Here is a 109,480-nt window from a genome sequence, read left to right on the forward strand (position 1 = left end):
TGCCAGCCTGTGCAGCCCGCTGTATTCGGTTATACAGTTGAGCTTCTATAAAAATATATAGAAAAATAAAGGTGTGCACTCCTCCTTCTAGTTTTGCATGCAGGACTAAATATTTATTAATACAAAAATTGTATAAAATAGATTAAAAATATATATATTAAAAATAAAAAAATATAAATAAATAAATAAAAATATATGTACACTTACAAATTAAAATTAGGACTCATATAGATACATGATTTCACTATCAATTGTAATACATGATTGCATGGATAGGTAATTGATTGTGCTGTCACTTTTGGTCACCTAATTAATACAAGTCATATAGAGCAATGATCTGTGATATATTTAGATTCTATCCACATAACGTGTAAGTGATAGATATTAGTTGATAGGAAGCGTCTATTTATGGAGATACAGTGGATATAAAAAGTCTACACACCCCTGTTAAAATGTCAGGTTTCTGTGATGTAAAAAAAATTAGACACAAAGTCACAAAATCACTCCAATAGGGGGTGGAGTTCTGTACAAAGGTGTTAGGCCTCTTTCACACAAGCGTGACGAATTAGGTCCGGATGCGTTCAGGGTGCGTTCAGGGAAACTCGCACCATTTTGCAAGCAAGTTCAGTCAGTTATGTCTGCGATTGCGTTCAGTTGTTCAGTTTTTTCCTCGCAGGTGCAATGCGTTTTGATGTGTTTTTCACGTGCGTGATAAAAAACTGAGGGTTTACAAACAACATCTCTTAGCAACCATCAGTGAAAAACGCAGTGCATCAGCACTTGCTTGCGGATGCAATGCGTTTTTCACTGAAGCCCTATTCACTTCTATGGGGCCAGGGCTGCGTGAAAAATGCAGAATGCAAAGAACATGCTGCGTTTTTCACGCAACGCAGAACTGATGCGTGAAAAAAACGCTCATGTACACGGACCCATTGAAATGAATGGGTCAGGATTCAGTGCGGGTGCTATGCGTTCACATCACACATTGCACCTGGGCGGAAAACTCGCTCGTGAGAAAGGGGCTTTAGGTTTAAAGATGCACCAACTTTAAAAAACAACACGCAGCATTTGATATATTTGGTGCAAAGTACACCATTGCAAACTCAAGCCAAACGGTGTGGCTTAGTGGGAAAGAAGCCATGGCTAAAGATGTACCAAAGTTATGGCAAAAAATAAACCAACCAGTAGATAGTGTAAAGGAAGTCTAAAGATGCTCCTATCTAGAGCCACTTTGATAAATTTTAGGGCTCATGTACATGACCGCGATCAGCCGCATCTCCCAGGCCAACCGGGGCTCCCCTGACCTAATTCATAATACAGTCAGTTTGTATCTGATTGCAGGACTATTGCAGTTCACTGACATGATGATGTGAGCAGTGGTGTACCAAGGGGGGGGGGGGGGCGCCCCGGGTGCCACTCACAAGGGGGGTGCCATGACAGAGTCACCCCTCCATCCACTGCTGCACTGCGACGCGACTCCGCCAGGCGCCGGCTTCTGTGGAAGGATTATTGCGGCGGCGCGCAACATGACGTCACGCCGCGCCGCCTTCACGGATCTTTTAAAGAAGCGGAAGGATTCATTACCAGCGGTCGGACGGAGCCTGAGGCATCATCAAAATGTGAGTAAATAATTGTGTAATTAAGGGGTGTGTGTGTGCGTAATTAAGTGGGGGTTTGTAATTAAGGGGGGGGGTGTAATTAAGGGATGTGTGTGTGTAATTAAGGGAGGGGTAAGGTGGGGAGGGAGGGGGTGTAATTAAGGGGGGGAGTGTGTAATTAAGGGAGGGGGTGTAATTAAGGTGGGGAGGGAGGGGGTGTAATTAAGGGGGGGGGTGTAATTAAGGGAGGAGGTGTAATTAAGGGGAGAAGAGAGGGGGGTGTAATTAAGGGTGTGTGTGTGTAATTAAGGGGGGGTGTAATTAAGGTGGGGAGGGAGGGGGTGTAATTAAGGGGGGGTGTTATTAAGGGAGGGGGTGTAATTAAGGTGGGGAGGGAGAGGGTGTAATTTGGGGGTGCCAAACAAAGGGTTCGCCCCGGGTGCCAAATGCTCTAGGTACGCCCCTGGATGTGAATATGCTGTAATAGCCGCCCAAAGAGATTTCTTGTAGCTAAAACGTAAGGACAGTATGTTGTAATCTTAGCTTTGAAATTATGCCGATATCAACTTTCTAGGTACAAGAGCCAGCACTCTCTTGAAATATAGAGGGAAATATAGAGGGATCAGAAAAGGTTTGCCTCCTGGTTCTCTGTGTGTGAAAGGCCCAATGTACATAGGCATATTGTCGGGTCACTTATCGGGTACGAACATTCGTATTCGTATGTAAATGTTCCACCAATCACCCACCAAACTAGCAATACGCTAGCGATAGTTTATCTGGTACATGTCACCAGTCTGAGGGCTGATTTTTTGTAGGGAAAATTACCGTATTTTTCGCCCTATAAGACACACCTAGGTTTTTGAGGAGGAAAATAAGAAAAAAAATATTTTGAACAAAAAGGTGTGCTTTTGGTGGGTTTTGAACTAATGGTGGTCTGTGGATGACACTATTATGGGGGATCTGTTGAGGACACTGTTATGGGGGATCTGTGGGTGACACTGTTATGGGGGATCTGTGGGTGACACTGTTATGGGGGATCTGTGGGTGACACTGTTATGGGGATCTCTGGATGGCTTTTATTGGGGTCTCTGGATGACACTGTTATGGGGATCTGTGGATGACACTGTTATGGGGGGGATCTGTGGATGACACATATATGTGTCATTCACAGATCCCCTCCATAACAGTGTCCCTGTAGTGTGAATGACCCCCAATACAGGGGGTGGGGGTCGCATCTGGTTTTATAATGACAGCGTGGCCCGTGCAGTGACTGTATTCTACTACACGGGCCCCGCTCACTGTATATACCGTAATCTTATCTATAATTGTGGCATTGTTAATAGTAATCAGCGCCTGTATTACCGTAATCTTATCTATAATTGTGGCATTGTTAATAGTAATCAGCGCTGTGTATTACTTACAACAAGCGCTCGGTAGCAGAGAGGAGGGAGGAGGCAGGCCAGGAGGACGGGCGCTGGCAGCGTGAGTCATACGTCATGCGCCCACGCCGCCTGCTTCATTCATAAAGTGGGCGGCACAGGCGCGTGACGTAGTGGCTCACGCTGCCAGCGCCCGTCCTCCCGGCCGCTAATTACTATTAACAATGCCACAATTATAGATAAGATTACAGTATATACAGTGAGCGGGGCCCGTGTAGTAGAATACAGTCACTGAACGGGCCCCGCTGTCATTATAAAACCAGATGCCGGCCCCCAGCCCCTCCTCCCTCTCAGCTGATACACCCGCGGCGCGGCATCGCGGCGCGGCATATCATTGACAGTTCGGCAAAATGCAGCATTCACTCCATAAGATGCACTGCTATTTTCCCCCCACTTTTGGGGGGTAAAAAGTGCGTCTTATAGGGCGAAAAATATGGTATACTCTCTAATGGCATAATTTACTATTGCATACAATGTAGTAGGAAGCTGGAAAGAAATTTCAAATTCAATTCTGTCACAGTTTTATGGATTTTATTTTTAGGGCTCATGCACACGACCATATGTATTTTGCGGTCCGCAAAAAAACGGATCTGCAAAAAATACGGATGACATCTGTGTGCATTCCCTATTTTGCGGAACGGAACAGCTGGCCACTAATAGAAGAGTACTATCCGTAATGCGGTTGTATTATAAGAAAAGGAAGCGTTTTTGCTGATCCCCGCCACATCAGGCAAAAATGCAAGTGTGAAAGTAGCCTTAGAGAGTAAAAAGATCAATATCTTGCAGCAGAAAGAATACCAAGAAGACTGTTATCAAATACTTCTCTGCATTATGTTACATTGTAATCAGACTGGTCTTTTCAGTTTATGATCTTTTCCATACTTTTTCATTTCTTTTTATTTGCCCGTTGCTATAACCCAGGAGTGTACGTGCAGCTGAAAAGAAATTCTATATACATAGCTTGCGTGATACTTCTCCTATGCATTCAATCGCATTGTCTTGAGTTCAGTTGAGTTCAGTTGGTCAACAGGTTTTTCATGGTAGGCGTTATATCTGCCTGGTTTCTAAATGTACTGATAGAATAGAAAGTTTAATGACCTCAGCTTTCACTATGGCTATGTTCACACGACTTTATCCCTCATTTGGAAATATCACAGAATCTGTGGCAGAAATCTGAATGTGATCTTTGGATTGTTGCAGCAGATTTGCTGTCTGAAATGGCAGATCTCCACATTCAGAAAAGCCCTATTCAACGCCTACGTATGTTCATCTTTTCATTAAAAAAATATAATTTTTGGACCAATAATCTGCTTACCCATAACTATGGGTACCCATAACATAAGTGGTTGTTGGTGCAGCTTGTTTGAACTTTCTGCGTGCTAGGACCTATTGTGCTGACAATTAACAATACCTGGTTAGAGGAACCCAAGATTCATCAGACATAATATATTGCAGAGGGTCCAAATGCCTGTCTAGCATCATATCAAGCAGCCAGCTGCAATATGCCACACACTTCTGTTTATCCCCTTTAGCTGTTGCACAACTGACACTTAGGAATTGGGATCATATTCATGTAGGTTTGCTCAGGCTTCTCTTAATCCCCTCCTAGATGTCCATACATCCCAACCGTCCCAGATCCGACAAGACACTCTTTAATTGTCCCAGGAGGACTGAGGCATGTCCCGCTCTTTACTCCTAAGGACGCAGAGACAGTTAATTACAATAGTGAAGCAAGCAGCTATCCACTCCCTTCCTAACCATTCAATTCAAATACCAGTGGTCCCCACAGAGGCATAATGCATACCTCCCAACTGTCCCAGATCCGGCAGGACACTCCTGGATTTCAGTGGCTGTCCCGTGGTCCAGGGAGGGCTGAGGTATGTCCTGCTGTCAGCTGTCTTTGCATCTTTAGTCAGGATTTGCCGGTAATTATGCTGGAATGCAACTGGAAAACTTAATAAAATGACAAGGAAACAGCACAAAAAAACATCCAGTAATGTTGCAGTCATACAAAGAAATCATGGTAGATGGATGTGTGTACTTTGTGTTAGACACCACAATATTGCCTCACATATGGCTTTTCTATGGTTGTGGGTGGAGATTCAGTAGCTGTTTGCTTCGGGGTAAGAAGGCTCTTGTTGTGGGACCTGCTGCATACATACAATATAGGACAAGGAAACTATAGCAATGTTGCAGTCATACAAGACGGACCCAGGAAGATAGAATACACGAACACTGAGGATAAGGAGCAGCTTGCCTTGTGGTAAGGAGAAAACTGGTGTTTTGCTTTTTTGTGGTATATTTCTATAGTTACACTTATGACTTGGTTGAGAAACTTTCAGTCCTGGCTGTTTAAAGGGGTTGTGTCATCATGGCCAATGGGGGCATATCGCTATGATATGCCCCCATAGTCTTATAGGTGTGGGTCCTACCGCTGGGCCACACCTAAATCGAGGTGGTGGTGGCTAGAGGTGTCACTACCAGAGCTTTGAGACGTTCTCAAAGCTCTGTGTCTCCACCCCTGTGATGATGTCACTTAGGGTTGGAGGTTTTCTCACTGTTCTGTTTCTCCGCCCCTGTGATGAGGTCTTACTCTCAGCTGTCTCTCCTGCGTTTGATTTCTCTGCCTTTAAATCACCCCTCCTCCTATTGCAGGGCGTGGATTATATTTCTCCTTTCAGTTGTAGCTCTGCCTTGAGTATCTTCACTCCTTTAGCTACTAGTTCTCTGGACCTGTGTTCTGCTGCTGCAAGCACTCCGGATATTGCCAGCGGTCCTTGGATCCGTCTTCTCTACGGCTGCAGCTCCATCAGCTAAGTGTGCAGACTTTGTTATGTACCTGGTGATTTCCTGACTGGATCTGAGGTGGCCCCGGTTCCCTCCTTATTCTGTGCAGGGCATCGGAGGCCGTGCCCCTTCCACTATTGTAGGGGTTACAGGGCTCATCAGTCTAAGGTACGTGGGCATGCCTCGTTCCACCATTTGGATCCGGGCATGTGCTTTAGCAGCATAGGGAGAGTGTTGAGGGTCTGACAGGGGTCACCCTTTCTCTTCCCTAGTTTGGGTCCGGTCAGTAGCTCTTTTTACTGTGTATACTCTTGTTACCCTTAAACAGCCGTGACATTATAATCCACCAAAACCGTCCTTGTTGACATGGATCCGCTTTCTGACCTGGTTGACCGCATGCAGGGTCTTTCTTTGGAAGTAGCGGATCTCCGTCAATCTCTGACTCAGCTACAAGCATTGGGCTCTGCTCCGGCTCATGGAGTCTGTTGCGAGCCAAAGGTCTCACTTCCGGAAACGTTCTCCGGGGGCAGTGAGAATTTTGTTCGCTTCAGAGAGGCATGTAAACTCCATTTTTGTTTGTGTCCCCACTCCTCTGGTAATGAGGAACAGAGGGTGAGGATTGTCATCTCCCTGCTCAGAGGTAATGCTCAGACTTGGGCTTTTTCGCTGCCATCAGGGGATCCTTCCCTGCGATCCGTGGAGAGGTTTTTTGTGGCCCTGGGGCAGATATATGATGACCCGGATCGTGTTGCTCTGGCAGAATCGAACTTACGTGTTCTATGCCAGAACAAACTGTCTGCGGAGCTTTATTGTTCTGAATTTCGGAGATGGGCAGCTGATTCAGGCTGGAATGATGCTGCACTCCGAAGTCAGTTCTGTCATGGTCTCTCAGAGGGTTTGAAAGATGCCTTTGCTTTCCATGAGAGACCAACATCCTTAGAGTCTGCCATGTCATTGGCGGTACGCCTTGACAGGCGTCTAAGGGAAAGAAACAAGACCTCTCCGTCCAGCCATTGTCAGTCTAGGGGCAATGGTGCGGACTCATTCAGTATGCAGGGGTCTCATCCTGTCTCGCTCCCCTCTGAGGAGGAGCCCATGCAGCTAGGCCGACTTGCCCCTGATAAAAGAGGATTTAGTCCTCAGAATATGGTGTGTTTTTGTTGTGGGGGCATAGGTCATTTGGCAAATGTTTGTCCGTCTAGGAGATTCCTGAACTGTACTAAGAGCGATAATAAGAGAAAAACCTCAAGAGGTGGATCATCAAGTTCTGCTTCATCTGCTACTTTGGGCAAAGTTGATGTGGGAATTGATGCTTTTCCTCTGACCTGCAGTTCCCGTTTTCTCCTGTCTGCCAGGGTGGCGCTAGAGAGCAAGGTCATTCCTTGTGAGATTTTTGTCGATAGTGGAGCGGCCGTCAATCTTATTGACACTCAATTTGTAGCTTTGCATGGGTTTCAGGTTTGTACATTAGAAAAGGATATACCTGTTTTTGCTATTGACTCTGCCCCACTCTCGCAGAGATCTCTGAAAGGCATTGTTCACAATATCCGGCTAGCTGTAGGTGACACTCATGTGGAGGAGATATCTTGTTTTGTCCTTAACGGATTGCCTTCTCCTCTAGTTTTGGGGCTACCCTGGCTCACTAGACATAACCCCACTATTGATTGGCAAGGAAGGCAAATAAATGAGTGGAGTGACTTTTGTAGAGAGAATTGTCTCACAGCCACTCTTGCTGAGGTGTCTACTAAAACTCTGCCATCATTTCTCTCTGATTTCTCGGATGTGTTTTCCGAGAGCGGTGTTCAGGAGCTACCTCCTCACCGGGAGTTTGACTGTCCCATTAACCTCATTCCCGGCGCCAAGCTGCCAAAGGCACGCCTCTACAATCTCTCACAACCGGAGAGACTCGCAATGCGAACCTATATCTCTGAGAGTCTCGAGAAGGGGCATATTCGTCCCTCAAAGTCGCCTGTTGCCGCGGGTTTTTTTTTTGTTAAAAAAAAAGATGGCTCTCTGAGACCTTGCTTAGATTTTAGGGAGCTGAACCGTATCACGATTCGCGATCCCTATCCCCTTCCTCTGATCCCGGACCTCTTCAACCAAATTGTTGGGGCCAAGGTGTTTTCCAAATTGGATCTGAGAGGCGCGTACAATCTGGTCAGGGTCAGAGAAGGGGATGAATGGAAAACGGCCTTTAATACCCCTAACGGGCATTTCGAGAATCTCGTTATGCCTTTCGGCCTGATGAATGCTCCGGCCGTCTTTCAGCATTTTGTTAATAGTATTTTCTATCATTTAATGGGGAAATTTGTATTGGTGTATCTTGATGATATTTTGATTTTTTCCCCTGATGTTCAGACTCATCAGGATCATCTTTTTCAGGTCCTGCAGATACTGCGGGAAAATAAACTGTATGCCAAGCTGGAGAAATGTCTTTTTATGGTATCAGAGATTCAATTTCTGGGTTTTCTCCTCTCTGCTTCTGGTTTTCGCATGGATCCGGAGAAGGTCCGTGCTGTGCTGGAGTGGGAGCTTCCTGAAAATCAGAAGGCATTGATGCGCTTTCTGGGTTTTGCTAACTACTACAGAAAGTTCATTTTGAATTATTCCTCTATTGTCAAACCCCTTACTGACATGACAAAAAAGGGGACGGATTTTTCCTCTTGGTCGGAGGAGGCGCTTGCAGCCTTTTCTAAGATTAAAGAGAGTTTTGCGTCTGCTCCCATCTTGGTGCATCCCGATGTTTCCTTACCTTTTATTGTTGAGGTGGATGCTTCCGAGGTGGGTGTGGGTGCAGTTTTGTCCCAGGGCCCCTCTCCTGCCAAATGGCGACCTTGTGCCTTTTTCTCTAGAAAACTCTCCCCGGCAGAGAGAAACTATGATGTGGGAGATAGGGAGTTGTTGGCCATCAAGTTGGCTTTCGAGGAATGGCGCCATTGGTTGGAGGGGGCCAGGCACCCTATCACCGTTTTTACCGACCATAAGAATCTGGCGTACCTGGAGTCGGCCAGGCGTATGAATCCGAGACAGGCCAGATGGTCTCTGTTCTTCTCCAGATTTAATTTTGTTGTTACTTTCCGCCCTGGGATCAAGAATGTGAAGGCTGATGCTCTCTCTCGCTGTTTTCCGGGAGGAGGAAACTCCGAGGACCCGGGTCCCATTTTGGCGGAGGGGGTAGTTGTTTCTGCTCTATATTCCGATTTGGAGGCCGAGGTCCAGGCTGCCCAGTCTGAGGCACCTGCCCGTTGTCCCTCCGGGAAGTTGTTCGTGCCTCCTGAGCTACGTCACAAACTCTTTAAGGAACATCATGATACAGTTCTTGCTGGTCACCCCGGGAGTAGAGCCACGGTAGATCTCATTGCTCGGAGATTTTGGTGGCCGGCTCTTCGTAAGTCTGTGGAGGGTTTTGTGGCGGCTTGTGAGACGTGCGCTCGCGCTAAGGTCCCTCGTTCACGACCTTCAGGTTCCCTTCTCCCGTTACCCATACCTTCCCGTCCTTGGACACACCTGTCCATGGACTTTATCACGGATCTTCCTCGTTCCTCGGGGAAGTCGGTGATCCTGGTGGTCGTGGACCGTTTTAGCAAGATGGCTCATTTCGTTCCTTTCCCTGGTTTACCCAATGCTAAAACGTTGGCGCAAGCTTTTGTCGATCATATTGTTAAATTGCACGGCATTCCCTCTGAGATTGTTTCCGATAGAGGCACGCAGTTTGTGTCCAGGTTCTGGAAGGCTTTCTGTTCTCGCCTGGGGGTTCGGCTGTCCTTCTCTTCTGCTTTTCACCCGCAGTCGAATGGTCAGACTGAGCGCCTCAATCAGAATCTGGAGACATATTTGCGCTGTTTTGTGGCAGAGAACCAGGAGGATTGGTGTTCATTTCTCCCTCTTGCTGAGTTTGCTTTGAACAACCGTCGTCAGGAATCTTCTGATAAGTCACCATTTTTTGGTGCATATGGGTTCCATCCGCAGTTTGGGACATTCTCGGGAGGGGCTCTTTCTGGTTTACCTGAGGAGGAGAGATTTTCCTCGTCTTTGTCTACCATTTGGCAAAAGATTCAGAGTAATCTCAGAAAGATGAGTGAGAAGTATAAGCGTGTGGCTGATAAGAGACGTGTGCCTGGTCCGGACCTGAATGTGGGTGATCTGGTGTGGTTGTCTACAAGAAATATTAAACTGAAGGTTCCCTCCTGGAAATTGGGCCCCAAGTTTATTGGGCCTTATAAAATTTTGTCAGTCATCAATCCTGTTGCCTTCCGCCTTGATCTTCCACGGGTTTGGAAGATACATAATGTTTTTCACAGATCTCTCTTAAAACCATATGTCCAGCCCACGGTACCCTCCTCTTTGCCTCCTCCTCCGATTTTGGTTGATGGCAATCTGGAGTTTGAGGTTTCCAGAATTGTGGACTCTCGCATTGTCCGCGGTTCTCTTCAGTACCTCGTTCATTGGAAGGGTTATGGTCCTGAGGAGAGGATGTGGGTTCCGATGTCGGACATTAAAGCCACTCGCCTTATCAGGGCATTTCATAGGGCTCATCCTGGGAAGGTGGGTCCTGGGTGTCCGGAGTCCACCCGTAGAAGGGGGGGTACTGTCACTACCAGAGCTTTGAGACGTTCTCAAAGCTCTGTGTCTCCACCCCTGTGATGATGTCACTTAGGGTTGGAGGTTTTCTCACTGTTCTGTTTCTCCGCCCCTGTGATGAGGTCTTACTCTCAGCTGTCTCTCCTGCGTTTGATTTCTCTGCCTTTAAATCACCCCTCCTCCTATTGCAGGGCGTGGATTATATTTCTCCTTTCAGTTGTAGCTCTGCCTTGAGTATCTTCACTCCTTTAGCTACTAGTTCTCTGGACCTGTGTTCTGCTGCTGCAAGCACTCCGGATATTGCCAGCGGTCCTTGGATCCGTCTTCTCTACGGCTGCAGCTCCATCAGCTAAGTGTGCAGACTTTGTTATGTACCTGGTGATTTCCTGACTGGATCTGAGGTGGCCCCGGTTCCCTCCTTATTCTGTGCAGGGCATCGGAGGCCGTGCCCCTTCCACTATTGTAGGGGTTACAGGGCTCATCAGTCTAAGGTACGTGGGCATGCCTCGTTCCACCATTTGGATCCGGGCATGTGCTTTAGCAGCATAGGGAGAGTGTTGAGGGTCTGACAGGGGTCACCCTTTCTCTTCCCTAGTTTGGGTCCGGTCAGTAGCTCTTTTTACTGTGTATACTCTTGTTACCCTTAAACAGCCGTGACAAGAGGACTCCAGTCCGCCCACCACCAAGCCGGCTCCCCCTAGAAGAGAATGAGATTCTGAGATTGTTTTTTCGTCACATATTGTACTTCATGACACTGGTAAAATGGAGTCAAAAAATTCATTTTTATTTATAAAAAAAATACCAAATTTACCAAACATTTGGAAATATTTGCAACTTTCCAAGTTTCAATTTCTCTACTTCTATGATACATAGTAATACCTCCAAAAATAGTTTACTTCATGTTTGGATAATTTTGGGGACTTTACAAGGCTTAGAAGTAAATCTTGAAATTTTTCAGAAATGTTCAAAAAACTACTTTTTAAGGACCAAAAAATTATGTAAGCCTTTGTGAGGCTTACATAATAGAAACCAGCCAAAAATGACCCCATTCTAGAAATTACAGCCCTCAAGGTATTCAAAACTGATTTTACAAATGTCGTTAACCCTTTAGGTGTTCCACAAGAGTTAATGGCAAATGGAGATAAACTTTCAGAATTTTATCTAGTAACAAAGCAAGGGTTAACAGACAAACACAACTCAATATTTATTGCCCTGATTTTGTAGTTTGCAGAAACACCCCATATGTGGCCGTAAACTACTGTACGGGCACACGGTAGGGCATAGAGGGAAAGGTGCGCCGTGGGGTTTTTGGAAGGCAGATTTTGCTGGACTGGTTTATTTACACCATGTCCCATTTGATGCCCCCCTAGAGTAGAAACTCCATAAAAGTGACCCCATCTAAGAAACCAGCCAAAAATGACCCCATTCTAGAAATTACAGCCCTCAAGATATTATTATTATTATACACTCTTATATAGCGCTACTAATTCCTCAGCGCTTTACAGACATTATCATCCAACTGTCCCCAATGGGGCTCACAATCTAAGGTCCCTATCAGTATGTCTTTGGAGTGTGGGAGGAAACCGGAGTACCCAGAGAAAACCCACGCAAACACGGGGAGAACATACAAACTCCATGCAGATGTTGCCCTTGGTCGGATTCGAACCTAGGACCCCAGCGCTGCAAGGCACCAGTGCTAACCACTGAGCCACCGTGCTGCCCATAAGATATTCAAAACTGATTTTACAAACTTTGTTAACCCTTTATGTGTTCCACAAGAGTTATTGGCAAATGGAGATGAAATTTAAGAATTTAAATTTTTGGGCAAATTTTCCATTTTAATCAATTTTTTCCAGTAACAAAGCAAGGGAATACCTTGAGGGTGTGGTTTCTTAGATGGGGTCACTTTTTGTCACGAGGGTGTCAAGAGCCACGTCTGACTCCGTTATACCCGGGGTCAGTAAGTCGCAGCGGGTGGCTGCGCGCTCTATGTCTAAAGATCATGCTGCTTCTTAATGATAGCTTTCTGTGTTTGCCTTGCAATCCTTTTTTGTCTCACTCAGGGATCCGTAGATTCTTCTCCTCAGCTGTTTCTTGTCTGTCACTCCCAACCTCCTTATATTCTCCTCTCCCACTTCTCTGGTTGCCAGATATAGAGCTTCCTGCCTGGACTTCTATACTGACCCACTGGAGCTATGTAGCTGTGATTCCTGGTTGTTGTTCCAGAGCGTTACCCTCCGGATCCCTGTTGGGCTTTTGTTGTCCGCTGTTGTCGCCCACCTGGGATTATATGTTTTGTCTGTATTGTCTGTCCTCTCCTTGGTGTTTTCCTTTAGTGTTAGTGGTGCGGACTAGTGTTCCCACCGCCCTATTCACTACCTAGGGCTCATCTTAGGGAAAGCCAGGGTTTTAGGCACGTGATCGGCGTACGGGTGAGAAACCCGTCTAGGGACGTCAGGGCAGTCAGGTGCCAGACTCAAGGTGAGTTAAGGGTCACCACCTTTCCCTCTCCCTTGGACAGGGCCTTCACTTTTCCCTCCCTTTGCATCACGTATATGATCGGCACGCCGGTCGTGATACTTTTATGGAGTTTCTACTCCATCAAAATCTGCCTTCCAGAAACCATACGGCGTTCCTTTCCTTCTCCGCCCTGCCGTTTAGTCATACAGCAGTTTACAATCACATATGGGGTGTTTATGTAAACTGCAGAATCTGGGTAATAAATATTAAGTTTTGTTTGGCTGTTAATAGAGTTGAGCGGACACCTGGATGTTCGGGTTCGAGAAGTTCGGCCGAACTTCCCGGAAATGTTCGGGTTCGGGATCCGAACTTTGTCCCGAACCCGAACCCCATTGAAGTCAATGGGGACCCGAACTTTTCGGCACTAAAAAGGCTGTAAAACAGCCCAGGAAAGGGCTAGAGGGCTGCAAAAGGCAGCAACATGTAGGTAAATCCCCTGCAAACAAATATGGATAGGGAAATGAATAAAAATAAAAATAAAATAAATAAAAATTAACCAATATCAATTGGAGAGAGGTCCCATAGCAAAGAATCTGGCTTCACGTCACCCACCACTGGAACAGTCCATTCTCAGATATTTAGGCCCCGGCACCCAGGCAGAGAAGAAAGGTCCCGTAACAGAGAATCTGGCTTCATGTCAGCAGAGAATCAGTCTGCATGACATAGCAGAGAATCAGGCTTCACGTCAGCCACCACTGCAACAGTCCATTGGCATATATTTAGGCCCAGCACCCAGGCAGAGGAGAGAGGTCCCGTAACAGAGAATCTGGCTTCATGTCAGCAGAGAATCAGTCTGCATGTCATAGCAGAGAATCAGGCTTCACGTCACCCAACATTGGAACAGTCCATTGGCATATATTTAGGCCTAGGCACCCAGGCAGAGGAGAGAGGTCCCGTAACAGAGAATCTGGCTTCATGTCAGCAGAGAATTAGTCTGCATGTCATAGCAGAGAATCAGGCTTCACGTCAGCCACCACTGCAACAGTCCATTTGCATATATTTAGGCCCAGCACCCAGGCAGAGGAGAGAGGTCCCGTAACAGAGAATCTGTCTTCATGTCAGCAGAGAATCAGTCTGCATGTCATAGCAGAGAATCAGGCTTCACGTCAGCCACCACTGCAACAGTCCATTGTCATATATTTAGGCCCAGCACCCAGGCAGAGGAGAGAGGTCCCGTAACAGAGAATCTGGCTTCATGTCAGCAGAGAATCAGTCTGCATGTCATAGCAGAGAATCAGTCTGCATGTCATAGCAGAGAATCAGGCTTCACGTCAGCCACCACTGCAACAGTCCATTGGCATATATTTAGGCCCAGGCGCCCAGGCACCCAGGCAGAGGAGAGAGGTCCCGTATCAGAGAATCTGTCTTCATGTCAGCAGAGAATTAGTCTGCATGTTATAGCAGAGAATCAGGCTTCACGTCAGCCAACATTGGAACAGTCCATTGGCATATATTTAGGCCCCGGCACCCAGACAGAGGAGAGGTTCATTCAACTTTGGGTAGCCTTGCAATATAATGGTAAAATGAAAATAAAAATAGGATTGAATGAGGAAGTGCCCTGGAGTACAATAATATATGGTTAAGGGGAGGTAGTAAATGTCTAATCTGCACAAGGGATGGACAGGTCCTCTGGGATCCATGCCTGGTTCATGTTTATGAACGTCAGCTTGTCCACATTGGCTGTAGACAGGCGGCTGCGTTTGTTTGTAATGACGCCCCCTGCCGTGCTGAATACACGTTCAGACAAAACGCTGGCCGCCGGGCAGGCTAGCACCTCCAAGGCATAAAAGGCTAGCTCTGGCCACGTGGACAATTTAGAGACCCAGAAGTTGAATGGGGCCGAACCATCAGTCAGTACGTGGAGGGGTGTGCACACGTACTGTTCCACCATGTTAGTGAAATGTTGCCTCCTGCTAACACGTTGCGTATCAGGTGGTGGTGCAGTTAGCTGTGGCGTGTTGACAAAACTTTTCCACATCTCTGCCATGCTAACCCTGCCCTCAGAGGAGCTGGCCGTGACACAGCTGCCTTGGCGGCCTCTTGCTCCTCCTCTGCCTTGGCCTTGGGCTTCCACTTGTTCCCCTGTGACATTTGGGAATGCTCTCAGTAGCGCGTCTACCAACGTGCGCTTGTACTCGCGCATCTTCCTATCACGCTCCAGTGCAGGAAGTAAGGTGGGCACATTGTCTTTGTACCGTGGATCCAGCAGGGTGGCAACCCAGTAGTCCGCACACGTTAAAATGTGGGCAACTCTGCTGTCGTTGCGCAGGCACTGCAGCATGTAGTCGCTCATGTGTGCCAGGCTGCCCAGGGGTAAGGACAAGCTGTCCTCTGTGGGAGGCGTATCGTCATCGTCCTGCCTTTCCCCCCAGCCACGCACCAGTGATGGGCCTGAGCTGCGTTGGGTGCCACCCCGCTGTGACCATGCTTCATCCTCATCCTCCTCCACCTCCTCCTCATCCTCGTCCTCCTCGTCCTCCAGTATTGGGCCCTGGCTGGCCACATTTGTACCTGGCCTCTGCTGTTGCAAAAAACCTCCCTCTGAGTCACTTCGAAGAGACTGGCCTGAAAGTGCTAAAAATGACCCCTCTTCCTCCTCCTCCTCCTCCTCCTGGGCCACCTCCTCTTCCATCATCGCCCTAAGTGTTTTCTCAAGGAGACATAGAAGTGGTATTGTAACGCTGATAACGGCGTCATCGCCACTGGCCATGTTGGTGGAGTACTCGAAACAGCGCAACAGAGCACACTGGTCTCGCATGGAGGCCCAGTCATTGGTGGTGAAGTGGTGCTGTTCCGCAGTGCAACTGACCCGTGCGTGCTGCAGCTGAAACTCCACTATGGCCTGCTGCTGCTCGCACAGTCTGTCCAGCATGTGCAAGGTGGAGTTCCACCTGGTGGGCACGTCGCATATGAGGCGGTGAGCGGGAAGGCCGAAGTTACGCTGTAGCGCAGACAGGCGAGCAGCGGCAGCATGTGAACGCCGGAAGCGCGAACAGACGGCCCGCACTTTATGCAGCAGCTCTGACATGTCGGGGTAGTTGTGACTGAACTTGTGCACCACCAAATTCAGCACATGCGCCAGGCAAGGGATGTGCGTCAAACCGGCTAGTCCCAGAGCTGCAACGAGATTTCGCCCATTATCGCACACCACCAGGCCGGGCTTGAGGCTCACCGGCAGCAACCACTCGTCGGTCTGTTGTTCTATACCACGCCACAACTCCTGTGCGGTGTGGGGCCTGTCCCCCAAACATATGAGTTTCAGAATGGCCTGCTGACGTTTACCCCGGGCTGTGTTGAAGTTGGTGGTGAAGGTGTGTGGCTGACTGGATGAGCAGGTGGAAGAAGAGGAGGAGGAAGCCGAGAAGGAGGAGGTGGCAACAGGAGGCAAAGAATGTTGCCCTGCGATCCTTGGCGGCGGAAGGATGTGCGCCAAACAGCTCTCCGCCTGGGGCCCAGCTGCCACTACATTTACCCAGTGTGCAGTTAGGGAGATATAGCGTCCCTGGCCGTGCTTACTGGTCCACGTATCTGTGGTTAGGTGGACCTTGCTACAGATGGCGTTGTGCAGTGCACACTTGATTTTATCGGATACTTGGTTGTGCAGGGAAGGCACGGCTCTCTTGGAGAAGTAGTGGCGGCTGGGAACAACATACTGTGGGACAGCAAGCGACATGAGCTGTTTGAAGCTGTCTGTGTCCACCAGCCTAAATGACAGCATTTCATAGGCCAGTAGTTTAGAAATGCTGGCATTCAGGGCCAGGGATCGAGGGTGGCTAGGTGGGAATTTACGCTTTCTCTCAAATGTTTGTGAGATAGAGAGCTGAACGCTGCCGTGTGACATGGTTGAGATGCTTGGTGACGGAGGTGGTGGTGTTGGTGGTACATCCCCTGTTTGCTGGGTGGCAGGTGCCAACGTTCCTCCAGAGGCGGAGGAAGAGGCCGAGGCGGCAGCAGCAGAAGAGGCCGAGGCGGCAGCAGCAGAAGAGGTAGCAGGGGGAGCCTGAGTGACTTCCTTGGTTTTAAGGTGTTTACTCCACTGCAGTTCATGCTTTGCATGCAGGTGCCTGGTGATGCAGGTTGTGCTAAGGTTCAGAACGTTAATGCCTCGCTTCAGGCTCTGATGGCACAGCGTGCAAACCACTCGGGTCTTGTCGTCAGCACATTGTTTGAAGAAGTGCCATGCCAGGGAACTCCTTGAAGCTGCCTTTGGGGTGCTCGGTCCCAGATGGCAGCGGTCAGTAGCAGGCGGAGTCTCTTGGCGGCGGGTGTTCTGCTTTTGCCCACTGCTCCCTCTTTTGCTACGCTGTTGGCTTGGTCTCACCACTGCCTCTTCCTCCGAACTGTGAAAGTCAGTGGCACGACCTTCATTCCATGTGGGGTCTAGGACCTCATCGTCCCCTGCATCGTCTTCCACCCAGTCTTCCTCCCTGACCTCCTGTTCAGTCTGCACACTGCAGAAAGACGCAGCAGTTGGCACCTGTGTTTCGTCATCATCAGAGACGTGCTGAGGTGGTATTCCCATGTCCTCATCATCAGGAAACATAAGTGGTTGTGCGTCAGTGCATTCTATGTCTTCCACCGCTGGGGAAGGGCTAGGTGGATGCCCTTGGGAAACCCTGCCAGCGGAGTCTTCAAACAGCATAAGAGACTGCTGCATAACTTGAGGCTCAGACAGTTTCCCTGGTATGCATGGGGGTGATGTGACAGACTGATGGGCTTGGTTTTCAGGCGCCATCTGTGCGATTTCTGCAGAAGACTGGGTGGGAGATAATGTGAACGTGCTGGATCCACTGTCGGCCACCCAATTGACTAATGCCTGTACCTGCTCAGGCCTTACCATCCTTAGAACGGCATTGGGCCCCACCATATATCGCTGTAAATTCTGGCGGCTACTGGGACCTGAGATAGTTGGTACACTAGGACGTGTGGATGTGGCAGAACGGCCACGTCCTCTCCCAGCACCAGAGGGTCCACTAACACCACCACGACCATGTCCACGTCCGCGTCCCTTACTAGATGTTTTCCTCATTGTTATCGTTCACCCCAACAACAAAAATATTATTTTGCCCAATGTATTGAATTCAAATTCAGGCCTTTTTTTACAGACACCTAACACTATCTGGCTATCTATTTAGGTACCGTATTACACTAATACAGGCACAGCAGTAACCACAGATTTAGCTGACTATAAATTTGAGGCCTTTTTAGGGATAGATTTAAAATAGCTCTGATACAGCAGAAACCACTAAATTAGGAAATTGCTAAATTGGGAATTGTATTTCAACCCAGAACAAAAACTGTGCTTTGACGGACACTAAAAAACTTGACCAGCCACAACAGTACAGCAGTAACAACAGATTTAGCTGGATATAAATTTGAGGCCTAGTATTTAGGCGCTCTGTGACAGGTATAGGTTTACTGACAGAATTCGACTTGGAAATGCACAGTAGCGTGTGTGTGTGAAGTTATTCAGAATGACCCTATGTGCACCTTGAATCTTATATACCTTTTTAGGGATAGATTTAAAATAGCTGTGATACAGCAGAAACCACTAAATTAGGAAATTGCTAAATTGGGAATTGTATTTCAACCCAGAACAAAAACTGTGCTTTGACGGACACTAAATAACTTGACCAGCCACAACAGTACAGCAGTAACGACAGATTTAGCTGGATATAAATTTGAGGCCTAGTATTTAGGCGCTGGGTGACAGGTATAGGTTTACTGACAGAATTAGACTTGGAAATGCACAGTAGCGTGTGTGTGAAGTTATTCAGAATGACCCTATGTGCACCTTGAATCTGATATACCCTTTTAGGGATAGATTTAAAATAGCTCTGATACAGCAGAAACCACTAAATTAGGAAATTGCTAAATTGGGAATTGTATTTCAACCCAGAACAAAAAATGTGCTTTGACGGACACTAAATAACTTGACCAGCCACACCAGTAACAACAGATTTAGCTGACTATAAATTTGAGGCCTATTATTTAGGCGCTGAGTGACAGGTATAGGTTTACTGACAGAATTAGACTTGGAAATGCACAGTAGCGTGTGTGTGAAGATATTCAGAATGACCCTATGTGCACCTTGAATCTGATATACCCTTTTAGGGATAGATTTAAAATAGCTCTGATACAGCAGAAACCACTAAATTAGGAAATTGCTAAATTGGGAATTGTATTTAAACCCAGAACAAAAACTGTGCTTTGACGGACACTAAATAACTTGACCAGCCACAACAGTACAGCAGTAACGACAGATTTAGCTGGATATAAATTTGAGGCCTAGTATTTAGGCGCTGGGTGACAGGTATAGGTTTACTGACAGAATTAGACTTGGAAATGCACAGTAGCGTGTGTGTGAAGTTATTCAGAATGACCCTATGTGCACCTTGAATCTTATATACCCTTTTAGGGATAGATTTAAAATAGCTCTGATACAGCAGAAACCACTAAATTAGGAAATTGCTAAATTGGGAATTGTATTTCAACCCAGAACAAAAACTGTGCTTTGACGGACACTAAATAACTTGACCAGCCACAACAGTACAGCAGTAACGACAGATTTAGCTGGATATAAATTTGAGGCCTAGTATTTAGGCGCTGGGTGACAGGTATAGGTTTACTGACAGAATTAGACTTGGAAATGCACAGTAGCGTGTGTGTGAAGTTATTCAGAATGACCCTATGTGCACCTTGAATCTTATATACCCTTTTAGGGATAGATTTAAAATAGCTCTGATACAGCAGAAACCACTAAATTAGGAAATTGCTAAATTGGGAATTGTATTTCAACCCAGAACAAAAACTGTGCTTTGACGGACACTAAATAACTTGACCAGCCACAACAGTACAGCAGTAACGACAGATTTAGCTGGATATAAATTTGAGGCCTAGTATTTAGGCGCTGGGTGACAGGTATACGTTTACTGACAGAATTAGACTGGGATATGGCCAAAAAATAACCACACTATTGATGGTTAAATGCACTTGGTGTGACAACTTGACCAACCACACTACTGAGGGTTAAATGCACTTGGTGACAGGCGCAGCTTGCCCCTGATCTAGTATATGGCCAAAAAATAAACAGACTATTGCTGGTTAAATGCACTTGGTGTGACAGCTTCACCCTGATGTAGGATTTAGCCAAAAAACAACCACACCATTGAGGGTTAAATGCACTTGGTGACAGCTTGCCCCTGATGTAGTATATGGCCAAAAAATAAACAGACTATTGCTGGTTAAATGCACTTGGTGTGACAGCTTCACCCTGATGTAGGATTTAGCCAAAAAACAACCACACCATTGAGGGTTAAATGCACTTGGTGACAGGCTCATCTTGCCCCTGATGTAGTATATGGCCAAAAAATAACCAGACTATTGCTGGTTAAATGCACTTGGTGTGACAGCTTCACCCTGATGTAGGATTTAGCCAAAAAACAACCACACCATTGAGGGTTAAATGCTTTTGGTGGCAGCTTGTGCTGGCACACCACAAGACACAAAATGGCCGCCGATCACCCCAGAAAAAAGTGACTGAAAAACGCTCTGGGCAGCCTAAAAACAGTGAGCAATTCAATAGCAGCAGTTTAATCATCCACAGCTGCAGATCGATCTCTGAATGAAGTCCTTTGGAGGAGTTAATCACTGCCTAATCTCGCCCTAACGTTGCGGCTGCAACCTCTCCCTATGCTGATCAGAGCAGAGTGACGTGTGGCGCTACATGACTCCAGCTTAAATAGAGGCTGGGTCACATGGTGCTCTGGCCAATCACAGCCATGCCAATAGTAGGCATGGCTGTGACGGCCTCTTGGGGCAAGTAGTATGACGCTTGTTGATTGGCTGCTTTGCAGCCTTTCAAAAAGCGCCAAGAAAGTGACGAACACCGAACCCGAACCCGGACTTTTACGAAAATGTACGGGTTCGGGTCCGTGTCACGGACACCCCAAAATTCGGTACGAACCCGAACTATACAGTTCGGGTTCGCTCATCCCTAGCTGTTAACCCTTGCTTTGTTACTGGAAAAAAACGGATTAAAATGGAAAATTTGCCCAAAAATAGCTGTTTGGGCGCAGTTTTTATTTTATTTTTTTGACCGTGTTCATCTGAGGGGTTAGGTCATGGGGTATTTTTATAGAGCAGATTCCTACGGACGTGGCGATACCTAATATGTCAATATTTATTACATTTATTTAGGTTTTACACTATATTATTGAAACATTTTAGTATCTCCAGAGTCATTTTAGTTTTTAGTTTTTAGCCGATTATCTTAGGTAGGGGCAATTTTTTAGCGAGATGAGAGGACTGTTTTATTGGCACTATTTTGGGGGGCATATGACTTTTTGATCGCCTGATATTACACTATTTGTGATGTAAGGTGACAAAAAAATACCTTTTTTTGCACCGTTTTTATTTAATTTTTTTGACTGTGTTCATCTGAAGGGTTAGGTCATGGGGTATTTTCATAGAACAGATTCTTAAGGACGCGGTGATTCCTAATATGTCTACTTTTCTTATTTATTTTAGTTTCACAAAATAATATTTTTGAAAAAAACTGTTTTTTGGTTTTAGTGTCTCAAGTCTGAGAACCATAGTTTTTATTCCGATTGTCAGTGACTAAATGGAATTAAAATTGGGGAAGGGGATTATAAATGTAGTACTCCATGGAAGTGTGGTACTCCCTGAAGCAACCAATAATGCAGAGGCCCGGATGATCGGGGCACGTGTCACACTGAGTGGTGGTGTCCTTTCTTACCCCCCTCCTGTGACTCTGCACCTTTTTTGGGTCCGTCCCTCCTTTCCAGTATGGGGGACCATACCTGGAAAGTATTGGCCAGGGACGATCCGGGCGCCTCCAGTTCCCGAGGTACTCTGGCCTGCTCTTTCCCGGTCAGAAAAGATCAGGGCCTTGAGGACTGCTTCATAGAACTGGAGGAATTTCCCTGTGTTGCCAGCGCTTCGGAACAGCACAAAAGAGTTGTACAAGGCAACCTGTACCAAGTAGATCGCAACTTTTTTGTACCATGCCCGGGTTTTGCGCATGGCATTATATGGCTTGAAGACTTGATCAGAGAGATCAACTTCTCCCATATACTGATTGTAGTCGACGATACAATCGGGGCTTGAGGACCATTGCCGCGGTACCTCGCACAGGGACAGGGGTGATGCTGTTACCGTAAAGTGTGGACAGTACAAGGACATCCCTCTTGTCCTTATATCTGACCAGCAACAGGTCTCACCGCTAAGAGTCGCTCACGATAGGTACCTGGAGGGGGTGGGTAGGGAGGCCGTGTAGATTTTTCCCCACGGTCCCACAAGCGGACATGGATCTGGCGTTGAGGGACTGGAACAAGGGGATACTAGTATAAAAGTTATCCACGTACAGGTGGTAACCCTTATCTAGCAGTGGGTGCATAAGGTCCCACACAAGTTTCCCGCTAACACCCAGAGTGGGGGGACATTCTGGGGGCTCAATATGGGAATCTTGCCCCTTGTACACACAAAACTTGTAAGTGTACCCTGAGGTACTCTCACAAAGTTTGTACAGCTTCATGCCATACCTCGCCCGCTTAGAGGGAACATACTGGCGGAAAATGAGTCTCCCCTTGAAAGCAATGAGAGACTCATCAACCGCGACCTCCCTTCCAGGTACATAGGCCTCCAAAAATTTGGCTCCAAAGTGATCGATGACCGGCCTGATTTTGTACAGGCGGTCATAGGCAGGATCACCTTGGGGGGACATGCTGCATTATCTGCAAATCGGGTACGTGTCATGGCTGTACTGTAAAGTGGGGTCTGGTAGAGGACGTCTCCACTCCAGTAATGCCTGACACAGTTTTTTTTTACTAGGCCCATGTGCAGCATGAGGCCCCAAAACGTCCTCATCTCGGCTGCACTCACCGGAGTCCAGCCACCGGCCCTAGCCAAAAAGGAGCCCGGGTGTTGAGCAATGAACTATTGGGCAAACATGTTCGTTTGCTCTACCATCAGATTCACAAAGTGGTCACTGAAAAAAAGACTAAAATAGTCATATTCAGTGAAGCCCACTGTGGGAATCTGGATTCCTGCTTGGCCAACAAAATCAGGACTCACAGGCTCAAAATCCTCTGGGGTACACCATGCAAGTTCACCGGTAGGGGGCTCCAGTGGACCTAACTGGTGGGCCAGAAAACTAGTACGAGCCTCAGAGCTTCTCCTACTAGTGTGGGCCACAGGGTCCCTGGCATGACTGTCCCCTTTCTCCGCCTGGCGACGTCTCCACCGCCTTGGGGGCTCATCATCGCTAGCTGATGAGGAGGACGCAGATGACAAAAGGAAAGTGGGGTCATCCTCGTCCTCACTCGGGCTCTCGGAATATGAGGCAAGTTGGGCGTATGCCTCCTCGGCCGAGAACATCCGGTGGGCCATAGGGGAGTGTGTGTGTGTGTGCGTGTGTGTAAATCTTTATTTAGTGTGCGCGTGTGTGTGGGGGCACGGGTGTTCGCGCACTTATCCCTAAAAAATTCACGCAACAATAAAACATCAGCATTTGTTCACGGGACTAGGACTCAGGGACCCTACGCTGTGTGTTGTATGTGACCCTGCTTTATCACTATGGTACATACCTAGAGTATTGTTTCTTGTTAGACCCAGTAATACGGTTTTGGTTCCTCTCCCATGTTAAAACCTAGCTTAGTGTGTCGCGGGCCCTTATCGTGTGGCACAATTGTTTAGGTCCTGCAATTGTTTTGTCTGTTTATGTTTGTAAGGTGTTTCATTCTCCCGGTTATGGGAGTTCTTATTTAGTATAATAAAAGTTAAGTTTTATAATGTTACTGCACCCCTTTCCTTGATTTTTGTAAATAAAACATCACAGCCTAGTGTTTTATTGTCGCGTTAATTTTTGCTTACACATGTGAGTATAATAAAAAGATTTTATGTCAGAGTAAATGACGGTCTTCACTATTGGAGCGAATTTAAAACCTTATAGGTATTACGTGAGAAGAGAGGAAGGAGGAGGAATGCAAGATTTATAGACTGGTTTGATGTGCCTGCAATCCACCTGCGCTTGTGAGTATATCAGAACTGAGGGTGAAAGTTATTCACAGTGCTTCACTATTGGTGCGGTTTTGATGTCTCACAGGAGCTGTTGTGGAAGTGCAGTGACCAGGATGTAGGTATACTGACGCCACTTTAATACAATGGCTGGGTCAGGTGGATAATAGTCTGTATTTTGTTCATGACGCCAATTGCAGCGTGTGCAGGGTATTGTCACAGGGCCCTTCACAGGAGTTATAACGCACGTCCCAGTTTAGGAATGCCAGAGTGGTGTAATGTCTCTGTATGGTAGTGGTAAATGTGTCAACAGTGTCTCCTACCTGGGTACGCCTGGACTCCTGGCTCCTGGCTCACTTGCAATAAATTGATAGTAGTGATAGAAGGAGTAATAGAGGAATTTTGCAGCAGAAATGATGTCCAGACCTTTAGATGAAGTTCAAAGTGTTCTTTACTGAAGATAACTTGTATCCAAACAGTATGCAGCTTTGGTCCTTGGTCCCAGCAGGTTTTGGCTAGCATTGGCAGGAATAGAGGCTTCTGCTTTGAACTGTACCTTCTGCTGTATGGGGACAGACTAGCTGAGGAGGAATGGCTTCTCCTAGGTCTCTGGACTTGACTCACAGATATATACTCAGGGGATGCTTTCTTCCTGGAATCCTGGAGGTTGTTTGAAACTTTCAGATTTTTGTCATCCAGCTGAGCTGCAGGGCTCAGACTGGGAATTTGATCAAATCTCAGCACGAGACTTGGTCCTTTCTGTCTTCCCTATGCAAGGGGAACTAGAACTGGTTCTAACTGTTTTTTTCCTCCCTTGATGCAGGATATGGGAACCTCCACTTTTCTTCAGCAGGGGGGCAGAACAGGATCATTCCACTCTGAACAGCCATGACATTAAAGGATAACTGTCGTATTATATATTTTTTTGAGTATTGAATTGTGGTTATTAATATCACCTTGGTGGCCCTATTGTAACTTTTCACTGTGTATTCAGTTACCCCTTAATTCCACATTTTTGTTCCCTGTACTGCCTATTTTTACTTGTCCCCTTTAGGACACAGCCTTATTTCACTTTGAAGAGGACCTTTCACCTAAAAAAAAAAATTAAACTAAGACCATAGCTTAACTTACATGCCCCCATGAAGTCTTGATTGTTTTTTCTTTTTTCAAACTGTGCCCCCGTTTGTCCGCTATGCCCTCCGGAATAATTCCCGCCGTCTATGCTAATGAGCCAGCCTCAAATGGGCTGGCTTTAAAAGTTCTCCTCGGCGTGCCTTCTATCTTCTCCCTGGCACGGAGCGCATCCAATCAGCGCGCTCCGCTCTTAGCCAGGGAGAAGACGCTCCAGTTCTCGCGAGACTTCAGAGAACTGGAGCGATTTTGTCTATCCGGCTAAGAGCGGAGCGCGCTGATTGGATGCGCTCCGTGCCAGGGAGAAGATGGAAGGCACGACCGGGAGAACTTTTAAAGCCAGCCCATTTGAGGCTGGCTCATTAGCATAGACAGCGGGAATTATTCCGGAGGGCATAGCGGACAAACGGGGGCACAGTTTGAAAAAAGAAAAAACGATCAAGACTTCATGGGGGCATGTAAGTTAAGCTATGGTCTTAGTTTAATTTTTTTTTTTAGGTGAAAGGTCCTCTTTAAGGACCAGGCCATTTTTTGAAAATCTGACCAGTGTCACTTTAAAGGGAACCTGTCACCTGGATTTTGGGTATAGAGCTGAGGACATGGGTTGCTAGATGGCCACTAGCACATACGCAATACCCAGTCCCCATAGCTCTCTGTGCTTTTATTGTGTAAAAAAAAACTATTTGATACATATGCAAATTAAGCTGAGATGAGTCAGAGCTTGAAAATATGACTCTTCTCTGGTCACACAAGTAAGATATGTTAATTTGCATATGTATCAAATCGGTTTTTTTTTTTACACAATAAAAGCACACAGAGCTATGGGGACTGGGTATTGCGGATGTGCTAGTGGCCATCTAGCAACCCATGTCCTCAGCGCTATACCCAAAATCCTGGTGACAGGTTCCCTTTAAGTGGTGATAACTTTAAAACTCTTTGACTTATCCAGGCCATTCTGAGATTTTTTCGTCACATATTGTACTTCATGACACTGGTAAAATGAAGTAAAAAAAAATATTTTTATTTATAAAAAATACCAAATTTACCAAACATTTGTAAAAAATTTCAAATTTCCAAGTTTCAATTTCTCTACTTCTATAATACATAGTAATACCTACAAAAATTGTTATTACTTTACATTGCCCATATGTCTACTTCATGTTTGGATCATTTTGGGAATGATATTTATTTTTTGAGGATGTTACAAGGCTTAGAAGTTTAGAAGCAAAACTTGATTTTTTTTTCTCGAAATTTTCAAAAACCCACTTTTCAAGGACCAGTTCAGGTCTGAAGTCACTTTGTGAAGCTTACATAATATAAACCACCCAAAAATGACCCTATTCTAGAAACGACACCCCTCAAGGTATTCAAAACTGATTTTATTCAAAACTATTTTACAAACTTTGCTAACCCCTTTAGGTGTTCCACAAGAATTAATGGAAAATAGAGACACAATTTCAAAATTTCTCTTTTTTGGCATATTTTCCATTTTAATAATTTTTTTCCAGTTACAAAGCAAGGGTTAACAGCCAAACAAAACTCAATATTTATGGCTCTGATTCTGTAGTTTACAGAAACACCCCATATGTGTTCGTAAACCGCTGTACGGGCACACGGCAGGGAGCAGAAGGAAAGGAATGCCATACGGTTTTTGGAAGGCAGATTTTGCTGGACTGGTTTTTTGACACCATGTCCCATTTGAAGCCACCCTGATGCACCCCTAGAGTAGAGACTCTAAAAAAGTGACCCCATTCTAGAAACTACACCCCTCAAGGTATTCAAAACTGATTTTACAAACTTTGTTAACCCTTTAAGTGTTCCACAAGAATTAATGGAATATTGAGATACAATTTCAAAATTTCACTTTTTGGCAGATTTTCCATTTTAATAATTTTTTTCCAGTTACAAAGCAAGGGTTAACAGCCAAACAAAACTCAATATTTATGGCTCTGATTCTGTAGTTTACAGAAACACCCTATATGTGGTTGTAAACTGCTGTACGGGCACACGGCAGGGCACAGAAGGAAAGGAATGCCATACGATTTTTGGAAGGCAGATTTTGCTGGACTGGTTTTTTGACACCATGTCCCATTTGAAGTCCCCCTGATGCACCCCTAGAGTAGAAACTCCAAAAAAGTTACCCCATTCTAGAAACTACACCCCTCACGGTATTCAAAACTGATTTTACAAACTTTGTTAACCCTTTAGGTGTTCCACAAGAATTAATGGAAAATAGAGATACAATTTCAAAATTCCTTAGGCATCTCGCTGCCTTCCATGCCATTGCATCCCCCCTACAGCCCCACGGGGATCCGATGGCACCTCCGTCCGCAACATAAAAAGCCAATCGCCGACACAGGGGGTCACAGGACCCCCTCGCGCATTGAGCCAAGGTGCCTGCTCAATGATTTGAGCAGGCACCTTGTTCCGATCACCGCCCGCCGGAAATACACATGACGTACCGGGACGTGATGTGTCCTTAAGTACCGGGACAACATGCCGTACTGGTTAAAGAGGTTAAAATAGGGTTGCTAGGCATGGTCCATCTATTTGTTGATAGACGAAACACGCAGCGTGCAGGCTCACAATACTGACAGCCAGGGACTGTAAGTAAATGATTAAAGCCAGGTCCTCCCCAGCAGCTGATAACAGTGCCTGGGCTCTGTGCACTTCTACCTGTCCCTGCGCTTGGCAGACGCTCCCTCACTCAGCAGAGCTGGAGAATGCAGAGTTGGAGCAGCGCAGACCAGGGAAGGGAGATCTGCCATCTGCTCAGTGTATAAATGAAAGCAACATGTGGTAAGAGGATCCCTTTGTGCTGCAGGAGATTAACCCTTTGGGGGGAGGGCTCTGGTTACTGACACTTTTGGGGGGCTATTGTTACTGGCTAGTGAGGGCAGGCGGGATTAGCCTTAGGGTGAGGGCATCTTAACGGAATAGTGAAATTGCAGTTTTATGCAGACTGGTTGCTAAGGGCTGAATCTTATTAAATATGGGGTAAGTCAGTCTAATAGTAACTGATTCTGGAATATCATGTTATTAGTAACTACATATATGAAAATTTAAATTAGGGTCTAAATGTGACAGTTATCCTTTAAAACTATCTCTACCAATGATGCTGCCACCTGCTGGTCAACCTGGAACATTACAAGGAAACAATTAAATTTAACATAATGTAAAATCACATCAGATGACAATACAGGTCCTTCTCAAATAATTAGCATATTGTGATAAAATTCATTATTTTCTGTAATGTACTGATAAACATTAGACTTTCATATACATTAGATTCATTACACACCAACTGAAGTAGTTCAAGCCTTTTATTGTTTTAATATTGATGATTTTGGCATACAGCTCATGAAAACCCAAATTTCCTATCTCAAAAAATTAGCATATTTCATCCGACCAATAAAAGAATAGTGTTTTTAATACAAAAAAAGTCAACCTTCAAATAATTATGTTCAGTTCTGCACTCAATACTTGGTCGGGAATCCTTTTGCAGAAATTACTGCTTCAATGCGGCGTGGCATGGAGGCAATCAGCCTGTGGCACTGCTGAGGTGTTATGGAGGCCCAGGATGCTTCGATAGTGGCCTTAAGCTCATCCAGAGTGTTGGGTCTTGCGTCTCTCAACTTTCTCTTCCCAATATCCCACAGATTCTCTATGGGGTTCAGGTCAGGAGAGTTGGCAGACCAATTGAGCACAGTAATACCATGGTCATTAAACCATTTACCAGTGGTTTTGGCACTGTGAGCAGGTGCCAGGTCGTGCTGAAAAATGAAATCTTCATCTCCATAAAGCTTTTCAGCAGATGGAAGCATGAAGTGCTCCAAAATCTCCTGATAGCTAGTTGCATTGACCCTGCCCTTGATAAAACACAGTGGACCAACACCAGCAGCTGACATGGCACCCCAGACCATCATTGACTGTGGGTACTTGACACTGGACTTCAGGCATTTTGGCATTTCCCTCTCCCCAGTCTTCCTCCAGACTCTGGCACCTTGATTTCCGAATGACATGCAAAATTTGCTTTCATCCGAAAAAAGTACTTTGGACCACTGAGCAACAGTCCATTGCTGCTTCTCTGTAGCCCAGGTCAGGCGCTTCTGCCGCTGTTTCTGGGGAATGCGGCACCTGTAGCCCATTTCCTGCACACGCCTGTACACGGTGGCTCTGGATGTTTCTACTCCAGACTCAGTCCACTGCTTCCGCAGGTCCCCCAAGGTCTAGAATCGGTCCTTCTCCACAATCTTCCTCAGGGTCCGGTCACCTCTTCTCGTTGTGCAGCGTTTTCTGCCACACTTTTTTCTTCCCACAGACTTCCCACTGAGGTGCCTTGATACAGCACTCTGGGAACAGCCTATTCGTTCAGAAATATCTTTCTGTGTCTTACCCTCTTGCTTGAGGGTGTCAATGATGGCCTTCTGGACAGCAGTCAGGTCGGCAGTCTTACCCATGATTGCGGTTTTGAGTAATGAACCAGGCTGGGAGTTTTTAAAAGCCTCAGGAATCTTCTGCAGGTGTTTAGAGTTAATTAGTTGATTCAGATGATTAGGTTAATAGCTCGTTTAGAGAACCTTTTCATGATATGCTAATTTTTTTAGATAGGAATTTTGGGTTTTCATGAGCTGTATGCCAAAATCATCAATATTAAAACAATAAAAGGCTTGAACTACTTCAGTTGTGTGTAATGAATCTAAAATATATGAAAGTCTAATGTTTATCAGTACATTACAGAAAATAATGAACTTTATCACAATATGCTAATTTTTTGAGAAGGACCTGTATAACGGCTCCTAAAGGGCAGTAGCGGAGTAGATAAGTGCAGTAACACAACTCTGAGGTGTTACAGAAGGAGGAAATCTGGTGAATCCGGTGTTTTACCTGTATACGTATAATTGGATAGTTCAACTCAAAGAGGTTACCGCATCTAAATTATAGGATTTTGCGCGGTCCCGTAGAAACACATAGTCATTGTGAATTGAGCCCACTTCACGTTTGGGACCTGCTGCGGCAATCAATTGAGGCAACGTATTGGAGACTTTATTTTATTTATATTGAGTTCTATAGCCAGCCTGTTAGTACAGCAGAGCCAGAGAGCAACAGATGTAGCAGAGAGGAGTTTGCCTGCCACAGTTTTAATGCTAAAGCGTGCTGGGACCAAGATAAAGTCTGTAAACCGTTTGGAGAAATGCTTATGCCAAGTAAAGCTGTTATCAAACTTCATCACAAGGTCTAGATTCAATTTATTCTTCATCCCCAAGTCAACTACCCCCCTTTTTCTGCTTCTGAAGACAACGCCTGGGGTCCAGCGTATCCAGGTAGGAGCACCGTCACACAACACAAAACATTAGGGGCCATTGTAGGCCACCCTATACCACCCAGCCACTCCTACACCTGAGTTAGGGTTGTTTCGGGTATCTTATTTTTGATACCCAATCGATACTTTTGTCCCGTTATCTATACGATATTGGGATTTGCCTTTTATCGATACTAGGCTGTGCTACTGCACGGCACAGTATCAGAGAATATGGATCACACGGCCATGTTCCCTCAGCAGCATAGGGGAGAAGGAGTCACTCTCTCCCTCCCCCTGTGCACTGCCGCTGCCACCAATGGGAACGAAGAGGAGGGGAGGGCACACTGCGCCACCAATGATAACTGTTTAATACATTACAAATACAGGTGGCAGAAACACATTGCGGGCACCCGACCTCTGACAGGGCGCTGCAATCCGCGGCAATTAACCCCTCAGGTGCCGCACCTCAGGAGTTAACGGCCGCTGATCGCAGCTCCCTGTCAGAGGTCGGGTGCCGGCAATGTGTTTCTGCCGCCGGCTGTATTCGTATTAAACGTTAATTATCATTGGTGGCACAGTGTGCCCCCCCCCCCCCCCCCGTTTTAAAAACATTGGTGGTGCAGTGCTCCCTCCCCCTTTTCCCTCCCCAGTATAAAAATCATTAGTGGTGCAGTGCGCCCCATCCCCTCCACCCCTCAGTATTAAAATCATCGTTGGCAGTGGCCACAGAGTCCCCTCCCCTCCTCCTCATTGGTGGCAGTGGCAGCTTTTGATAGGAGCCCAGTAGTGCAATCCTGGGGCACTGATTGGTTACCATGGCAGCAAGGACGCTACTGAAGCCCTGACTGCCATAGTCAGCTCCCTGCTGCTATGTGCACCATGCACAGGGCAGCAGAGAGATTGTAAGATCCTATTCACCCTAATAGAGCTCTATTAAGGTGAATAGACAAGGGATTAAAAGATCCCAGGTTCTAGCCCCTAAGGGGGAAATAGTTATTAAATAAAAAGTAAAAAAAAAAAAACACACCAAAATATTAAGTATAAATCACCCCCTTTCCCAATTTTATATATAAAATATATAAACAATAAATAAATAAACATATTACATATCGCATTGGAAAAGTCCAAAATAAAAATCTCCTATGCGGTGAACGCCGTATAAGAAAAAATAAAAAAAATAGGATAGGACTTTTCGATTATGGGCCGTATGTTCCATAAAATGCGGAATGCATGCTGCTTTTTTTGGCGTTTTAATTTTTTTTGCATGGTATCGAATGGTATCGAGTATCGCAATACTTTTTTATGGTATCGAAACCGAATTAAAATTTTGGTATCGAAACAACCCTAACCTGGGTACCACCAAAACCATTTCTAAAAGGGACTCTGTCCTGTTGTTGCTTCACTACAACTGGCGTCACAAATATTTCTTAAAGGGACCATTTGCCGCTGTCAGACGTCGCACCTGGAGCACAAGGGAGGGTACTGCACAGCTTGCTGTCGGGCTGCTAGCCTGTCCCCTTTCCCGCCCACTTCTTTTAGACCTGGTGTGAGAACCTTTGCGCTGCAATCTGCGCCAGAAATACGTGTCCCTTTCATAGTTTAGCACATCCACTCTTGGGGAGTTCCACTTTGACTCATTCTAGTTGTGCAGCAGTTTGCAATCGTACCTTGACTTCATGAGTGCTCAATCCATTTATGCTTGTGCTGAAGACACTTGATTAATCTATACCTCCAAACTCTACTCGTGATCCCTCTATAGGTTCCCATCATCATAATGCCCTTGTCTCTCTGAACTCCTATACTCCTCCATCTTATTGTTCTCCCCTTACCCCTCTGAACTCCTTACCCCCTCTGATCTCCTATACTCCTCCATCTTACCCCTCTGAACTCCTTACCCCCTCTGATCTCCTATACTCCTCCATCTTACCCCTCTGAACTCCTTACCCCCTCTGATCTCCTATACTCCTCCATCTTACCCCTCTGAACTCCTTACCCCCTCTGATCTCCTATACTCCTCCATCTTACCCCTCTGAACTCCTTACCCCCTCTGATCTCCTATACTCCTCCATCTTACCCCTCTGAACTCCTTACCCCCTCTGATCTCCTATACTCCTCCATCTTACCCCTCTGAACTTTTATACTCATATCTTATTGTTCTCCCAGAAGATAAACTGCCACCAGTCTGGCAGCTGCTTTCTTCTCTCTCCACATACCGTACATGTTTGGCTGAGCCAATACCTAACCACACAGACCAATACATCAGGTTAGGTACACTAGTCTGTGCTGAATAGAATTTTTGTAACAACATTTCTAACTGTTTTGTTTGTTTTATGTGCAGTTGTCTTGGCTAAAATATATGCTGCCAGTGATGCTGGAAAATATCCTTATTGTACACTTATTAATTGTAGACTTTTGCAACAGGTTTTATGGCATTCACAGTCCCTGTGTCAGGCTGTCTGATGTTTTATGTAGAATGATTGTTCCTCTCCTACATTTTCTGGGTGTTACTCCTACCCAACAAGGAATTTTTTCCCATTTTCCAATACAAGACATGGTAAATTAAATGGTGCCATTAAATATGCATCTTGTTCTGCAAAAAATAAGCCCTCATATGGCCTCATATGTGAATGAAAAAATAAAAAGGTTATTGCTATTGGAGTGAGGGGTAAAAAAAATGCAAAATGAAAATAGGTTCAGTCCTTAAGGGGTTTAGGCCTGGGCCAATTATTATTTTTGCACTTTCATTTCCTCCTTTCTATATTCCAAGAGCTATAGCTTTTTACATTTTCTGTTCACATATGAGGGCTTATTTTCTGTGGGACAAGTTGTATTTTTCAATGGCACCATTTACCTTAGCATGTATCGGAAAGTCTTTGCAGGGTGAAATTGGAAAAAAAAAACAACAATCATTTTTGTGTTTTCTTTTTACAGCGTTCACTATGTGCAAAAACTGAGACGACAACCTTATTCTGTGGGTCAGTACAATTATGAGGATACCAAATTTATGTAGTTTTTATTATGTTTTACTACAAAAAAAAAAAAATCTTGAAAAAATATATCTGACACCCATAGCTTTTTATATTTCTGTCTACATAGCAGTGGGGGGGGGGGGGGGGGGGGAATTTTTTGCGGGGCAAGCTATAGTTTTAATTGGGGTACATACAAATTTTTTATCACTTTCTATTGAATTTTTTGGGGGTCAGAGTGCAAAAAATAGAAAATAGCCATTTAGATTGTTTATTTCCATTACGCCGTTCACAGTGAATGATAAATATTTATATACTTTAATAGTTCAGACATTTTTGGACCAATTATGTTTATTTTTTTATTGTTCATGTAAAATTGGGAAATTAGGTGATTTAAATGTTTTTTTTTTATATTGCTTTTAGAGTTTTAAAAACATTTTACTGTAATTTAAAGTCCCCTTAGGGGACCTGAATATGTAATTCTCGAATCGCTTGTATCTGCAATCGTATTCTATTGCATGGGTAAACAGGCAATTTACTATGGCAGGCCTGGGATCATTTACAAGGCCCCCGGCTACCATATCAACTTTTCCGGGTTTCAGTCATAGGAAAGAGGGAGCCTCCTCTCTCTGTCTAAACACTGACATGCCGCAGTCAAAATTGACCATGGCATCTGAGGGGTTAAAAGGGTTGTCTGACTTCAGCAAGTGGCATTTTTCACATGGACAAAGTTAATACAAGGCAATTACAAATGTATGGTGATTGTCCATATTGTCTCCTTTGCTGGCTTGATTCATTTTTCCATTACATTATACACTCATCATATTCAGAGGTTACGACCACCCTGCAATGCAGAGATGGTGGCCGCGCTGCACATTTTTAGCCGGCCTATGCGCACTCCTGTGGTCCCGGCAACCATACAGACATGTAACATATAGCTTCTCCATACAGATACGAATAAGGGAGAGATACAAGTCACAGAGGTATAGTTCACACCCACAACTATCATCGGGCGGTAGACACAAAACAGAGGCAGATATGCCACACCAATACATGGCCCTAGATCCAGCAATATACGTCAACCAGCCCACGCAGAAACAATGGTGCACAGTAAACAGATGTAACAAAAAGCTCCTGTAGGTATCATGTGTAGGTCCATATAGTCGATATAGTGTAGCTTAAACAGATGTAGAAAATGATAAATGAGACGGCCTGCCGGCCTGTCCCCTTCCCCGTCATGCCCACTTTATTACACCTGGCCTGAGTGAGGAGAAGGTCTAACAGTTTTGCCGCAATCTGCACCTGAAATATGCCTAATATAGGCGTATTTCAGGTTCATAAATGACCCATTATGTCTTTTGCTGCTATATGAACTACTACTCCCATTATCTATTCAGTAAAGAGAAACTTTTCTATTTATTGCAACCAAACGGGCCTGGTCATTGATTCCACCATCATTTGCCAGCCCTTCATCCATCCTTGTTCTTCTACCTCCACTCTGCCAAGCATTCATCAAGGGCATCACCAGGCAGAAGACCCCAAAAGTTCAGGGTTGCCACAAGGGAGGAATAGGGGCACTCTCTAATCACTGCATTGCCCCAGAGAGCATTGGAGTGAGGACAGCCACCGGGAACCAACATGATTCCTATCAGCATCACAACTACCACCCCCCTCCTCCTAGCTCTCCCCCTATGGGTGACTGCCCATACAGGTAACAACCTAAAATTGTCTGTACATCATATGCGATCCAGCATCATGCCCAGCCAGCTCCAGTGGATATTTCCGAAGGCCTTTTGAGCATTAATCTTTACCAGTGCTGGCTAGACATAGCGCCAGGGGTTGCAGTCAGATTTTATTTTTTTACACTGTTTTAAATCAAATTGGAAATTCTTTTTTTAAGGGATATCACAACAGAAGATAATTATGGCCAGTGTGCAGACTATGGAGAATGACGCAACCGAAAAAGTATCTTCAGCTTTTTGCAGATCTCACATACAAGTGTTAGGGAACTACAGATTCAGTGCAACAACAAAGAACACAGGACCTTTGTTCTCCAGTTTGGTGGTCCCAGTGGTCTTCCCACACCAATCAGACACTAATGTATTTCGTTGGGTTACCCCTAGAATGTATATGTACACAGTCATTATAACCTTCTTGTCAGTGTATTTTGTATTGCTAATTTTCTTTATTTCCTAATGGTTGGTGACCCACCAGCACAATCCCCATAGAATGGACATAAACATTTTTCCGTAATATCCCATTATTTTACATGCTGTCTTTTTCTTATTGGTACATTTTCTGATTTATACTTTTTTATTATAGTTAATGGCTGAAAGTTTCTCAAGAAGTCTTCAGTGAAGTTCCAACAGATATATATGAATATATAACAATTCAGAACAATGGCACTGCAGCAGCCCAACCAATCTTATGATGAGATAATTAGAAGAAGTCAAGAAACATTGGTCCAGCTGATAACAAACACCCAGTGCTTACTTGAGAATTTAGTCAACCATGAATTTTTTTCCCATGAAGACTCAGAAAATGTAATGCAGTTTCCTACAACGCAAGAAAAGGCAAGTACTCCCATTCATGTAAAAATATAGTTAGCACCATGAATTTTTAATCACTTTTTGTATATTCCCGAAATGAAGAATTTTGAAATTGCTTTAGATTTCTGTCACTGGATATCTAGTATAACACTTACTATATAGTCCATTGAATTCAGTCAAAATAAATGTAAAAATAACAGAAAAAACTACTGAGGAGGAGTGGCCTTACCAATCGCAGCCTCTGCTGTTCAGCTGCTGCTTCAATCCCCGCTCCTCTCCACTTTCTCTTCTCAGGATCAACTCACTGTAAACGGCCAGTCAACCAGTGGCTGCAGTAGTGACCTGCATCAGCCAGTGAGTGTCTGTGCTGGCAGTCCAAGCCATTCCCAGCATGTCGATCCCCAGAAGAGTAAGTGGGGAGAAGCAGGGCCCATTCCACCGTCTGTTATTTTAATGCTCTCTGACACAATTTTTTTTATTTATTTCAAATTACAGCCCCAGAATACCCCTTTTAAGGAAAAATATATTTTGTACTTTTACTGATTTTGCAAAAAAAAAAAATATTTGACGGAATAAAATGTAAAAACAGGAGACCTTGTACAATACTCACCTTATTGATTCTTGCTTTTTTCTGTCTGTGGAGTTTCACATTCATCCAGGTCATGATATATCAGTAGTAATAAGTCAGAGCAACTGTTGCATTTCTTTTTCCCTGAAGACGTTTCGCTAGTCATCTGACTGGCTGTCTCCATTGGAATTCTAACTGAGAAAGACAGAAAAGCCATCTTCAAGGAAAATAAGAATACAAGAAGTCCGATTGCTCTGACTTATTACTACCGACTTGACCTTTCCTGTTTGACCAGACTATGAAAACCCCTTCACTTCATATTCTGAGATAATGCTGCGTTGTCCATGGTGACATTACAATTGCAGGCAGTGATTGTCCTCTCTGTTCTTGTAGCGTGTCATAACTACCGGTATGTACTTGAAAAAAGAAGGAAGGTTATAGACAAAAAAATCCTTTGACATTGGAAGCAGTATTTCAGCATGGAGTGCATTGTCTGTCTGTTTCTGATGGATAAAAACCATAATAGATTAGAAATTTGAGGTAGTGTATTGTACACTGCTTTTCTTTAAAGGCGTTTTGTCACTTCAGCAAGTGGCATTTATCATACAGAGAAAGTTATAACAAACCAATTACTAATGTATTGTGATTGTCCATATTGCTTCCTTTGCTGGCTGGATTCATTTTTTCACCACATTATACACTGCTCGTTTCCATGATTATGAATAGAGATGGCCTTGTGGTTTGCCCGGCGGTCGTTTTGCAGCGAACTTTGCTCGAAGGCGAACATATAGCGATGTCCCCCGGCACCATATTATTTTACATTGTGCAGAACTTTGAACCATTAAATTATCAAGGCTGACCCGTTCACACATGTTGAGACATCGTACTATAAATTATTTTCGACGTGACCAATAATTGTCTCTTGGCTACATGTGCTATTTTTTTGACTTGTGTAAAACGTAACATTTATTTCCTTTAATAAAATATTTCTACCTATTACTAAAGTTTAAAATGATCAGCTGTGTCTGTGAGTTCGTTTTTTCGTCGTTATAACTTGTGCTTACACTGTTTGTACCACAGTGTAAACCAGCTAGGAGGCTATCATGTGTTTCCTGCTTCGCAGGCTCCCTTACTAAATGCGATCACTGTCGTTATAAAATATGCTTGCACTGCTAATGTCACCGTGCACTCTGGCTAGGAGACTGTGAAATGTTTCCTGCTTCGCAGGCCTCCCTATTACATGCAAGCACTGTGGTAGTCACTTCTCACAATCACACGCTGTCTAAAAAACACTCTTCACAATCTGCCCCCCGACATGTTTCGTCAAACACTTGGCGTCCTCAGGGGTTTCGGGCAGCCTGCTCATGAGGGGGGTGGACCCAGGCTTATAAAACCTCCCTCTGATGGCGTCATCATATCATTAGTTACTGAGCATCAATTTTGTTACTATGTTCACCTTTATAGCCTATCAGGGATGACTTTATTGGGTGTTATAGCGTCTAGTCACTCCCATTCTATTGCTGGTCCAATCGTTACTGTTGTTCTATTGCGCATGCGCTAGAATTTAGACACAATTTGCCTTGTCCGTCTTCCACTTCGCATGTCATTGGACTTATATATTAGACTTGCTATAATTGTCCATTGCGCCTGCGTTCAATCTTAGTGAATTTCCAAGTGGATTTCTATTGCGCATGCGCTAGAACTTAAGCACATTTTCATTTGTCCATTTTGTACTGCGCATGTCGATGGACTTGTATATTAAATTTCTATATCTGTCCATTGCGCCTGCGTTTGGTCTTAGTGAATTTCTAGGTGGATTTCCATTGCGCGTGCGCCAAAACTTAGAGATAATTTCCTTTGTCTATCTTATACTGCGCATATCATTGGACTTGTATATTTTACTTGCCATGTCTATCCATTGCGCCTGCGTTTGGTCTTAATGGATTTCCAAGTAGATTACCCCTGCACATGCGCTAGAACTTAGACTCAGTTTTCCTTGTCCGCTTCCACTGCGCATGTCATTGTATATTTTACTTGCTTTAATTATCTTTTGCGTCTGCGTTAAGTCTTAGTGTATTTTCACATAGATTTCTATTGTGCATGTGCTCGAAATTATACGAGATTTTCTTTCTCTATCTTATACTGCGCATGTCATTGGACTTGTATATCTTAGGCTACTTTCACACTAGCGTTCGATCGGATCCGTTCTGAACGGATCCGCTCATATTAATGCAGACGGTGGCTCCGTTCAGAACGGATCCGTTTGCATTACCATTAACAAAAAAAAAACAAAAAAAAAAAATTTTTTTTTTTTTTTGTTCACGATAGTGCAAACGGATCCGTTTTGACTTTACATTGAAAGTCAATGGGGGACGGATCCGTTTGAAAATTGAGCCATACTGTGTCAACTTCAAACGGATCCGTCCCCATTGACTTACATTGTAAGTCTGGACGGATCCGTTTGCCTCCGCACAGCCAGGCGGACACCCGAACGCTGCAAGCAGCGTTTAGGTGTCCGCCTGCTGAGCGGAGCGGAGGACAGACGGAGCCATACTGATGCATTCTGAGCGGATCCGTATAACTCAGAATGCATTAGGGCTGGACGGATCCGTTCGGGGCCGCTTGTGAGAGCCTTCAAACGGAACTCACAAGCGGAGCCCCGAACGCAAGTGTGAAAGTAGCCTTATTCTTATTCTATTGAGAGCTACTGTAGATAAGTCTTGAGATGTGAACTATCTTATCCCCTTGGCTATTTTTATATCTCTTTTTCTAGTTTTTCTTGTTTTTAAGACTGATTTCCTGCCCTATTGTTTTTCTGTTATATTATTACATAGATAAAATGCTTTGTTCTTTTATGTATTTATTTACTTGTTTATATTTCATATTATTCTAGGGATCCTCTGTTAGAGGAATGGTGCATATGTGAACCCCTCATTCAGTCCATGTGGGGCCAAACTTCTAAGACGGTAAATCCATCTCGCTTCTTTCTGTTGTAATCTTCTATCTAAATTGCCCATTCTAGGGCCCAACTTCATTTTTTTGAATCCCCCACACTTTTAGCAGTGGCAGTGCAAAAACAACAATATACAAAAAACCCAGATCAACAAACAGCCTACTACACTGGGAGAGCCACCATCCAACTACTTTAAAGAAAGGCATCCCGATAGGACAATATCTTCGAGCAAAGGGTAATTGTTCTACAAATGAAGGCTTTGAGGATGAATGTAAATTATTATACAGTAGATTTATGGCGAGAGGCTACCCCAAAAAAGTACTACACAAGGCGTACAATAGAGCTAAAAATAGCAATAGGACCAGTTTACTTTCAGATAATAAACAACAACAAATAAACAAGATTGACAACAAAATAGTACGATGCATAGGAAATTTTGACGGCCAACATGAGAAGGTTCGCAATATACTTAGACGACACTGGCATATACTACTATCAGATGAAGAGCTAAAATAAATCATTTCCCCCAACCCGGCTATCACATATAGAAGGGGTCAAAATATAAAAGAAAAACTGGTACACAGCCACGTTACACATAACGAAAAACAAAGTATAGATACATGGTTAACCACAAAAGGATCATATCCCTGTGGTGATTGTATCTTTTGTGAAAAAATGACACCAAAGAAAGAATTTGTAAACCCAGTGGACAACAAAAAAAAAACTAACAAAAGAATATATTAACTGTAAATCCACAGGAGTTATCTATGCCATCCAGTGTGGATGCCCCAAGTTGTATATAGGAAAAACCGTACAAGAACTTAGAAGACGACAGTACAAACCAAAAGTTTGGACACACCTTCTCATTCAAAGAGTTTTCTTTATTTTCATGACTATGACAATTGTAGATTCACACTGAAGGCATCAAAACTATGAATTAATGTGGAATTATATACATAAAAAATTGTGAAACAACGGAAAATGTGTCATATTCTAGGTTCTTCAAAGAAGCCACCTTTTGCTTTAATTACTGCTCTTGGCATTCTCTTAATGAGCTTCAAGAGGTAGTCACCTGAAATGGTTTTCACTTCACAGGTGTGCCCTGTCAGGTTTAATAAGTGGGATTTCTTGCCTTATAAATGGGGTTGGGACCATCAGTTGCATTGTGGAGAAGTCAGGTGGATACACAGCTGATAGTCCTACTGAATAGACTGTTAGAATTTGTATTATGGCAAGAAAAAAGCAGCTAAGTAAAGAAAAATGAGTGTCCATCATTACTTTAAGAAATGAAGGTCAGTCAGTCCAAAAAAGTGGGAAAACTTTGAAAGTGTCCCCAAGTGCTGTCACAAAAACCATCAAGCGCTACAAAGAAACTGGCTCACATGCGGACCGCCCCAGGAAAGGAAGACCAAGAGTCACCTCTGCTGCGGAGGATAAGTTCATCCGAGTCACCAGCCTCAGAAATCGCAGCAGACACATCTCTAGAACAACTGTTAAGAGGAGACTGTGTGAATCAGGCCTTCATGGTAGAATATCTGCTAGGAAACCACTGCTAAGGACAGGCAACAAGCAGAAGAGACTTGTTTGGGCTAAAGAACACGAGGAATGGACATTAGACCAGTGGAAATCTGTGCTTTGGTCTGATGAGTCCAAATTTGAGATCTTTGGTTCCAACTACCGTGTCTGTGCGACGCAGAAAAGGTGAACGGATGGACTCTACATGCCTGGTTCCCACCGTGAAGCATGGAGGAGGAGGTGTGATGGTGTGGGGGTGCTTTGCTGGTGACACTGTTGGGGATTTATTCAAAATTGAAGGCATACTGAACCAGCATGGCTACCACAGCATCTTGCAGCGGCATGCTATTCTATCCGGTTTGCGTTTAGTTGGACCATCATTTATTTTTCAACAGGACAATGACCCCAAACACACCTCCAGGCTGTGTAAGGGCTATTTGACCATGAAGGAGAGTGATGGGGTGCTGCGCCAGATGACCTGGCCTCCACAGTCACCGGACCTGAACCCAATCAAGATGGTTTGGGGTGTGCTGGACCGTAGAGTGAAGGCAAAAAGGCCAACAAGTGCTAAGCATCTCTGGGAACTCCTTCAAGACTGTTGGAAGACCATTTCAGGTGACTACCTCTTGAAGCTCATCAAGAGAATGCCAAGAGTGTGCAAAGCAGTAATCAAAGCAAAAGGTGGCTACTTTGAAGAACCTAAAATATGACATATTTTCAGCTGTTTTACACTTTTTTGTTATGTATATAATCCACATATGTTAATTCATAGTTTTGATGCCTTCAGTGTGAATCTACAATTTTCATAGTCATGGAAATAAAGAAAACTCTTTGAATAAGAAGGTGTGTCCAAACTTTGGGTCTGTACTGTATATCAAAACATCTAAGTACCATCAAAACTGACTCTGACACTCCCCTCTCCAGACATGTGCAAACAAAACATAATGGCAATATTCAGACCCTAAAAGTGGGGGGGATTCAAAAAATGAAGTTGGGCCCCAGAATGTGCAATTTGGATAGAAGATTACAACAGGAAAAAGCGAGATGGATTTACCATCTTAGAAGTTTGGCCCCACATGGACTGAATGAGGGGTTCACATATGCACCATTCCTTTAACAGATTAATGAGATCCCTAGAATAATATGAAATATAAACAAACAGTATAAGATTGAGAAAGAAAACCTTGTATAAGTTTGAGCGCATGCGCAATAGAAATCCATGTGAAAATAAACTAAGACTTAACTCAGGCGCAAAAGATAACTAGAGCAAGTGAAATATACAAGTCCAATGACATGCGCAATGGAAGCGGACAAGGAAAACTGAGTCTAGTTCTAGCGCATGCGCAATAGTAATCTACTTGGAAATCCATTAAGACCAAACGCAGGCGCAATGGATAGACATGGCAAGTAAAATATACAGTCCATATACACTCACCTAAAGAATTATTAGGAACACCATACTAATACTGTGTTGGACCCCCTTTTGCCTTCAGAACTGCCTTAATTCTACGTGGCATTGATTTAACAAGGTGCTGATAGCATTCTTTAGAAATGTTGGCCCATATTGATAGGATAGTATCTTGCAGTTGATGGAGATTTGAGGGATGCACATCCAAGGCACGAAGCTCCCGTTCCACCACATCCCAAAGATGCTCTATTGGGTTGAGATCTGGTGACTGTGGGGGCCATTTTAGTACAGTGAACTCATTGTCATGTTCAAGAAACCAATTTGAAATAATTTGAGCTTTGTGACATGGTGCATTATCCTGCTGGAAGTAGCCATCAGAGGATGGGTACATGGTGGTCATGAAGGGATGGACATGGTCAGAAACAATGCTCAGGTAGCCTGTGGCATTTAAACGATGGCCAATTGGCACTAAGGGGCCTAAAGTGTGCCCAGAAAACATCCCCCACACCATTACACCACCACCACCAGCCTGCACAGTGGTAACAAGGCATGATGGATACATGTTCTCATTCTGTTTACGCCAAAATTCGGACTCTACCATTTGAATGTCTCAACAGAAATCGAGACTCATCAGACCAGGCAACATTGTTCCAGTCTTCAACAGTCCAATTTTGGTGAGCTCGTGCAAATTGTAGCCTCTTTTTCCTATTTGTAGTGGAGATGAGTGGTACCCGGTGGGGTCTTCTGCTGTTGTAGCCCACCTTTCTTTCCCATTCTGACATTCAGTTTGGAGTTCAGGAGATTGTCTTGACCAGGACCACAACCCTATATGCATTGAAGCAACTGCCATGTGATTGATTGACTAGATAATCGCATTAATGAGAAATAGAACATGTGTTCCTAATAATTCTTTAGGTGAGTGTATAGTCCAATAATATGCACAGTATAAGATAGACAAAGGAAATTTTGTCCAAGTTTTGGCGCATGCGCAATGGAAATCCACCTAGAAATTCACTAAGACCAAACGCAGGCGCAATGGACAGATATAGCAATTCAATATACAAGTCCAACAACATGCGCAGTACAAAATGGACAAATGAAAATGTGTTTAAGTTCTAGCGCATGCGCAATAGAAATCCACTTAGAAATTAACGCAGGCGCAATGGACAATTATAGCAAGTCTAATATATAAGTCCAATGACATGCGAAGTGGAAGACGGACAAGGCAAATTGTGTCTAAGTTCTAGCGCATGCGCAATAGAACAACAGTAACGATTGGACCAGCAATAGAATGGGAGTGACTAGACGCTACAACACCCCATAAAGTCATCCCTGATTGGCTATAAAGGTGAAAATAGTAACAAAATTGATACTCAGTAACTAATGATATGATGACGCCATCAGAGGGAGGTTTTATAAGCCTGGGTCCACCCCCCTCATGAGCAGACTGCCCGAAACCCCTGAGGATGCCAAGTGTTTGACGAAACATGTCGGGGGGCAGATTGTGAAGAGTGTTTTTTAGACAGTGTGTGATTGTGAGAAGTGAGTACCACAGTGCTTGCATGTAATAGGGAGGCCTGCGAAGCAGGAAACCTATCACAGTCTCCTAGCCAGAGTGCACGGTGACATTAGCAGTGCAAGCATATTTTAGAACGACAGTGATCGCATTTAGTAAGGGAGCCTGCGAAGCAGGAAACACATGATAGCCTCCTAGCTGGTTTACACTGTGGTACAAACGGTGTAAGCACAAGTTATAACGACGAAAAAACAAACTCACAGACACAGCTGATAATTTTAAACTTTAGTAATAGGTAGAAATATTTTATTAAAGGAAATAAATGTTACGTTTTACACAAGTAAAAAATCGACCATTTGAAAATAATTTATAGAACTTTGAGCCATGACACATCCATCAGGTGGGACAGGACAGGCAATTGAGACGTTTCAGCACATGGAAATACCTCCTACCCTATAAATAAACCTGATTTGGCTACATTCAGTCTTTTGACAGTTGTAGGGATTTGCTCTAGTAGGCAGGGTAAGCAGACGCAAGACAGAGGCAAGACCATGGTTGAAAAGCAAAAGTTCAGTGTTTATTCACACAAAAAGGCAGAAAAGAAAAGTAATACTTTGCAGGGTCCTGGTGTTAATTCACACAGCAAAAGTCCTGGTGTTAATTCACACAGAGTCCACAGAACAAAACCTGTCACCTGGCAGTCCACAGCAGGCTTTAGGGCGCCTCATGCAGCTCTCATGCAGCTCTTAGCCTTGCAGTACGGCAGAACTCCTCAGCTCCCAAACACAGAGCTTCCACAGCTCCACTATCACCTGGAGGATCATTCCACCCCAGCTGAGCTGCTGGCTGGGTTTTTAAATCCCAGCCCAAAACCTGGCCTGGAACTTAGGGAACAGCCACCCACCCTGCTCTTTGGCTGCTTCCAATAAGAACCGGCCCGGATCGGCTTTACAGCTACACTAAGTAAAAACAGTGTCAGCGAATACTAGCTGCCACTGACACACAAAATTACCAGTTCCTATCTTAATGAGGACCCTTACGCCTTCCTACACAGTGTAGGGAGAGGTTGCTGTGTGGAGCCGGGACCACAAAAGTCCTTTTAAGGACTGGTATAGGTGTCCTATCGATAGGTGTGACTTATCGAGGGGTGTGATATACTTATAATATACTTTCTAACATAGAAAGTATATCATAGTGCATTTGCATTGTGCAGCAGTTGTGTGCAGTTCTGCTGAGATACCGCAGCTATACAGAGGGACAAACGCTATTGGAACAAATAATTGCAACTGGCATGATATAACATTTGCCCCCCCAAAAAACTGATTGAGGCAGGGGTGTGATATACCTAGAATATACTTTCCATATAGTGCATTTGTATTGTGCAGCAGTTCTGTGCAGTTCTGCTGAGATACCGCAGCTATACAGAGGGACAAACGCTATAGGAACAAATAATTTCAACTGGTGTGATATAACATTTGCCCCCCAAAAAAACTGATTGAGGCAGGGGTGTGATATACCTGCTTCCAGCAAATAATCATTAAGGGGTTCTATATACCTGCTTCCACAAATACTGCTCTTCTATAGGCACTTTGTCACAGAGTCAGTTTGAAAATGACAGGTTTAGGCCGGCCATTACACAGAGGTGATAGAGATCGGGCAGGTGCACCAGGCCGGAGCCTAAGTGGAAAGTTGGAGAAGGTGTGTGCGATTACGTCAAAGGACGCACCAGAGTTGGTTGAGTGGCCCACTCAGCCTTCCGCTTCTGCACCCTCCTCATCCTCTGTATCTGCACCCTTCTCACTCTCTGCTGTGTGCACCCCCAAGACACCACCACCACCATATCCCCTCCACTCGAGTCAGAGGAATTATTTTCCCTTCCATTCCAAGACCTTACCAATGCGCAGCCATTCTTGGCATTGGATCAAGAAGAGGAGGTAGCAACGACCGCCACCCAGCAGTCTGACGACAGTACCCAGATTAGCCCAAGGACAGAGGTCCTCTCTGTTGCTGCCTACTCCGAGATCTCTAATGTCAGTGGTCGTGAAGGTGACGATAATGACGTGTTGATGGATGTCACGTGGGTGCCCACAAGAGAGGAAGAGGAGGGGAGTTAGAGGGAGAGACAGAGCAGCAGATAGGGGGTAGAACTAGGAGAAGCAGGCAGAACTCGCAGTGCACTGGAGACAAAAAGCAGACTGCTAATACTTTGTATATCTGGATCGAGCCATCCACCATGCACGGTCATATCTGGCGCTCCCAGGACGCCGGCACATGACTCTGCAGTGTGGGCTTTTTTTAACGTGTCCGCTGCTGACAATGGTGTTGCCATCTGCAGCCTGTGCTGTCAATGCATAAGTCGCGGTAAGCCCAACACTCACCTAGGGATGACCGCCTTAAGAAGGCACCTGGCCTCCCATCACCGAGCCCAGTGGGAGCAACACTGTCAGAACCCACAAAGCCACACTCTCGGCGCTCCAGGTCCTGCCTCTTCTCCTTCTCTTCTCTCCTCCCATTTGTCCTGCACTCCACCTTCCACCCCTTCGTCGTCGCGTTTTTTCTGGCAAAAGGCAGGCTTCCGTGGCCCAAATGTTCGAGCGTAAAAAGTTGATGATGCCGGATAACCCTCTTGCTCAATGCTGACTGCCGGCTTGTCGGAACTCCTAGCCCGCCAACTACTGCCATATAAACTGGTGGACTCAGAGGCCTTTCGAAAATTTGCGGCCATTGGCACACCGCAATGGAAGGTCCCCAGATGGAAATATTTTTCCCAGAAGGGCAGCCCAGAGCTATATGGCCATGTTCAGCGGCAAGTAAATGTATCTCTGGCAAACAGTGTCGGTGCCAAGATACATCTGACCACAGACACGTGGTCTAGCAAACACAGGCAGGGAAAGTACATAACCTTTTTTTGCCCACTGGGTGAACCTTCTGACGGCTGTTGAGCATGCAACCCGAGGCACCCGTGTGGATTTGGTGTTACCGCCACGGAATGCATGCAGGCCTGCCTCTTCTTCTCCTCCTCCTACTCCATCCTCAGTCTCCTCAGCTGACTCCTCCTTTTCCACTGCTATCGCTTCTTCCGCTGCACCCCCCAGCTCCCCAGAACCTATTTAACGTGCCAGGTGAGATGTTGCCATGCTGTGCTGCGGCTGTTGTCCCTGGAAGCCAAGAGCCACACCGGTCCTGCACTCCTTTCAGCTCTGCGGTCACAGGCCGATCAGTGGCTAACCCCGCTCAATTTGATAGTTGGTAAAGTGGTGTGCGAGAATGGTGCCAATCTGCTGAGCGTGCTGAAACAGGGCAAAATGACACACATGCCGTGCATGGCACACATCCTGAACTTATTCGCGCAGCCATTCTTTGCCAAATACCCTGGGGTCCAGGACGTCTTGCGGCATGCCAGGAAAATCTCTGGCTATTTTAGAAGACCTTACTCACCTTGCTGACGTTCAAATTTAGTGCAAATGGGGGCCTTTATGCTCCAGTGTTTGAAGAGGGACCCCCGTATAAAAAGCATAATGGGCCAGGACCTGTACTGGGTGGCAACATACTTAGACCCCGGTACAAACACAAAATGGAGTACATGTTACCAGCGCACAGAGGCCTGTCGGAATGCAGCATTTCCAGGCCTTGCTGCGCGAGATGCTGCATTCTGCTGTTGCGGGTGCTGGCAGAGGGATTTCCACCCACAGAGAAACGGGTACCAATCCTTCTGTGTATGCAAGAAGAGGGCGGTTTGAAGATGTGTTGATCACTTCAAATATGAGACCATTCTTGCAAACAACCCATCGACAGCCGCCCTCCGGATCCAGCCTCAGGTAACGCCTAGAGCGACAGGTGTCAGACTACATCGGGTTAACGGCTGATGTGGACGCTCTGAGAAGCGAGGAACCCCTGGACTACTTGGTGTGCAGGTTTGACCTGTGGCCAGAGCTGGCACAATATGCCATGGAACTCATGGCTTGCCCCTCATCCAGTGTCCTGTCCGAAAGGACGTTCAGCGCAGCAGGGGGGATCGTGACTGATAAGCGCACTTGCCTAGCTCACGACCGTGTGGACTACCTCACATTTCTAAAAATGAATGAGGCATGGATCTCGAAGGAATTCAACACCTGTGACGACCACGTTTAATTTAATTTCCTCTTGCCAGCCCACACATATCCTACACCACCAAGCACAAAGAATGGTCCCTGTCTTATGTAAATACAGGGGCATAAAAGGCCTTTTCTGTCCGGTGAATGCCTAATGTTTCGGGCCTCGGCGGAATTCAACACCTGTGACGACCATGTGTTATCAAATTTTAACTATTATCATTAGTTTTTTTTTCAAGAGGGGGGATTTCATTAGCCATGTTTTTAATCCAATTTTATATTTTTAGTTCTTTTAAACATATGTATTTGACATGTATTTGTACTGGCCTGCAGTAAAATTGATATCCAATTACCATCTAATATACAGTCCTGATCAAAAGTTTAAGACCACTTGAAAAATGGCAAAAAATCATATTTAGCATGGCTGGATCTTAACAAGGTTCCAAGTAGAGCTTCAACATGCAACAAGAAGAAATGGGACTGAGACAAAACATTTTTTGAGCATTCAATTTAATGAAAACAACGAATAAACGGAAACAGGCTGTTTTTCAGCTGATCAAAAGTTTAGGACCACATGCCTTTAAAGGCCAAATCTGTGCAAAGATGTGGATTCATTGTCATTTTCTGTCAGGTAGTCACACGTTGTGATGGCAAAGGCAAAAAAACTCTCCCTTTTTGAACGTCGGGTTGTTGAACTGCATAAGCAGTGTCTCTCACAGCGCGCCATCGCTGCTGAGGTGGGACGCAGTAAGACAGTCATTTGGAATTTCTTAAATGATCCTGAGGGTTATGGAACAAAAAAGTCAAGTGGAAGACCCAAAAAAAAATCATCAGCACTGAGCCGGAGGATCCATTTGGCAGTCCGTCAAGACACTGGACGATCCTCGACCCAAATTAAGGCCCTTACTGGTGCTGCCCCATAACCATCAGACGGCATCTGAGACTGAAGGGTTTCAAAAACAAAAAACGTCTTCAAAGACCTCGTCTCCTTGAACGCCACAGAACTGCTCGTTTGGACTTTGCAAGAGAGCACCAAACATGGGACATTCAAAGGTGGAAGAAAGTTTTATTCTCTGATAAGAAAAAATGTAACCTTAAATGGTTCTGATGGTTTCCAACGTTACTGGCATGACAAGCAGATCCCACCTGAGATGTTTTCTACGCTCCACAGTGGAGGGGGCACCATAATGGTCTGGGGTGCGTTTTTCCTTCAGTGGAACAATGGAGCTTCAGGAAGTGCAGGGGCGTCAAACGGCCGCTGGCTATGTCCAGATGTTGCATAAAGCATTCCTCATGACTGAGGGCTGTGTGGTAACAACTGGGTTTTTCAACAGGACAACGCTACAGTACACAATGCCCACAGGACTAGGGACATCTTCCAGGAGAATAACATCACTCTTTTGGCCCATCCTGCGTGTCCCCCGGGTCTACATCCAATTGAGAACCTTTGGGGATGGATGGCAAGGGAAGTTTACAAAAATGGACAACAGTTCCAGACAGTAGATGGCCTTCGTGCGGCTGTCTTCACCACTTGGAGAAATGTTCCCACTCACCTCATGGAAACGCTTGCATCAAGCATGCCGAAACAAATTTTTGAAGTGATAAACAATAACGGCGGAGCTACTCACTACTGAGTTCATGTTTGGAAGTTGGATTTCTGTTGTGGGGGGTTTAGTTTTTTTTTTGGAGGTGTGTTTCTAAACTTTTGATCAGCTGAAAAACAACCTGTTTCAGTTTATTCATTGTTTTCATTAAATTGAATGCTCAAAAAATGTTTTGTCTCACTCCCATTTCTTCTTGTTGCATGTTGAAGCTCTACTTGGAACCTTGTTAAGATCTAGCCTTGCTAAATATGATTTTTTGCCATTTTTCAAATGGTCTTAAACTTTTGATCAGGACTGTACCTCCAGCCCCATAATTACTTGATCTTTTATGTACGGTGAATTAATAATTTTTGGGGCCTGTAGTCTACTGGTCTGCAATAAAATTGATATCTAATGACCGTGCAATCTACCTCCAGCCATATAATCAATTGATCTTTTCTGTACGGTGAATGCCTAATTGTTGGGGCCTCAGAGGAATTCAACACCTGTGACGACCACGTGTTATCGAATTTCATCATCATTTTGGGTTTATTCAAGAGGGGGGATTTCTTAGGCGTGTTTTTAATCCAATTTTAGATTTTTAGTTCTTTTAAACATACAGTCAGGTCCTTAAATATTGGGACATCAACACAATTCTAAAGTTTTTGGCTCTATACACCACCACTATGGATTTGAAATGAAACAAACCATATGTGCTTTAACTGCAGACTGTCAGGTTTAATTTAAGGGTATTTACACCCAAATCAGGTGAACGGTGTAGGAATTACAACAGTTTGCATATGTGCCTCCCACTTGTTAAGGGACCAATAGTAATGGGACAGAATAATAATCATAAATCAAACCTTCACTTTTTAATACTTGGTTGCAAATCCTTTGAACTCAATTACAGCCTGAAGTCTGGAACGCATAGACATCACCAGACACTGGGTTTCATCCCTGGTGATGCTCTGCCAGGCCTCTACCCAATTCCTGCTTGTTCTTGGGGCATTTTCCCTTCAGTTTTGTCTTCAACAAGTGAAATGCATCCTTAATCGGATTCAGGTCAGGTGATTGACTTGGGAAAAAAGGATTGCGCTGCAGGAGAGTATGCTTAATTAAAGTCCGAAGATTATTTGTGTTCTATTGTCTATGAAAATCTTCAGTCAAATAGGTTCATCCAAATACATCAAACACAGCTGTGGTGTGGAAATCTGAAATAAAATAGAAACCGCACTATGGTGTAGTAACTTCTCAAAAGGAGTGTCACCTGAAAACAGGTTATACTCACAAGACTCAGATGATATTAAGCGTAGAAAGCAGGCTCAGCACTGTCATCCACCCAGGAACTGCACACCTTGGATGTCGTTCACTAGACCACACGGACGGACAGGGTGCTTAACCGCTTATGTGAAATCTTGCACAAGCAGGATCCCAAAACTGAGCACCACTTTGGCAGGATATCACCAAACTCCACACTTTTCAAGGTCTCGGAGAAAAGATGTCAACCAATAGTGAAGTACGTACCACAGTGTTGAATAAAAAGGATTTATTTTACTCACAAAAAACACAAGTTTTGGAGCAAGTTAAAACAAGTACACAATGCCCGACCCGGGTTTCGCCATGATGCTTCGTCTGGGGCGTGTCCTGGGTGGATGACAGTGCTGAGCCTTCTTTCTACGCTTAATATCATCTGAGTCTTGTGAGTATAACCTGTTTTCAGATGACACTCCTTTTGAGAAGTTACTACACCATAGTGCGGTTTCTATTTTATTTCAGATTTCCACACCACAGCTGTGTTTGATGTATTTGGATGAACCTATTTGACTGAAGATTTTCATAGACAATAGAACACAAACAATCTTTGGACTTTAATTATTAAGCATACTCTCCTGCAGCGCAATCCTTTTTTCCTATTTCATTGTGTGGACTATTTCTACTCACTTGTGTCCTGGATTTTGCAGCGCTAGAGGGTAAAATATCTGAACAGGAATTGTACCTTATATTTTCTAATTGTTCAGGTGATTGACTTGGCCATTGCATACATTCCACTTCTTTCCCTTAAAAACCTCTTTGGTTGCTTTTGCAGTATGCTTTGGGTCATTGTCCATCTGCACTGTGAAGCGCAGTCCAATGAGTTCTGAAGCATTTGGCTGAATATGAGCATATAATATTGCCCGAAACACTTCAGAATTCATCCTGCTGCTTTTGTCAGCAGTCACATCATCAATAAATACAAGAGAACCAGTTCCATTGGCAGCCATACATGCCTATGCCATGACACTACCACCACCATGCTTCACTGATGAGGTGGTATGCTTAGGATCATGAGCAATTCCTTTCCTTGTTCATACTCTTCTCTTCCCATCACTCTGGTACAAGTTGATCTTGGTCTTATCTGTCCATAGGATGTTGTTCCAGAACTGTGAAGGCTTTTTTAGATGTCATTTGGCAAACTCTAATCTGACCTTCCTGTTTTTGAGGCTCACCAATGGTTTACATCTTGTGGTGAACCATCTGTATTCACTCTGGTGAAGTCTTCTCTTGATTTTTGACTTTGACACACATACACCTACCTCCTGGAGAGTGTTCTTGATCTGGCCAACTGTTGTGAAGGGTGTTTTCTTCACCAGGGAAAGAATTCTTCGGTGATCCACCACAGGTGTTTTCCGTGGTCTTCCGGGTCTTTTGCTGTTGCTAAGCTCACCGGTGCGTTCCTTCTTTTTAAGAATGTTCAAAACAGTTGTTTTGGCCACGCCTAATGTTTTTGCTATCTCTCTGATGGGTTTGTTTTGTTTTTTCAGCCTAATGATGGCTTGCTTCACTGATAGTGACAGCTCTTTCGATCTCATCTTGAGAGTTGAGAGCAACATATTCCAAATGCAAATAGCACACTTGAAATGAACTCTGGTCCTTTTATCTGCTCATTGTAATTGGGATAATGAGGGAATAACACACACCTGGCCATGGAACAGCTGAGAAGCCAATTGTCCCATTACTTTTGGCCCCTTATCAAGTGGGAGGCACATATGTAAACTGTTGTAATTCCTACACCGTTCACCTGATTTGGATGTAAATACCCTCAAATTAAAGCTGACAGTCTGCAGTTAAAGCAAATCGTGTTTGTTTTTTAAAATTTAAATCCATTGTGGTGGTGTATAGAGCCAAAAATGGTAAAATTGTGTTGATGTCCCAATATTTATGGACCTGACTGTATGTATTTGACATGTATTTGTACTGGCCTACAGTACAATTTTTATGCAGCGACCGCCTAATGTACCTCCGGCCTATACTCCACTGGCCTGCAGTAAAATTGATATCCAATGACTGTCTAATATACCTCTAGCCACATAATTACTTGTTCTTTTCTGTCTGGTGAATGCCTAATGTTTGGGGCCTGTACTCCAGTGGCCTACAGTAAAAATGTTATCCATTGACCGCATAATGTACTTCGAGCGACATAATCAGAATTTCTTTTATGTCAGGCAAATGCCTAATTTTTAAGGCCCGTACTCCCGTGGCCTAAAATAAATGTTCTAGGCCCCAGCAGGGCACATTTCTGAGAATTTCCCTTTAAGATGCATAAAAATGTCCCCTGATTAGGATACATATTTTTTGTGGGAATTGTTGTCATTGATCCCCCTCTAGTATGTCACTATCCATGTTGTGGGACTATTTGTGCACTTCTACTAAGTGTTTGGTGGCTGCAAATATGACCTGAAGGTTTTTCTGGTTCACCTGCCATTAAATAAATGGGGCCCGCTGCAAATTTGCGGTTCACAAACAATTGATTGCGATCGCATTCGCGAATCGTCCCGGCCGATGTTCTTCCATCACTAATTATGAACACCCTACAATCCAGCAGTGCTCATGCTTCCACACTATAGGAAAAAGTGCCGGCCTCTATGGTGACCGGGACCGTGGGAGAACACATAGGCTAGTGGTATGCAACCACGGCCACTGCTGATGGATTGCAGGGTGGTCGTAACCATGGAAACGAGCAGTTAATAAGGTGATTCCAGCCAGCAAAGGAAGCAATATAGATAATAACAATACATTAGTAAATGCCTTGTAACTTTCTCTGCATAATAAATGCCACTTGCTGAATTGAGACAACCCCTTTAAGTTAGTTCTATAGATGTGAACCACATACTGTAAGTGACATGAAATGTAATATGATAACATGTCATATTTATTTATGTCATATTTTAACATGCTTCGAAAAATCTTGGATGTTTTTACCGCAACCAGAGGCTGGACTTTCTTACATTTGCTTGATGCCATATTTATTCTGTTACAGGTTCGTAAGATTATTGATCTGGTAGAAAGTAAGAAGGGGGAAGTTGCTGAGTTTTTCATATATGTCCTTTATAAAATTCCGGAAGCCTACTATGACCTGGACTCCTGGTTAACAGAAATAGATTTTCAGCCCTCAGAACAAATACAGAGTTTACCTATTACGAACAATGACCCTGGTATGAATTCCTTCTTACCCATTTGTGTCAGTTATTGTGTATGCTATAGTAGACAGAAATGGACTCGAATCTTTGTCTTATTGTTCAACCCAATGGATTGTATTTTCCGTAATCTACCGTAAAAGCAAGAACATTTACTTTACTGTGAGTCTGCTTTTGAATGTAGTTCTATCATTATATATAGGAGGAAAATTTAATGACTGGCAGTTAAATTTGCCCACCCAGTATTATAGGATAATGGGATGTCATAAAGGCTCCTGTAGATGTAATGTGTAGGTGCTCCAACACTTTTGTCCATATAGTGTATTTGGGACTGAAGAAAATAAAATAAATAAGTACAGTGCTTGGCTATCTCTGTCATCCCCATAGACAGAGTAGAGAAGCAGGGCACATGTGTGACCACTGCGCTATTAAAATGCTTCCAAAATGGGGGGCTTGGGGCCCATATTTTAGTGGAGGTCGTAGTGGTCACACCCACAGAGATCATACGTTTACCACCTATTCACAGGATATGTGATAACTGTTTGTTGTGGGATAAGCACTTTAACCCCTTAATGCCCAGCCCCGTAATATGTTGCTGCAAGTAGGTAGTTATCACTTAACACTGTACTATTATGACACTGTAATAACTCAGAACCCGGCAGAGTTATCATCCAGATGCTAGGGTCAATAGCGACCACATCATCTCAGCAGCTAAATGGAGGAAGAGGGCTCCCTCTGTCCTCCTATCACCATCCCACAAATGCAATTGAGGTGTGTGGAGCTGTTGTCATGGCAGCCGAATGCCTTCTGAAGACCCCCAGGGCCCCATGTTACTGCCCTTATTACACCCTCCGTCTGGGAGGATATACAGTAATAGAAAGGCAGTAAAAATCCCTATATGCTATAATACAGGAGTATTGTAGTGTATTGTACAAGCAATCAAACAAACACAGGTTGAAGTCCCCTAAGGGGACTAAAAATGTAGAAAACAAAAACAAAAAAACAGTTGAATAAAGTTTTTAAAGATCTTACAAAAAATAAATTAAAATGTAAAAATAAAATGCTTTCCTATTTCTTATATGTAAAAAGAAGCTAAACATAATTGGTATCGCCTCATGTGAAAACATCTAACCTATTAAAATATTCATGTGTATCAATATCATGACAATATTTGTCATTTTGATCAAAGTAAGTTGCAGTGGAAGGCACCCAATTACTAAAATCCAATTACTTTATTTAGGAATAAAATCCAATTACTTTATTTAGGACAGACAGAAAATGTTTAATCCAAGTTGCCTACTTGTTTTGAACAGGCAACATGCTCTTAGTCATGCCGTAAATACATACAGAATTTTATCAAAGGAGTAAGTAGAGGCAAATACTTAAGCGGTTTGGCTCATGTCAGACAGTAATAGGATATGGCTTGGAAATGCCATCAATTACACATAAGTGACGTTCCCCCCCCCCCCCCCCTCTGCAGGACCCACTCCTATTTCCAGAGCGGGGCCCCTGAAGAGAACGGAGAGCAGCCACGCATGTGGAAGTTCTGAGCCAGCACTAAGCTATTTCCGGCAGTCCCATAGCAGTGAATGGAGCGCAGACCATGGCCAATATACCAACAAAAAGCCAATATAGAAACAAAAAAAATAAAAACTTGGGCCACACATCCACATGCTATGCATCGATCTATTGTTGCTTCCCAGCCCAAATAACATTGCTTTTCAGCATAAGTAGTAGTATTTGTATATGTTTTGATCACAATGCATAAGCCCACCCACCATGTGCAGGTTGCCTCTATGAATGGGTGCCTACTCTAATTTGGTGTGGCACTATATGGAGACCACCAGTGTTCCCTCTAAGCCTCTGCCCTCGCTGAGCGGGGCAGTTAGGTAGCTGGGTAATACATCATGAAAGGTGGGCAATTTCTTACTAAAAGTGTATTCCTATGTAGCAACCACAGGGTAACCTGCAATACCGTGTAACCATAATTTAAAGGGAATCATCATCTCTTACGTTTCTGTGGATTTACAATAAAAGTGCAGCAGATGCTGACTTTCTTGAGAACAATTGTATACGGCAGTGTATGGAAAGGTGGCTCAACATATGTGGCTCCTTTCATTTACTTCTATGGGAGAATGAGACCTCTAGTAAAACCACAGATAACACTAGTACAGATCATGTGGTAGTGTTACCTACTTCCTTAATGTGCCTCCCTGTGCCTCTCCCACAGGACTCCATGCTGGTGGTGCTGCCTCCTCTTCCTTCTTTTTTTCATGCCCCGCACAGCACGTCCTGATGCAGCAGCATCAGGACATAGGAACACTGTGGGCATGGTGATGGTGACAGACACACACAGGGACAGACACACACAGGGACATACATACAAACACAGGATGGTCACATACACACAGGGACACACATAAAGGGACACCCACACGGGGACAGACACACACAGGGACACAAACACACACAGACACACACAAAGGGACACACACACAGGGACACACACGCACAGGGACACACACACATAGGGACAGACATACACACACAGGGACAGACATACACACACACGGACACATGCAGGGATATACACACACACAGGGACACAGACACAAACAGACACACACACAGGGACAGGGACACATAGGGACAGACATACACACACAGGGACAGACACACACACACGGACACACGCAGGGATACACACACACACACACACACAGGGTCACACACATGGACACACACACAGGGATACACATACACACAGGGACAGACATAAGGACAGATACACACACACAGGGACATACACACACAGGGACATACATACACACAGACACAGAGCTACACAGCTAGGCCTCACCACATTTCAGCCGGGCTCCTCTTAGTAAGCCCAGGAACAAATCTCTCTGCTCCTCCACCACACAGGGGCACACACACACACAGGGGCACACACACACAGGGACACACACACACAGGGATAGGCACACAGGGACACACAGACAGATACACATAGGGACACCCTCACACAGGGACACACACACACAGGGATAGACATGCACACAGACACACACATATAAACACAGGGACAAACACACACACAGAGTGACAGACATGCACACAGACACACACACACAGACAGACAGGGACAGACACACACACAGGGACAGACATACACACACATGGACACACGCAGGGATATACACACAGGGTCACACACATGGACACACACAGGGATACACATACACACAGGGACAGACATAAGGACACATACACACACTCACACAGGGACATACATACACACAGACACATACACACACATGGACAGACACAGAGCTACACAGCTAGGCCTCACCACATTCCAGCCGGGCTCCTCTTAGTAAGCCCAGGAACAAAGCTCTCTGCTCCTCCACCACACAGGGGCACACACAGGGATAGGCACACAGGGATAGGCATACAGAGACAGGCACACACAGGGACAGACAGACAGATACACATAGGGACACACTCACACAGGGGCACACACACAGGGACAGACAGACAGATACACATAGGGACACACTCAAACAGGGGCACACACACAGGGACAGACAGACAGATACACATAGGGACACACTCACACAGGGGCACACACACAGGGACAGACATATACACACAGGGACAGACATATAAACAAAGGGACAAACACACACACATACAGGGACAGACATGCACACAGACACACACATAGGGACAGACACACACAGCTACACAGCTAGGCCCCACCACATTCCAGCCGGGCTCCTCTGGGTAAGCACAGGAACAAAGCTCTCTGCTCCTCCCCCACTGGTCACATGGGCAATGACATCAGGAAGGTCCTTTAGCCCACTAGGAAATACCATCTACCCTGTTCTGTGTCTACCCCAGTAAATCATAGCAGTGCACTCAGCGAAAATTGTGTGCATTGCTGGGGTAAGCTGCCCTAGAATTCAGAACAGGCAGTTTGTTGAAGTCCAGGATGCGGCTGCAGGGGTGAGCGGGACTACAGAGGCCCTGAGCGGGGGCACTATGGAATATGGTGCCACAACACCACTGGTGCCACAACACCACACCAGCAGATGGTGTAATCCAGCAGTCCAACAGCACCCCTGCTACCAGACTAACCCCCCTTGGCACTGGGCCCCACCAACCCATAGGCAGGGCATCACAGCTACAATGGTAACCATGCAGTACTGCACCATGAGCTCTCAGGAACTTGAACTGAGAACTAGTAGGAATTTGTTAACCCTTATGCAGTCTCCTGCTAATAAAAAACAGTTTCGTTGAATAGGAGGAGTGCTGATACCATAAGAAAGAAGAGTACTATGCAGTATACCAACAAAAAGAGAAAAACATGGACCGCACATCCACATGCTATACATCGATCTATTGTTGCTACCCAGCACAATTAACATCGCTTCTCAGCATAATTCGTAGCATACAGCGATATAATCTACATACTGTACATAAGGCATTTGTATACGTATGAGGCATTTGTGTATGTCCTAGCGATATGCCATCAGTGTCTGAGATGACAAACCTTTTAAAGATGACTGCAAATTTATATCAAGGAATGGCGTTACTCTTTCTGAACTGTAGCATGGCACGTCATGTATATTATGGAATGTGTAAAATGCAACCTCTAGTATGTGGGTTGCATGACTTGCAAGTTCAAAACAAGAATTAAAGGGGTTGGCCACTATATAAGTACTTTCCACTATATAGTGGGAGGTAGGGTAAAAAAAAGAGTTTCCAAATATACTTTATAAAAAAAAATCCGAATGGTAATGTTTTTTATAACGAGCCACGCCCCCTCAGCCCCGCTCTGCGTACAGACAGTTCGTCCGTGGCTGCACGTGACATGGAGGAGCTTTAGAGAAAGCTCGCCCATGGCTTTATTCTAACTGCACATGCGCTGCTTTTCCCCGACGCGCTCTTACTTTGCTTCCCGCTCCAAACTCTGACAGGAATAAGCCGGTTGTAGAGACAGAGTCGGAGCAGGGAGCGAGCCAGTGGCAGGGGCAGATTGGGCATGCGCTGCCCTTATTAGGAAAAGCATGACTGGCTTCAGCAATAACGTGTCCCTACGTGGCACATTGCTGTTGGGGCACATGCTGCTTGTGGGATGTATCACTGCTGAGACCAATCATTGGCTGCAGCAGCACATGTCACCCCATGTGAAAGTTTATAGGAAGGGGAGCAGAAGTTCACGGAACAGAGACAGGAAGCCATAATGGAGCAGTGTGGAAAAGATGAATATGATTTTTTCACTAGCTTCAACACACTGCTGGAGATGACAACTAAGGCTACTTTCACACTAGCGTTTGATCGGATCCGTTCTGAACGGATCCGATCATATTAATGCAGACGGAGGCTCCGTTCAGTACGGATCCGTCTGCATTAATAACTTAGAAAAGCAGAGTGAAAAGCAGTGTGAAAGCAGCCTGAGCGGATCCGTTCAGACTTTCAATGTAAAGTCAATGGGGGACGGATCCGCTTGAAGATTGAGCCATATGGGCTCATCTTCAAGCGGATCCGTTCCCATTGACTTACATTGTAAGTCTGAACGGATCCGCTCGCCTCCGCACGGCCAGGCGGACAGCTGAACGCTGCAAGCAGCGTTCAGCTGTCCGCCTGTCCGTGCGGAGGCGAGCGGAGCGGAGGCTGAACGCCGCCAGACTGATGCAGTCTGAGCGGATCCGCATCCATTCAGACTGCATCAGGGCTGGACGGAGGCGTTCGGGTCCAACGAACGCTAGTGTGAAACTAGCCTAACACCGCCCAGCTAGTTTATACCTCCCACCAGCTAGTCACATACATGCTCCCCCATCACTGCCCTGTGGCTGCTTGCCATGCCCATGGACATAACATCACAGGAAATAAGAAAAAGCTGTGTGACCAAGGCCCAGAACGGAAGATAGGAACAATTAAAGAAATAGCCTTCAAAATTACAGCTACCTATTATTAGTATTATTTTAAAGGATTTTGATGAGAAAAAACTTGACAACCCCTTTCAGTATACCCGTTTTGGGCATATTCACATCATAGCTTGGGAACTACTGTATTTCTTTTAGCCAGAGCCAGTGACAAGTAGCGGCTCTGATAGATCCATTCTGTTCATGCACTATATAGACAGCCACCCATGCATTAATACATTTCCCCTGTAGCAGCTATGGTAGGACAAGGCATAGATGAGGCATCTGTTTAAGGAGACAGACTAGCTCATATTTAGAGGGTTGTCTGAGATAAGACAACCTCTTTAAAGGTGTTCACCGGGTATTTGATATCGCTAGCCTATCCTCAGGATAGGTCATTAGCATCAGATTCCTGAGACCCCTGCCGATCAGCTTCTGGAAAAGGCTGCTCTTCCTAGGCCAGTGACGTCACCACACATCGGTCATGTGGCCAAAGAGCAGCTCAGCCCCATTCAAATGCGGCTGAGCAATACCGGGCACAGCAGCTATACAATGTACGTCTCTCTGCTTTGTAAGCTATGAAGAGATCGCAGTGCTCACCTGAACTCCCCGCCGATCTGGTATTGGATATCCAGAGGATATGCCTGGCATGGCTAACCTCCGGCACTCCAGCTGTGGTAAAACTACAACTCCCAAGATGCACATTTGCTTGGCTGTTCTCAGAACTCCATAGAAATGAATGGAGCATGCTGGGAGTCGTAGTTTCACCACAGCTGGAGTGCTGGAGGTTAGCCATCACTGGGCTAGGCCATCAATATCAAATTCCTGGATAACCCCTAAATAATTGCCCTCGTATTTATTTGGGTGGGTTCACATTACGCTTTATACCTCCGGTTGACATTTATATGAGAATAAAAACAAAAGGATACAAAAACACAGCACACCTCGTTCTTGTATCCTGCACAGTCTGGTAAAAAAAAAAGTATGTACATGTATATATATATTTTTTTACAATCGAACTCTATGGTGAATAGATCCCACTGTATGACATCAGTCTGAGGCATCCGTTTAATGTATACATTTTTTGTATATGTTAAATGGATGGGAAAAACGTGATGCGAACCCAACCTTAGTTGCTGATTCAGCTATATTGTCCATAAGACCCACCATGCTCCCACATGATTAGATAAATGCTGTTTCATCTAATGTCAGTGTTATCCCCTCAATGAGTAGTAACATAATTGTACTGTAAGATTAACTCATTATATACTTTACACTTACAATGTCTTTAATAACAAGTCCGGCACTGCAGCTGTTCTGAAACTACAACTCACAGAATCCTTCTTTCACTCTATGGGAGTTTCAAGAACAGTCGAGTAAGAATGCATTCTGGGAGTTGTAGTATCAGAGCAGCTGGCGTGCCGAAGATTGCTGATCCCTGCTCTATACCTTGTTACAAAAATAAAATTGTTTACGATTGGATTAATTCACCATAAAACTAGAAATGGTTCATGTTCTGATAATATCACTTCCAAACCATAACTAATCTTCCAGAAGGTTCAGCAAAAGACAACCCTGAAAAAGTAAGGCCCTTTTCACATTTGCAGTAAACAGATCTGGCGGGCTGTTCTAGCTGGGAACAGCCTGCCAGATCCGTGAATAACCGTGCGCTGCTGAGATACCATCGGGCCCCATTTACTGTAACGGGGACAAACAGAGATTCAGTCGCTACCCGGCAAGTATGCAGAGAAACAGCTGGACGAAAACTGCAGTGTGCAGCGGTATTTGTCCGGCTGCTCCAGGGCATATTTGCCAGTTTGCGGCCAGATCTCTGGCAGTCCCTATCATAGTGAATGGGGCCGGAGGGTATCTCAGCAGCGCATGGTAGTGCCCGGTATTCACGGATGCGGCAGGCTGTTCCCAGTCGGAACAGCCTGCTTGATCTGTTTACTGCCAATGTGAAACAGGCCTAAGCAGATAAGTTGATGTGACATTTGTGCACCTTAATTACAATAGATGTTCTCTGTATACGTGAGGATACTTCAGACAGACATTTTTCATATATTTTATACCGAGAGAATGGTCCATTAGAAAACATCACTATATGCCTCCTTCTGGTTAATACCAGCACACTAATCACACTACTCACAAAATGTATTTGGCTTTCGGGTGAAATTTATGAAAAAATTATAAAGTTAATGCTACAATAATATTTTATCGTGAAAGTAGGGGATTTAGGTAGAAGCATGCAGTGATGATTTCCTCATCTCAAACTATTTATTGAAACAAAAGCCAACAACAGTGGTGGCTAGCTATACCCCGACAAAAATGTCAATGTCTCAAAAACTTATCATGTGGCCTTAAAGGGATTCTGTCACCAGGATTTCACTTACTGAGCTGTTAACATGACCACATCAGTCTTCACGATTTATATTACAATCTACTAGTATTACTGCCCTGGGGATTTGTTGACACCATGAAATTCTGATTCAACATATTTTTCCCTTAAAATGGTACATTTTCTCAGTTTAAACTTTTGTTCCGTGATTTATGTTCTATTCTGAATAAAATATTAGAAGTTGGAACCTCCACATCATTGCATTCAGTATTTATTCACAATTTGTATAGTGTCCCAACTTTTTGGGAATCCGGTTTGTACAATGTAAACTCACAAAGTTGTAACAATTAATAAGAAGTGTAACTTTTCAGCGTAGGAGATAGTTGAGTAGATACAGAAATTGACTCCATTATCTCCTAGACAGAGGGGAGGAATATGCTGGGTGTGTTTCTATTGTCCCATTGTGCCATTGTCCCATTGTGTGTTTAAATGGTGATTTCTGTCCTGTTGTCTCCACATGTGTATTGGCGATCTCCCTTTGTCCTGAGAGATAATTCAATTGCTCCTCGGGTGTCTCCAGGGCAGAGAGGAGGAAACCATGATGTATTGTGGGGATGTGTTGTGTCTGTGTATCCTGAATTGCTGCATATCTGTCCTGTGTCACAGTCTCCCTTCTGGTCCCCTAGGGGCGTGTCCACCAGATGGGGACCTGCATAAATACGGGCGAGTAGCCCTCAATAAAGAGTGCCTGTTTTATCCTTCATCATGTTGAGGCTGGTGTTTGGGTAACTGATCAACACTGGGGGATTGCTATACGCTGGAGATTTGCTATACTCCCCTGGCATAACTACTAGCTCTTGTAAGAGCTGTTCCTGCTCTCTGGCTGTAGGAGAGGTTCACCCACTGGAGCCTGGAGCCTTGTCGTAGGTCCAGGGTGGGTAGGAGACGGTGAGGCCTCAACCAAGCTTCGGCGGTTCGTGGGGTCTGCAGTGCGTACGGTGTCAAGTGGAGTGCTTGGAGTCCTCGGAAAGCACTAGGAGCATCTATCGACTGAGGTACCCGGTCGGGGTGCCAGGAGATCTGTTACAGCGATTATTTAAATCGCATATTAATCGCGATAACTAGAATAATGACGAATATTCAATTTCGACGAATGTAAAACGAATATTCAATTGAATATTCGTGAATTTCGTTGAAATCGAATATGGCACCTGCCGCTCATCACTAGTCAGGTACCCTTGCAGGTCGTCTAGCACACAGACCATGCTGATGTATATGGTTTCAAATGGTCTGACATGACACTTGGCGCCTCTCACCTCCCTTAAATGTGCCTGAAATTGTGTGGCTTTCATCATCCGGTTCCACAGGGCATTGTTCACAATGAAGCGGTCATCAGTGTGGGATGTGGCCAAAGGACGTCCACTTCTATGCCTTTCTGTGACTCTTCCAGACTCTCTATATCTCTGTTGCAACCTGCTGTTGACACTCTGGGACATTCTAAGATCAGTGGCCACTTCCATCTGAGAACATCTTGCTTGAAGCCTCGCAATGGCGAGGTAAAGTTGATCAATTGTTAGGTGTTGTCTTGGTCTCATGATATCAAATTGTGAACATCATGATGAGGAGAACTGTTTAAATACCAAATCTAATTGAACCAGGAGATTAATTGGATCAAACTCCTGTTGTGAATTTTGCCATGAAGCTCACAAGAGAAAGTTGTGCAAAAAGTACTGAAACATTGAACAGTCGGACATGTGCATTCAAAAGTTTAGAGAAGGTCACTTTTAATTCACCCGTAAAGGTTAGAGTGCATTTTAGGTTCATCCTGAAATTTCACACACAAGCCAAATATCCTTAACTTTTTGTGAGTAGTGTATATCCAACTCTCTAAGGCTAGTGTCACACTTGAGTTTTTTCAGATACGGCACTGCAATACACTGCCAGAATGCCATCCGGCGCCATTAACTATAATGGGGTCTGATGGAGATCCGTCCGCAACCCAACAAATATGCTGAGAACAGTACAAATACCGTTTTTGGGCCGATTCCCGGTGTTCCGTGATATTTCCCTACCTGTGAAATTTCCCTACCCTCGTCACTTCCTGTTGTGACGCGGCCGCACCGGACATCACGTTCCTAGCTTTGGAAGGAGGTGTGCCGTGCAGGTGCACAATGACGGGGTAGGGAAATTTCACACCAGAGTTGGGGAGAAGGAGCCACCTAATGTGCGTGCACCTTACCTCTCAGCTGGACACTGGCCCGACACTACGCATGCGCCAGGAGCCTCCCAGCGTAAGAGATCAACCAAGAACCAGTGCAGATGAGACTAGCTCCAGCAAAGACTCACGGTCGGGAAGTAGCTAGCCGCGCTTGCACACTGGCCCTGTAATTTTTCCATACTCTCTAACCGCTGGTGAGGCTCCCGGCGCATGTGCAGTGTCGGCCGGTGTCCAGCTGAGAGGTAAGGTGCAAGCGCATTAGGTGGCCCCTTCTGCCCAACTGTGGTGTGAAATTTCCCTACCCCGTCGTTGTGTGCAGCACACCCTCTTCCAAAGCTGGGAATGTCATGTCCAGTGCGGCCGCGTCACAACAGGAAGTGACAAGGGTAGGAAAATTTCACGGGTAAGGGAAAATATCACGGAACATCAGCATTCCATTTCTCAAAATGCTAAAATTGTTTTATAGCTATCACCATAGTCTTGTCTGTTATGTCATTACTTATAATTAATATTTATCTTCTTGAATCTTTCAGTTACTTTATACAGCCAGAAGCTCAAACAAGTGTTGTGTAATGATTCCACATTTGTACCGTCTTACTCCCAGCGTGGGGAGTTGGTGCTCCCGGAGACTTATGTTAATAGTGTTATGGAACTTGTTAATGACAAAAATGAAACTATGGGACGAGTAAATGATCTAAGTTCCTTGTTTGATGACACTGGGGTGATTAATAAAGAAGGAGAAACTACATTTATCTATGGGGATGCTGGCATGGGAAAGACACTTTTGATCCAAAAGCTGCAAAATATGTGGACGGAAGAAGAATCTTACTCTGATATTAAAATTTTTTTTAGTTTTAGTTTTCGCAGATTTGTCTTTTTTGATGCCAGCACTCAGCTCTCTCTGAAGGACTTGCTATTCAGATACAACTGCCATCCAGATAATGACCCAGAAGAAGTGTTTCGTTATATTTTGAGGTTTCCAGAAACTGTAATGTTCACTTTTGATGGCTTTGATGAAATGCAGTCCAATTTTGATTTAAACAACATTCCAGAAGTTTCCTTACCTACAGACACTGCCCACCCTGCGGCCTTGTTGATACATCTACTGAGTGGGAAATTGTTAAAAAGATCAAGGAAAGTCTTAACAGCAAGAACAGGTTGTCAGGTATCAGGGAAATTTGTGTGGAAGAGAATTATGCTACGTGGTTTTGGTACAGAAAACCTGATGGAGTATACTAACTTATTCTTCAGGGATCCTAGCGTTCAGAGGCATGTAATAAACCAATTAGAAGCCAACCACAATATCAGCAGCTTATGTTCCATCCCATTGTTTTGCTGGATAATATTTAAGTCTTTTGAACATTTTCACTCCGTAAATGAGAGTCACACTTTTTCCAGTAGTTCTGTAACACTTACAGATATATTTTTACTCATAATTGAAGTTTATTTGAACTCGTCTAACAGAGGAACCACCAGAAGTCAGGCTGAAACTTACAAGAAGGGTAAGGAGACCTTGCTGTTTATAGGGAAGCTTGCCTACAGTGGAATGGACAATTCAGCCTTTCTTTTTGACTATGATACTATCACATCTCTAAACTTCCCAGAGCAATATCTCCAATTGGGTTTCTTCAGAACTGTGAAAAATTACGATGGATGTGGTGGAAATAGCTCTTTTGAATTTTTTCATGTGACAATTCAGTCATTCTTTGCTGCCTTATTCCTTGTGATTGACAGTAGAACTAGCACTACAGAGCTACTGAAGTATTTCAGTCATTGTGCACAGTCACCACAACAGGAGCTTCAACCTAATTTGATGAAGTGTTTTTGTGCAAAGAAGCACAAGCAGGTCGATCCTTTTGCAAATATTGATCACTTGCAGTTCATCAACCTCTTTCTTTGTGGGCTGCTTTCAAAGCCAAAACAAGTTCTCCTTGAACATCTAGTGCCACCTTCAGTTTTGAAAGTTAAGAGGAAAGCTCTCAAGCAACAACTTTTCAGAAGCTTCAAGTTTCACTTAAAACACCTGCCCCGGTCACCCTTTTTGGAATTTAACCGTGTTCATGCATTGACTCACTTTATCTGGATGGCACGATGTGTATGTGAGACTCAGTGTGAGAAGGTGGGGAAAAAGGTAGCCAAAGGAATATGTGCAGATTACATTAAGCTAAGCTTCTGTGGGGCTTCTTCTTCTGATTGTGGTGCCATCTCCTTTCTTCTGAATCTGTACAAGAAAGAAATTGCTTTGGAGTTGGACAATAACAATATCAATGATTATGGAGTGAAAGAGCTTATACCATGCTTCAGAAAACTCACAGTGGTTAGGTACGAAGACTTACATTTCATTGTTTATAATTTTTTGTCGGAAATCAGATAAAGACTGTATTACACCAACAGATTATCTGACAAATTTCCTGACCAATGATTGGTCCGGTGGCCGTTTCCATACACAGATCTTTTGTTATACACACCAACTATTGGTCTGATTGGACAGAAATTGGTCAGATAATCTGTTGACTCTGTTTTCAGCAATGCTGGTCATACATATGGCTGCATATGTAGAAGAGTCCCAACATACTGTATGTACTATATGATTCTGTGACTCAGACAGATGCCATTTTGGTTAACACTTGCCATGTTTACATCTGTTGACATAAAGAAACTGCAAAAAAATGTGGTCATTGACTTCCCCCTTTGAAAATGTTACAGTGGCATGACTGTGTAGTTATTTTATAAACTGTACATGCAAGTTGAGATCCTAGATCCTTACTTACTGCCTTACTGCTGTTGCAAGATGTAAGGAGTGTTGGATTGGTTGTCAAGACGTTTTGATGTGGACAATTAGAGCAAAATAATTTCCGCACAAATCATTCCAGGTTTCATCATGATCTGTTTATAATAGTCAATTTTGTGGGACAATTCTGAATGCTAAAAGTGGTGTGACACTTTCAAACTGGCAATCAGATCTGCCAAATGTGTGTTCGGGGATAGATGAAAGAAGTATAACTGCTGGATGTTATGGATGTTTGTGGATTATTGTGTTATGGCAGCTGTCTGTGCCCACCACCGTTAGGAGGAGAATGAATGGCAGAACTCTGCAATGCAGGCGGTGCTCAGTGGTAGTTTTAAAGCTCATAAAATATGGAAAGGACCACGGCACTCTTGCTTTCTGTTGTATGCTTCTTATTTATTTTTGATCCATACAAATAAGATTATATTTTAGCCACTGGTCAACGTTTCGGTCTGCACTCAGACCTTGTTTACGGCCTAATTTATATACTGACAAAAGTAAAAATGTGATTTAGGATATACTGTAGTCACGATAAGATGTTACATCATAATTATAGAATGTCATAGGTATCTCCAGCGGAGATTATAACAGGATTAGTACATCGTGAAAAAATGGTACATGGTGAAAATCATAATAATAGTGAAAATCATAATTGCAGAGATTCCTGGGGTCTTGTATAATGGTATCACTTATTAAGTTAATGGGATATCCCAGGTGAAGAGGACTGGGAACCATCCACAAATAGTGGAAGGGAGTTCCTGAAGTGGATACACAATATCAGCAAGTGAATGACGCGAATACAATAAGTTGGGAACAATTATATTTCCTGAATCTATTAAATAGCTATGTTTCCTTAAGGGCAAAATTTCATTGAAGCAAGATAAGCTATGTTTCATAAAGGCAAAAACTATATATATATATATATATATATGTATATATATATATATATATATATATATATGCACCCATGATATGTTTAGTAAATGTGAGTGAGATATTTCTTGCAGATGTCAGGTTTGTTTTGTGGTTGATTGGGATAAATTATATGGTAATATGGATGGTAAGAGAGTATGGTATTTAAAGTGTTACATAAGAACACTGGTAACTGGATCAGATCGATGTGCTATTAAATACAGTAGTGTTCATACAGTGGGATGCGAATGTTTGGGCAACCTTGTTATTTATCATGATTTTCCTGTATAAATCGTTGGTTGTTACGTCAGTTAAATATATCATATAGGAGACACACACAGTGATATTTGAGAAGTGAAATGAAGTTTATTGGATTTACAGAAAGTGTGCTATAATTTGGGCACTGTTGTCATTTTATTGATTCCAAAACCTTTAGAACTAATTATTGGAACTCAAATTGGCTTGGTAAGCTCAGTGACCCCTGACCTACATACACAGGTGAATCCAATTATGAGAAAGAGTATTTAAGGGGGTCAATTGTAAGTTTCCCTCCTCTTTTAATTTTCTGTGAAGAGTAGCAACATGGGGGTCTCAAAACAACTCTCAAATGACCTGAAGACAAAGATTGTTCACCATCATGGTTTAGGGGAAGGATACAGAAAGCTGTTTAAGAGATTTCCGCTGTCTGTTTCCACAGTTAGGAACATATTGAGGAAATGGAAGACCACAGGCTCAGTTCAAGTTAAGGCTCGAAGTGGCAGACCAAGAAAAATCTCAGATAGACAGAAGCGACGAATGGTGAGAATAGTCAGAGTCAACCCACAGACCAGCACCAAAGACCTACAACATCATCTTGCTGCAGATGGAGTCACTGTGCATCGTTCAACCATTCGGTGCACTTTACACAAGGAGATGCTGTATGCGAGAGTGATGCAGAGGAAGCCTTTTCTCCGCCCACAGCACAAAAAGTGCCGCTTCAGGTGGGCTAAAGCACATTTGGACAAGCCAGCTTCATTTTGGAATAAGGTGCTGTGGACTGATGAAACTAAAATTTAGTTATTTGGCCATAACAAGGGGTGTTATGCATGGAGGAAAAAGAACACAGCATTCCAAGAAAAACACCTGCTACCTACAGTAAAATATGGTGGTGGTTCCATCATGCTGTGGGGCTGTGTGGCCAGTGCAGGGACTGGGAATCTTGTCAAAGTTGAGGGACGCATGGATTCCACTCAGTATCAGCAGATTCTGGAGACCAATGTCCAGGAATCAGTGACAAAGCTGAAGCTGCACCGGGGCTGGATCTTTCAACAAGACAACGACCCTAAACACTGCTCAAAATCCACTAAGGCATTTATGCAGAGGAACAAGTACAACGTTCTAGAATGGCCACCTCAGTCCCCAGACCTGAATATAATTGAAAATCTGTGGTGTGACTTAAAGAGAGCGGTCCATGCTCGGAAGCCATCAAACCTGAATGAACTAAAGATGTTTTGTAAAGCGGAATGGTCCAAAATACCTTCAACCAGAATCCAGACTCTCATTGAAACCTACAGGAAGTGTTTAGAGGCTGTAATTTCTGCAAAAGGAGGATCTACTAAATATTGATTTCATTTCTTTTTTGTGGTGCCCAAATTTATGCACCTGCTTAATTTTGTTTAAACAATTATAGCACACTTTCTGTAAATCCAATAAACTTCATTTGACTTCTCAAATATCACTGTTTGTGTCTCCTATATGATATATTTAACTGACAATTTTTATCGTAACAACCAACGATTTATACAGGAAAATCATGACGATTAACAAGGTTGCCCAAACTTTCGCATCCCACTGTATATCATTATAGTAACAGCTGTGGCAACATTGGTGGCCAGTGGTTACATACCTTAGTCATAGTAGCAGTGCGCTTGTAATTTAGTGTGTAATCGCCATTGTGTTGCCAGGATTTTAAAGCGGGTGGTGGCATCACGTGCGGGCGCATGCGCAGTACGGATCACTTTTTTACTTTTGTCTATATATAAATTAAGCCGTGAACAAGGTCTGAGTGCAGACCGAAACGTTGGCCAGTGGCTAAAATATTATCTTATTTAGATGGATTAATAATATAACAAAATAAATAAGAAGCATACAACAGAAAACAGGAGTGCGGTGTTCCTTTCCATATTTTATGTGCCCACCACCGCTCCTCTGGAGGGAATCATACTTACCCGATGCCTGTCGCTGGGCTCCGGGTCTTTCGTTCCTTCTCCACCAGCCACTGCAGCTCTAAAATCTCGCTGCATCAACATCTGGTTTGACATGGGTCATGTGGCTGCTGCAGCCATTCACTGGACGTGTCTCATATGTGTTATGTGATCCAGTGATATGCTAAAAGCAAAGGAGCCAGGTAAGTGATCAGGTAAGTAGCATTCCCTTCACAGGTTGCTATAGAGGTCTGCCTAAGAGGTCCCCAGGTGTGAACAACCCCTTAAAGGCACTTTCCCCGTGAGAAGGTGCCTGAGCAATAGGTTCTAGTACACTAGTTTTCTGCTACTGTGTGCCGTTAGTTTGTTTGCCTGTTCCGTGTGCCACCTTCTGTTAGATTTTCAAAAAGCCTTTTGGCCACTAAAACCCTTTATACATTTATCACTCAGTGTAACCTTCCCTGCTTATCTTTATTCTCACATTGCTAAACTCTAAAGCTAATAATTAAAAGACCCTGTCACTGCTGCTGCTTTGTTTTGCTAGGACATCTATCAGCTTGGGATGTGGTTGGTGTACACAACCTATCTATCCCTATGACGCTGTCAGATACTGTAGGTGTACTTATACTTGTATTCCCGTGACAGATTAAAACTCTTAGGGCTGTATTACACCAACAGATTTTCTGACCAATCAGTGGTCAGATGGACGTTAACACACACAAGTTACACACTAACTATTGGCCTGATTGGACAGAAATTGGTCAGATAATCTGCTGATGTCAAACTATTCATTGCCCTACACACTTGAAGAAGCCAGGACTCTAGCGAAACATGTCAGGGGGTAGCATCTAAGAGTTTTAATCTGTCGCTAGCTACAAGCTTGTTACACGGGAATACAAGTATATGTACATCACAGTATCTGACAGCGTCATAGGGATAGATAGGTTGTGTACACAACCTTATCCCAAGCTGATAGATGTGTTAGCAAAACAAAGCAGCAGCAATGACAGGGTATTTTATTATTAGCTTTAGAGTATATTTGAGCAATGTGGGAATAAAGATTAGTAGGGAAGGGTACACTGATTGATAAATGTAAAAAGGGTTTTAGTGCCCAAATTGATTTTTGATAAATATTGGTTAACCATCACCAGACATTTATCAGGGTTATTTTGAATTGACCACGGTACTGACCCTGAGCTGCCCGCCCTAATCTCAGACTGTTGATTGGATTGCTTGTACTGTGCCTGCCCTGACCTCAGCCTGTTCCTGACTATGATTTTGTCTAATCTCTCAGTTCACCGCTCCGATGTCTCCTGACCCCCGTGGGTTACCAGCCACTAGAGCAGAAAGTGGTGGTTCCCCTGCAATGAAGTCCAGATCATTGTACAGGGGTCAAAAAGGGCAAAATTGCAATGCAATCTGAAAGCATCATGCAATAAAGCAGGAGAAGCTAAGCAAATTGATATATAGTTTTGTGTGATTCAGTAAAACATATAGGGGGTCATTTATCAAACTAAAATACGCCTAAATTAGTCAATCTGCAACTTCTTCCCACTCACGCGAGGTCTAAATAAGTGGGCGTGGCGTGGGCGAGAAAGGGGACGGGCTGGAAGGCCTGTCTCATTCATCATTTTCTACACATGTTGTAGGCGTAGAAAATGGTCTTACATTTAGAAGTGGTGAGGATCCACTAAAGTTATGTAGAGGCCTGTGCCTCTATAGGATCTGCCGAAGTTACGGAGAGACCGCCGAAGTTATTTAGAGGCCAGTGCCAATTCATAACTTCGGCAGATCCACCGCCAGGTATAAGGTTTATTAAGACCGTGATCTAAAACACTTAATAAATGTGCCCCGTAATTTTTATACATTTATATTGTTGCTTTTTTGCAGCCCTGTGAACAGCTATCGGTACAGGGAGAAGGTGTTATCGGTGACTAACAGCTATCTCTGTATGTACACACAATGCAGTCACTGATAACACCTCCCTTCTGTACTGATGGGTATTCACAGTGCTGTAAGAAATATATAAATGTGTTAATTACTAAATCTTTTCCCACAAAAATATACAGGTCATTCTCAAAAAATTAGCATATTGTGATAAAGTTCATTATTTTCTGTAATGTACTGATAAACATTAGACTTTCATATATTTTAGATTCATTACACACCAACTGAAGTAGTTCAAGCCTTTTATTGTTTTAATATTGATGATTTTGGCATACAGCTCATGAAAACAAATTTCCTATCATATTTCATCCGACCAATAAAATAAAAGTGTTTTTAATACAAAAAAAGTCAACCTTCAAATAATTATGTTCAGTTATGCACTCAATACTTGGTCGGGAATCCTTTTGCAGAAATGACTGCTTCAATGCGTCGTGGCATGGAGGCAATCAGCCTGTGGCACTGCTGAGGGGTTATGGAGGCCCAGGATGCTTCGATAGCGGCCTTAAGCTCATCCAGAGTGTTGGGTCTTGTGTCTCTCAACTTTCTCTTCCCAATATCCCACAGATTCTCTATGGGGTTCAGGTCAGGAGAGTTGGCAGGCCAATTGAGCACAGTAATACCATGGTCAGTAAACCATTTACCAGTGGTTTTGGCACTGTGAGCAGGTGCCAGGTCGTGCTGAAAAATGAAATCTTCATCTCCATAAAGGTTTTCAGCAGATGGAAGCATAAAGTGCTCCAAAATCTCCTGATAGCTAGCTGCATTGACCCTGCCCTTGATAAAACACAGTGGACCAACACCAGCAGCTGACATGGCACCCCAGACCATCACTGACTGTGGGTACTTGACACTGGACTTCAGGCATTTTGGCATTTCCCTCTCCCCAGTCTTCCTACAGACTCTGGCTCCTTGATTTCCAAATAACATGCAACAGTCCAGTGCTGCTTCTCTGTAGCCCAGGTCAGGCGCTTCTGCCACTGTTTCTGGTTCAAAAGTGGCTTGACCTGGGGAATGCGGCACCTGTAGCCCATTTCCTGCACACGCCTGTACACAGTGGCTCTGGATGTTTCTACTCCAGACTCAGTCCACTGCTTCCGCAGGTCCCCCAAGGTCTGGAATCGGTCCTTCTCCACAATCTTCCTCAGGGTCCGGTCACCTCTTCTCGTTGTGCAGCGTTTTCTGCCACACTTTTTCCTTCCCACAGACTTCCCACTGAGGTGCCTTGATACAGCACTCTGGGAACAGCCTATTCATTCAGAAATCTCTTTCTGTGTCTTACCCTCTTGCTTGAGGGTGACAATGATGGCCTTCTGGACAGCAGTCAGGTCGGCAGTCTTACCCATGATTGCGGTTTTGAGTAATGAACCAGGCTGGGAGTTTTTAAAAGCCTCAGGAATCTTTTGCAGGTGTTTAGAGTTAATTAGTTGATTCAGATGATTAGGTTAATAGCTCGTTTAGAGAACCTTTTCATGATATGCTAATTTTTTGAGATAGGAATTTTGGGTTTTCATGAGCTGTATGCCAAAATCATCAATATTAAAACAATAAAAGGCTTGAACTACTTCAGTTGGTGTGCAATGAATCTAAGATATATGAAAGTCTAATGTTTATCAGTACATTACAGAAAATAATGAACTTTATCACAATATGCTAATTTTTTGAGAAGGACCTGTATATCTCTCTGCTCAGCTTCCCCTGCTCTATAACATGGTGCTTACAGATTGCATTGCATTTTGTGGTGACAGGTCCTCTTTAAAGGGTAAAGACCAGAGAGCACATTTAGATAATGCCCTTAGGAGTAACCCCAAGCAAAATCTGTTCAAGTGACAGAGTGGATCTCCATCCGTTTCATAACAGTGTGTTTGTAGTCTGTTACCATGGTGACTTTTGTGTCGGCACATGAATTGGAGATACAAAATTGTAACATATGTTTCTAGGGCTTTGAGATAGGCCATCAATATAGGGGGGGGGGGGGGATCCAACTCCCATTTCTCCCCTCAATTTGCCAATCCAGTTAACGTCCTCTTCCTTGTTTATTACCGGGCAGATCTCCATATTTTTGTAGTGGCTGTGCCTTGTATTACAGCTCATTACAGCTCAGCCCAATAGAAGTGAATGGGAGCAAAGCTGCAATAACCCAATACCTGCCAGTACACTCTGTACAGAGCTGTGCTTCCAGCTCCATTCAAAGTGCTACGTCTAGCAACCGGGGCTGCAAGGAACAGCTGATTGGTGGGGGCGCCAGGTATCAGACTCTGATTGGATTCCATGAGGATAGATCATCAATATCAGGAACCTGGAAATGCCTTTAACCTTTTGAAGTCATATTCTGTCAGTTTGTTAGTACAACACCCATATATCTAAAGAAATATGTTTTAACGTTTTTGTTATGCTTGGGTTACAGATTAAGTGTGAACCAGATCACAGATGAAGGTGTCAAAGTCTTGGCTGAAGAGTTAACTAAGTATAGGATCATCAAGTTTCTTGGGCAAGTATTAATATTTCAAACCTTACCTTGGGGTGCATGTGCAGATTCTGCAATGGGATATGGGTTATCACTGACATCAGTTCCTCTCCCTATTGGGGCTTGCAATCTAGACTTCATTTTGTGGTAGGAGGCTGAGGCACCTGGAGGAGACTAACGCAAATATGGCAAGAACATACAGACTTTTTCAGTATTCATTTCAGGTGTTCTGGAATATGTTAGTTTTTCATCAAAGTTGTGGATGACCGTAAACACTTATCCGCCATAACATTAAAATGAATGACAGGTCAGGTGAATAACATTGATGATATTGTTACAACGACACCTATCAATGGGTGGGATATACACCCGACAGATTTAAAATCTACTGTGTATCCCATGGCAGAAACCCTTGCGGTTTTTCATTTTTCATTTTGAATGGTGCTGTCCCACTATCGGTTTAGTTCCATTGAATGAAAAAAAAAACTGATTGTGGAATATCTAGGAGAGAAGAAATTACTTGTTACAATGGTGGCATCTTGTTATGCCACCACACACAAATTTAGTGGGCTGACAATAGGACTGAATGAAACGCCTGAATTCAATGATTAAGTGGTATGTCTCAATACTTTTGTCCATATAATGTATCTTGGAAGCAGAAAAAAATGGGCAAGCATAAGGAACTGTGTGACTTTCAGAAGGTCTATCCTGCCCTTTACTTCACGTACCCCCGGGATCTATGTGGCGCTCAACAGGCAGTTAAACACCTTCCTACTAAGCAATAACGGAGACTGGGTGGAAGCCTGTTGCTTTATTAATCAGACAAAGATTTTTAGGGGGAAACTGAGGAACAAATCAGAATATACTGTACATGCTATTTGACTACAGCATTACGTAAGAACAGGTGCACAATATATAAAGGTGGTCTACAATTATGAATAACATACAGCAGGTTAACATGTGGTAAGTCAGGTTGTAGAGAAACAGGAAGGATGACAGTTTGTAATACAATATGAACGGTATATGGCAATACAAACAAAGTATAGAAACATAATGGCTGACCATGTAACTAGGCGAAGCTGCACAACTGCACAAAGTGGTATATTGCAACTCTAGGTGACAGGTTCAGAACTAACAGTGTTCCTATGGCTACAGATAGCCAGGAATACAAAATACCTAGCAGTTTACCGGCTATACTCCAACAAATGAATCGACTAGAGAGCACAAGTTGTCTTGCTGCGTAGACATGGAGGAGACTGCCCTCCTTCTTCCCAGAGTTCTTTTCACCTACAGCATCTCATGTGTCACAATAGGGATCAGTGAGGCCCTGAACTTCGCCCGCCCCACTGTCACTACCTACTTGCACGATCCACCCTAAGTGATGGCCCACAACTGGACAGCGGTCCCTTCCTAACTAGGTGAAGGGGCCTACAGGGAACAATACAAGAGACAAAAATAATGAACATAGTGACAAATACCCAGAGCAAATAACCATCTAGTTGGGTCAGACAAACAGAGCCATAGCTTAAAGAGGTTTAGTCACTTCAGCAAGTGGCATTTATTATGTAGAGATAATTAATACAAACCGCTTACTGATGTATTGTTATTATCCATATTGCTTTCTTTGCTGGCTGGATTCAATTTTCCATCACGGTATACACTGCTCATTTACATGGTTATGACCACCGTCTCTGGTGGCCGAGACTGCAGGAGCGCGCATAGGCTGGTGCTTTTTCCTATAGTGTGCAGGCACGACCACTGCTCCTGGATTGCACCGTGGTCGTAACCATGGAAATGAGCAGTGTATAATGTGATGCAAAAAATGAATCCAGCCAGCAAAGGAGTCAATATGGACAATCACAATACATTAGTAAGTGCCTTGTATTAACTTTCTCTACATAATAAATGCTATTTCCTGAAGTGACACAACCCCTTTAACATGTACAGCGGGCTGATTAGGCGGGTGCATGAGCTGCGCCCGCCTGATCAGCGGCAGGGGTCCAGCAGTCACTGATAGACGAACCCCTGCTTTATGCGCCGGCATCAGTGAAAACACAGATGCCGGCGTATTAACCCTTGCACAGCCGCTGTCAGCGCTGGCCCAGGGACGTGCAAGATCCTTCCGGGTGCGGGGTGGCCATCGATTCCCCGCGCTGCTTTGACAGGGACCCGATGGCAGGGAAGGCAACCCTATGCCTTCCTTAGGTATCGGGGCTGCCTTCCGTGACAGCCTGTGAGATCCAGCCCCCTGGATCTCAGAGGCAGGAAGCTGTAAGTGTATTACAGTGAGTAATACACTTACAGCTAAGGCATTACAATACAGAAGTATTTTCATGCATTGTAAAGGGGATCATACCCCCAAACATTGAAGTCTCAGAGTGGGACAAAAAATAAAGTGGAAAAAAGAAGTTAAAAAATAAAGTTTTACAAAAAAATGTAAAGTTTCAAGTAAAAAATATTGTAAAAAATAGGAAAAAAAAAAGAAAAGTAGACATATTAGGTAGCACCGCATCCGTATCGACCGACTCTATAAAAATATCACATGGCCTAACCCCTCAGGTGAACACCGTCAATAAACTTAAATAAAAACTGTGCTGAAAAAAACATTCTTTTGTCACCTTACATCACTAAAAGTGCAATAGCAAGTGATAAAAGTCATATGCCCCCCAAAATAATGCCAATCAAACCATCATCTCATTCCTCAAAAATGTTACACTACCTAAGACAATATCCCCAAAAAAAAAAAAATATGGCTCTCAGACTATGGAGACACTTTTTTGTTTCAAAAATGATATTATTGTGTAAAACTTAAATAAATAAATAAAGTATACATATTAGGTATTGCCGCGTCCATAAAAAAATTCCCTATAAAAATATGACATGACCTAACCCCTCAGATGAACACCGTAAAAATTTTAAATCAAAACCGTGTCAAAAAAGTTATTTTTTTATCACCTTACATCACAAAAAGTGCGATACCAAGTGATTAGTTTGTAATAATCCGTTTTGAATACCTTGAGGGGTGTAGTTTCTTAGATGGGGTCATTTATGGGTGGTTTCTATTATGTAAGCCTCACAAAGTGACTTCAGACCTGAACTGGTCCTTAAAAAGTGGGTGCCACATAAAGTGACAGATGTCAGATTTGCTAAAAATGGCCTGGGCAGAAAGTTGAAAAATGGCTTGGTCCTGAAAGGGTTAATGTACACATTGATTCTAGAATACCGCTGGTTCATTGCTTAACCCAAATGGCATGACAAAATATTTTAAAGTGATCCTCAAGGGAGTTGAAAGCCGTTTTCAATTCATCTCCTTTCTTAATTCGAATGAGGTTAAAATTTCCCCCGAGGTCAAGTTTAGAAAACCATTAGGTTCAATCAGACTGTATCCCAGTCCTTTATTGAGGACTAAAACACAGTCCGGTGACAGCTCACACCCAGTAAGGTTGATGACTATGTTCTCTTTAGTGTCATTTGCGGCAACCGAGTTCACTGCCTTCAGGAGACTTGTTTCTTTCTGCGGGTTGACTTCCTTTCTTTCTTTAGACTGTTGGCAATTCAGGGAGGGGGAAGTGAGAAAGACACCTCTGCCCGAAAGGGGGGCCCCTATTGTAACCAGAACTTGAATGAAAGAACACTCGGACAACAGAGTTAACCTTTAGCTGGGTGATGATCGGCCACAGCTTGTTTATTTTAACGGCAAAACCAAAGAACTGCAATCTTGGAGCGGTATGCCAACCGCTGGACTCCCGGCGGCCAAGTACGCCATCAGCTATCACCAACTCTCCGTTGTAACAAATATATAGTGAATAGTGTTGATAACGTTTAACGTCACACACAAATATTTAATGAAATAGATTAAATATACCCGAGTGAAGCCAGGTCCCTCAGCTAGTGACTTATATACATAAAATCACAAAAATAAGAAATAAACTTTTTGTTGTGTTTTTGTAGCTTGTACAAAAATTTTATTACAGACCTTGGAGCCGAACATGTGGCAAGAATCATTCGAGAGTGCCCCTTGTTGCACCACGTGATGTGAGTATGCATTTGTTTGTATTTTTTTGGCCATTAGCCAGAATCTCTTAAAGGGATACACACATCAGCTTTTGTTTCAAATGTTAACATGCTACAGTAGAAGTGACTATTATATGTAATTGTATTACATGTACATGAGGTTCTCCAGGACTAAAGGAGAGGGTTGCTTTCACCACACCACATCTGTCCACAGTTTGTGTGGGGTATTTCAGCTCAGCTTCATTTCAATGAAGCTGAGCTACAGTACCACACACAACCCGTTAACAGGTGTGGTGCTGATTTTGGAATAAAGCAGCCATGTTTTTTCTAGTCCTGGAGAACCCCTTGAAAAAATAGGTATTGGTTTTTCTAGATTTCATTTTTTTATCTTTCCATGTAAACTATTTCCTGTCCAGTGTCTTGAGCGTCTCCTATGAAGGCACTTTTAGTACAACAGTGAGGATTGCTGCTATTTACATTTACTATGGAGCTGCATGTAAGAGGAGCAGATGGCTTCTTATTTTATACTAATGTAAGCCATGTTATATTAGGCTCCTATGCTTTCTAATTGATCATGTACAATAGAGCCGGGGCGTGGTACGGTTACACGGACGCCAAATTATGCAGTGGGTCCGGATATGGGTATAGAAGTCTATAGTTTTTGTTCATGACGCCAATTGCAGCGTGTGCAGGGTACAGTCTCAGGGCCATTTAAGGTGTTGCAACTCACGTACCAGGTTAGGAATGCCAGAGTGGTGTAATGTCTCGGTGTGATAGTGGCAATAGTGGCAACGGTGTCTCCTACCTGGGTACGGCTGGACTCCTGGATCCTGGCTCACTTGCAATAAAATGGGTGTTGCTAGTAGGAGTAATTGAGGGATTTAGTAGCAGTAAATGAGATCCAGACTTGGAATAAAGTTCAAACTGGTCTTTACTTGATGCAGCATTAATCCATGTGATATACAGCAATAATCTTTGGTCCCAGCAGGTATTGGCAATGTGTGGAGGGAATCTATATCTTCTGCTTCTATCATGTGCCTGGAGCTCTCTTGCAGGATAAGTTGTCTGCTTGTGGCTCTGTAATGTGGCAGGAATTTATATCTTCTGCGCTATCTCCTGCTGGGGACTGACTAGCTGAGGAGGAATTTGGCTTCTCCTGGTCTCTGGACGGTACTCACAGTTGTGCTCATAGGGTATGGTTCTTCCTGAAATACTGGAGATGGCTGCTTGCTTGGCACCAGCTGAGGCTGAAGGACTCAGGCTGGGAATGATGATCTTTGGTCTCAGCCGAGACAAGATCCTGGGGTAGATCCCTAGAACTGGGAGCTCCTACATGCACAGCCTTCCCCTAGCTGCGGTGGCTGGCGCACTAACTGAACTTCCTTCCCCACCCATGAGGCAGGATGTGGGAACATTCCACACCTCCTCACAGAGGGGGAGCTAAACTGGAATGTACTATTCCAGTCTAGAAATACTAAACTGAACTAAGTCCCTGGTAAACACATTGCTGCCACCTGCTGGTGTACATGGAAATGACAGAAAAATACATTTAACAAGGGTTTCCATGCACATTAGTGAGGATGTGATGTTAAATTACACAGGATGACAATGCAGATACACTTAACAGGTTGTAGCAGGGTAAAAGAGTTTCATAACATAACTCTGGGATGTTACACATGCCATTAGTATAAAGAGTGACTTGTACTCCTGCTGGCCTGTTGATCCCCCCCCCCCCTCATCATCCTGTATGTAGCACTTCCTGTTACTTTATCCAACCAAACCCATGATGCACTTCTCTGTCTTTTCCACAGCACCACCCCTGAAAACACCCAGCTTGTTTATAGGTCTTTCCAACAGCTAGCTACATTGACACTGCCCTATCACTGTCCCTGTTGCTGCTTTGACATAACATCACAGGAAATAAAAAATGCTTCATGGACATGGTCATGTGATCACAGCCCCAAACAGAACATAAAAAATTACAGCTACTTTGATAAAGGACGTTGATGCAAACAAGAAAACAGAAAACGCCTTGAAGCTGGTCATAGAAAATACTATTTTTTTTATTGGGGGGGGGGGGGGATATCACTAGTAAGTGTCTCATGTCCTTGTTTCCATCTCAATGGATTTTAACCTACCAATCCACCTGCAGGAGATGTATATTGCTTCAGATTTCTGAAATCTACGTTGCCAAAGGTACCTACCTTTACACTAGATAAGAAAGAGACACGCATGCTGATTTCAGCAGGTCTGTCTGACCATTTCAAGTGTCAGATTGTTCTGACTCTTCCCCAGCGGCAGATGTTGGTGATAAGGAGGATCTACCATGTTACTGTGTTCTGTGTTTCCACCCAGTGATGAAGCTAAGTCACTATGCCAGAATCTGGAGTGATAATCTAGGTACTCAATAGAAATTGTCACTTCGATACGATCTTAAAGGGGTTCTGCAGTTGTTCTAAACTGATGATCTATGCTCTGGATAGATTATCAGCATCTGATCTGGGCTAGCTCCTGACAGATACACCAGAGATCGGAAGCAGCACAAGTGAACTCTCCTGTTGTAAATCAGTCAGCCTATATCCTATATCAGAAAAATTCTACATTTTATATTTTTGGGCCCTATGTTGTAAATTTTCTTCATATGATGATAATGTGGGCAGGACCTTCTTGGTGAGTAATCTTGAATTCTATCCTGTTACATCTAAATTAGATGCTTTAAATAGATTCAGACGGATTCAGGAACTCGTTGAGAGGGAGCTAGTCAAATTGAATTTGTTTATTCACAGTTGAAATGTTCCCATAATTTCACTAGAGAAGAACAGGTTGCCTTAAAGGAACTGAAAAATAATCATGACCTCTATATGAGAGTGGCAGATAAGGGGATCTATCATCATTCTGAATGTAGGCTTATATGTCAAATCTAATTTGGATATGGTTAATGATAGGGTCACTTATCGTCGAGTCTCATTCACTTCAATGGGAGCAGAGCTGTAGTTGCAAGCGCTGTCCATTACAATGTTGACAGTGATGTGTAGTTTGCCGCCAACTTTTGGCGAGAGAGCTACAAAGAATAGCTGATTGGCGGGGTGTCGGACCCCAACAATCAGCTATTGATGACCTATCCTGAGTATAGGAAATCACTTTAAAAAGGTTGCAAACCCGTTTAAGAATGTTTTTTTTAATTTTAAATGGAAATTATTTTTTCAGAGTAGAGGAGTGTCAATGGGGGCTTGTTACTCCCTTTCATTCGCAATTATTTATATGTGCGTGTGGGAGGAAAATTTCCTGTTAAATTCCCAACAGTCTTTTTTCCAAGTCAATTAAATGGTTTGGTAATTTTATTGATGACTTATTGCTTATATTAAGTAGAACTGCATTGGAGGTTAACCGGTTTGTTGATGCGCAGTTCCTGTGTGGATTATTTTCATCTGGATTTAATAAAAACTTGAGGATATTTTTGTAAATTGGAATTGCTTTGAGAATTGATTCTAGTGCTGGGTACCACACAATTTCCTTATCATAGTTTCTATCCAGTGTTTTAAACCACTGATACAGTATATATAGTTGTAAACTAACAATAGTCTGCTCTACCATTCAGGATTGTTAAACTTTTGCGCTGACTGCTAGAGGAATGCATTATGTTGTATTTTTCTTTCTTGGATATTTGATTTTAACAATTGTTTCAATTCAAGTAAATGACCCAACATTTTGATCAGGTTCACATTCACTTTAAAATGATGGATGCTGGAGGGCATTGCACCATTTGCTGTCGTTAAAATGTGGTCCTTCATACATTATAGTGAACAATTTCGAAAAATATAATTTCATGAAAATATCTTTACTGTGTGTAAAACAGAGGAGTATATGCCTAACGAAGATATGAAGTACGAAGATATTCTGTACTGAAATGTTTCTGACTCATGTTTATGAGTTTTATTCTAGTGCATATGGAATAAATATGGTCAAAAATCTAATTGAATTATCTGGAATTTCGGTAATCATCTTCTTTATAATCTTTTTTTATAACTTGCTGTTTGTGCAGGTTGGGATACAATAAGTTTACTGGTGTGGGTGGAAGACAAATTGCAGAAGCTTTACAAACCAGCACCCACATTTATGAAGTGGGGTAAGTAGAATTTTGCCATAAAAACGATTTCTGAAAAATACTGTTCAGCTTTATATCTTTATGATTTTTGATTAGAGAATCAGTCAGGTTTATAGCTGGTGGTCCCACAACAATTTTCTGATTCATAGCTGATTCTTCCCCACCAATGTATTGAAATGGTTTTCCGAGTTGTAGAAATTGTTGACCTATCCTAAGGTTAGTCTATCAACAATAAATCGGTGGGGGTCCGATGCCTTGTACCCCACCGAATAGCTGTTCTCAGCAGCTGCCGGCTCTCTTTTAAGGTTGAGATCTGCTTTAAACACTAAGAGGAATGTTGGAACTTATTGCATACTGTTTCAACTTTCAGCTCAATAACAACACAGTACTGTATACTGTAAGCTCCCTCTAGTGGTAACTGAAAGTAATCAGAGTTATATAATTTAAAGTAAACATGTCAGGTGATTTCTGTATATCATAGAGAGAAGCTGAGCTCTGAAGCTAATATGTGTATATGATTTGTAGCAGTAAAAAGCGGAGTAAATCCTGACACCCGCACACAGTGAATAACAGCTCTCCCTGTATCAGTATGTAACAGAAGGCTGTCTATCAATTTTTATGGCAGTGTAATAGGGACTTTTGCTGTCTCCTGTTAGGATTTATGCAGTTGCCGGGTTTGGCGTGGTCCCAAAACTGCGCTGGGTACCTGTCACAATGTAGGGGGAGGAGAGGAACATCAGAATGACAACAGAATGACAATAACCAGGAACTAGGCCTCAAGGCTAAGGGAAATGGTCACCACCTAGGAAACCCTAGACCTATCCCTGACTCCTGTCAGTATGAATAGACCCCGAAGGTGGGAATATTCATACACTGGAAACCTAGGTCCTAGTAACCCTTAATATCCCTAGGAGTAGTGACAGGGTCTGAGACTAATGGTTCCTTCCCAGATGAACGAACCAGCATCGCCCTGAGGCCTAGTAAACAATGAGCCAATGGGAACAACAAAATGCAAAAGAAGTACACTTATCTTCAATAGAAAATGGATGAGCAGGAACTCAGATGAGAACCACACACCAGCTCTTCCAACTCCAGACAGATAATATCAACTGCATGGTTTGAAGTGTGAGTCCAGACTAAATAGAGGATTAGTAATGACCACAAGCTGCACCTGAGACAATAGGTATGGTTATTACCAACAACAACACTGCAACAAGTGAAAACAGAGAGACTGTCAGATAACTTCACGTGCAGCCAGTCTCTCAGATCTTGTAACCTCTGTCATGGGAGGGACCATGACAGTACCCCAGACACTGATGAGGTGTCAACAAGTGTTACTGCTCTCCAGAAGAGATGTTAAGGCGTGGTGCAACCCAATGGGAAATAAGCCCAGAGAGTCAGAGTCTGTGTGCTTCTTTACTGGAGGGATTCACGTGCAAAACAATACAGGTGAGGTATAGGGCTAGCTTCTCCAGTCTCCTCTCTAGCAGAAGAAGGGTTTGATGCTAAGGGAAGGCCTTAGCTAGCTGTCTCTCTCTTAGATGGCTGGTACCCTTGTCAAAGGCTGGTGGCCAAGGGACTGTGGCAGATTATCCCCATCTCAGCTTCTTCTTCTACTCACTCAAGTAGTCCATCAGAGTTTCATCTTTTAACCACTGTTCCCTAAGTGCAGAGCACTAGGAGCTCTAACTGCTCTCCTTATATACAGTTTCTAGCTAAACTAGAACCTTCAATTGGGAGAGGTAGAGGGGAGAAACACAACCCAAACAAATACAATGTTACAATTCTGATCTCTCATAGACTTGCATTAGAGCTTCAATAATACTCCAGTTTTTCCAGACAAAAATAGGTTTTCAGACATAATAACATAGCAGCACCTGGCAGTCGGTCTAGTTTTGATGGTAAACAAGTCTGTTTCCTTCCAAAAAATGCTGTTCTTTAAACCCTTTGGAATATTACTAGCTTCTCATCATTAGCTAAAAAGTCCTGAAAGACTCTCACTGTTCATTAACCCTTTCCACAGTGCTGTGCAAATGAGCAGGATATATATGACAACATACCATATGTATTAAATGCAGTTACACAATGCAGTTGACAATATTAAACAGTATGTCAATGTAAGTTAACCCTTTACAGTGAAATAAAGTTGATGACTTTGCATAGGAGAAACAGGCAAATGTCCACAAGTGTTCAGACTTTAAAGTACCCCTGTTCCAGGGCACTACATTTATCCAGATTTTTACTCTTGAGTAGAGCGCTCCTGTGGATATAGAAAAAGTTTGTATCTTGAGACAACCCTTTTAACTGTATGAGCCACTATTGTAAAAAAATACTATTCTTCTATTTTACTGCAATCACATCATACAAATATTGAATGTATCTATGTATTTGCAGGATGTGGGGAAATTGCATTGGTGACGAAGGGGCAAAGGCATTTGCGGAAACAATAAGAAATCATCCCTGCCTGGAAATTCTCAGGTTTATTTTAAACTTTATGTAAAAATGTAATAATATTGTCATTCTTTATTTATATATAAAGGTTCACACTTGGTAATAACATTCATCTTACAGTTGCAAAAAAGAAAAATGACTGCCTGCATGCAGCTATTTTGTCTGCTAGAATGCCATAGTTTATATCAGAAACCCAATTATAGCTAAAGAAATCCGCTGGGCACCAGTGGTATCCAGCATATGCTGGAACTGTTGATTTCAGTTAAAATTTCTTATGCTGTTAGAGAAAACTGGACTGTGAACATAGACTATTACTTTAACATGTAATGGGTATCACTAGAGAAGCGGTCTGCATATTTTACTCTAAAGATCAGGTATGGACAGGATAGGGATAGTGTAAAATGTAAACTTTATGGATGTTTGTATGTTTGTGGTGAGTTTGTGCAGCTTTTTTGATGCTATGTAAATGTTTAGGTCATGACATCAATAAGCAGCCTAATTAACCTGAGAGGGGTGATTCAATGAGCAAGCGTTCATCTTCTTACTCCATTTAAAAATAAAAATACCCCCATATCTAAAAGTTAGAGAGCAAGTATGCTTTCTGATTAATGGGAAAAGGGGGATTGATAACATACTGTCACGTTCGGGTGTGGGAGGAAAACACCACACCAAACATGGGAGGGAAAGGGGTGAGGGAACAAGGCTTGGAAACTAGGGAAAGAAGATGGACACCTCCTAGAAAAACCCTAATCAAAGTCCTGACTACCAATATGAACAGACCCCAGAGTTAGGTGAGTTCATACACCAAAACGGAAGGACGAACAGGACTCTCCCTTAGGCCTTAATACAAATGTCAGGGAAATGCAACACACAAAATAACACAACAAAATACAAAAGGTAAAGAGAACATTTAACTTCAAGTGGCTATGGCAGCACCAGGATCTCAGCCGAGATCCACACACCAGCTATCCACAACTCAAACATAAGTTATAAACTGCATAGCATAGTGGGAGAAACAACAATAAATAGAGATGGTTAAATGACCATAATTGCCACAACTGGGGAAAGAAGGTTTGGCAAGCACCAGAAACAACACAGACGTCATTTGATCTAAACAGAAAACATTTCAGATCAAACAACGTATTGCCTGTCTCACCGATCTCCTGACACCTGTCACGGGTATATCTGTGACACATACACAGAAGTCCATTACCTTCCCCTATTGTTCATGTACAGATAGACAGGGACAGAGAAGTATCTGTGTGTCTCTCTCTCTCTCTTCCTGCAGCCTGTCTCTCACTGCCCCCCTCCTTTTCCTCCTCTTTCAGGCTGGTTGAGATCACAGTTAGCTGAAGAAGAGGGCTGCTTTATCCTGTCATATCTCAGGTTGTGTTGCAGCTAGAGATGTGAGCCTGGTCTTGTTTTAAAGCTGACACTCTAAGATACCCTTAGCTGCTCTACATTAAAAGCCTTTAGAAATCAGGTCACCAGCTACAGTTGCAAATAAATGCACCTCTCACTAGGACCTGTTTCTAAGCATTGTAACTCATGATGTACAGTACAGACCAAAAGTTTGGACACACCTTCTCATTCAAAGAGTTTTCTTTATTTTCATGACTATGAAAATTGTAGATTCACACTAAAGGCATCAAAACTATGAATTAACACATGTGGAATTATATACATAACAAAAAAGTGTGAAACAACTCAAAATATGTCATATTCTAGGTCCTTCAAAGTAGCAACCTTTTGCTTTGATTACTGCTTTGCACACTCTTGGCATTCTCTTGATGAGCTTCAAGAGGTAGTCACCTGCAATGGTCTTCCAACAGTCTTGAAGGAGTTCCCAGAGATGCTTAGCACTTGTTGGCCTTTTTGCCTTCACTCTGCGGTCCAGCTCACCCCAAACCATCTCAATTGGGTTCAGGTCCGGTGACTGTGGAGGCCAGGTCATCTGGCGCAGCACCCCATCACTCTCCTTCGTGGTCAAATAGCCCTTACACAGCCTGGAGGTGTGTTTGGGGTCATTGTCCTGTTGAAAAATAAATGATGGTCCAACTAAACGCAAACCGGATGGAATAGCATGCTGCTGCAAGATGCTGTGGTAACCATGCTGGTTCAGTATGCCTTCAATTTTGAATAAATCCCCAACAGTGTCACCAGCAAAGCACCCCAACACCATCACACTTCCTCCTCCATGCTTCACGGTGGGAACCAGGCATGTAGAGTCCATCCATTCACCTCTTCTGCGTCGCACAAAGACACGGTGGTTGGAACCAAAGATCTCAAATTTGGACTCATCAGACCAAAGCACAGATTTCCACTGGTCTAATGACCATTCCTTGTGTTCTTTAGCCCAAACAAGTCACTTCTGCTTGTTGCCTGTCCTTAGCAGTGGTTTCCTAGCAGATATTCTACCATGAAGGCCTGATTCACACAGTCTCCTCTTAACAGTTGTTCTAGAGATGTGTCTGCTGCTAGAACTCTGTGTGGCATTGACCTGGTCTCTAATCTGAGCTGCTGTTAACCTACGATTTCTGAGGCTGGTGACTCAGATGAGCTTATCCTCCGCAGCAGAGGTGACTCTCGGTCTTCCTTTCCTGGGGCAGTCCGCATGTGAGCCAGTTTCTTTGTAGCGCTTGATGGTTTTTGTGACTGCACTTGGGGACACTTTCAAAGTTTTCCCAATTTTTCAGACTGACTGACCTTCATTTCTTAAAGTAATGATGGCCACTAGTTTTTCTTTACTTAGCTGCTTTTTTCTTGCCATAATACTAATTCTAACAGTCTATTCAGTAGGACTATCAGCTGTGTATCCACCTGACTTCTCCACAACGCAACTGATGGTCCCAACCCCATTTATAAGGCAAGAAATCCCACTTATTAAACCTGACAGGGCACACCTGTGAAGTGAAAACCATTTCAGGTGACTACCTCTTGAAGCGAGAATGCCAAGAGAATGCCAAGAGTGTGCAAAGCAGTAATCAAAGCAAAAGGTGGCTACTTTGAAGAACCTAGAATATGACATATTTTCAGCTGTTTCACACTTTTTTGTTATGTATATAATTCCACATGTGTTAATTCATTGTTTTGATGCCTTCAGTGTGAATTTTAAATTTTCATAGTCATGAAAATAAAGAAAACTCTTTGAATGAGAAGATGTGTCCAAACTTTTGGTCTGTACTGTATAATGGCTAGCATTAAGGTCTTGGTCTTGTATTCTAGCTTAGAATTTCAGCGTTAACGCAATCCCTGGTATTTCTAGTTGGCTTCAGCTCCATAGTACCAAGGATGTATGAGGTATGTCCTTGGCAGGAAAAGGGTTAAAGCATACTATAGAACTGTAAACGTCACTAACACTTATGTTATATTGTGTATCTTGCGTTTTTATTTTTTTGTAGTTTGGCCTGCAATGGGATAACCTCAGTTGGAGGTAGATGCATTGCTGATGCATTACAAAACAACAAATCGATCAAAACATTATGGTAAATATAGCTTTATACATGGTTTTATATGGCCACAATAAGTTTACCTGCCTATGTATTGCCCATATCCTCACATAGATTATTTCCCAGTATATAGATTGTGTGTAGATAAACATATTGTAAAAATAGGTTGTAAAATAACTATCATTTTTCATCTATAGCAGATAATTAGACAAAAGGAGGAGGTCCCCTTTATCGCCTGTTCTCTAACTCCTCCTCTACCACCAACCTGGATACATAAATGCACGGATCTGAAAAGTTGTCATGGCAACCGGGGGCCTAGTGAAGATGCCCAGTCCTAACATCTTAGGCTAGTTTCACACTAGCGGCAGGGGAGTCCAGCAGGCTGAACCGGCGGGTGAACAGCCTGTCGGATCCGTCCTGCCGCTAGTTCATGTGTGCCCCCGGACTGCCGCTCCATCCACATTGACTAGAATGGAGTTCCGGTGGCAGCACAGCAGCGCACGGCGAGAGGCAGCCGGACTAAAAGTACGACATGCAGTACTTTTAGTCCGGCTGCCTTTCGCCGTGTGCTGCCGTGCTGCCGCCGGAACTCCGCCCCCGCCCCGCATTCTAGTCAATGTGGACGGAGCAGCAGTCCGGGGGCACATGTGAACTAGCGGCAGGACGGATCCGACAGGCTGTTCACCTGCTGGAACAGCCTGCCAGACTCCCCTGCCGCTAGTGTGAAAGTACCCTTAGCATTTGTATTACACTCTGCCAGAGGTAGGGCTTAAAAAGATGCCGCTACAGGTACAATATACTGCAATACAGAAGTGTTGCAGTGTATTATGCAAACAATAATAGTAAACATTAAAAAAAATATTTTCCCATATATTAAAAATAGAAACAATAAAAAAAAAAATGCTAAATTGGTATTTCTGCATCCAAATTTTTGCAATATTATGTTATTTACACAGGTCTGTACTACTAGTAGGCAAAATGGCACAAGAAAATATGAAGAAAATATGAAAAATATGCAGGCTCAGATTGGCCCACCTGGGAACAGGTGAATCTTCTGCTGGGCCCCTGAGCTAGGTGGGCCCCTAGTCCCCCACCACCTGCACAAGTGGCACATGGTACAGCAAACTGCACTGCATATAGATAGGCAGTGTACAATGTCTCAACCAGCCTATGTTCATATGAAAAACTCTGTAGATCATTTAAACCAGTTTATTATCGTAGTCACATTGGGTGGCTGAGATGACTTCTAGGTACAGAGTCAGGCTAGCCATGTCCTCTTTCCCCAGGGACTTGCCCTCTCAAAGTCACTGTAGGGGCCCCCATAATCAATCATCTTGTAGTGTCTTGCTGCTGCTTCCTCTGTATGAGGGGTTCGAATTTGCATAGAATGGGCCCCCAAGATGAATTTTATTAGTGGGCATCCCAGTGAAAGAATACACCGCACACATAGTTTGAGTCCAACTGTATTCAAAAGTAATGTGCTCATCCCACCTCCCGTTCCCCTCAGATAGGTGATTGACAGGCTGCTGTGTATAAGTAGCTGATTTGGCTTCTAGCGGTATGGACCTGTAATATGCTTTCTGTAAATAAACTCACCAGCCTAGGGTGTGTTTTTTTGTGTGATTTCTCAATGATTATTGTAGGTTGACAGAAAACAACATCACAGATGAAGCAACCGAGAGCTTTGCTGAAATGCTGAAAGTGAATGAGACTCTTAAAACCCTGTGGTGAGATCATATATAGTAATGGTATTAGATATTTCCACTGTTTATCTCCCAGCGTCAGACTGGCCCATTAGAGTACCAAAGGATCCTCCAGTGGGTCCAGGCTCTGATTCTATACTAAAGGTCAAGGAGAAAAAATCATTTGGCGCCAGTAATTACAACTAGGGTCTATTTATTTGAAGTCAAAACCATTTAGACTGATGATATAGAGGTTGGGCCCAGAGAGTAAATTCCAATAGTGGGCCCAACAAACCCTGCTCTTTTTATAAGCCCGAAAGATCCTGCTAATTTCCACACACTTTCATTGTGGTCAAAGAATACGGATCTTTCAGAGTTGATTTCTACAGTGCTCAAAAATTGTTATCATGTCCCTTGAAATTATTGTGTAATGGTTCAAAGTGAAGTTGGAAGAACACTTTTAAGCAATCTGTAGTCTTTAGATACACTTATGTTTGTAAATATGTCTTTATTTCACAGTTATGACAAGCATCTGGAATAGTAAAACGTTATCCTTCCAGGACAATTGACTTTTTGTACATATTGGTTTAGACAGTAAGATGTCTTCCTCTCACTACCTTCCCCGTTTCTGTGCTCTGCAGGCTAAATAATAACCACATCACCAACATGGGAGCCAACATAATGGCAGAAGCCCTGGATCATAACACTGTTTTGGAGGACCTCAGGTAAGTATTAAATGTTAAAACTAAAGATGAGCAAACCAGCTTGTAACGAACTGGGCTCATTACAAATTTTTCAAAATTTCGGCTGGCAGAAGAACCTAAACTTTTTCAGGTTCATTTTGGGCAAATCTAGTAAAATGTTTGCTATTTTACTGCACATGTCAGCGGGAGAAATCACTAGAGAGGATGAAGAAGTGTGCTCACATGACCCTAAAAAGGAAATGGGCGATGGCTTGGCCTGATTGGCTCTCAGGATGAAAGACAGTGTAGATGAGCCAATCAGTGCTTCAGCAGGCAGGGAGGTGGCCTAGTAGAACGAGCAGAATGTCAGACTGTGAATGAGGGTGAAAAGATCTTACAGTGTCTTCCAGAAAAACAATCTTAGGGAGTCAGGGACAGTCAAAAGTCACAATCAAGCTTGTAGTCTACTGCCAGGGACATTGAAGGGAAAGGCTAGAATTAGAAAAAAGAAGAATTGTATAGAATAGGGACATGCAGGGAAAACTGTCAGCCAGGGACTGTGCCTCCTAGCACAACTGCAGCTGCTGCAAACCTCAAATGCAGCTACCTGCAAGGACATTATTTCATTTTTTCCCCCAATTTAGCTAAAATCCTTTTTTTTTTTCTTTTTTTTTTGGTGTGGGGTGGGGTGGCGATAAGCGCAAAACTGTGCAACACATGTTTTACCATTGATGTAGCATTTTAAATCTCAGTGAAAACACCTGAAATACCAGTCCAAACTCAGTGTAAGGGCATCTCCACATAATTATTTTTTTTTTTTAAGTTTTAAAACCCATACAAAATACGCATGGTAGCAGACAAAAACATCAGTGAATGATAACGTAATATTAGGGCTAAATCCGTTTATTTTTACTTCCAATTTTTTGAGGAGATTGTTGAATTTATTCAAACCAGTAAAAAAGCTATTACTACACCAATACACAGGGTAGTGAACAACATTATCTGTGAGTGATAACGAATTTAAGCCGAAATCCATTTCCACTTATTTCTATCTCTACACAGTTACAATTATTTTGGCGGTTGTTGAATTTATTAAATCCAACATATAGGTGATTAGTGCTCCAATATGCAGGGTAGCAAACAACATTATCTGTGAGTGATAGTGAAATTAGGCCTAAATCCATTTATTTCCATCTCCAGGTACTTCAAGTGTGTGTGGGGGAAGCAATAATTGCATAGTAGTTAATCAACTTGTGTTTTACACTGGAGAATTTTTTTGGGGCGAATCTGAATATTTTAACGAACAAAAGACATTGGGCATAAATCTGTTAGTGGTGCTGATAGTGATGTATGTCCAAAATCAACTGGCAGTAGTACAGTAGGGTATTCAGTGTATTTGTGGAATGGTAATTACATCATATTGCTCCTCCCTGTCTTCAAGTTTCAGAATACAGATTTGCAAACCCTTCGATTTACTTTGTGTGACTCTGTACATTTAGGCCAAAAAATGTCAGGGCTATGGAAGGGTTCCAAACAAAAGATCCAGAGCCAGAATATGGGTAGTAGCAGAACCAGCTATCCAGCCCGAAGTAGTGATAATAGTAGTAGGTCGCAGTTGTCCCTGGCTTTATTTATTTATTTAATGCAGTTATATAGTGCTACTATATTCTGCAGCGCTTTACAGACATTAGCATCAAGCTGTCCGCAATTGGGCTCACAATCTAAGTTCCCTATCAGTATGTCTTTGGAGTGTGGGAAGAAACTGGAATACCCGGAGGAGACCCATGCAAACACGGCAAAAACATACAAACTCCATGCAGATATTGTCCATGGTTGGATTTGTACCTTGGACCCCAGAGCTGCAAGGCAATAGTGCTAACCACTGAGGTGCTAACCACTGAGCCACCATGCTTTGGAAAGTCGCAAGATTATCATTAAGGAGAAAGAGGATGAGACTGTGAATAGGATGTAGTACTTCTTTCAGCAGTATGACATGGAGGTGATTTTGGAGTATGCCACCATGCCATGGAGCGAGAGGTCAAAGGGTTCCTCCTCCTTGCAGCCCCAGAGAAGGCTTTCAGTGGAGTCCTATTAGTCTTCACTGCCCCTTTCTAGTGGGGCACTTTCCTTTTTCCTAAGAAGTGACAAGAAAACTACACCATGTCCTACGGCAGACAGTCAAGAGAGTCTCCATAATAATGACTTGTGTGAGAGAAGTCACCATTTGGGCTGGCCCTGAGGAGGAGGTTCGGGAGGAGGCTGGGGACCCCATGCATAGTTGTGGTAATAGTGGCACTTGTAGCCGTGGCATTGGTGGTAGGGGCAGTGACAGTAGCAGTTGGAGTAAATGCAGGGGAGCAGGACCCAGGAGCTCACCATGATGTCTCACAGTCTGATAAAAGTGACAGGCAGGGTGAGGACTCCAATGATGATTGTGCGCTGGACCTGAGAGCTGGATTGGGGTGCTAAGGAGGAGGCAACATCAGTGGAGAAGGGTGGTGTCAGCAGCAATACAGATCAGAGACAACAAACCTCCCAAAGAACAACCAGGGCCGTGTCTGCTTCAGGATCTAGTGATGCTGTAGACACTGTGGGTAGGTTAGGCCCAAAACGTTCTCGGCTGCTTGTGGCTCTGTGCAAGCAATTCCGGTATGACTTTTTCTCCACAAAGCGAGCACACAAAACCACAGCCATGTGCAAGATGTGTAGGATTAAAATAGGTCGTGGACGTTCAAACATAATCATAGGTACCAGAGGTCTATTGCCTCATATGAGGGGGCATCACTGTATCCTTTTGGGTCCCATAACACTATGTTTAAACATCATCTGCCTCCAATAAGGGACAATTTTTGGAAGCTTTGGAATATGAAAAAGCATAACACATGTGACGGCGCGATTTGTTAAAGAGGACCTTTCATGGGTCCAGACATTATAACCTTTCATAATGTCTGGACCCATGAAAGGTCCTCTTTAAACACGTTGTATGTTAACACAGTCAAATGTGCATTTACCCATAGCTATGTCAGTGTCACTCAGACACTTTTTACTATTGCTGTCATTGCGTTCGAGAGCTTGGGGAGGGGGGCAGGGTGAAAGAAAAAAGTTTATAAAAAAAATAAACCAAAAGAGATAATAAGTTTTTCTAAAAATTCTGAGTCCCTAGGAGACTGGAGGGTGTTATATGCAATTGTAGCCACTTTCGATTTGGGTCAGAACTGAACTTTTTGAATCATTCGGCAAACCTGAACTGAACTGAATCTCAAGTTGTTCGCTCATCTCTAGTTAAATCCCCACTAGACAAATGTGAAACAGTTTTCTTCTGCTTTTTCTTTATTGACATCCTGTTGTAAGATACATGTTCACAGACATTTGTGTTCGATAATGGTCTAGTAGGCCACAAACCACATTATCACTAATGTGGCTACATGTTGACATATTGCACAAAAGACACCCCCAAGTCTGGTATATGTGGCTGCTAACTGTGTAGTTAAAAAACAGCTAGACATATTACTACAGATTTACTAATCCTGTCTAATGTTTCTTGGCAAAGAAGATGTTCTTGAGCATTAAGTGCCCTGTACAGCCATCCCCTTCTGAGATCTTTGCAGGAAATAGAATCAGTAGTTACTATGGTTTAGGCAAAGACAACTCTACCTAGAACAGATTAAAGGGGTTGTGGTTATTGTTGGCCAACGTGTTTGTAAGATGATTATATGGCACTTACTAATATAGTCTTTGTTGAAATTCTGCACCATTTTCTATATTTCATAAGGTATGCCCCCTGTTTATAAAGTCTTTTCTGCCGTCCTCAGAGAGGTCCTGTGCATAAAATGACCAGGCAAATCCCCTCCATGTGATGCTTCCTCCTTTGAAACACACTGCACCTGCCATCTGTACTTGTTCTTTTGGGAGTTTAGTGCAGGTACTGTGTATTTGAATGGAGGAGGCATCGCATGACGGTGATTTGCCTGATCACATGACTCTCCATCAGTAGCCATTTTATGGACAGGACCTCTGTGTGGATGGCAGAAAAGACTTTGTAAACAAGGGAGCATACCTTATGAAATATAAAAAATAGTGCAAAATTTCCACAAAGGCTATATTAGTAAGTGCCATATAATCATCTTACAAACTATGAGTTCAGTAAGTCTATATTAATCTTGGTGGTACTTGTATCACTCTTCACAGTGCTGCACCGCCTTGTATCTCCTCCTAACTGTTCTGAGTTCAGTAAGTCTATATTAATCTTGGTGGTACTTGTATCACTCTTCACAGTGTTGCACCGCCTTGTATCTCCTCCTAACTGTTCTGAGTTCAGTAAGTCTATATTAATCTTGGTGGTACTTGTATCGCTCTTCAGTGCTGCACCGCCTTGTATCTCCTCTCTTATCTCTGTCTACCACCCTATTAATACTCTCTCTTCACTCATTGATCTAAGACTAACATCCTCCATAATTTGGACCTCAAACTCCCGTCTCCAAGACTTGCCCTAAAAGCACAAATATTTTAGGCAGGCCTTTAGCATTCCTTAATGTAACTCTTCTCCATTCACATACGGTATATAAAGACTTTTATTATTATATCAATATTAGATATTGCACCAATATACAATCTTTAGGTAAATATTGCATTTTTTTATAGAATGCCATCTCTTTCAGTTTACATAAAAACCCTCTCACCCTTGATGAAGAAGAAGAAGCTTTTCAGAAGAACTCAAGGATTAGAACCTGATTCCATAATGAAAAACCTAAAGAATGAGAGGAACAGAGGAAACTACAAGCACTCAGTCCTGTTACACTTTGCTGGTCATGGCAATATGATATGCATATAACTTATTATAACATATTATGTCATTATGTTACATTTTCAATACTGTAGAAGCTATTTACAATCAATACATTTTATGCTTAAACATGAAAAACACTACATTCTGCTTTCTATGGAATATTAAAATAACCCTACTAAATACTTACAGCACATGACATGTTATATAGTAGATGATAATTTTCTAGGAAATCAATGGGTTTCATCTATAAATAACTGTATTAATGCCTACACAATCTATCAGATTTTGTCTAGAAGGTTATAGAATAGGAGGAAGGCTCCTATTGCAAACTTTATATTCATGGCACTAATGTTGGTTTAAATAGCATTTCTACTATTAACCGCTTAGTCAGAATGTCAGTTTATCACTGTTATCATTGTTAGTCACCGTTATTTTGTCAATTTTGTTTTTAAAAGTTAGGCTACTTTCACATCTGTGTTGTGCTGTCCGGTTTTGAGATCCAGCACAGGGTCTCAAAACTGTAGCACAACACTTCAGTTTTGTCCCCATTCATTATCAATGGGGACAAAATTGAGCAAACCGTCACGGAGTGCACCAGAATGCATTCCATTCTGGTTTGTAGCGTTTCCATGCCGGACACAAAATCGCTTCAAGCAAAACACCCGTCAACTTTCCATGTACCCTACATCCTGTACCACAATGGAACTTATTTTGGAATAAAGAAGATTTTTAGTGGTGAGTTCCGCAATCTTTTTTCTGTATTTACTGACCTATTATGGAATGTTTCTTACTGTAAATTTGTTAAAATTTATTACATATATCTACAGTTGCAAGAAAAAGTGAACCCTTTGGAATTATATGGATTTCTGCACAAATTGGTCATAAAATGTGATCTGATCTTCATCTAAGTCACAACAATAGAAAATCACAGTCTACTTAAACTAATAACACACAAAGAATTAAATTTTACCATGTTTTTATTGAACACACCATGTAAACATTCACAGTGCAGGTGGAAAATTTTTATGAACCCTTGGATTTAATAACTGGTCGAACCTCTTTTGGCAGCAATAACTTAAACCAAATGTTTCCTGTAGTTGCAGATCAGACGTGCACAACGGTCAGGAGTAATTCTTGACCATTCCCTTTTACTGAACTGTTTCAGTTCAGCAATATTCTTAGGATGTCTGGTGTGAATCGCTTTCTTGAGGTCATGCCACAGCATCTCAATCGGGTTCAGGTGAGGACTCTGACTGGGCCACTCCAGAAGGCGTATTTTCTTCTGTTTAAGCCATTCTGTTGTTGATTTACTTCTATGCTTTGGGTCGTTGTCCTGTTGCAACACCCATCTTCTGTTGAGCTTCAGCTGGTGGACAGATGGCCTTAAGTTCTCCTGCAAAATGTCTTGATAAACTTGGGAATTCATTTTTCCTTCACTTTTGTAAGTCTTTAGCTGACACTCTAGGATTCTTCTTCACCTCATTGAGCAGTCTGCGCTGTGCTCTTGCACTTATCGTTACAGGACGGCCACTCCTAGGAAGAGTAGCAGCAGTGCTGAACTTTCTCCATTTATAGACAATTTGTCTTACCGTGGACTGATGAACAGCAAGGCTTTTGGAGATACTTATATAACCCTTTCCAGCTTTATGCAAGTCAACAATTCTTAATCGTAGGTCTTCTGAGAGCTCTTTTGTGCGAGGCATCATTCATATCAGGCAATGCTTATTGTGAAAGGCAAACTGGTGTGTGTTTTTTTACAGGGCAGGGCAGCTGTAACCAACACCTCTAATCTTATCTCACTGATTGGACTCCAGTTGGCTGACACCTCACTCCAATTAGCTGTTGGAGATGTCATTAGTCTAGGGGTTCACATACTTTTTCCATCTGCACTGTGAATGTTTACATGGTGTGTTCAATAAAAACATGGTAACATTTAATTCTTTGTGTGTTATTAGTTTAAGCAGACTGTGATTGTCTATTGTTGTGACTTAGATGAAGAGCAGATCACATTTTATGACCAATTTGTGCAGAAATCCATATCATTCCAAAGGGTTCACATACTTTTTCTTGCAACTGTATACGGTTTGTTATGTTTATATATATACCGTATTTTTCTCCCCATAAGACTCACTTTCGCCCCCTCCCCCCAAAAGTGGGGGGGAAATGCCCCTGCGTCTTATGGGGCAATGCTGCCATTTTACATCGCAGTCTGCGATGTATCAGCTGGAGGGGGGAGGGGGAGGGAGGAAGGGCCAGTGTCATGCAAAAGCGGCGGGGCGGTGCGGTCACTGTACTCCAGCCCCGCCGCTCACTCACTGCTTTATTGCTTAAACCTTTTATAATAATAACTTTAATTGACGTTCCAATCCCCAGCCCTATCTGTACTACCGTACTTACCAAATGTCCTGTAGCAGGAAGAGCAGGGCGGGCGGCCGGCCGTAACTCACTGATGTCACGTGCCTGCGCCGCCTACTTCATTCATAAAGTAGGCGGCGCAGGCAAGTCACGTGACATCAGTGAGTTCCAGCCGGCAAAGAAGTCTCTAAGGATCTAATAGAAAGAATGGCTTAGGGCAGTGTTGGGGCAAAACACCCACCTCTATGATTGCCAGGGTACTAATTAGAATTTTTCTTTATAAGCGCTCAGAGATCTGACACAGACACACTTGCTGAATCAAATTCTCTCTCTCTCCCTCCTTTATTCCAATAAAGCATACATTTTTATAACACAGATAATCACAGACAAATCTGGCACACCACAAAAGGGGTGGAAAGCAAAACTAATGATGTGATTGGTAATTCATAAAAGGCAATACTTCAGCACCATACTAACAGAATTAGTCTTTAATGATTAAAAACTTATAATAATTAAAAAGCTTCTGCAGCATCTTATCTCAAAGTTAGTATTCGTTAGCAGCGCATCCCGAATTCAGAAAAAACATAACTCTCTCTTGTATGTCAGACTCTGATAAGGAAGCGAAGGGGCTGCTTACCTTGGCCTTGCAGCTAGGAGCATTTGATTTATATACACAGAGACTCCCTAAGTCCTGCCAGCTGGTTCATTAACTTTCCACATATGCACAAGATAGAGGACATGTTTATACAAAATGGATTCTCATCCCTTACAGGCAGTAATGGTGAACCTTTTAGAGACTGAGTGCCCAAACTGCTGCCCAAAACCCACTTATACATCTCAAAGTGCCAACACGACAATTTAACCTGAATACCAATATATTATATCTTCCAAGAGTTTTATCATTTAGCTACAAGAGCCTGCCTACATTTAGTGCACTGCCTGTGCCATACATAGTGCGCCCGGCGCTGATGAATGGCAGGAAAAGTCTACGGCATATTAATACGCCTTGACTTTTTCCAGGTTGTGAGTGCCTGCAGAGAGGGCTCTGCCATAGGTTCGCCACCACTGGCCTAGCGTGTAAGAATATTGCCAACACCCTGAAACTGAATTGCAGCGCAGTGGCCAAAAACATAACAAGACAGGTTCCACTCAGAACAGGCCTCTTCATGGTTGACCAAAGAAGTTGAGTGCACGTGCTCAGGGTCATAGAGGCAGAGGTTGTCTTTTCAAAAGAGGACGTATGAGTGCTGCCAGCATTTCTGCAGAGGTTAAAGCAGGGGGGGTCAGCTTGTCAGTGCTCAGACTATACGCCGCACACTGCATCAAATTGGTCTGCATGGTTGTCCTCCCAGAAGGCAGTCTCTTCTAAAGATAATGCACAAGAAAGCCTGCAAACAGTTTGCTGAAGACATGGTTACTGGAACCATGTCCTGTGGTCTGATAAGACCAAGATATGCTTATTTGGTTCAGATGGAGTCAAGCCTGTGTGGTGGCAACCAGGTAAGGAGTAAAAAGACAAGTGTGTCATGCCTACAGTCAAGCATGGTGGTGGGAGTGGCATGGTTTGGAGTTGCATGAGTGCTGCCGGCTGTGGAGAGCTATAGTTCATTGAGGGAACCATGAATGCCAACATGTTCAGTTACATATTGAAGCAGAGCATGATCCCCCTCCCTTCAGAAACTGCGCTGCAGGGCAGTATTCTAACATGATAACGACCCCAAACTCTAGAATGATTATTTGAAATTCATGAAAGGCATCCTCGAAGAAGGACATGCAGAGAAAGTTAATAACTAACCTAAAGAAGGAGAAGTGTTGTACATCCCACATCAAAGTGTTTACCACTCAAAGAAACCAGATAAGATTAGAGTAGTATTTGATTGCTCAGCAAAGTACGATGGTGTTGCATTGAATGATCATCTACTAAAAGGAACTGAGCTTTACAAACACTATGCCTGGAGTACTCTGTAGATTCAGAAAGTATCCCATAGCGGTCATGTGTGACGTTGAAAAGATGTTACACCAGTTTCACGTGAAGAATGAAGATAGAGACTTCCTGAGGTTTTTATGGTGGGAGGATGGAGATACATATATAGAGCCAGCAGAATACAGAATAAAAGTACACTTGTTTGGAGCAGCATCGTCTCCAGGTTGCACCAATTATGGTATGAAGTACCTGGCCAATCAGAATGAAAAAGATTGCCCATCAGCAGCAAATTTTCAGAAGAAAAACTTTTATGTAGATTATGACACTAAACTGTGTAAAGTAATAAACACTGAAGAGGACAGTATACTACTACAGAGCGATCTGGATAGACTGGAGGCTTGGGCAGATAAGTGGCAGGTGAGGTTTAACACTGACAAATGTAAAGTTATGCACATGGGAATGAATAATGCAAGTCACCCGAACATACTAAATGGGGAGATCTAATTACTATGTATAAATATATCAGGGGTCAGTACAGAGATCTATCGCATCATCTATTTATCCCAAGGACTGTGAATGTGATGAGGGGACATCCTCTGCGTCTGGAGGAAAGAAGGTTTGTACACAAACATAGAAGAGGATTCTTTACGGTAAGAGCAGTGAGACTATGGAACTCTCTGCCTGAGGAGGTGGTGATGGTGAGTACAATAAAGGAATTCAAGAGGGGCCTGGATGTATTTCTGGAGTGTAATAATATTACAGGATATAGCTACTAGAGAGGGATCGTTGATCCAGGGAGTTATTCTGATTGCCTGATTGGAGTCGGGAAGGAATTTTGTATTCCCCTAAAGTGAGGAAAATTGGCTTCTACCTCACAGTTTTTTTTTCCTTCCTCTGGATCAACTTGCAGGATGACAGGCCGAACTAGATGGACAAATGTCTTTTTACGGCCTTATGTACTATGTTACTATGTTATGATGGTCTCATAAGTCTAGAGAAGGCATCCTCAAACTGCAGCCCTCCAGCTGTTGCAAAACTACAACTCCCAGCATGCCCGAACAGCCTACAGGTATCAGCCTACAGCAGGGCATTGTGGGAGTTGAGTTTTACAACAGCTGGTGGGCCGCAGTTTGAGGATGCCTGGTCTAGAGTCCACAGAATCTGCAATCAAACTAGTGAATGAAAGCAAAGAGTTATGCGCAAGAGGAAACCTGCGCCTTCATAAACTCATCTCAAACAACAGAGAGGTATTGGAATCCAACAGTGACTCTGAACGTGCATCATCAATGAAGAATATGGATCTCAATCATGATCATCTTCCAGTCCAGAACGTATTTGCATTGGGATGAAATTTAGAGAATGACAAGTTCTTCTTTGAAGTATCTATTGTAGAGAAAATTTCAACTAGACATATCATTCTTACCGCAGTGGCTTCTATATTTGATCCATTCGGATTCTTGGCCCCAGTAATCCTCAGAGCAAAATAAATACTAGAAGAATTATGCAGACAGAAGTTGGGTGATAGGATGAGCCCGTACCTGAAAATTTGAGGCCAAGGTGGGAGAGTTGGATAAGAGACCTGCAAAACTTGAGAGAGTTTCGGATACCCAGATGTTTTGTACCTCATGATTTCGGAAAGTGCAAGAAAATAGAATTTCATCACTTTTCAGATGCCAGTAGTTATGGTTATGGTCAGTGCTCCTACATCAGAGTGATAGGAGAAGAATAAATACACTGTGCCCTGGTTATGGGGAAGGCCATAGTTGCACCTACCAGTATTTAGACAATACCAAGACTTGAACTGACAGCAGCTGTTGTTTCAGCATCAGTAAGCAAGTTTCTGAGAGAAGATTTGGAATTAAAAATAGATGAAGAATATTTTTGGACAGACTCACAAGTTGTCCTAGGATACATAAACAACGAAGCGGGAAGATTCCATATCTTTGTCACCAACAGAGTTGAGAAAATTCGGGAAATAAATCCAGAACATTGGCATCACATTGACACAAAGCATAACACAGCAAATCATGCTTAAACAAAATAGAAAAATTCTAATTGGTTCACAGACCCAGAGTTCCTTTTGGACAAGGTTACACAGAATTGTCTATGGGTGATCCAGAAGTAAAAGTTGTCCAAACATTGAGCACTGCTGCAAAGTGTCAAGATGACATACTTGAAAGACTAGCCACATGTTCAAAATGGAATATGTGTTGGCTGATGTCATAAATGTAGTAGCTCGAATTCAACGTTTGGCAAAGGGAATCAGAAAGAAGGAATTGTTAAATGTAGAAGAAAGAATCAAAGCTGAAGAAACAGTCATAAGACTTATTCAACAGAGATTCTACAGTGAAGAGTTGAAGAGACTTAGTCAAGAACCTGAAAGGCTTCCCAACTAGAGATGGCCTTGCGGTTCGCTCGGTGGTCGTTTCACGACGAACTGTGCTCGTTCGCGAATCGCCGAATGGGCGAACATATGGCGATGTCCGCCGGCGCCATAATTTTTTACATTGTGTGACACATCCATTAGGTGGTATAGGACAGCCAATTGAGACGTTTCAACACATGGACATACCCCCTACCTTATAAATAAACCTGATCTGGCCGCCATTTTACATTCAGTCTTTTGCCAGTGTAGGGAGAGGTTGCTGTGTGGAGCAGGGACAGACTGTTAGGGACACCAAACGCTAGCTAATAGGGCCACAAAAGTCCTTTTAAGGACTGGTATAGGTGTGCCTTACTGAGGGGTGTAATATACTTATAATATACTTTCTAACATAGAAAGTATATTATAGTGCATTTGCATTGTGCAGCAGTTGTGTGCGGTTCTGCTGCGATACTACACAGAGTGCCAAATGCTATTGGAACAAATAATTTCTACTGGTGTGATATACCAGTTGCCCCACAAAAAAAATGATTGAAGTAGGGGTGTTATATACCAATTATATACTTTCTATATAGTGCATTTGTGTAGTGCAGCATTGGTTTGCGGTTTTGCTGCGTTACCTCAGCTACAGATAGAGACAAACGACATTGGAACAAATAATTTCTACTGGTATGAAATACCAGTTGCCCCCCCTAAAAAAAATGATTGAAGCAGGGGTGTGATATACCAATAATATACTTTCTATATAGTGCATTTAGGGAGTGCAACATTTGTTTGCGGTTTAGCTGCGTTAGCTCAGCTACAGATAGTGACAAACGACATTGTAACAAATATTTTCTACTGGTATGATATACCAGTTGCCCCCCAAAGAAACTGATTGAAGCAGGGGTGTAATATACCAATTATATACTTATATACTTACTATATAGTGCAGTTGGGCAGTGCAGCACTGGTTTGCAGTTTTGCTGCGTTTCATCAGCTACAGATAGGGACAAACGACATTGGAACAAATAATTTCTACTGGTGTGATATACGAGTTGCCCACCAAAAAAACTGATTGAACCAGGGGTGTGATATGCCAATAATATACTTTCTATAAAGTGCATTTGGGTAGTGCAGCATTTGTTTGCGGTTTAGCTTCATTAGCTCAGCTACAGATAGTGACAAACGACATTGGAACAAATAATTTCTACTGATGTGAAATACCAGTTGCCCCCCCAAAAAACTGATTGAAGCAGGGGTGTAATATACCAATTATATACTTTCTATATAGTGCATTTGGGTAGTGCAGCATTGGTTTGCGGTTTTGCTGCGTTACCTCAGCTACAGATAGGGACAAACGACATTGGAACAAATAATTTCTACTGGTGGGATATACCAGTTGCCCCACAAAAAAACAGATTGAAACAGGGGTGTTATATACCAATAATATACTTTCTATATAGGGCATTTGGGTAGTGCAGCATTTGTTTGTGGTTTAGCTGCGTTACCTCAGCTACAGATAGTGATAAACGCTATTGGAACAAATAATTTCTATTGGTGTGAAATACCAGTTGCCCATTAGATACCAGTTAGATCTGACCAAGGATCTAATTTTGTCGGAGCAAAAATTGAATTGAAGGAAGCTCTAAAAGAGATTGATAAAGAAAAAGTAACTGAGTATGTGTTAGAGAAACAGTGTGATTGTCACATGAATGCTCCACATGCAAGCCATACAGGTGGAGTTTGGGAAAGACAAATCAGAACTGTAAGAAATGTGTTAAAGGGAACCTGTCACTGGGATTTTGTGCATAGAGCTGAGGACATGGGCTGCTAGATGGCCGCTAGCACATCCGCAATACCCAGTCCCCATGGCTCTGTGTGCTTTTATTGTGTAAAAAAAACGATTTGATACATATGCAAATTAACCTGAGATGAGTCCTGTCCCTGTTCTATTGATGCTGACTCGTTATTGGCGAAAGACTTGAGGTAGCAACTGATGTGTTGAATATGGAAGGGAGAGAGAGAGGCCTCTCAGGCGTAGGCCAGAGGAGAGCTCCTGTAAGCTAGGCAATGATCCCTCGGGACAGAAGTCTATCAATGGGCATTGCAACTTAAGGACCTCCATGGGAAGTGTGTTTTTAAATTCCTGTTGACAGTCTAAGAGAGCATCTGAGACTCTTATTATATTCAAAGAGTTTGTTATTAAGGCAGTCTTCATTCCAAGGACATGCCAATAGTGTAATGCGTTCTTTGTAAACATTTTTATTTATGAGGGGAAAAGTTTTTTGCTAACTGATAGTGACCTTAGGGGGATAGGACTCATAGCATTTTCCACCTGCGTGTCCATTCTTTCCTCGGAAGTCGGATCCAGTCTAGACATCTGGTCCCCAGAATTGCCTTATTATAGGTTTTAAAGTCCGAGTTTCCCAGTCCTCCTTTCCTAACATGTTGTGTCTGGAATTTATGGGCCAGCCTTGGCCTCAGTTTTTTCCATAAGAAGGAGAAAATGGTTTTCCTTATTTTTTGAAAGAATGTCTGTGGGACTGGAATAGGGTGTACTTGCATCACATATAATATTTTAGGAAGTATAACTGATTTTATGAAGGCTCTTCGGCCGAACCAGGAATGTAATATGGTCTCTACCTTTTGGGAATATCCAGATAATTGGTCTTGTATAGTTTAGATATATCTCGATGTGATGCAAGTACTCCCTATGTTAATTCTTAAGAATTTGATTGAATGGGTAGCCCACAGAATTGGGGCAGAGTGTTGGAGCGCAATAGCTATTGAAGTGGGCAGCAAAATATTTAGGACCTGGGACTAGTGGAGTACCTCAGGGGTCAGTATTAGGCTCTATTCTCTTAAATATATGTATTAATGATCTTGTAAAAGGCTTGCACAGTACAATATAAATTTTTGCAGATGACACTAAACTGTGTAAAGTAATTGACATGGAAGAGGACAGTATACTGCTACAGATGGATCTGGATAGATGAGGTTTAACACTGACAAATGTAAGGTTATGCACATGAGAACGAACAAATGCAAGTCACCCGTACATACTAAATAGTAAAACACTGGGAAACACTGACATGGAAAAGGACCTAGGAATTTTATTGAACAGCAAACTATTCTTTAGAAACCAGTGTCAGGCAGCTGCTGCGAAGGCCAATAAGATAATGGGTTGCATCAAAAGGGGCATAGATGCCTGTGAGTCAGACCAAACATGGAGTACTGTGTACAGTTCTGGGCTCTTGTGAACAAGGCAGACATAGCAGAGCTGGAGAGGGTTCAGAGGAGGGCAACTAAAGTAATAACTGGAATGGGGGGACTACAGTACCCTGAAAGATTATCAACATTAGGTTTATTCACTTTAGAAAAAAGACGACTGAGGGGAGATCTAATTACTATGTATAAATATATCAGGGGGCAGTACAGATATCTCTCCCATCATCTATTTATCCCCAGGACTGTGACAAGGGGACACCCTCTGCATCGGGAGGAAAGAAGGTTTGTACACAAACATAGAAAAGGATTCTTTACGGTAAGAGCAGTGAGACTATGGAACTCTCTGCCTGAGGAGGTGGTGATGGTGAGTACAATAAAATAATTCAAGAGGGGCCTGGATGTATTTTTGGAGTGTAATAATATTACAGGCTAAAGCTACTAGAGATGGGTTGTTGATCCAGGGAGTTATTCTGATTGCCTTATTGGCGTCGGGAAGGAATTTTTTTCCCCCTCAAGTGGGGAAAATTGGCTTGTACCTCACAGTTTTTTTTTGCCTTCCTCTGGATCAGCTTGCAGGATAATAGGCCGAACTGGATGGACAAATGTCTTTTTTCAGCCTTATATACTATGTTACTATGTATTAAGATTTATTTGAAAATTGGATAATTGTCCAAAAAAGTCCAATATGGACATAATGACTGGGAAAGCTTCCTTTGGGTTTGTGAGGAATAGAAGAACGTCTTCGGCAAAAGTGGCCAATTGATGGTTAGTGTCTCCCAAGGTGATCCTCTTTATCTTCTCCTTCTGTCTAAAGGCTTGCAAAGCCGTCTCCAGTGATGTGACAAAGGGATCAACGCTTTTTTCCGCAAATTGCATTAGGAGGAGAAGGCGAGTTGGGTTCATCTTGCCCTCTCGTCCCGGAATAAATCCCACTTGCTCAGGAGAGATTATGGATGAGAGAAATGGTTTTAATCTGTTGGCCAAAGCTTAGCGAACAGTTTTAGATCATTATTTAAGAGCGATATTGGCCGATATCTAAAGGGTCGACATAAAGGGTCATTTTTCTGAATATGGGGCGACTGGGGGTTATTATTCTGAATGGAGGGCCGCTGTGGGGTCATTATACTGTGTGTGGGGCCACTGGGGGTCATTATACAGTGTGGGGGGCCATTGGGGGTTCATTATACAGTGTGAAGGGCCACTAGTGGTCATTATACTGTATAGGGGCCACTGGGGGTCATTATACCGTATACCGTGTGGGAACCACAGGGCGACACGTAAATGTAAAAAAATGCCTCAAGGTGGCCCACTAGGATTTATCGCCCAAGGGCCCACATGAACCTGGAGCCGGCCCTGAATATAAACTACTATAATAGTCTCTAAACTATTGGGCAATATGCTCCGTAGTATGTATGAGCTGTGCTGAGTTATTTTGGATTGTTGGTATGTTAGAACTGGCTTTCCTTTTCTTTATCTGTGTCAGCAACAATTTGGAGGCCTTGTTACCATGTGCATAGTATTTCAATTCAATTTGGATATTTAACACATTTTTCAGTTCAGTTTTCACCTGAGTTAATTGCTCCAATAAATCAGGGGATAGTTGGGTTTTGTGGGATCCCTCCAATTTTGCAATTTTCTCTTGCAGTTTTAAGCAGGATTGTTGTCTAAGTTTGTTTATATTCACTCCCAATGCAATAAAGTGACCCCTGATAACTGACTTATGGGCTTCCCATAATAGGCCTCTAGAAATCTCAGAAGAATAATTTATATGAAAGTAATCTTTCAGGGCATCTTCTATTTGTTTAATGTTTTTTTCTCCTCCCATGAGGGTGCAATTTACCCTCCACCTATAAGCTTGTTTGGGAAGGCCTTGCATGATGTAACTCATAAAGACCGGGGCATGATCTGATAATACTATGTTCCCTATTTCTATATGTTGACATTGATGTAGTTGCTGTGATGGAACAAATAGGTAATCTAGCCTATGGTATGTGTGGTGGAGGTGGGAAAAGAAAGTGTAGTCCCTGTCACCAGGGTGCAGCAATCGCCAGGCATCTACTAATGTCGAGTCCACCAGGGACGCCCGCAGTCTATCCAAAGCCACCTTGGAGATGGATGTGGAGGAACCAGAGGAGTCCACCAACAGATCCAACACCACATTTAAGTCTCTGCCCAATATTATGGAACCTTCAGTAAAATCCCTGAACTATGACAAGACATCACTCAACCATTCTACCTGGTGAACGTTAGGAGCATATAAGTTTCCCAGGGTGAGCAGTTTGGCGCCTATGGTTCCCTTGAGGAAGATATATCTCCCTTCTGGATCAATACGGGAAGAATGCAGAGCAAAGGGGAGCGATTTATGACTAGCTATGCTAGCCCCTTTGGCAGCAGAGCCGGGAGAGGTACTGTGATACCACTGAGTATATTGCAGATGCGATAAGTTTGGGACATGTTTGTGTCTAAAGTGTCTCCTGTAGGAGAGCGATTCCTATTTTATTTTTCTGCAAGAATCTGCAGATTTGACTCCTCTTTGCTGGTACGTTAAATCCCTTTACATTAAAGGTACATATTTTTACATTAGCCATGATCTAATTTTTGTAAGTGATAGAAGGCGTTGTGATGGGATATTGGAATTTCAAAAGGATGTAGTACCTTAGTGGGTTTAAGACTCCTTTGTAAGAGGATCGACCCATGGACATCTTGTTGTGTCTCCTGGAGTGTTACCATCTGACAATCCAGCTGACAGGGGAAGGATAGTGGGACAGGGTGGACAAACGGATTAAACAAACAGAAAAAACATTTTAACATATGCAAAGACATATTACACATTAAAGGAAAAACCTTTAACTGGTATGTAGTCATGAGGGGAGGAACTTTCCATCCACACTGCCTGTTGCTACCTAACCGGGCTGATATGATGAGGTAGCATTATCTTCTTCCAGTGGGCAGTCAGTTGCCTTAAGATTTAAGTCTATCTAAGATGTCATCTGGAGGACTTATTTGGGTAGGTGGAATCCCTCTAGTAGGCACTTTGCAGGTCGATGTTTTGGATCTCCTAGGTTGCCCGACTCCTGACCAAGGAGATTAGAAAATATTGCAAAAAGGGCCTTATTTAGTTTATTAGGCGTTATTGATTCTGGTATCCCCCCTCAGCCTGAGATTACTCCTTCTGCCCCTGTTGTGAAAATTATGGGCAACTTCATTATTAAAGTCTAGTAAGGGGGTTTGCATAGACTCTATGGTTTCCAGCCTGGAGTGCATATGTCTTAAGTCCTGTTTAATATCTTTAAGATCACGTACCAAGGGATCCAATGACTGCGACATCAACTCCTTGAGGAAGGTTCTAGAAATCCTCTGGTCGTCGTTTTCTACTTAGGGTTCCTCCGCTTCACTCCCTCTATCAGCCTCTGATTCTTCAGTGCAAGGCGCGTGCAGGCTTCTCAGCTTTACCTGGGCGTGGCTGCCGGGGTTCTCTGTACAAAGCACTCCATCTCCCCTTGCGCTGTGTTCGACTTGAAGGATCTTGGAGGGTCCCTTGACTTTTTCCTTCACGTTTTGCCCATATCTCGGAGATTTAGCAGCTAATAAGCCGCTCAGCGGGCAGCGCGCATTCAGCTCAGCTGAGAAATTGCACCCACCTGGGTACACCCTGTCTTG

The 109,480-nt window shown here is 43.3% G+C and overlaps 1 protein-coding gene across 1 annotated transcript; it reads left to right on the forward strand.

The window, feature by feature from the left end:
- Window positions 1–35,760: 35,760 nt before the first annotated feature.
- LOC122939166 (nucleotide-binding oligomerization domain-containing protein 1-like) lies at window positions 35,761–96,578 on the forward strand. Its single transcript, XM_044295170.1, has 11 exons — window positions 35,761–35,934; window positions 53,842–54,016; window positions 65,018–66,806; window positions 74,719–74,802; window positions 78,730–78,813; window positions 82,835–82,918; window positions 85,292–85,375; window positions 88,750–88,833; window positions 90,441–90,524; window positions 91,121–91,204; window positions 95,821–96,578. Exons 1-11 carry the CDS (start codon window positions 35,761–35,763, stop codon window positions 95,891–95,893), a joined length of 2,799 nt encoding a protein of 932 aa, XP_044151105.1. The 3' UTR covers window positions 95,894–96,578.
- The last annotated feature ends 12,902 nt before the right edge of the window (window positions 96,579–109,480 follow it).

Source organism: Bufo gargarizans, chromosome 5 (assembly GCF_014858855.1).
Source record: "Bufo gargarizans isolate SCDJY-AF-19 chromosome 5, ASM1485885v1, whole genome shotgun sequence".
Classification (NCBI taxonomy): domain Eukaryota; kingdom Metazoa; phylum Chordata; class Amphibia; order Anura; family Bufonidae; genus Bufo; species Bufo gargarizans.

What these genes read in the sequence shown, in the direction of transcription:
- LOC122939166 (XM_044295170.1), top strand. Translation starts at nt 35,761, where the DNA reads ATGGCACTGCAGCAGCCCAACCAATCTTATGATGAGATAATTAGAAGA. An exon ending in TTCCTACAACGCAAGAAAAG is followed by an intron (nt 35,935 to 53,841) that starts GCAAGTACTCCC and finishes ATTCTGTTACAG; the next exon opens with GTTCGTAAGATTATTGATCT. An exon ending in AGAAAACTCACAGTGGTTAG is followed by an intron (nt 66,807 to 74,718) that starts GTACGAAGACTT and finishes CTTGGGTTACAG; the next exon opens with ATTAAGTGTGAACCAGATCA.